This window comes from Podarcis tiliguerta, assembly GCF_965153285.1.
Source record: "Podarcis tiliguerta genome assembly, chromosome: 12".
Lineage (NCBI taxonomy): Eukaryota > Metazoa > Chordata > Lepidosauria > Squamata > Lacertidae > Podarcis > Podarcis tiliguerta.
The window spans coordinates 58908416-59046814 of record NC_139545.1 but is presented as its reverse complement, the minus strand read 5'-3'; the positions used below and the strand labels follow the sequence as shown (position 1 = coordinate 59046814).

At 47.7% G+C, this 138399-nt stretch overlaps 9 protein-coding genes across 20 annotated transcripts in view; 8 read left to right on the top strand and 1 right to left on the bottom strand.

Moving 5' to 3' along the window:
* Window positions 1-5663, top strand: part of LOC310660928 (uncharacterized protein) — a 9496-nt gene extending 3833 nt beyond the window's left edge. Inside the window, exons 3-6 of the mRNA XM_083406505.1 lie at window positions 144-225; window positions 494-576; window positions 1760-1886; window positions 2814-5663. Coding sequence (XP_083262631.1) covers window positions 144-225; window positions 494-576; window positions 1760-1886; window positions 2814-3805 — 1284 coding nt within the window. The 3' untranslated portion in view covers window positions 3806-5663. The remainder of the gene's footprint in view (window positions 1-143; window positions 226-493; window positions 577-1759; window positions 1887-2813) is intronic.
* Window positions 5664-23110: 17447 nt separating this feature from the next.
* LOC310660914 (uncharacterized protein) lies at window positions 23111-121101 on the top strand. 3 transcript variants are annotated; one of them, XM_083406450.1, is made up of 6 exons: window positions 23111-23130; window positions 114156-114649; window positions 114848-114929; window positions 115196-115278; window positions 115996-116122; window positions 117925-121101. In XM_083406450.1, the coding sequence occupies exons 2-6, from the start codon at window positions 114236-114238 to the stop codon at window positions 119040-119042; spliced, it is 1824 nt and encodes a 607-aa protein (XP_083262576.1). In that variant the 5' UTR covers window positions 23111-23130; window positions 114156-114235; the 3' UTR covers window positions 119043-121101. The 3 variants fall into 3 exon arrangements, with proteins under 3 accessions (XP_083262576.1, XP_083262575.1, XP_083262574.1); XM_083406449.1 differs by lacking the exon at window positions 23111-23130 and adding an exon at window positions 89442-89566 and having other exon boundaries at window positions 113025-114649; XM_083406448.1 differs by lacking the exon at window positions 23111-23130 and adding an exon at window positions 111258-111354.
* Window positions 24308-30659, top strand: LOC310661361 (uncharacterized protein; the record flags this gene model as incomplete). Its single annotated transcript, XM_083407210.1, has 5 exons — window positions 24308-24595; window positions 24928-25009; window positions 25278-25348; window positions 27310-27436; window positions 27842-30659. 5 exons carry the CDS (start codon window positions 24308-24310, stop codon window positions 29263-29265), a joined length of 1992 nt encoding a protein of 663 aa, XP_083263336.1. The 3' UTR covers window positions 29266-30659.
* Window positions 31229-41644, top strand: LOC310660863 (uncharacterized protein). Its single transcript, XM_083406279.1, has 7 exons — window positions 31229-31367; window positions 32928-33074; window positions 33668-34174; window positions 34382-34463; window positions 36461-36543; window positions 37552-37678; window positions 38123-41644. Exons 3-7 carry the CDS (start codon window positions 33758-33760, stop codon window positions 40033-40035), a joined length of 2622 nt encoding a protein of 873 aa, XP_083262405.1. The 5' UTR covers window positions 31229-31367; window positions 32928-33074; window positions 33668-33757; the 3' UTR covers window positions 40036-41644.
* On the bottom strand, window positions 61837-74281 carry LOC310660862 (uncharacterized protein). 2 transcript variants are annotated; one of them, XR_014503659.1, is made up of 7 exons: window positions 74113-74281; window positions 67898-68399; window positions 67681-67762; window positions 67339-67421; window positions 66550-66676; window positions 63310-65987; window positions 61837-63120 (listed from the first exon to the last, which is right to left on the bottom strand). XR_014503659.1 is itself a non-coding variant. In XM_083406278.1 (6 exons), the coding sequence occupies exons 2-6, from the start codon at window positions 68312-68314 to the stop codon at window positions 64297-64299; spliced, it is 2400 nt and encodes a 799-aa protein (XP_083262404.1). In that variant the 5' UTR covers window positions 68315-68399; window positions 74113-74281; the 3' UTR covers window positions 61837-64296. The 2 variants fall into 2 exon arrangements, 1 of the variants encoding a protein (XP_083262404.1); XM_083406278.1 differs by having other exon boundaries at window positions 61837-65987.
* On the top strand, window positions 79640-85862 carry LOC310661192 (uncharacterized protein). Its single transcript, XM_083406880.1, has 7 exons — window positions 79640-79778; window positions 81087-81331; window positions 82114-82254; window positions 83522-83575; window positions 83687-83920; window positions 84412-84522; window positions 85187-85862. The coding sequence occupies exons 2-7, from the start codon at window positions 81116-81118 to the stop codon at window positions 85271-85273; spliced, it is 843 nt and encodes a 280-aa protein (XP_083263006.1). The 5' UTR covers window positions 79640-79778; window positions 81087-81115; the 3' UTR covers window positions 85274-85862.
* Window positions 88650-106121, top strand: LOC310660897 (uncharacterized protein). 3 transcript variants are annotated; one of them, XR_014503664.1, is made up of 10 exons: window positions 89454-89711; window positions 90443-90529; window positions 93309-93600; window positions 93734-93815; window positions 97754-97836; window positions 98478-98604; window positions 99083-103417; window positions 103800-103997; window positions 104424-104876; window positions 105776-106121. XR_014503664.1 is itself a non-coding variant. In XM_083406385.1 (5 exons), the coding sequence occupies exons 1-5, from the start codon at window positions 93487-93489 to the stop codon at window positions 100675-100677; spliced, it is 2001 nt and encodes a 666-aa protein (XP_083262511.1). In that variant the 5' UTR covers window positions 92978-93486; the 3' UTR covers window positions 100678-101526. The 3 variants fall into 3 exon arrangements, 1 of the variants encoding a protein (XP_083262511.1); XR_014503663.1 differs by lacking the exons at window positions 89454-89711; window positions 90443-90529 and adding an exon at window positions 88650-88743; XM_083406385.1 differs by lacking the exons at window positions 89454-89711; window positions 90443-90529; window positions 103800-103997; window positions 104424-104876; window positions 105776-106121 and having other exon boundaries at window positions 92978-93600; window positions 99083-101526.
* A 2678-nt stretch (window positions 121102-123779) lies between the features above and the next one.
* LOC310660730 (zinc finger protein 671-like) lies at window positions 123780-130997 on the top strand. 7 transcript variants are annotated; one of them, XM_083405696.1, is made up of 5 exons: window positions 123825-123901; window positions 124770-124896; window positions 125998-126209; window positions 127793-127906; window positions 129885-130997. In XM_083405696.1, the coding sequence occupies exons 3-5, from the start codon at window positions 126107-126109 to the stop codon at window positions 130889-130891; spliced, it is 1224 nt and encodes a 407-aa protein (XP_083261822.1). In that variant the 5' UTR covers window positions 123825-123901; window positions 124770-124896; window positions 125998-126106; the 3' UTR covers window positions 130892-130997. The 7 variants fall into 7 exon arrangements, with proteins under 7 accessions (XP_083261825.1, XP_083261822.1, XP_083261821.1 ...); XM_083405695.1 differs by lacking the exon at window positions 123825-123901 and adding an exon at window positions 123972-124218; XM_083405699.1 differs by lacking the exon at window positions 125998-126209 and having other exon boundaries at window positions 123780-123901.
* A 3024-nt stretch (window positions 130998-134021) lies between these two features.
* LOC310660930 (uncharacterized protein) overlaps window positions 134022-138399 on the top strand; it is a 13799-nt gene continuing 9421 nt past the window's right edge. Inside the window, exons 1-3 of the mRNA XM_083406514.1 lie at window positions 134022-134204; window positions 136789-136990; window positions 138161-138273. Of these exons, the coding sequence (XP_083262640.1) occupies window positions 138240-138273 (34 nt within the window). The 5' untranslated portion in view covers window positions 134022-134204; window positions 136789-136990; window positions 138161-138239. The remainder of the gene's footprint in view (window positions 134205-136788; window positions 136991-138160; window positions 138274-138399) is intronic.

Sequence of the window (138399 nt, the reverse complement as noted above, 5' to 3'; positions counted from 1 at the left end):
AGGAGGGAGAGTATCCCCCGACACTGTAATAGTTTGCCCATCCTTTTTTGGAAAGCTTCCAAGGAATGATGTCTGATGCCATTGGAGTGTTTACCTCTGCCATTCTTTTTCTAATTCCTCTCAAATCCTTCTTGCTCTTTCAGGGAAAGAATCCATTTGCAGAGATGGGCCTGGATTCCTCTGAGGCAAAGAGGACTCTGTTGGACACCAGAGAGAGGCCCCCAGGTAGGAAGCAATGAGGTTTTTCTCTTTCTTTGGTCACGTTCTGTGGATTTTGAAACTAATCTGAGAGGTCTTCACATCTTTTTGGAGAAAACATTTGTGACCTAGAATCCTAAGGAGGGGAAATGTTTTTTTACACAGCTAAACAACAAAATGGGTCCAAATGAAAGCAGCAAGTGAGGCTTTCTCTAAGGCCCGCCTGTAGCTAGAGATGCTCAGCTTCACCTCTGAGAGAAGCATGCCCTCATGGCTTCCCATTTAACTTTGGCAGGTGACAGAAGGATGCTGACCAGACCTCCTCATCTGCCTTTCCATGGAGGTGGAGCTGAAGCAGTGGCCGTGGAACCGGATCAGGTAGCGGGAAGGAGCCTTGTGGGGAAGAGGCAGAGGGGTGGGGCAGCCAGACTGCTTTTTGGCCCAAAGGAATCTCCTCTCCTCCTCTTGACTTCTGTCAGAGCTGCCCTGAACAAAGTCTGAGCATGTCAATCAAGGTTTATGTGTTGAGAATAAGGATCTTCACCTAGACTGGCCTTCAGAAGGTTGCTATGTATCAGTTTTTGTTGTTGTTTAGTTGTTTAGTCGTGTCCGACTCTTTGTGACCCCCTGGACCAGAGCACGCCAGGCATACTCCTGTCTTCTACTGCTTCCTGCAGTTTGGTCAAACTCATGTTCATAGCTTCGAGAACACTGTCCCACCATCTCGTCCTCTGCCGTCCCCTTCTCCTTGTGCCCTCCATCTTTCCCAACATCTGGGTCTTTTCCAGGGAGTCTTCTCTTCTCATGAGGTGGCCAAAGTCTTGGAGCCTCAGCTTCAGGATCCGTCCTTCCAGTGAGCACTCAGGGCTGATTTCCTTAAGAATGGAGAGGTCTGATCTTCTTGCAGTCCATGGGACTCTCAAGAGTCTCCTCCAGCACCATAATTCAGAAGCATCAATTCTTCGGCGATCAGCCTTCTTTATGGTCCAGCTCTCACTTCCATACATCACTACTGGGAAAACCATAGCTTTTACTACACGGACCTTTGTTGGCAAGGTGATGTCTCTGCTTTTTAAGATGCTGTCTAGGTATTTACATCTTTATCTCTTAATACTAAAATCGGCTTATCAGCTGTCGGAAAACCATACAACAGAGTGGTGAGGATTCACCAGTGAGGATTCATCAGCTGCACAACGAGGCTGTTTTCCCTCTCACCCCCTTCCCTGTGTCCCCAGGTGCCCCTTGAAGTTGGCTTTCAGGTACTAGGAAGGTTCTGCCCCAGAACAGCCGACAGGGGGTCCTTCCATGAGGCAAACGGGAAGGCTTGCGCAGATAAAATGATTGGAAGACTACCTTGTGGAGTTCCACTCTTTTCCAAAAGATTAATACCCGTCATTAAAAGGCACAATTAAATACATTAAAAGAATCTCACATGTAATTAAAATATGCAGGAAAACAATCCCATTAAAACAACACTGCCACTGACAGGCAGAAAACAACAGAGCAGCGTGTGATAGATAATCTTTACGCTCTCTAAGAGGAACGTACTTTTTCCTTTTAGGGTCCAGTGTGCTTTGAAGATGTAGCTCTCCATTTCACAGACGAGGAATGGGCATTGCTGGATCCTGACCAAAGGGCTCTGCATAAGGAAGTCATGGAGGAGAATCGTGGGATCATGGACTCACTTGGTAAGGCTCCCTGTTGGATCATAATATCAGTTTTGGAATTAAGTACATGTTGTTGTTGTTGTTGTTGTTTAGTCGTTCAGTCGTGTCCGACTCTTCGTGACCCCATGGACCAGAGCACGCCAGGCACTTCTGTCTTCCACTGCCACCCGCAGTTTGGTCAGATTCATGTTTGTAGCTTCGAGAACACTGTCTAACCATCTCGTCCTCTGTCGTCCTCTTCTCCTTGTGCCCTCCATCTTTCCCAACATCAGGGTCTTTTCCAGTGAGTCTTCTCTTCTCATGAGGTGGCCAAAGTCTTGGAGCCTCAGCTTCACGATCTGTCCTTCCAGTGAGCACTCAGGGCTGATTTCCTTCAGAATGGAGAGGTTTGATCTTCTTGCAGTCCATGGGACTCTCAAGAGTCTCAAGAGTCTCCTCCAGCACCAATTCAGTACATAGAGTATCTCTATGTAACGAACCTCCAGTATTTTGATGGGGCTCAGCAGGACCACGTACAACATTTGGGATTCTAACACCCCCCCCCCCAAAGCACACTGTGAATGGAGAGCTATCTAATGTTTTGTCTTTTTAAACAATGACCAGGCTGCTGTGAAATGACCGGACTGTTAAAATGTAGGCTTTGGAGTGCTAGGGGAACCTGAAGTAGCTTCTGCCAGGATGTTTATTTATTTTATTGCTTCTGTCAGGTTTTTTATTACCAAAAAAGGCAGGCTTCCATGATAGGGCCAAACAAGAAAGAGCCAGGCTTTTCCAAACTCAGGTTACCAAAGATATGTCTGTTAATGCCAGTTAACAAAGGTAGCAAACCCTGTAGGAAGACCTCACAACTAATTCCGTTCAGTTCTTCCTCTATCACAAGCATTCATTAGCATCGTTCAGTAATTTGGGGCTCCATTTCTTCCCAATTTATTTCTCTCTTCATTGCAGGTGGTGATGAATTGGAAATTAGGAACAAGAGAGAACAGGACAAAGTCCACACAGTGGAAAAACCATATCAATGTTTGGAGAGCAGAGAGAGTTTCAGGCAGAGCTCCCATTCCTCTTCCCATCAGAGAAATCCCATTGGACAGAAACCCTATCAGTGTTTGGAATGTGGAAGGAGCTTCAGCCGGAACTCCAATCTCACCTCCCATCAAATAATTCATACGGGGGAGAAAGCATATCAGTGCTTGGAATGTGGAAAGAGATTCACCCATAAGAAAAATCTCACTTGCCATCAAAGAATTCATACCGGGGAGAACCCATACCAGTGCTTGGAATGTGGGAAGAGCTTCATTCGGAGAGAAAGTCTGACATCCCATCAAAGAAATCATACAGGAGATAAACCCTATCAGTGCTTGGAATGTGGGAAGAGCTTCAACCAGAAGAAAAATCTCATTTCCCATCAAATAATTCATACAAGGGAGAAACCATATCAGTGTTTGGAATGTGGAAAGAGATTCCGTAAGAGCTGCCATCTCACACCCCATCAAAGAATTCATACTGGAGAAAAACCCTATCAGTGCTTGGAATGTGGAAAGAGCTTCAGTCGGAAAGATAGTCTCAATTCCCACAGAAGAATTCATAGTGGGGAGGAGCCATATCAGTGCATGGAATGTGGAAAAAGCTTCACCTGGAAGGAAAGTCTCAATTCCCACCAAAGACTTCATAGTGGGGTGGAACCATTTAAATGCTTGGAATGTGGAAACAGCTTCAGTTGTAAGAGAAATCTCACTTTCCATCAAACAATTCATACAGGAGAGAAACCATATCAGTGCTTGGAGTGTGGGAACACCTTCACCCAGAAGTTAAGTCTCATTTCCCACCATCTAATTCACACAGGGGAGAGACCGTATCAGTGCTTGGAGTGTGGAAAAAGTTTCAATAAGAGGGGCAATCTCACAGCTCATCAAAGAATTCATACAAGGGGGAAACCATAGTAGTGCTTGGAATATGGCAAGAGCTTCAGAAAGCCCCAGTCTCACTGCCCATCAAAGAACTCATCGTGCAGAGAAACCATCTATCAGGAGACTTCAGCATGTGGATGAGGATTGCAATGGAGTGGACCCCCAGTGCCCAATATTTCTTCATGGTGCAAGTCGCTGTATGAGGTGTTGAATACCTTTTCCACGTCACATATGGGGAGACAGTTAGGAGCAATTTGGCAACACTGACGAGGTAGCCATCAATGCTGATCTCTTATCTGAAGACATTGATCTCCAATGTTGCAAATTTGTGCTGCTGCCGACTGCAACTGTTGTCCTTTGCATGTCCAGGATGGTGTCATCATGAAACTCTTCCTGGTATCTGCTGAGCACACACAGAAAATAAGGGCACAGTCCAGGAGGAAGAAGCAGAACCCTTGCATAACAGTTCCTCCAGCTCCCGTCCCTCCCAGACGGTTGTTGAGAGATCCAGCAGAACCAGGAAACAGCTTTCACATCTGTCCATAGTCCGCCGGAAATCATCGACCTTCGCGCCCAAGGCTGTTTCAGTCCCATGATGGGGCCTGAAGGCCGATTGGAAAGGGATCCAAATGGTTTCTCTCGCACCACATGGAAACCCTCTTGAATGAGGAAGGGATAACACACTTGAGGAGTGTTAGCCACATGTCACACATTCATGTATTTGGTGGTATTACCTATGTCTGTTTACCCAAGGAAAGCAGGCACAAGTTAGATTCCAGGGCGGAAGAGACTATGGCGATTGGCTGTGCTTCGGGGAGCAAAAAATATAGGGAAAGGCAGCACAAGGTTCATTTTGCTCATGGGTAGGCATACTAAGGCCTGGGGGCCGGATCTGGCTCAATCGCCTTCTAAATCCACCCCTCTGTCTGGGAATCAGCGTGTTTTTACATGAGTAGAATGTGTCCTTTTATTTAAAATGCATCTCTGGGTTATTTGTGGGGCACAGGAATTCATTATTATTTCTTTCTTCAAAATATAGTGCGGCCCCCACAAGGTCTGAGGGACAGTAGACCGGCCCCCTGCTGAAAAAGGTTGCTAACCCGATTTTGATGAACACAGGAAGACTAACGAGAAGAACTTTGATAGATTTTTACAAGGAGTCAGGGATTAGGGTTAGGGGTGTAGGATTAGAGGGTTAGGGTTGGAATAGGGTTGAGGGGTAGGGGTTGCAGTTAGTGTTACATTAGGGTAAGGGGATAAAGCAGGGGTTGTCAACCTGGTCCCTACCGCCCACCAGTGGGCGTTTCAGGATCCTAGGTGGGCAGTAGGGGGGTTCTACGGCACAAGCTGAATCCTCCTTCCATCGAGCACTGGGGGGCGGTAAGGAAATTTTACCATCAAGAAAGATGCATTTGTGGGCAGTAGGTATAAAAAGGTTGACTACCCCTGGATTAAAGTCACCATTAGAGTTAGGGTTAGGGGTTTGTGTTGGGTTTCGGTTAGAGCGGTTGAGTTCAGGGGTTAGGGATTAAGGTTCAGGGTAGGTTGTGGGGTTAGAGGGTTGTTAGCTTTAGGGTCGGGATAATTGTACAGGATTAGGCGTCAAGTTTAGGATTAGAGCTTGAGGGTTGGGTTATGGTTAGGGGTTAATGTTCAGGTTTCGGCTTATGGTTAGGGATTTAGGGTTAGGTTTGAGTTGGGTTGTTAGGGTGGGTGGGGTTAGGGGTAGGGGAAGCTGGAAGCAAGGCATTGGGCTGGACAGAGAAATGTTTGATTTGCTTGAATACAAGACTATGGAGCAAGAAAGAACTTCTTGGGGTATTGATGGTGTGATCTCCATCGCAGGGTTGGGTTGTAGATATGTGTAAATAAACCATATATCCTAAAGACACCACAGTCGTCCCACATTCTAGGAAACATAAACCCTGGGTTTGTGAAGGGTGAGATATAGAGCTATGGATTCAACCCCCAACATCTTCAGATGGGGCTGGGAATGTCCTTTGAGACCTTGGAGAACATCTGCAGTCTGTGGAGACAAATCAGAGTTAGCTGAAGCAAAGGTCTGACGTGGGATAAAGGAGCCCTCATGATCCCATGTCTTTGTCATCGTAAAAAGCATGGCAGCATCAGTGCAAGAGGATGCTAAACCCAACAAAGGTGTCCCCAGCAGGCCATAGGACCTTGGTGAGAAATCTCTGAGAGAAGCAGGAGTCCCACTGACACATTCCCTCAGAGAGAGAAGGGGCTAGTCTGGTGTGGGTCGCCATACATAAGAGAGCCACACTGGTGTAATGTGTAGAGCAGCCTTTCTCCACCTTGGGTCCCCAGATGTTGTTGGACTACAAGTCCCATCATCCCTAAGGTGGTCAGGGATGATGGGAGTGGAGAGTGTTGGATGGACTAGGACCTGGGAGACCAAGGTTCGAATCCCCACTCCGTCACTGTCTCTGAGCCTGACCTGCTTCCCTGTGTTGCTGGGAGAAGACCATGTATGGCTCCTTGAGCTCCTTGGAAGGTGGGATGTCAATATAATTAGCTAATAAATAAAAATAAATAAACAAACACACGTACATCAGAATAGCACATAGGAATCTATTATCCCCATTCCAACCAAAGGTGACAGAATTCATGAGCTGCAATCCAGCAGTTTCACGCTGCAATCTCCTTTTGAAATTATTCTCTTGGAGACAAAAGGTTTTGGGAAAGAGTTATGTTCTCCCCCACTTTATACTTTCAGATGCTCAAATGATCAGTGAAGGGCACAATCTGCCTTCCTGTAGCTGCAGGTACAAAGCAAGCACGCACAAATGTTCCCAGGGCACAGCCGATCTCAATGCCAGTGACACAGCATCAGAGGAAAAACTGAGTTGAGCAGCTCTGTGACTGTAGTGCTAAGTATCCCCATTTGTTTGCTGAATCCACTGAAATTCTAACGAGGGCATGGTGAAAGCAGTGTTAGGAGCTAAATCCTGTGTGTGTGTGTGTGTGTGTGTGTGTGTGTGTGTATAGCCTCAGAACTCCATCCTAGGGGCAGTAATGTTTTAGAAACTTAAGTTTTCAGCTCTGCCCCAGCAGGAATATCTTGAGGAGCCAGAAGCTTAGATGAGATCCCCATTTTAGAAAGTCGGGTATCAAAAAAGCGAAACCCATTGATCTATGGTTTCATGTGGCAGAGACTTAAGTTCGCAGGAGAGCCATCTTAGAATCAACAATGCAGGTGTATCTCAATGCAAGCGTCAGTTTTTTGGTAGGGGAAGGAAGAATGGCGTATAAACTATGGATTCAGCTGTAAGTTTCATTCTTCAGTTTAAAACCAGTTAGAACTAGTTCAGTTTTTCAAAACCAGAATGTAAATTAATCACCACTTAACCAAGACCCACATTCCTCTCTGCTCAAAATGTAGGACTTGGAGCAAGCTTATCATTCCCCTGACCCAAATGCCCAGAGTGATACTGAGTTGGAGAATGAAATCAAGGAAACAGCCCAAAGAGGAAGGGATGCCAGAATCAACAGCAACACTTTATTACAGTCGTAGACCAGCATAATATCAGAATCAGCGACTTCTGATTACCAGCACATATACTGGCTACATGTGTGTTGTTGTTTCTAAAGATATTGTTATTGAATTATTTTTTACACAAAATAAAAATCAGACTAGTCTACAGAAGAAAAATAAAAAACAAACAGGAACATGTACAGAGGAGGGCAAGCGTATGGAAACCAAGTCTTACGACGAATGGTTGAGGGAACTGGATATCTCTAGCCTGGAAAGGAGGAGAGTGAGAGGAGATAGAATAGCTATCTAAAAATGGCTTACCGCTGTGTGGTAAGAATTCACTTCTACACCATCTTGTTTGCTACCCAAGTGAAGAGCAACCACCTCTTGAATAAACCACAGAACCAGGGAAACTATTTTTTCATGTCCACCATCTGGATTTAGGGACCCAGCATTTATTATAGCTATTGCATTAGGACAGAGCTCACTAAACTCAACGTGCCAGTTGAGAAGGTCTGCCCCAACGAAATTCAGAATGAAAGGAGAGGGTGCACCTCCACAGGCACATACCTCCACATGTGGCGGGAGTGCCCCCAAATCCAACTTCTGGACAACAACCATACAAGAAATAAGTAAAATAACCAAGCAAGTATTAGAAATCACCCCAGAATTGGCCCTACTAAACATATTCCAAGACAATAATGCCCATTTACACCAGAAAGAACTCATAACCCACCTACTTTCAGCAGCCAGAAGCATAATAGCCAGACACTGGAGAGACCTGTCAGGAATAAGCATGGACCAAGGTACCAAATAGTATGGGAAACAGCCTTACTAGAAAAATTAACCAATAAACTAAAACTGACAGGGGGACAAACAGAAGAAGATGTCTTCACCCTGGTATGGCTCCCCTATATCACATACACAGCCCAACAAAACAACAAGAATCCACCAACAGCATACAAATCAATATGGCCACTTTCTGGGTCATTTGTGCCACTTTCTGGGTCAGATAAGGAGAGATGGAATGTAGCGTAAAAGGGGGGAGATTCACAAATGCACAACACACACAAAAACAAGTCTAATACATTCTAAAAGGTTAAATGCAATTCAAGTGAAACACTGAAATATTATTTGTTGCCGGAAAAATCCGAGGGCTCCCTTGGACAAAAAGTAAAGACACCAACCAGAGTAAATTGGAGCAAATCAGCAGCCTGTAGGCTTGGCCTTTATTGTACTGTTGCAGCAGGGTGTTCCCCTCACTCGCAGGAGAGAGGAGGAAAGACCCAGAACAATGGTGTGCAAGACCTTATAAAAACTTTTGAAATTCCCCTCCTCTAGGTCAAGCCCACCCCCAGAAACATCATGCATACATTACAGAAAGGAGGGGTTGAGGGAGGAGTTGTGGTGGTAACCTGAGTGTCCTGTCACCTGGCTGGTTCCTCCTTTCTCCCCTCCCCATGAGTACTTTCCAGGTGACAAAGGGGAGAGTGCAGATTCCTGCCCCCTGAGGGGAAATCCAATCACTGTTCTTTTGTTATAGTCCGTGTTGAATCCACTCCTGTATGCAGTCTGTAGTGTGGTGGATGGGTTTCTGTCTAGGACCATCAGGGTTGGCATAGCAACTGGGCAGGGCTCCTGTGGATGTGCTGGAATGTTCAAGGGATTATGGCTGGCCTGTATCAAACCTTCCCCATTTTGTAGTCCTTCCTTCATGGAGTAAAATAAAAGTGGAACAGTGCAAATCTGATGTATGGTTGATTTTCTATGAATTTATAACAGAAGTGTAGCGTATGTAGTGTGTGAGTGTGAGTGTGTGTGAAGTCTGTACAAACTGAATGATGGGGGGGGGGGGTGTTTCCTGCTACATTATTAAAACAATAAAAATATACACCTGGGGTCACTAATTCTTATATCATTCCCCCACTGTGATCATAACCTTTTCAAGGATTATGACCACACTTTATCAAAGTTATCAATCGACCTATTGGCCTTAGGTACAAAACAACACACTTTTACAAGGATTGAATTCCACAACATAGTAATATAAAACACAGAATGACTGAGAGGAAAACTAATAACTCTCCTTTCAAGGCTTCCTTTATCTCACTAATCTGAGGAGATCAACCTTTCAGGAACCTTGGGGAAGTATTATCCCTTGCTTTAAGCATGATAGTCTAGGTTTTATACACAGTAGGAAGGTCTATTAATAAAGAAACATGAATTTTATTGCTTCAGCTTTTTTTTATTCCCGGTGTCAAATTAGTCTTCTGGACCCAATATCTTTGCTATTCCACAACAATTCCCCTTTAACGAATCCCTGGTAAGGGCTTTCATCAATCATCAGCAATCTCCTGATGTGACACACGTCCTGAGAGAAATTATATTCAACATTGCCATCCATTCTGGCAGGTTTCATCCCATGGCATAGCAGGTGAAGCAAACCTGTTTTCCTCTACTCTGGAGGAGAGGACCCGCACCAATGGATGCAAGTTGCAAGAATTTAAGTTGCAAGTTGTAAGCATTTTATTTTCAATTTATATTATTGTGCTCCAACATAATTGCACCCCAGATTTAAGTGTATTTGCATATTTGGGGGGCGGCTATTGGGTGGTTGTTTTTATTCTTATTATGTATTTTGTGGTTTTATACTGACAAACTGGAACGTGTCCAGAGGAGGGCAACCAAAATGGTCAAAGGCCTGGAAACAATGCCTTATGAGGATCGGCTAAGGGAGCTGGGCATGTTTAGCCTGGAGAAGAGGAGGTTAAGGGGTGATATGATAGCCATGTTCAAATATATAAAAGGATGTCACATAGAGGAGGGAGAAAGGTTGTTTTCTGCTGCTCCAGAGAAGCGGACACGGAGCAATGGATCCAAACTACAAGAAAGAAGATTCCACCTAAACATTAGGAAGAACTTCCTGACAGTAAGAGCTGTTCGACAGTGGAATTTGCTGCCAAGGAGTGTGGTGGAGTCTCCTTCTGTGGAGGTCTTTAAGCAGAGGCTTGACAACCATATGTCAGGAGTGCTCTGATGGTGTTTCCTGCTTGGCAGGGGGTTGGACTCGATGACCCTTGTGGTCTCTTCCAACTCTATGATTCTATGATTCTTATATCTTGATATTACTCTGTGAACCGCCCTGAGACCCCAGGGTATAGGGCGGTATATAAATTAAACTAGTAATAATAATAAGAAGAAAAGAGATGCAGTCTAAACATCAGGAAGAATCTTCTGCAGGTAAAAGCTATTTCAAAGTGGAACCGGCTGCCTCAGAAGGTGGTGGTTTCTCTCTCTTGGGTTTTAAGCAGAGGGTGTAGATTGCTGCATTGTGGAGGGATGGACTAGATGACCTGCAGAGTCCCTGCTCTGATACAATTATATGTCTCTATGATTCTCCCTGCCATGAGTTATTTCATAGAGTGAGATTGGAGCTATGTCTGAAGCTCTTTTCACATTCCAAGCACTGCTACGGTTTCTCCACCATATGGATTCTTTGATGGGAAGTGAGACTCCTCTTGGAATTGAAGCTGTTTCCACATTCCAAGCATATAAATGGTTTACCCCCAGTGTGAATTCTTTGATGGGAAGTAAGGCTATCCTTCCGACTAAAGCTCTTCCCACATTCCAAGCACTGATATGGTTTCTCCCCTGTATGAATTCTTTGATGGATTATGAGACTGGTCCTCTGACTGAAGCTCTTTCCACATTCAACACACAGATATGGTTTCTCCCCTTTATGGATTCTTTGATGGGACATGAGACTTTTCTTCCAACGAAAGCTCTTTCCACATTCTGTGCACAGGTATAATTTTTCCCCGCTGTGAGTTATCTGATGGGAAGTGAGAGAGGCCATATTAATGAAGTTCTTCTCACATTTTGTGCACTGATATTGTTTCTCCCCTGTATGGATTCTCTGATGGTACATGAGACTGGCACTCTGAGGGAAACTTTTTCCACATTCCAAGCACTGATATGGTTTCTCCCCTGTGTGAATTCTTTCATGACAACTGAGAACATTCTTTCGACTGAAGCTCTTTCCACACTCTAAGCACTGATATGGCTTCTTCCCTGTGTGAATTATTTGATGGGAAGTGAGACTATCCTTCCGACCGAAACTCTTTCCGCATTCCATGCACTGATATGGTTTCTCCCCGCTGTGAGTTATTTGGTGGGAAGCCAGAGCAGCCCTTTGACGGAAGCTCTTTCCACACTCCAAGCACTCATACGGTTTCTCACCAGTATGGATTCTTTGATGGACTGTGAGGGTGATACTATGACTGAAGCTCTTTCCACATTCAAAGCACGGATATAGTTTCTTCCCCGTATGTATTATTTCATGGGAAGTGAGACTTTTCTTCCAGGCGAAACTCTTTCCACATTCCGTGCACAGATATGGTTTCTCCCCTGTATGAATTCTTTGATGGGAAGTGAGATTGGCCTTCTGACTGAAGCTCTTTCCACATTCCAAGCAGGAATATGGTTTCTCCCCACTGTGATTTATTTCATTGGAAGAGAGGTTGGATTTTTGACAGAGGTTCTTTTCACATTCCGAATACTGATAGAGTTTCTTCCCCAAGAGATTTATTAGATGGGGAGTGGAGTGGGAGCTCTGACTGAAATTCCCATGTCCCGGATATTTAAATGGCTTCTCCTCCATGTGGATTTTGTCATGCTCTCCCTTATTCTTATTTTCCAATTCATCGCCACCTGCAACAAAGAGAGAAACTGATTAGAGCTTCAAGAAGAAATGCAGGTCTTAAATATTGGAACAACCAGCTTCGTGTTTCTTGCCGAGGAAAATGGCTGCCTCTCATGAGATTGGGCCACCGGTCATGCCAGAAAATCAGGGATAAGAGGAGGGCAATTAGTCCTGCCGACCCCTCCAGGGTAGGGAGGGCTATCTCACCCACAGATTTCCATTATCAGCCACCTGCACCAAGATGTGGGGGCTGGGACACTGGGGCGGAGCCTGGCATGAAACTGGGCACTCTCCGGAGCCACTCCCACGAGCGGGAGATACCTGTTTTCTAAAAATTAATAAGATGCAGACTAAAAACAGGCGTGTTCTGGATGGAAGGAGATTAAAAAAAAACAATCTGCCAAACTATACAATTGCTGGACACCAAGCTTTGGACTTCAAAGAGACTCTTCTTTTGGCATTTGGATTAATGAGGTGAGCGGCTGCCGTTCTTTTGTTTAAGTTATATTTGCTACTTCATGATTTAAAAGTGCTGAGCAGTTCAGTGCAGCCTGATCATAGTTTAGAAAGGCAAAATTGGAGAAAGAATATTCACTGACAAAACAGTAGATAGCCCTCCAATCAAGGTGAGCTGTGGGGTGTTAAAATATCAGATGCTGTATGCAGCACTGTCAAACCCCATCAAAATATATTTCTAAGCAGATGATATGAACCAACAGGGAGCCTTACCGAGAGAGTCCATGATCCCATGATTCTCCCCCATGACTTCCTTATGCAGAGCTCTCTGGTCAGGATCCAGCAACTCCCATTCCTCATCTGTGAAATGAACAGCTACATCTTCAAAGGACACTGGATCCTAATATAAAAAGGGGAAAGTCTTCTTCTTAGAAAACATTATCTACTACACATTGCTTACACATAGTTTTCTGCCTGTTAATTGCTGTGTTCCTTTAATGGGATTGTTTCGTTGCACATTTTAATTATGGATGCTTCTTTTACATGTCTTTCATTGTGTCTTTTATTAATAGGTATTAATCTATGTGTAAGTGGGTGGAGCTCCACATGGCGTTCTTCAAATCAGTCTGCGCAAGCGTCCCTGTTTCCCAGATCCCCTTTCCTCCCCCCGTCTGCTGTTCTGGAGGGGGAAACCTCCCCAATGCCCTGAGACCAACTTCAAGGGGGTGCGGTGCAGGATCCCCTTTCCTCCCCCCGTCTGCTGTTCTGGAGGGGGAAACCTCCCCAATGCCCTGAGACCAACTTCAAGGGGGTGCGGTGCAGGGGGTCACAGGAGGGGAAGGAGGGAGAAAGCGCAACTGATGGGGCTCATTTGGTGAATCCTGGCCACTATTATTTTTATGCTTAGAAGCCTATTTTAATATTAAATGGGAAATCAATAAATAAAACTATAACTACAGATAAATACTACCAGCAATATTCATAAAGCCAGTGAAGGTGAGATGGTTGTTTATTAACTTTCTGGAATTGCATTTTAAGCCTTTGTTAAGGATAGGCATGACAGAAACCAAGATGAGGAGAGGGATTCACCCTGGCCCAGAGGCACTGGGCTGCCCCATCCCTCAGCCTCCTTCCCCACAATGCTCCTTCCTCCTACCTGAATTCCTTCCTCAGCCACTGCTTCCCCTCCACCAGGAAAAGATGGATGAGGAGCTCTTGCCATCGTCCTTCTGTCAGCTGCAAGACAAAAAGGTAAGTGGGAAGTCTTAGTGCCTGCTTCTCAGAGGTTTAAGCAGCGCAGCACTAAATACAGAAGAGCCTTTCTAAAAGTCTCACCTGCTGAGTGAATGTTGATGTTTCTACCCATTTCATATGTTAGTTGTGCAAAAATACATCTCCCCTCCTTTGGGCTCTTGGCCCCAAATGATTAAAAGAACCTACAGAATAGTTTTAAAACAAACAGAACGTGACCAAACAGAGAAAAAACTCCTTCCTCCTTACCCAGCGGCCTCTCTCTGGTGTCCAAGAGAGTCTTCTCTGCCTCAGAGGAATCTTGGCTCCTTTCTGCAAACAGATCCTTTCCCTGAAAGAGCAACAGGGACTCAAAACAGAGAACGGGAAGAAGGATTGGAAAAGGAATGGCAGAAGCAAAAGCTTTAGGGGTATCTAATATGATCCACTTAAGGCTTTCCAAAAATGGATGGGCCATTAGATGAGAGTTTGGGGATACTCTCTCTCATGTTCAGAGCCCCTGGGATTATCCAGAGGAAAGTCTCTCTCACCTGCTGCTCTGCCTGCTTCCTCTCCTCTGCCTGACTCAGGAGGAAACCTTCGGCCAGGGCCACCGCCTGGGAACTGGTCTCCGCTCCACATTCCCTCACCCAGCTCTCCATCTCCGGGGGAAGGACAGCCAGGAACTGCTCCAAGATCACCAGGTCCAGCATCTCAGCTTTCGTGTGCCTTTCTGGCTTCAGCCACTGATGGTCAAAGTGGGAGAATCGACCACAAACCTCTCGGGGTCCATCAGACTCCTGGTGGCACAACTGCCTGAACTGCTGGCTCTGCACATCTGAGCGGAGAGTTTCCTCCTCACTCACGATCTTCTGCACAGAGTTCTCCCAGATTCCACCACTGCTCCCAGTTTGGATGTCATGGCCTCTTCCTGCTTCTGGGCCAGCTGAGTCTTGCTCATCCATTTGTGCTCTCAGGAAGCCTCCAAGAGGTCAGAAGGAAGCCCTTGGTCTTCTGCCCAGTTCCATCTGTCCTAAGTAGAGGTAAATCCTGTAAAGCAAATACATATTGTCAGAGCTGGCTCCTGGTCCCAGCTCACAGAGGACCAACGCTAGCCGGTAGTAATGTATCAAAGTCTTTATTGAAGTATAGTTTCCATTTCCAAGCCTCAGCGCCCCAGCTCTACGTCTAGGGTCTAGACCGGCGAAGCTCCATCTGAATCTCCACCCCCTGTACACCAGTTTAAGACTCTAATCTTACTCCACCTCTTCCTTCTCTCCTTTCTCCTCTGGGTCCTGCTACCCCCCGGGGTCTCCTCCTTCCTGGACTCTTCCGACGCAGACGTTGACTCCCCTGACTCCTCCCGCTCTCTTCGGCGGGCTTTAGGACCTGGCTCCCTACCCGGGCTGCCAACTGTGCTGCCCTCCTGTATATTTGAACTTGGCGCGCGCGCGTTTAACCTTCCTCTTGACCGTTTCCTCGCTCCCTGACGGAGGCGTGGTCAATACTGCCTCCTGTTCTCCCGCTGGTAGCGCGCCGCCTGATCCCGATGCCTGGGACTCCTCCCCCCTACTGCACTCTGGTGTGGACGCTGGTCCGGATTTCCAACTGCTGCTCTCTGAGTCTCCTCTGGCCCCTTCTTCCTGAAGTGCCCCCCTGGGCACTCCCCTTGCCCTGACCATGGGAGCCCCCTTTTGTGAATCCTCCGATTCACTGGAAAGACTCAGAGACCTCGGACCGCTGTCATCGCTGACATTTCCTTCGGACTCCTCCCCCTCGCTCTCCATTTCCTCCCTCTCCTGTGCCTCTGCTCCTGAACCCCTGACACATATGAAATTGATACACGGTCAGGAGAAAAAAAGAGGGTCCCTGACCAAGCATGGGTGAGTTTTGCTGGGAACTAGGGATAGACTACACTTCAGCCCAAACTCTGACCTTTCTTTACAGAAAGAAGACAGAGAAGATGGAAAAGCAGCCAGCATCTTGTCCTCCTGAAAGTTACTATAAAAATGTGCAGGAAACAGAAATTGATTTTCTGACAGATGGATCAGCCTAGTTGCTCCTGACTTTCAGCGTTTTCAGTCAATGAACGAAGTCAGAACTGTGAATGACAAGTGAGGTATTTGTACCAAGTGTAATTTCCAGCAATTGCAATTCAGAAGCATCCCTATCTCCAGCTGAGGAGGACAGAGCAGAGTCATCCTGGCTAAGCGGTCCTAGAAAGCTTTAAAAAGCTCCTCCCGCTTTTCAAGCCCTCTAGCTTGGTGGCCTCTTGTGGGAGGGAGTTCTGCAAGTTTAACTCTGCACCGCATGAAAAAACGCTTTTTTCTGCCCTCTGTTGCAGGGATTTATGAATAGGTTGGGGGGGGGGGTTTGCCCCTCCAGCAGATATCACGCACATGCAGCCCACTACCAAAATCAGCACCATCACTTTTGTGACTTTTGTGATTTGTCCCCACAAAACACTTCATCACAATTTCTTCCTATCTATTCAAAGGGCCTCTGCTGCATAATACCAAATTCACTGATAAATGCATCTATGTACTGGCTCACTGGGAAAACTTCAGAAATGTATATAGACATGTGAGCTCAGCTACTCAGCAGCCCCTCAGCCTGAGGGATAATCCCTGGCATCCTGATACCTGAGTGCCAGACAGTTAGCCCTTCCAAAAATAAACCCAGATGAAGGCAAAAGGGTGTGATTAACCTGGCTGGGAAACAGGGAAATGTAAATATCTCTTTTGTTCCACTTGATGGGTGTTTGGTGGAGGGCAAGGAGGACCATGGGGCAGGGTCCAGGATGCTCAGATTCCTGCCACCAGACCTCCCCTTTCATGGTGTAACCGTGATGTATGAGTGATGTAGTTTGGGGGGGGATTAGCAGCTAATAAAAGTTTGGGGGCTCTTTTGTTCAGGGCTTCCATCTTGTTCCACCTGGTGGCAGGTGGGAGTTCTGTCATGACAGTCTTCAATAAAGACCAAGCCTACTGGCTGCTGTTTTGCTCTGGCATTCCTGGCTGGTTTCCTTGTTTTTTGTCCAAGGGAGCCCTTAGATTTCTCCGTTAACACCTCCATCTTCCAACAGTCCTTATATATTTGCTGCTGTTAAGGGAGAAATATTCTGGGGTGAGAGACTACTCAACAGCCCAGCTCATCGGGGTGCAAGTCCCCTGCAGATCCATGCAGTCAGTAAAGGAAGGAAGTTTGAGCCAAGTAATTTGGAGCAAAACAGTGGTCAGTAGACCATGATCTTTATTGTTGCGCAACAGGTCCCCACAGGAGTAAGAACCCCAAGCAAGGGGGTGACATTGACTTTTAAACCTTCTCTCTTTCCCCCAGAATACACTTTGAGAGGCATCATTGATACATCATCACTACATCACTAGCATGTCACAACTGGGGAGGGGTACACAAGGACGCAGGTGGTGCTGTGGTCTAAACCATTGAGCCTAGGGCTTGCTGATCAGGTCGGCGGTTCGAATCCCCGTGATGGGGTGAGTTCCTATTCGGTCCCTGCTTCTGCCCACCTAGCAGTTTGAAAGCACGTCAAAGTGCAAGTAGATAAGTAAGTACCACTCTGGCGGGAAGGTAAAGTATGTTTCCGTGCGCTGCTCTGGTTTGCCAGAAGCGGCTTAGTCATGCTGGCCACATGACCGGAAGCTGTCTATGGACAAACACCAGCTCCCTCAGCCTATAGAGCAAGATGAGCGTGCAACCCCATAGTCGTCCATGACTGGACCTAACGGTCAGGGGTAAAGGTAAAGGGACCCCTGACCATTAGGTCCAGTCATGACCGACTCTGGGGTTGCGGCGCTCATCTCGCTTTACTGGCCGAGGGAGCCGGCGTTTGTCCGCAGACAGCTTCCGGGTCATGTGGCCAGTATGACTAAGCCGCTTCTGGCAAACCAGAGCAGCACACGGAAACGCCGTTTACCTTCCCACTGGAGCGGTACCTGTTTATCTACTTGCACTTTGATGTGCTTTCGAACTGCTAGGTTGGCAGGAGCTGGGACCGAGCAACGGGAGCTCACCCCGTTACAGGGATTCGAACCGCCGACCTTCTGATCAGCAAGTCCTAGGCTCTGTGGTTTAACCCACAGTGCCACCTGTGTCCCAACGGTCAGGGGTACCTTTACCTTTATACAAGGGTTACACAAGTTCAGAATTAGGTCACTTTATCAGACACCTTTCCCAATACCTCTTAAGTATTGTAATAATAATTAAAAAAAGGTCTTATATATATAATAAATGTTCATAAATGTACCAATCAAGCGCATACATAGATAGGTGGACCACATGTCTGGAGCAGCACAGAAAGACCGCCCTGAAACCATTTTGACTGCCAAACTGACCAAATGTTTTCTCTGCAAGGAGGGAAGGGGTGAGGGAAGCTTCCCATTGTCTCAGGAATTGGGAAATTCAAAGAAATGGCCAGACTACCAGGAAAGGCAATCAGATAAAGCATTATCAGATAACCTGATAGACAGGAAAAACAACAACATTCAAATTTCTGTTGCAGACCGCCTTTTCTGTGATGTAGGCATGATGTTTGTGGGCGGTGGTCTTGGGTTACACCCCTTCTGTGATGTGTGTATGATGTATGGAGGGGTGGTCTTGGACTCCAGGGCAGGGAATTTAAAATGTCTATATAAGGGCAGGCACACCTTGGTTCTGGGTCCTCCGTGTGAGAGGAGCACCCTGTTGCAACAGCTTTAATAAAGATCAGGCTTACTAGCTGCTTTGCTTCTCAATATTCTCTGGTTGGCCTCTGTTATTTTCTCCTACCAACAGAGAACCCACTTAAGGACTCTATATGGGCTCTTGGAGACTCCATAGGGGAAGAAGGGCAGATTTTGTTTACAACAGTCCCCACCACCGAAAGAACAATAAAACTCTTTCCATCTCCTTGCCCTCAGAGCTTGTTTGGAGATGGGCTTACAGAACACCCAACTTGCTAAACTGCTTCTGGATGTCTTGTGTTGCCCCCCTGGTCACTCCCTGGGTGGGGGGCCGTGAATGCGCTCTCAGGCTTGGGGAATTATGGTGGGATGCCCTGTTCCTGCTGCCTACGTGACTTCCCGCTTCTTGGTCCATGGAGGGAGGGGGAGCCCAAATTCACCTTTCTTTAAGGGTTAAAATGGCGTGGGAACGAAGAGAGTCGGTTAAAGTATGGATTTTCTTACGAATTTATAAAGCTAGGTACCGTATCTTCCCTGACCTGTCAAGTCGAAAGGCATAAATGTGAGATTAATTTGCACGCCTTTTTTCCTGATCCAAAGAACTACACACACACAGAGACACACAAACTCCGTGGCAAACAGATTTGGGATTCAAAGTAAGAACAGACTTGCAGACTTCTTGCAAACTCGCCCCCTCCCTGTCTTTCGTTTTTCAGGAAGGGGAAGAAACCTCTGTTCCCTGATTTTTTTTTGGGGGGGGGCGTCCATGCATCTGAACAGACACCCTCCCCCTGTAGCCCTGGGACCCCCCCCCTTCTCCCCAATGTACCCGCAGGGGAAAGAGAGAGGAGACTCACCAGATCCCAGGAGACGCCGCAGAGGCAGCGCTTGCACAGAAGGAAGACAAAAATGCACATTCCTCCCCTGGCAGCAAGGGACTTCGGAAGGAGGTGCTTTGCTCTGGACTCTGGAAAACCTGTCTTTCTTCCTTCCCCCTTTAGTAATCCGGCTCAGCTCCTTTTAACCCTTGCAAAGCCGAGCGGAGCAAGCTCACCCCTCGCTCCGTCCCTCTGGAAAGCAGGAATCCCGGAGGAGCCCCGGGCATCGCGCACAGCCGGAGGAGAGGCTTCATTGGGGGGTGGGGCGTCCTGGCTGGGCTCTGAGCTGCCCCCTCCCTTGGCCACGAACGGGAGGAGCAGCTGGCAGGGGAAAGGCTCTGCAAGAAGCAGGAGTCGCCTTCCTAGGGGAGGAGGAGGAGAGGTCATCCCAGTGGGTCAACCGATAGTGGGGCTATCATGCACCTTCCTGTATTTCCCCTTATACTGCCCTGGAGCTCAAGACCACCTCCCACAAACATCGTACCTACATCACAGAAAAGGCGGTCTACAACAGAAATTTGAATGTTGTTGTTTTTCCTGTCTGTCAGGTTATCTGATAATGCCTTATCTGATTGCTTTTCCTGGTTGTCTGCCCATTCCTTTGAAATAAAGGTAAAGGTACCCCTGCCCATACGGGCCAGTCTTGCCATACTCTAGGGTTGTGCGCTCATCTCACTCTGTAGGCCGGGAGCCAGCGCTGTCCACAGACACTTCCGGGTCATGTGGCCAGCGTGACAAGTTGCATCTGGCGAGCCAGCGCAGCACACGGAACGCCGTTTACCTTCCCGCTAGTAAGCGGTCCCTATTTATCTACTTGCACCCGAAGGTGCTTTCGAACTGCTAGGTTGGCAGGTGCTGGGACCGAACGACGGGAGCTCACCCCGCCACGGGGATTCGAACCGCCGACCTTACGATCAGCAGGTCCTAGGTGCTGAGGCTTTAACCCACAGCGCCACCCGCATCTTCCTTTGAAATGGTGATTACTAAATTCCTGTAACAAGGAAGGTTTTTTTTCACTTCCTCCCTTCTTGCAGAGAAACATTTGGTCAGCTTGGGAGTTAAAATGGTTTCAGGACTGTCTTCCTGTGCTGCTTCAGACATGTGGGTTACATATTTAAACCACAGGGTAGAACAGGGAATTTAAAATGTCTATATAAGGGCAGTCACACCTTTGTTCTGGGTCCTCCGTGTGAAGGGGCACCCTGTTGCAACAGCTTCAATAAAGATCAGGCTTACTAGCTGCTTTGCTTCTCAATATTCTCTGGTTGGCCTCTGTTATTTTCTCCTACCAATAGGGAACCTAAAAAAGGCTCTTGGGTACCCCATAAGGGAAGAAGGGCAGATTTTTGTTTTCACTGGCCCCAAAGGTCGGCAGCGCCCGTGTAAGGATTTCTCATTGTGCAACGGAACGCTGTCCCCCTCTCCTCTCCCTCCCCCCAAATCTGCTCTGGGAGTCCCCCAACCTTTGAGAGCAGATGTGGGGGATACACAAGGCGCACTGGGAGGAAGGAGAGTGAGGTGGGGACGCCTCCTTGCACTAGTGCAAATCTTTTTGCTGGCACACTAATTTAGTCAAATTACAACCCACTAGCTTTATTTGAGACATCACATCTCCCTTTCTGCAGATAACTTATTGGTTTTAATACGCAGCAAGAAAGACAACAGCCGAGGGCCTCTGAAAAGCAGGAAAAGCATGAAAGCACCACTATCAACACAGTCCCAGTGAGGGTTGACCCACTGGGCCAGCAAGACGAGGTCAACATTTCCCATCGAAGAAGAGCTGGAAACACTTCCATTGTCCTGCCCTCGCTGACCTCCATCCAAATGCCTCTGGGCTTCATGGCTGGGCTCTTCTGGCCTGAAGTGCCCCTGAAGTTTGATCTGCCCTCGGTCTGAGGGGGACTTGGCTGTGGTAGAAGGGGCTCCCCCTCTCCCTTTCCAGCATAGGACTATTTCCAAACTCCCCCCAGTTTCCCCATGAGGACTGCAGGAAGAGCCTTCACTCCTACCTTCAGCCGTCTCCGCCACCAGGGTGGCAGTTTGCACATTTATTTTGTCTTCTTTGGTTTTGTTATTGTATAATTTTTATGTGGTGGACGTGGTACGAGAGAGTGGGTAGGGAATATTAAGAATAGTAAGCTTTTCTCATAGAGTTCATTGTTTTCTGCCTATAGCCTTCGTCTTTAGCTATTTCACACGCTAATCGCTTTAGACATGTTCCTCTTCTCTTTGATTCTCTCCTATCACACAAACATTCCTTCTGATGCTCTGCTTTCCCCATTCTCACACGTTTTCTTTCTGAGTTTATAAACAGTCGCCATTTGTACGCTTCGATTTCAACACACATCTCAAATCCGCTTTGCTTGTGATCTTGGTTCTCCTGCTCGTTTCTGGTTCCACACGCCTTGACTTCCAGGATCAAATCCATAAGTGAGTCTTGAAGAACATCAGGGCTGGGAACACCCCCTCCCTGGAATGGTGGCGACAGGGCCAGTTCCTATGCAGCGCAAGGGACCAGGGGCCCAACTTGGTCGAAGGCATGTTTTTACTTGAATCAACCCTTTGTTCAGGACCAGGAGCAAGGGAATATTACTTTGTTTTTAACAAAGCGTAAGAACATTGGAGCCCACTTCCTGGGGAGTGGGGTGGTGTGGGTGGACTCTATTGCCCTGGAGGTTTTTAAGCAGAGGTTGGGAAATGCACAGAAAAGCTCAAGATACACGTTGATCTACCCACACGTAGTTGTTATCCCTGAGAAAGGTAGAAATAAAAATTAGCTGATGAAGGTGAATACATTGAAACAGGTCCCTGGTTTCTGATCCATAATTGACTTCTGACCTCTGCTCAGTGATTGAAACTGAGTCTCCATCTGCAAGCTGATAAATTATAAGGATCAACATTATTGTCGAGTGAAAAAGAGAAAATCTTTGTAATGAAATATTGTGTTATACATATCTTTATGAGTTTGAGTTTGTAATCTCTATTTGAGTTTGTAATTCTTGTCCAGCTTGTCCGGAGTTTTGGGCTGGGCTGCCATCAGTATGCTGATGACACCCAACTCTATCTGTTGATGGATGGCCATCCTGACTCGGCCCCAGACACACTGATCAGATGCTTGGAAGCTGTGGCTGGATGGTTACGTGGGAGCCAGTTGAAGTTAAATCCTTCGAAGACAGAGGTCCTCTGGCTGGGACGGGACGATATGGGATTGAGGGGGCAACTCCCATCTCTAGCGGGGGTGCAATTAGTGCCAGCACCATTACTACTGACTATTGACTTGTGAGTAGGGACCACTCCCACTCTTGAAACTTAGATTGGCCTGTGTTCTTGGTGTGCTTTTTTCTTAGCTGAGATTCCTGCATTGCAGGGGTTGGACTGGATGACCCTTGGGGTCCCTTCCTGAGGAGACTGATGAGCTTTCCCAACCAGAAGTCAGAGGCTCCTCCACACCAGAGGAAGGTATTGTCCATCCTCGCCAGGACATGCATAGGAATAGATTGATGCTCTACAGCAGAGCTTTTGTTTCATTGTTATTCTAATGGCAGAGAGGATTGTCCCTCCTCCTCTTCCCCTCTCCCATTCCAGGGTTCGAGCAAGGGGCTTGCTGCTTCTTGCAAAGCCTTTCCCCTGTTCCTGGTCAAGGGAGGAAGCAGCTCAGGACCCACCCCGGCCAGGAGGGTCCCCCCAAAAGAAAGCCTCTCCTCCGGGTGCGCGCAATGCGCGGGGCTCCCTCCGCCTGGACTCCTGCTTCGGAGAAAGGAGGGAGGCGTGAGGCTGGTGCGCTCGGCTGAGCTGGATTCCCGGAGAGACCAGGAATAAGGTCGGGAGGAGGGCAGAGCAAAAGCCCTTCCTGCAAAGGGAGCCCGGCTTTCGTCTCTCTCTGCAAGGGCTGCCTTGGGGGCGCCTCCCGGGACCTGGTGAGTCTCCTCTCTCTCCCCGCTGTGGGTTCAATGGGGAGAAGGGGCTCAGGACTGCAGGGGAGGGTGCATTGGGGGGGCTGTTCAGAGCATGCATGGGGGGACCCCCAAGTCAATGAGACATTGCACATACTTTTGTAAACCAGGAAATGTGTATCAAGAGATACAGTGAGAGGGAGAGCAACTCTTGAGGCCTCCAGGGTTAGGACCCGCAATCTGGCCTACTGTTCAAATTTCACTCAGTAGGAATGATTCACTTGTCAATAACAGTTCTGATTCATTCCTTGACTGAAAATACTGAAAGAAAGGAGCAGCTAGGTGTAGCCTTCTAAGGCTTTGCCCTCGGGTGGGAAAAATATTGCGCCCGGGAAAGGGAAGTGGGAGTCAACAGACACTCAAGGAATAGTTTCGGAGAAAAAGCTTTATTTCTACCATCCATGAACTGGTAGAAGGAGCAAGTGTGATAGTTCACAAAAAGCATGCACGGGTTCACAGTCATGTGCACAGAGTATATATTCCCCTTCCAGTTCCCTCCCCTTTCTCCTCCCTCAGGACTCCTGTCCCATGAGTTCCTCTGAGCATGCACAGAAAGCTCCTGTCTTGGGACTCTTCCCAGGAAAGGGGAATGAGAGCAGTTCAGCATGTCCAAGATGTTGCAACTAGAATGAGATATAAGTCAGTTCTCAGGCCTGAGTATTCTTGGCATTGACAGAGTCTATTCGTTAGCCTTTAAAAGTAATGTTTTGCCTATGCACAGCATCTTGTGATAGAGCAGAGGAAAACTTTAGCTGTGGATTTTTACAGTTTTGAGGCCTGGGGTGATGGGGGGGGGTGACTTCGGGCCTAGGTGTGCTCACCTGTCTTCACCTCCTTTATAGGCAGATTCATCATCCTGCCTGGACAACTTTCCTTCTATAAGGACTGGAGGCTTACTTCTCCTTCCTTTTGTTTGTTTGTATCTTGAAGAAGGCTCAGAGTCTGGGCTGTGATGAATTCCAGCCCTGCTTCTTAGCAAGACTCATCCACGCTTGCTCAGAGAACCTTGTTCCTCCCGTGGCCATGTATCTGTTTCCTAACAGAACAGTGTATTTGCTTTGTAGGATTTGCAGACGCCTCTGCTTAGAACAGACGAACAAGGGCTTCCTTCTAATATCTTAGAGGCTGCCTGAGAGCCCAGATGGGTGAGCAAGACTCAGCTGGCCATGAAGCAGGAAGAGGCCATGTCATCAACACTGGGAGCAGTGGGGTATTCTGGGAAATCTCTGTGCAGAAGATCCTGGGAGAGGTGGACACTCTCTGTTCAGATGTGCAGAGCCAGCAGTTCAGGCAGTTGTGCCACCAGGAGACTGATGGACCCCGAGAGGTTTGTGGTCGATTCTACCACTTTGACCATCAGTGGCTGAAGCCAGAAAGGCACACGAAAGCTGAGGTGCTGGACCTGGTGGTCTTGGAGCAGTTCCTGGCTGTCCTTCCGCCAGAGATGGAGAGCTGGGTGAGGGAATGTGGAGCGGAGACCAGTTCCCAGGCAGTGGCCCTGGCCGAAGGATTCCTCCTGAGTCAGGCAGAGGAGAGGAAGCAGGCAGAGAGAAAGCAGGTGAGAGAGACTGTCCTCTGGATACTCTGACGGGGCACCAAACAGGAGGGAGAGTATACCCAAAATGCTCTCCTAATGGTCCATCCTTGGGGGGGGGGGGGAAAGCATCCTAGGAATGATATCTGATACCCCCAAAAATTTCCTCTGTCATTCCTTTTGTAATCCTGCTCCCCACTCTCTGTTTTAAATCTTTGTTCTATCAGGGAAATGATCTGTTTGCAGAAAGGAGCCAAGATTCCCCTGTGACAGAGAAGACTCCGTTGGTCACCAGAGAGAGGACACTGGGTAAGGAGGAAGGAGCTTTTTCTCTGTTTGGTCACATTCTGTGGATTTTGAAACTAATCGGTGGGTTCCTTTGCTCTTTGGGGGGGAGACATTTGGGGCCAAGAGCCCAGAAAAGGAGAGATGTATTTTTGCAGAACTAAATTATGGGTACAAACACTGAAATGTATTCTGCAGGGGAGACTTTTTCTGAGGCCCATCTTAAGTGAGAGAGGCACCGTTTCTCCTCTCAGAGAAGCATGAACTCATGACTTCCCTTTGTCTCTTGCAGGTGACACAATGACACTGGCAAGATCTCCTCATGGTGGTGAAGGAGAAGCAGGGGCTGTGGAACCAGACCAGGTGGGAAGAAGGAGCCTTGTGGGGAAAGAGGGGAAGCCATGTTGCCTTTCAGCCTGAAGAAATGGCTCTCCTCCTCCCTTGGGCTTTTGCCAAAGCTGCTGTCAAGAAGGGCTGAAACTGCCATTCAGAGAATAATGCACAGCAGCCTCACCTCACCTCGCCTTCTGAATATCGCTAGCATTATTTATCAATCACTTTATTTTATTCTAATTGTTGAATGCTGATAGGGGCTTTGAAGCAGTCAAGAAACCATACAAAACCGTTGTCAGGATTCACCTAAGCGGCTCCATCAGTTGCACAATGGCTTTCCTCCCAGGGACCCCTTGAAGTGGGCTTTAGGGCATCAGGAAAGTCTCTCCTCGGCCCAGAGCAGCGCATGGGGAGAGTAGAGGCAGAGAGGAATCCTTGTGCAGATGGAATGGTTTGAAGGCCACCATGTGGAGTTCCACCTGTTCACACCTAGATTAAGACCCATCATTAAAAGGCAATAAAGAATTCCATTAAGACCTTAAAAGAAGCATCCATAACTCAACTGTGCAGCAAAACAATCCCTTTAAAACAACACGATAATTAATAGGCAGGAAACAAGAGAGCAATAGGAATGTAGACTTGGAGAGTTGGAAGGGATCCCAAGGGTCCAACCTTTTGCAATGCAATAATTTCAACAAAATGAAATAACATGACAGATGTCCATCCAAGCTCTGCTTAACAACCTCCAAGGAAGGACAACTCATCACCTTCTGAGGGAGTCGGTTCCTCTGCTGAATAGTTCTTACCTGCAAGAAGTTCTTCCTCATGTTAATAATAATAATAATAATAATAATAATTTATTATTTGTACCCTGCCCATCTGGCTGGGTTTCTCCAGCCACTCTGGGTGGCTTCCAACAAAGATTAAAAATACATTAAAATGTCACACCTTAAAAACTTCCCTGAACATGTAGCTTTTTTCTTGTAACTTGGATCCAATGGTTTGGTCCTAGTGTGCAGAGCAGGAGAAAAGGGCTTCCTCCATCTTGTTCCCTCTTGTTCCTTGATCCATCTTCCATGTGACAGCCCTTTACATATTTGAAGATGGCTATCATATCTCCTCTCAGTCTCCTTTTTTCCAGGCTAAACAAATAAAGCTCCTTCAAGCGTTCCTCATAAGGCTTGGTTTTCAGACACCCGCCCCCGCCCCCCGCACACATTCCAGCTTGTCAATATCTTTCTTAAAATGTGGTGCCCATAACTGGACAAAGGATTCCAGGTGTTGTCTGACCAGAACGGCAGAACGGAGCAGGACTGTTACTTTCCTTGATCTGGACACTAGATTTCTGTTGGATGCAGCCTAGAATGCTATTAGCTTTTTTTGCTCCTGCATCACACTGTCATCTCATGTTAAGCTTGTGGTCTACTAAGACGCAGGGGGGGGGACGCAGGGGTATGCATACCCCTAAACATTTTGTGAATCCAAGTTTGGCCTCATTGAGGGGCAGTATTTCAACATGAGTAGGAAAATGAGAGTACCCCTAAACATTTTTTTAGGAAAAAAACCACTGACTAAGACCCCCTAGATCCTTTTCACAGGTACTACCGGTAAGCCAGATTTTCCCCATCTTATATTTCACAGAATCATAGAAATGTAGAGCTACTAATCCACAAGTTACCTTATGCAGCCCGCATGTTACCAGCTTCACCACAAAAGTATCATGGAGGACACTGTCAAAGGCTTTATTGAAATCAAGATATACCACATCCACAGCATTCCCCTGATCCACCAAGATTGTAATTATGTCAGAAAATGAAATGAGATTTGCCTGGCAAGTCTTGTTTTTGAGAAACCCCTGCTATATCTTAGTAATCACAGCATCCTTTTCTAAGTGCTCCCAGACTGTTTAATCGTCTGTTCTAGGACTTTTCCCTGTGTGGAAGATAATCTTTATTGTGTCTAAAAGGAATATGCTTTTCTTTTTCTTGTAGGGTTCAGTTTGCTTTGAAGATGTAGCTGTTCGTTTCACAGACGAGGAATGGGCATTGCTAAATACCGACCAGAGAGCTCTGCATAAGGAAGTCATGGAGGAGAATCATGGGATCATGGACTCTCTAAGTAAGGCCTCCTGTTGGAACACAATATCTGTTTTGAAATTCTTTACATATCTGCACATGAACCTCCAATATTTTGATGTACTTCCTACAGCATCTGGGATTCTAACACCCTCCCCCGCTGCAGCTCAGCTTGAATGCAGTGCTATCTACTGTTTCCCACTTTGAATATTCTTCCTCCATTGATGCCTTTTTAAACCATGATCAGGCTGGTGTGAACTGGCCAGTTTCTGCTTGTTTCCATTTTTGTTTGACCAAAGAGATGAATGACGTTGGAGGTGGTGCAGATCCCATGATTGTGCTAAACAAAATCCATTGGAGAAAAGTCTGGCTTTTGAAATCTCAGGTTCCCATATTTTGAATTTGCATTTCTTCTTGAAACTAGAATCAGTTTCTCTGTTTGTTGCAGGTGGTGATGAATTGGAAAATAAGAATAAGGGAGAGCATGACAAAATCCACATAGAGGAGAAGTCATTTAAATATCCGGGACATGGGAATTTCAGCCAGAGCTCACACTCCACTTCCAATCTAAGAAATCTCTTGGGGAAGAAACTCTATCAGTATTCAGAATGTGGAAAGAACTTCTATCGTAAATCCAACCTCACTTCTCATCAAATAACTTCCAAAAGGGAGAAACCATTTAAGTGCCAAGAATGTGGAAAGAGCTTCAGTCAGACGAAAAGTCTTACTTCCCATCAAAGAATTCATACAGGAGAGAAACCATTTCACTGCTTAGAATGTGGAAAGAGTTTCATTTGGAAGAAAAGACTCACTTCCCATCAAAGAATTCATACTGGGGAGAAACCGTATCAGTGCCTGGCATGTGGAAAGAGCTTCAGAAACAGGGCCCATTTCACAGTCCATCAAAGAATTCATACAGGGGAGAAACCCTATCAGTGTTTGGAATGTGGAAAGAGCTTCAGTCGAAAAGATAGTCTCACTTCCCATCAAAGAATTCATACCAGGGAGAAACCATCTCAGTGCTTGGAATGTGGAAAGAGCTTCAGTCGGAAGGATGGTCTCAGGTCCCATCAAAGAATTCATACAGGAGAGAAACCATATCAGTGCTTGGAATGTGGAAAGACCTTCAGTCAAAGGGCTGCTCTCACTTCCCATCAAATAACTCACAGTGGGGAGAAACCTTATCAGTGCACGGAATGTGGAAAAAGCTTCAGTCGGAAGGAAAGTCTCACTTCCCATCTTAGAATTCATACAGGAGAGAAACCATATCATTGCTGGGAGTGTGGAAAGAGGTTCAATTGGAAGAAAATGTTAACTTCCCACCAAAGAATTCATACAGGAGAAAATCCATATCCGTGTTTAGAATGTGGAAAAAGCTTCGGCCGGAAGGATAGTCTCACTTCCCATCAAAGGATTCATACAGGGGAGAAACCGTATCAGTGCTTGGAATGTGGAAAGAGCTTCATTCAGAGTTCTAATCTCACTTCCCATCAAATGACTCACAGTGGCGAGAAACCATTTAAATGCTTAGAATGTGGAAAAAGCTTCAATTCCAAGAGACGTCTCGCTTCCCATCAAAGAATCCATATGGGGGAGAAACCATATCCATGCTTGGAATGTGGAAAGGGCTTCAGCCGTCATGCCAATCTAATGTTCCATCAAAGAACTCACAGCGGAGAGAATCAAAGGATTGTAGAGTTGAAGGGACTCTGCGGATCATCTAGTCCCTCCCCCTTGAATGCTGGAATCTCCACTATGACAGATAGTTATTCAACCTCTGCTTCAAAAACTCAAAGGAAGGAGAACCCACCACCTTTTGATGGAGTCCATTACATAGCTGAATACATCTTACCTGCAGAAAGTCCTTTCTGATATTTAGTATTCTATTTTCTTGTAACTTGAATCCATTGGTTTGGGTCCTATCATCCAGAGCAGGAGAAAACAGGCCTTTTCCATGTTCCATGTGACAGCCTATTAGATATTTGAAGATGGACATCATATCTCTTCTCAGTCTCCTTTTGTAGGCCAAGCATGTCCAGATCCCTCAACTGTGCCTCACAAGGCTTGGTTTCCAGACTCTTGATCACCTTGGTTACTCTCCTATGCACATGTTCCAGATTGTCCATATCTTCTAAAATCATGGGTGACCCAAACTGGATACAGGACTCTAGGTGTCATGTGAAGGCAGAATAGAGCAGTTCTACTACTATAAAACCAAAGACATGACAGCTGAGATTCTCACCAAGAGGCAGTTTTGAGAATCTTTGAGTGTAGTTGGGATTCTGGGTGGTTTGTTCTATTGTGTATCTAGTTTTTGTATTTACCTGAGGAGTTTCTGAAAAAGATTCAGCCAAATATCACTGGCAAGCTTCAGGCAAGTTATTGCATGACGGGAGAGCAGAGGGAGATTATATTCTGTGGCACAAGGGAGAAATCCCTGGGATTAGGCAGGGGCTGCCAACCTTGTGGACCAGTGAGCACATTTCCAGATGCTTAGATAGTGGATGTGAATTTTAATTTTTCCAGTATTTTAGCTTTTTGTATGTTCTAAAGCATGGTTGTAGATTTTTCTTGATTTTCGTGTTTTATCTTTTTGTAAGTCACCTTGAGATTGTTGTTGTTTTTTACAAGCAGGCAGGGTATACATTTCATGAAATAAATAAAAGTAAAAATATATTTTGAATTTTGAGAGAGTGCTGGGGGTTGACAGGAAAGAGGCTTATAGCAACAAAATAAGTAATGGGACTATATAATGAGGATGTGAAAATGAGAAGAGTATAATTCTAACTAAGTTAAAGATTTTAAGATTAAAATATATTAGAGCAAGCAGGAGAAGTTTAAGATGTAAAAAAACCCAGAAGAGGAAGTTGAGGGAAATAACGGGGGGGGGGGGGAGTTGGGAATTGTATTTTTTATATATAGTTGATATGAAATTTTGATGTTTAAAATGCAAAATCTAATAAAAAATATTTTTTTTGAAAAGGAAAGAGGGCTTATAGCTCTGTTGTGGAGCAGAAAACCTACATCTGATGTGAAAAAGAGCCTTAGCAGGAGCAGCAAACACTTTAGATCAGGGGGGGCCAAACTGTTTTCAAATGAGGGCCAACCAAAGTTGTTGAGCTTTTTAGGATTTTACCCTGGGACATATACTGCCTCAGGCCAGATTAAATCGACTGGTGGGTCCGATATCCTGGCACCCACAGAGAATTTCCTGGGTGAGCCTGTGAGCTCTGAGCATTCTCCATCCCACCCCCATCCTCTTCTACTGTTATTTCAGATTCAGTAAAGTAAATAAAGAAATTGATCAACAAATACTCATAGGATTGCAACAGGTTGAAAGCAGCCTAAGGATGAACATGATCATTAAACGGATTATTCCAAAAAATACCCATCTGTCCATGAACCTGTTACTGTACTTAGATTTATACTGTTGGGTGTTTTTTTTTGGGGGGGGGGTGTCTTCTCCTTTGGCGATCACTCCTAGCAGAGTAAGATTGTCTTCCATGAACACGGTCTCAACAGTGAATCTCAACCGTGAGACCAGAAACACCCCTGAGCCCTAGGAATTAATATATGGTCTGGTTTTGATTATTTGGGGTGTGAAAGGAGAAATGCCAGCTGCAGATTCTAGCAAGGGGTTCCCTGCTTCTTGCAGAGCCCTTTCCCCTTCCAGCTGCTGCTCCTCCTGTTTCTGGCCAAGGGAGGGGGCAGCTCAGAGCCCAGCCAGGATGGGTCCCCCCCCCCCAAAAAAAAGCCTCTCCTCCGGGTGTGCGCGATGCACAGATCTGCTTCGGAGAGAGGAAGCGCAGATTTGCAAGAGTTAAAAGTAGCAGAGCTGGTTTCCTAGAGAGGAGAGGAAATTCGGTTCCGGGTGGGGGGCCAAGTCCTCCAGCGCATCAGTCCCTCCCCCCAAAGTCCTCCCTGGAAGGGGCGCCGGCTGGCTCTTGGGTTTTCCTCCTGTGCAAGCGCCTCCGGTGAGTCCCTTCTCTCTTCCCCCTGTGGGTGCATTGGGGAGAAAGGGGGTCCGAGGGATGCATGGGGGGGGGCGGTTGTTCAGGTCATGCATGGGGGCATCCAAGTCCAAGAGCAGGTGGTCCTGCCCGCCCCCCCCTCTCTGCAGAGCCAGGCTGGGAGGAGTCTGCGGCTCTGTCCTTCCTCCTTTGTATCGCTGCGCTGCTCGCCACTTTGCAGGGGGGTCTCTTTGGATCAGGAGAAAAAGCGTGCAAATATTTATGAATCAGCCACGTCGCTTAACAGAGGATGTAGCCAGACGGAGGCAGCCAGACATAAAATATAAGCAAGAAATAAAGGCGAAAATCTGACCTAGGCGGTCAGATGGAAGGTGGAGGGCAGAGAAAAGAAAGTGCTTTTTCATGCGGCGCAGAGTTTAACCGGTGGAACTCCCTCCTGCAGGAGTCTAGGTGGCTTTAAAAAGAGGATGGCGGAGGAGAGGGCGATGGGGGGCTCCTAGCCCCCTCCTCAGTCGGGGACAGGGATGCTTCTGAATCCCAGCTGCCGGAAAACTACAGGCAGACGCTCTTGGGCTCGGATCCTGCTGGTGGACTTCCCAGAAGAAGCCCCTGCTCGGCCTCTGTAAGAACAGGAGGGGGGCCTCAATAGGGTCCCCTTTGGCCTGATCCTGCACGTCTTGTCTTCAGTTCTGATGCTGAGTTCCTTCAGATGCAAGCGAATCCTCTGTTTTCCTTCAGTTAGAAGTATAGCTCCCCCCAAAAAAAAATCACCAGAAGGGGTGTGATCCAGACATTCGGATGATACAGGTGTCCCTGTTCAGACATGCAGCCTCTCAGGTGCCCAGAGGATCTTCTGAGACGGAACAGGAAGCCCCGCTGAGAAGCCCTGGAGGTCTCACCACCCAAGGATTCCAAGGGAGGAGAGGCCCTGTGGGGAAGGAAGCAAAGTGGGGTGGGGGTGGGGGTGGAAGAGGCAGCCCCTCTGAGAGTTGCTGGGAGACCCTCTCCCACCGGCTTCTTCTGTCTGTAATTCCAAGAGGCCCCAGGCAAAAAGAATGAAATCTTAAAACACTCTTAATGGGGTATCTCCTAGGAACTCTCAGCATCCTTAATAAACTACAGTTCGCAGGATTCTTTGGAGGAAGCCAGGGCTCTTTAAACGGGTCTGATCCTGCAGTGCAGATGGAGTGTAGGTCTCTCTGTTGGTTTTCCCCTTCCCTTATGAAATAACCTTTTTATTGGGTTTTATAGCAAGGATCATAGGAGTAATAAATGATACAAATAAATAGATGGAGTCTTTTGGCTAAATTTGTAGATCACAAAAATAGTATAATGAATTTGCAGGCAAATCCACAACATATGCTGAATTATAGGTGGTCAGTGCATGAGTTCCTGGTTCGTGAATGGGTTTAAACAAAGCCAGAAAAAAGGGAAACAGGAGAGAGCAGAGTTAACAGGCATCAACACATGGACAAATTCCTAGTCAGGAGCCCTTGTTGAATGAGGAAGAGTAATGTGTTTAAATGTAGACCATACCTCCTCTCTCTGTCTCCTCTTTTCCAGGCTAAACATACTCGGCTCCCTCAACCCTTCCCCACAAGGCTTGGTTTCCAGACCCTTGATCCTCTCGGTCACCCTCCTCTGCACACGTTCCAGCTTGTCCACATCCTTCTTAAATTGTGGCGCCCAGAACTGGACACAGTATTCCAGGTGTGGACTGACCAGGGCAGAACAGAGTGAGACGGTTACTTCCCTTGTTCTGGCCAGGTCCTCCCAAGTTTCCCAGTACTTCCTAGCAGGTGAGGACCAGATCCAAGATAGATGATCCCCTTGTTGCTTCTTCCACCTTCTGGGAAATGAAATCTTGTGAATGTTGGAGATTCCAAGGGGTCATGGGAGGGAGAGCAGCTCTTGAGGACCCCAGGGTTGGAACCCCCTTTCTAGCCTAGGGTCCACATTACACTCTGTACAAATGAGTCACTTGTCAGTTACTGTTGACTGACTTGATTCATATACTGAAAATACTGAAAGGCAGGAGCAACCAGGCTCATTCACAGCACAGAACTCCCTTCAGTTGCCTGCACATTTTGCACGGTAACTTTCCTTCTAGGTGGGCTAGAGGCTTGCTTTTCCTACTTCTTCCTTTTGTTTATTTGCTTGTTACAGAAAGCTCAGAGTCTGGGCTGTGGGGTGGAGTCCAGGCTTGGTTCTTAGCAAGACTCAACCATGCTTGCTCAAGGAACATCTTCTCTTCCCTTGACAGTGTATGGATTTTACAACAGAACAATACATTTGCTTTGTAGGATTTGCTAGCAGCTCTCATAAGGACAGACGGAACTGGGCAGAAGACCAAGGGTTCCTTCCGCCCTCTTGGAAGCTTCCTGAGAGCCCAGATGGATGAGCAAGACTCAGCTGGCCATGAAGCAGGAAGAGGCCATGCCATCAAAACCGAGAGCAGTGGGGCATTTTGGGAAAACTCTGTGCAGAATATCCTGGGTAAGGAGGACACCATTTGCTCAGATATGAAGATCAAGCAGTTTAGGCAGTTGTGCTACCAGGAGACCAAAGGACCTCGAGAGGTTTGCAGCCAACTCTACAACTTTGACTGTCGGTGGTTGAAGCCAGAAAGGCATACAAAAGCTGAGATGCTGGACCTGGTGATCTTGGAGCAGTTTCTGGCTGTCCTTCCGCCAGAGATGGAGAGCTGGGTGAGGGAATGTGGAGCAGAGACCAGTTCCCAGGCGGTGGCCCTGGCCGAAGGATTCCTCCTGAGTCAGGCAGAGGAGAGGAAGCAGGCAGAGAGAAAGCAGGTGAGAGAGACTTTTCTCTGGATGCTGTCAAGGAGTTCCGAATATGAGGGAGAGTATCCCCAAATTCTCTCCTAATGGTCCATATTTTTTGGGGGGGGGGGGAAACATCCTAGGAATTATCTGTTATACCCTAAAGTGTTTGCCGCTGTCAATCCTTTCTGAATCTTTCGACCCATTCTCTGTTTTGAATCCTTGTTGCTCTTTCAGGAAAAGGATCTGTTTGCAGAAATGGACATTGATTCCTTTGAGACAGAGAGGATTCCATTCGACACCAAAGAGAGGCCACTGGGTAAGGAGGAAGGGTTGTTTTCTCCATTTGGTCACATTCTGTGGATTTGGAAACTAATCTGCGAGTTCTTTTAATCTTTTTAGATTAAAACTGTTATGTATTGAAGTTCACACCCTGGCCAAAAGGAGTATTGTGTATGTAGTTTTCACTCAGGTCCACGTCAGTTACTTTAGGAGGGAAACCCTGGGTTGTTGTTGCTACAATGTTGACAGCCGGCTGCCTATAAAAGCAGGCCGGCTGAGCTGTTTGCTGTTCAGTTCTGTTCCAGCTTACAAATAAAGAGCTGCTTTGAAGAAATCGCTGCGTCGTCTGCTATGTCTACCTACTATTTAACAAAAATGTAAAATACTTTACATAAAATATAAAAATATAAAATGGGTACAAGAATCTTGCATGCACTCAGCAGGTGGCGCTGTGGTCTAAACCACTGAGCCTCCTCTTGGACTTGCTGACAGCAAGGTCAACAGTTCGAATCCCCTGACAGAGTGAGGTCCTGTTGCTCTGTCCCAACTTCTGCCAACCTAGAACTTCAAAAGCACACCAGTGGAAGTAGATAGTGGTATCTCGGGTTACAGACGCTTCAGGTTACAGACTCTGCTAACCCAGAAATAGTACTTCAGGTTAAGAACTTTGCTTCAGGATGAGAACAGAAATCGTGCGCGGCAGCAGGAGGCCCCATTAGCTAAAGTGGTGCTTCAGGTTAAGAACAGTTTCAGGTTAAGAATGACGCACAGAGTAAATTAATAATGCAGAGTTTTTAAGTGAAGGAATAAGAGCTTTACTGAGTTAAAATAAACTTCTTCATCAACAACATGGTTCCAAACAGTTTGACTGAGCTCACATACTGACTCTGCTCACAACTGACTCTGACTGAAATCTTACTGAGAACACAGAGAGAAAATGGCTGCTACTTATAAGGAGAATGAGTCCCATGTCAGAGCGGCTCCACAGTTAGCAGTTAGGCCTGAATAACTTTCTTAGACCCAAATGATTGTGCAGTCCCAGCACTTCCCAGCCTGCTTTGCTGCTTCTGCTCTCATGTGTCTTAGTCATATGACCTCCAGAAAGAATTAAGTTCTTAACCCGAGGTACCACTGTAAACAGATGCCGCTGCAGCTCTGGCTTCTGCCACAGTGTCGTGTTGTGCCAGAAGCAGTTTAGTCCTGCTGGCCACACGACCCGGAAAGCTGTCGGAGGACAAATGCCGGCTCCCTCAGCCTGCAGTTAGATGAGCGCTTCACCCCATAGTCCCCTTTGACTGGACTTAACCGTCCAGGGGTCCTTTGCCTTTACCTTTTACTACTAAAAGCACCCAGTGCTTTTCCAGCTGCACTGGCTCCCGGTGAAGTACAGGGTCGGATTTAAGGTGCTGGTTTTGACCTTTAAAGCCCTTCACGGCCTAGGACCCTCGTACCTACGGGACCGCCTCTCCCAGTATGCCCCACGGAGAGCCTCAAGGTCCATAAATAGCAACACCCTAGAGGTCCCGGGCCCTAAGGAAGTCAGATTAGCCTCAACCAGAGCCAGGGCCTTTTCAACATTGGCTCCGGCCTGGTGAAACGCTCTGCCTCATGAGACCAGGGCCCTGCAGGATCTGATTTCTTTCCACAGGGCCTGTGAGACAGAGTTGTTCCGCCTGGCCTTTGGCTCGGAGCCAATTTGATTCCTTCCCTCCCTCTCTTTCTTTTTCCTTTTCCCTTTTCTCCTCTTGTGATGATGCTGCATTTTAATATTTTAATGTTTCAATATTTTAATGTTGTATTTAAATTTTGTTTTTAAGTTGTATTCATTCAACTTGTTTTTATTATTGCTTGTTAGCCGCCCTGAGCCCAGCCTTGGCTGGGGAGGGTTGGGTATAAATAAAAATTATTATTATTATTATTATTATTATTACTACTACTACTATTTCTTTGGTCCATCTGTGGTTAGAGATGCACTAATTCGCCTCTGAGGAAAGCATGCACTCATGGTCTCCCACCTCCCTTTATTTCTCGCAGGTGACAGAAGGATGCCAGCAAGACCTCCTCATCCATCTTTCCATGGTAGCGGAGAGGAGGCAGTGGCTGTAGAACCAGATGAGGTAAGGGAAGGAGCATTGTGGGGAAAGGAGCAGTCAGGGTTCCTCTGAGGCTGAGGAAATCTCTCTCTTCCTGCTCTGTCTTACTGCTGTATTGATGGTGGAATGCTGGTATATATTGGGGAGCTGGTAAGAAACCATAGAAAAAAGTTGCCAGGATTCACCTCATCAGCCTCATCAGTTGCACAGTGGGCTCCTTCCCACTTTCCTCCTGCTCTCCGTGCCCCCAGGCGCCCCCTGAACTTTGCTTTTGCGCATCAGGAGAGTTCCACCCCAGAACTGCGCACAGGGAGAGTAAAGAGGGGATCCTTCCCTCTGGCAACAGGAAATGCTTTCGCAGGCATATTTGTGATTTGAAGACCACCATGTGGAGTTCCACCCATTTATACAAAGATGAATACCCATCATTTAAAGACATGATAAAAAATGCCATTAAAACAACAACGCAGTTGACATGTAGAAAGCAACAGAGCAATGTCATGGAATCATTAAGAAAAAAAGGACTGAGTTATACCATAAAACTATATATCTATGTAAAGATAATTTAATGAAGAATGTAATGCAATAACTTTTATGAAGGATTATTTATTGCAACAGCAGTCATAAAGAAGAAAAGTGAAACACACAGAAAAATTGAGATATACAGGTTAATTGCCATGTTGCTACTTTGTGATAAGTAAGTGGGTTTTGGGTTGCAGTTTGGACACTCGGTCTCTAAAAGGTTTGCCATCACTGCCCTAGATCAGTGGTTCAAGTAGGTAGCCATGTTGGTCTGCCGTAGTCGAAATAAATTAAAACAATTCTTTTAGAAGATATTTAAAAAGACTCTTCTTTTTAATGGGCTTCTTTTTATTTATTTTAATCTGCCTTTTCTAAGAGCTCACAGACCGACTGTTTCATTCTCTGTTCTAGGACCTTTCTTGGTATTGATAACACTCTCACTGGTCAGTCATTACCTGTGTAGTAGGTGATCTTTATGCTAAGAGGAAGATACTTTTCTTTTCCTTTTAGGGTCCAGTGTGCTTTGAAGATGTAGCTGTTCATTTTACAGACGAGGAATGGGCGTTGCTGGATCCTGACCAGAGAGCTTTGCATAAGGAAGTCATGGAGGAGAATCGTGGGATCATGGACTCGCTTGGTAAGGCTCCCTGTTGGATTGTGATATCTGTTTTGAAATTCTATGTGACAAACCTGTATCTTGATGTATTTCAACAACGCTGCTTCTAGCATCTGGGATTCTAATACTCTTGCAGCTCACGTTGGATGTGGGGCTATCTGCAAATATTCTTCCTTCAGTAATGCCTTTTTAAACCATGATCTGGCTGGACTGAACTGCCCAAGCCTTTTAAAATGTAGGTTTTAAAGATGTTTGGGAAGTTGTTTGGGAAGTTGAAGAAACTTCAGTCAGGTGTTTTGTTTTTGTTGTGTCCATTTTTGTTTGACGAATGAGATGAGATTGGAGATGTTTCGGCTTAACAAAAGAAGTAAAAGAAAAGTTCCTCGCTTTTTTATCTTTGTTGTTCCAATATTTAAGAGCTGCATTTCTTCCTGAAGCTCTAATGAATTTCTCTCTTGATTGCAGGTGCTGAAGAATTGCAAATGAAGAATGAGGGAGACCCCGACAGAATCCACACACAGGAGAAGCCGCTTAAATATTCAGGGTCTGGAAAGAGATTCAGTCAGAGCTCCCACTCAACTTCCAATCTAACAAATCTCTTGGGGAAGAAACAATATCAGTGTTTGGAATGTGGAAAGAACTTCTGTCGGAAATCCAACCTCACTTCTCATCAAATAACTCACAGCACAGAGAAACCATATGAGTGCCAAGAATGTGGAAAGAGTTTCAGCTGGAAGAGAAGTTTCACCTCCCACCAAAAAATTCATACAGGGGAAAAACCCTATCAGTGTTTGGAATGTGGAAAGAACTTCAGTCGAAAGGATGCTTTCACTTTCCATCAAAGAATTCATACAGGGGAGAAACCGTATCAGTGCTTGGACTGTGGAAAGAGCTTCAGTCGGAAGCAAAGTCTAACTTTCCATCAAAGAATTCATACCGGGGAGAAACCCTATATGTGCTTAGAATGTGGAAAGAGCTTCCGTCAGAAGGATAGTCTCACTTCCCATCAAAGAATTCATACAGGGGAGAAACCATATCAGTGCTCAAAATGTGGGAAGGGGTTCTATGGGAAGAATATGCTCACTTCTCATGAAAAAATTCATACAGCGGATAAACCCTATCAGTGCTTGGAATGTGGAAAGAGTTTTCGTCAGAAGAGTGAGCTGACTTCCCATCAAAGAACTCATACAGGGGAGAAACCATATGAGTGCATGGAATGTGGAAAGAGCTTCACTCACAGAGCTGGCCTCGTGTACCATCAAAGATTCCATACAGGGGAAAAACCATATGAGTGCTTGGAGTGTGGAAAAAAGTTCAGTTGGAAGAATATGCTCACTTCGCACCAAATAATTCACACAGGGGAGAATCCCTATCAGTGCTTGGAATGTGGAAAGAGCTTCAGTCGCAAAGATAGTCTCACTCTCCATCAAAGGATTCACACAGGGGATAAACCATATCAGTGCTTAGAATGTGGAAAGAGCTTCACCCAGAGGGCTGCTCTCATGTCCCATAAAAGAATTCATACAGGGGAGAAACCATATCACTGCTTGGAATGTGGAAAGAACTTCGCTCACAAAGCTGGTCTCATGTCCCATCAAAGAATTCATACAGGGGAGAAACCATATGAGTGCTTGGAATGTGGAAAGAGGTTCAGCTGGAAGAATATGCTCACTGCCCACAAGATAATTCACACAGGGGAGAACTATCCGTGCTTGGAATGCGGAAAGAGCTTCAGTCGGAAGGATAGTCTGACCTCCCATCAAATAATTCATACAGGAGAGAAACCTTATCAGTGCTTGGAATGTGGGAAGGGGTTCTATGGGAAGAATATTCTCACTTCTCATCAAAAGGTTCATACAGGGGAAAAACCCTATCTTTGCCTGGAATGTGGAAAGAGTTTCCGTCAGAAGAGCGAGCTCACTTCCCATCACAGAATTCATACAGGGGAGAAGCCATATCAGTGCTTGGAATGTGGAAAGAGGTTCACTCACAGAGCTGGTCTCATGTACCATGAAAGAATACATACAGGAGAGAAACCATATGAGTGCTTGGAGTGTGGAAAGAGGTTCAGCTGGAAGACAATGCTCACTTCCCACCAAATAATACACACTGGGGAGAATCCCTATCCCTGTTTGGAATGTGGAAAGAACTTCACTCGGAAAGATAGTCTGACTTCCCATCAAAGAATTCATACAGGGGAGAAACCGTATCAGTGCCTGGAATGTGGAAAGAGCTTCACTCAGAGAGCCAGTCTTATGTACCATCAAAGAATTCATATGAGAAGGAACCATATTGGTCCTTGGAATGTGGAAGAGCTTCAATCAGAGGGCCAGTCTCACTTCTCATCAATTAACTTACCGTGGGGAGAAACCATATAAGTTTTGGAATGTAGAAAGAGCTTTACCCGCTCACCGTCAAAGAATTCACATGTTGGAAACCATGGAAATGCTTGTAATGTGAAATGAGCTTCAGCTGTAGCTCCAATTTCACTTTGCATCAAGAAACTCACATTGAGGAGAATCATAGAGTCTCAGAATTATGGAGTTGTAGCATTCGAGAGGACTCTGTGTGTTGTCTAGTTCACCCACCTGGAATGCAGGAATCTACACTATGGCAGATGAGCATGCAACCTCTGCTTAAAAACCTCCATGGAAGGAGAACCCACCTCCTTCTGAGGCAGCCTGCCACCGTTGAATAGCTCTTACCCGTGGAAGGTTCTTCCTGATGTTTAGTCTGATTCTCTTTTCTTACAACTTGCATCCATTGCTTCAGGGCCTATCTTCCAGAGCAGAACAAAACAGCCTTTCTTCATCTTGTCCCCTCTTCCATGAGACAGCCCTTGAGATATTTGAAGATGGCTATTATATCTCTTCTCAGTGTCTTCTTTTCTAGGCTGACCATTCCTCATAAGGCTTGGTTTCCAGACCCTTGAACGTCTTGGTCACCCTCCTCTGCACCCATTCTGGTTGGCTTGTTTTTTGTTCCTGTTCCATGGTGTTAGGGACTGGGCAGAGGAGGAATGGTGGAGACCACCTCCCCAGCCTGACCTTTCCAGAGAAGAAGACAGTTCAGAATTACAAGAGGGGTTTGAGGGAGGTCACAGCTCAGAGGCAGATGAGGGGGAAAGCTGGGAAATAAGGGGACATGAGATGGAGGAAGAGGAATCACCAGGAGGGCAATAGCTGACAGACACACTGTCTTTAGAAAGCATTCTAGACCCCCCTCTCCCAGAACCGGCAAGCCTTGAAAGTACAGTGGTACCTTGGGTTACATACACTTCAGGTTACAGACTCTGCTAACCCAGAAATATTACTTTGGGTTAAGAACTTTGCTTCAGGATGAGAACAGAAATCGTGCTCTGGCGGTGCAGCAGCAGGAGGAGAACCCATTAGCTAAAGTGGTGTTTCAGGTTAAGAACAGTTTCAGGTTAAGAACAGACCTCCAGAACGAATTATGTTCTTAACCCGAGGTACCACTGTAGAGCAAAGAGCCCTCAGCGCCACCCGTAGGGGAGAAGGTGACAAATGAGGGAGAAAAAGGGAAGAAGAAGAAGTGTTTGGATTTGATATCCCGCTTTATCACTGCCCGAAGGAGTCTCAAAGCGGCTAACATTCTCCTTTCCCTTCCTCCCCCACAACAAACACTCTGTGAGGTGAGTGGGCTGAGAGACAGAAGTGTGACTGGCCCAAGGTCACCCAGCAGCTGCAGGTGGAGGAGCGGGGAAACGAACCCGGTTCCCCAGATTACGAGACTACCGCTCTTAACCACTACACCACACTGGCTCCCAGGGAGTGGAGAGTCACGCAGGACTGTGTTGTGTTCCAAGCCTCTGTCTGTAAATATTGAATAAAAAGCAGATGGTAAGGACTTTTCATTGTCTGTTCCTGGCAACCTGCTGTAGGGGCTGTTTCCCCTGCTGCCTGACATGTAGACTAGTCTGACTTTTATTGTATGTCAAAAAATTCATTAAATTTCCTTCTGCCCTCACTCTTTTGGATGCTTCCTTGATTTCATTCACCAACGCAGGATCACTCTGGGCATTTTGGTCAGGGAGACGAAAGCACCTTTCGAGTAGACAGCAGAGAGGAATGTGGGTCTTGGTTAAGTGGGGAATAATTTACACTCTGGTTTTGAAAAGCTGAACTAGTTCTAACTGAAGAACGAAACTTAGAGCTGAATCCATAGCCTTTATGCCATTCTTCCTTCCCCTACCAAAAAACTGAAGCTTGCAGTGAGAGACACCTACCTTGTTGATTCTAAGATGGCTCTCCTGCGAACTTAAGTCTCTGCCACATGAAACCATAGGTCAATGGGTTTCGCTTTTTTTATACCCGCCTCTCTAAAATTGGGATCTCATCTAAGCTTCTGGCTCCTCAAGATATTCCTGCTGGGGCAGAGCTGAAAACTTAAGTTTCTAAAGCGTTATTGCCCCTAGGATGGAGTTCTGAGGCTTTTTTAAAAACTGGATTTAGCTCCTCGCACACAGTGCTTTCACTATGCCCTTGTTAGAATTTCAATGGATTCAGCAAACAAATGGGGATACTTAGCACTACAGTCACAGAGCTGCTCAACTCAGCTTTTCCTCTGATGCTGTGTCACTGGCATTGAGATCAGCTGTGCCCTGAGAACATTTGTGCATGCTTGCTTTGTACCTGCAGCTGCAGGAAGGCGGATTGTGCCCTTCATTTGAGCATCTGCAAGCCAAAGCTTATTAAAGCATAAAGTAGGGGCGAACATAACTCTTTCCGAAAACCTTTTCTCCCGGACCTTTTGTTCTCCGAGAAGAATTTCAAAAATAGATTGCAGCGTGAAACTGCTGGATTGCAGCTGATGAATTATGTCACCTTTGGCTGGCTACAAAACGACGGAGGAAGCGTGGCTTAACACCCAATGGCTGCACTCAGAGAGACAACTGCCCCTGACAACCTTACGCATCCCCTAGGGCGGCAGCGATGTTCTGCTGGTCCTGATTGTAGAAAGCGATTTCCCCCCCCCCCTCTCTCTCTCTCTCACACACACACACACAGACACGTGTCGTCCCTGTTTAACAACATGGAGTGTTCCTCAGTACAAGGGGAAATACAGGAAGGTGCATGAAAGCCCCACTATCGGTTGACCCACCGGGATGACCCCTCCTCCTCCTCCCCTAGGAAGGCGACTCCTGCTTCTTGCAGAGCCTTTTCCCTCCCGTCCCCTCCTCCCGTTCCCGGCCAAGGGAGGGAGCAGCTCAGAGCCCAGCCAGGACAGCCTCCCCCCCAAATGAAGCCTCTCCTCTGGCTGTGCGCAATGCACAGATCTGCTTCGGAGAGAAAAAGCGCAGAGAGGGGTGAGCTTGATGCGCTCAGATTTGCAAGGGTTAAAAGGCGCTGAGCCGGATTACTAGAGGGGGAAGGAGATCGCGGAGGGGGTGGGGCCGGATCCTACCGAGCAAAGCTCCCTCCCCCGCGTCACTTCCTGCAAGTTTTGTCTGTCTCCTGCGCAAGGGCTGCCTTGGTGGCCCCCTCGGGGGATCTGGTGAGTCTCCTCTCTCTTCCCCCTTTGGGTGCAGGGGGGAGAAGGGGGTCCCAGGGCAGCCGGGGGGGGTGTATTCGAGAGGGTCCTGTGCATGTCATGCATGGGGAGGGAAGCCAGGGAAGGGGCGAGTTTTCAGGAGGTTTGCAACGGTGCTCTTTGTAGGGATGCGATGCTCGCCGCTTGGGCGAGGAAACAATGGGCTGCAAACAGCCCCCCCTGCAGATCTAGGAATCAGCCACATCTGTTAGAAGAGGTTGCAGCCAGACGGAAACATTCCGATATAAAATCCACCCAAACAATAAACGCAATTTGACCTATGCGGTAAATAAATAAGGAATGTTGGAAGATGGAGGGCAGAAAAAAATGAGTCTCTGCATGTTGTCTTTTCCCTTTCCTTATGGAATAACTTTTTATTGGGTTTTATAAGCAAGGGTCGTAGGAGTAATAAATGATACAAATAAATAGATGGAGTCTTTTCGTGTCATCTCTAGATCACAAAAATACAATAATAAATTTGCAGGCAAATCCACAACATCTGATGCATTATTGGTGGTCAGTGTATGAGTTCCTGGTTCGTGAATGGGTTTAAACAAAGCCAGAAAAAAGGGAAACAGGAGAGAGCAGAGTTAACAGTCATCAACACATGGACAAAATCCTAGTCAGGAGCCCTTGTTGAATGAGGAAGAGTAGTTTCCCCCTTATGCTAATAATAAGACAGTATAAAGTGTTGGTCTATGCATGAACATGGGAGGAGCGTTCCAAGTGAAGATAATGATTTGTGTTTAAATGTAGACCATACTCCTCTCTCTGTCTCTTCTTTTCCAGGCTAAACATACTCGGCTCCCTCAACCCTTCCTCATAAGGCTTGGTTTCCAGACCCTTGATCACATTGGTCGCCCTCCTCTGCACACGTTCCAGCTTGTCCACATCCTTCTTAAATTGTGGCGCCCAGAACTGGACACAGTATTCCAGGTGTGGATTGACCATTGCAGAACAGAGTGAGACGGTTACTTCCCTTGATCTAGGCAGGTCCTCCCAAGTTTTCCAGTACTTCCTTGCTGGTGAGGACAAGATCCAAGATAGATGATCCCCTTGTTGCTTCTTCCACCTTCTGGGAAATGAAATCTTGTGAATGTTGGAGATTCTAAGGGGTGGTGGGAGGGAGAGCAGCTCTTGAGGACCCCAGGGTTGGAACCCCCTTTCTAACCTAGGGTCCAAATTACACTCTGTACAAATGACTCACTTGTCAGTTACTGTTCTGACTTGATTCATATACTGAAAATACTGAAAGGCAGGAGGCTCATTCATAGCACAGGCTCATGCAACCAGGCTCATTCATAGCACAGAAATCTCTTCAGTTGCCTGCACATTTTGCATGGTAACTTTCCTTCTAGGTGGGCTAGAGGCTTTCTTTTCCTTCTTGCCTGCTTGTTTCTTGAAGAAAGCTAAGAATCTGAGCTGTGAGGGAGTACAGGCCTTGATCCTAGCAAGTCTCAACCATGCTTTCTTTTTTCTTCTCCTGACAGTGTATGAATTTTATAACAGAACAATGTATTTGCTTTGTAGGATTTGATAGCACCTCTCATGAGGACGGACAGAACTTGGCAGAAGACCAAGGGTTCCTTCTGATCTCTTGGAGGCTTCTTGAGAGCCCAGATGGATGAGCAAGACTCAGCTGGCCCAGAAGCAGGAAGAGGCCATGCCATCAAAACCGAGAGTAGTGAAGGATTCAGGGAAAGCTCTGTGAAGAAGATCCTGGGTGAGGAGGACACCCTCCACTCAGATGTGCAGAGCCTGCTGTTCAGGCAGTTCTGCTACCAGGAGGCCAAAGGACCCCGAGAAGTTTGCAGCCAACTCCACCACCTTTGCCATCAGTGGCTGAAGCCAGAAAGGCACACGAAAGCTGAGATGCTGGACCTGGTGATCTTGGAGCAGTTCCTGGCTGTCCTTCCAGCGGAGATGGAGAACTGGGTGAGGGAATGTGGAGCAGAGACCAGTTCTCAGGCGGTGGCCCTGGCCGAAGGATTTCTCCTGAGTCAGGCAGAGAAGAGGAGGCAGGTAGAGCAGCAGGTGAGAGAGACTTTCCTCTGGATACTCCCAAGGGGCTCTGAACATGAGGGAGAGTATACCCAAATTCTCTCCTAATGGCCCATCCTTTTTTTGGAAAGCATCCAAGGAATGATCTCAGATACCACCAAATTTCCCCCCTCAGACATTCCTTTTCTAATCCATCTCCCCAGTCTCTGCTTTAATCTTTGTTGCTTCTTCAGGGAAAGGATTTATTTGCAGAAGTGGGCTTAGATTCCTTTGAGACAGAGAGGACTCCGTTGGACACCAGAGAGAGGCCACTGGGTAAGGAGGAATCGTTTTTTTCTCTGTTTGATCACATTCTGTGGATTTTGAAACTAATCTGCAGGTTCTTTTAATCATCTTGGAGAAGACACTGAATTGTGTATTTTTGCACAATTAAAATATGAAATGGATACCAATGTCTCACATGCACTCAGCAGGTGACACTATTTCTTTGGTCGATCTGTGGTTAGAGATGCACTAATTCGCCTTGAGGAAAGCATGCACTCATGGTCTCCCACCTCCCTTTATTTCTCGCAGGTGACAGAAGGATGCCAGCAAGACCTCCTCATCCATCTTTCCATGGTAGCGGAGAGGAGGCAGTGGCTGTAGAACCAGATGAGGTAAGGGAAGGAGCATTGTGGGGAAAGGAGCAGTCAGGGTTCCTCTGAGGCTGAGGAAATCTCTCTCTTCCTGCTCTGTCTTACTGCTGTATTGATGGTGGAATGCTGGTATATATTGGGGAGCTGGTAAGAAACCATAGAAAAAAGTTGCCAGGATTCACCTCATCAGCCTCATCAGTTGCACAGTGGGCTCCTTCCCACTTTCCTCCTGCTCTCCGTGCCCCCAGGCGCCCCCTGAACTTTGCTTTTGCGCATCAGGAGAGTTCCACCCCAGAACTGCGCACAGGGAGAGTAAAGAGGGAATCCTTCCATCTGGCAACAGGAATGCTTTCGCAGACATAGTGATTTGAAGACCACCACGTGGCATTCCACCCATTTATACAAAGATGAATACCCATCGTTTAAAGACACAATAAAAAAATACATCAAGATTTTAAAGGAAGCACCCAGTCTTAAAATGTGCAGCACAACATTCCCATTAAAACAACAAAGCAGTTAACAGGCAGAAAACAACAGAGCAATGTCATAGAATTCTATAATTGCATAATTGGTAGGGACCTAGTTACTTTGAAAGAACTGAAATCTCCAGGGCCTGAAGGACTGCATTAAATAGTACTAAAGAAGCATGTGGATGTAATTTCAGAGCCTTTGTCTATTATATTTGAGAAATCTTGGAGAACAGATGAGGTCCCCACAAACTGGAGGAGGGCAAATATCCCCAGCTTTAAAAAGAGGGGAAAAGGAAGACCCAGTTAACTACAGACCGGTGAGCTTGACATTGATACCAAAGAAGGTATCAGAACAGATAATTCAACATTTGGTCTGTGAGCATTTAGAAAAGGATGCTGTGATTAGTAAGCATGGTTTTCTCCAAAGTAAGTCATGCCAGACCAATCTGATTTCTTTACAAACTTGGTGGATCAGGGGAATGCTGTGGACATAGTGTATCTTGATTTCAGTTAGGCTTTTGACAAAGTCCCCCATGATATTCTCACGAGGAATATGGTGAAATGTGGGTTTAACAAGGTAACTGTTAGGTGGATTTGTAGCTGGTTGACTGACTGAACCCATGAACCCAAAGAGGACTCATTCATGGTTCTTCGTCATACTGGAAAATAGTGACAAGTGGGGTGCCGCAGGGATCTGTCCTGGGCCTGATGTTGTTCAACATCTTTATAAACGACTTGGCTGAAGGAACTGAGGAGTTATTAATCAAATTTGCAGATGACACCAAACTAGGAGGGGTAGCTAATGCCACAGAAGACAAAATCAAAATTGAAAATGACCGTAACAGATTGGAGAACTGAGTACAGGCTAACAATGTGAATTTCAGTCGGGACAAAGGTCAGGTTCTGCACTTAGGCAGGAAGAACCAGGTGCACAAATATAGGATGGGGGGCACCTGGCTTACTAGCAGCACATGTGAAAAGGATCTCAGGGTCTTGGTGGACCACAAGCTTAACATGAGTCAACAATGTGATGCAGCAGCAAAAAAAGTGAATGCTATTCTAGGCTGCATCAACAGATTTCTAGTGTCCAGATCAAGGGAAGTCATAGTCCTGCTCTAATTTGCCTTGGTCACACCTCACCTGAAATACTGTGTCCAGTTTTGGGAGCCACAATGTAAGAAGGATGTTGACAAGCTGGAATGTGTGCAGGGCAACTAGGATGATCAAGGCTCAGAAAGCCAAGCCTTATGAGGAACAGTTGAGAGAGTATGTTTAGCCTGGAAAAGAGGAGCTATGATAGCCATCTTCAGATATCTGAAGGGTTGTCACATGGAGGATGGAGCAAGCTTCTTTTCTCCTGCTCTAAAAGGCAGGACTCGAATAAAAGGCTTCAAATTGCAGGAAAGGAGATTCTGACTAGACATACGTAAAACTTTCTGACAGCTGTTCAACAGTGGAACAGTCTCACTCCGGAGGGTGTGGACTCTCCTTCCTTGGAGGTTTTTAAGCAGAGGTTGGATGGCCATCTGCCAGGGATACTTTAGCTGAAATTCCTGCATCGCAAGGGGTTGGACTAGATGGCCCACAGGGTAATAGAATCCTAGAGTTGGAAAGTACCCAAAGGTCATCTAGTCCAACCACCAACGAAGGAGAGTCTACAGTTTCACAAGGGAGTAGCAGTTATATTTCATTCTGTTAGTTGGGCAGGATGAGGGGATTTGTAGCTGGTTGCCTGACAGAATTTCAAGATGATGAACATAGATGGTCTGTGGTGCATGAAACCCTAGATCAATGGGTTTCTTTTTCTTTTTTTTAATCTGCCTTTTCTAAGTGCTCACAGACCGAATGTTTGATTATCTGTTCTAGGACCTTTCCTGGTATGGATGACAATGTCACTGGCCAGTTAGTGTAGTAGATCATCTTTATGCAGTCTTAGAGGAAGATACTTTTCTTTTTCATTTTAGGGTCCGGTGTGCTTTGAAGATGTAGCTGTTCATTTCACAGACGAGGAATGGGCGTTGCTGGATCCTGACCAGAGAGCTCTGCATAAGGAAGTCATGGAGGAGAATCGTGGGATCATGGACTCTCTTGGTAAGGCTCCCTGTGGGATCACGATATCTGTTTTGAAATTCCATACGTATATCTATGTGACAAATCTCCAATAATTTGATGGAGCTCAGCAGGGCAACCTATAGCAGCTGGGATTTTAACACACCCACAGCTCTAAAAGCTTTGCCTGCAAATATTCTTCCTCCAGTTATGTCTTTTTAAACAGTGATCAGGCTGGACTGAACTGCCAAGGCCTTTTAAAATGTAGGCTTACGGTTGTAAGCAAAGTTGAAGGAATTTAAGTTGGGTTATTCGTTTTTGGTTGACGAAAGAGATGACTGACATTGGAGATGGAGCAGACTCCATATTGGACTCAACATAATCCATCAAAGAGCCTGTTTTTTTTTAATCCTTGTTTTTCTGACTTAGAAGAGCTGCATTTCTTTTCTTCCTGAAGCTCTAATGAATTTCTCTCTTGGTTGCAGGTGCTGAAGAATTGCAAATGAATGAGGAAGACCCTGACAGAATCCCCACACAGGAGAAGCCGCTTAAATATTCAGGGCCTGGGAAGAGATTCAGTCAGAGCTCCCACTCCACTTCCAATCAAACAAGTCTACTGGGGAAAAAACTCTATCAGTGTTTGGAATGTGGAAAGAACTTCTGTCGGAAATCCCGCCTCACTTACCATCAAGTAACTCACAGCGGGGAGAAACCATATCAGTGCTTACAGTGTGGAAAGCGTTTTAGTTGGAAGAGAAGTTTCGCTTCCCATCAAAAAATTCATACAGGGGAGAAACCCTATCAGTGCTTGGAATGTGGGAAGAGCTTCAAACGGAAGGATGCTTTAACTTTCCATCAAAGAATTCATACAGGGGAGAAACCCTATCAGTGCATGGAATGTGGAAAGAGCTTCAGCCGGAAACATAGTCTGACTTTCCATCAAAGAAGTCATACAGGGGAGAAACCCTATACCTGCTTGGAATGTGGAAAGAGCTTCAGTCAGAGGGCCAGTCTCACAGTCCATCAGAGAATTCATACAGGGGAGAAACCATATAGGTGCTTGGAATGTGGAAAGGGGTTCTATGGGAAGAATATGCTCACTTCTCATCAAAAAGTTCACACAGGGGAGAAACCCTATCAGTGCTTGGAATGTGGAAAGAGTTTCCGTCACAAGGGTGAGCTCACTGTCCATCAAAGAATTCATACAGGTGAGAAACCGTATCAGTGCATGGAATGTGAAAAGAGCTTCACTCAGAAATCCAGTCTCACGTCCCATCAAAGATTCCATACAGGGGAGAAACCATATGAGTGCTTGGAATGTGGAAAGAGGTTCAGTTGGAAGACAATGCTCACTTCCCACCAAATGATTCATACAGGGGAAAATCCCTATCCGTGCTTGGAATGTGGTAAGAGTTTCAATCGGAAGGATAGTCTCACCCTCCATCAAAGAACTCATACAGGGGAAAAACCGTATCAGTGCTTGGACTGTGGAAAGAGCTTTACTCAGAGAGCAGGTCTCATGTACCATAAAAGAATTCATACAGGGGAGAAACCATATCAGTGTATGGAATGCGGAAAGAGCTTCACTCACAGAGCAGGTCTCGTGTCCCATGAAAGATTCCATACAGGGGAGAAACCATATGAGTGCTTGGAGTGTGGAAAGAGGTTCAGCTGGAAGACAATGCTCACTTCCCACCAAATGATTCACACTGGGGAGAATCCCTATCCATGCTTGGAATGTGGAAAGAGCTTCAATCGGAAGGATAGTCTCACTTCCCATCAAAGAATTCATACAGGGGAGAAACCATATCAGTGCTTGGAATGTGGAAAAAGCTTCACTCAGAGAGCAGGTCTCATGTACCATCGAAGAATTCATATGAGGAGAAACCATATCAGTGCATGGAATGTGGAAAGCGTTGCATTCAAAGAACCAGTCTCACTTCTCATTGAGTAACTCACAGTGGGAAGTAACTACCTCAGTGCATGGAATGGGGCAAGAGCCTCAGTCGGAAGAATAGTCTTACTTCCCATCAAAGAATGCATAAAGAGTAGAAACCATATAGGTGCATGGAATGTGGAAGGAACTTCAATCAGAGGGCAAGTCTCACTTCCCAACAAAGAACTCACAGTGGGCAAAAACCGTGTCAGTGTGTGGAATGTGCTTCATCTGGAAGGAAAGTCTCAGTTCCCATGAAATAATTCATACAGGGAAGAAACCACATCAGTGCATGGTGTCAGGATGACATGTGGGTGCTAGCTGAGATAACAACCTGGGACTCCAGCCAGCTTTACATGATTTATTAAGTCCCAAAACTATGTACAATCCGGAGCTCTTAAAAGCATATCTTCCTCAGTCACTATCAGTTGCCGGAAGTGGCTCCTGTCTCTTCCCTTTCCAGCACAGAAACTTCCTGAGCCCCCCCACCCTTTACTCCTCTCCCCGCATAAAGACCGAAGCGTCGGAGGCTGTTCCTTTTTCTGTGTTTCCGTGTTTCCTGACAGTCCCTCCTCCTCTTCGCTCTCTGATGAAGTGCAGCTGCTCATTAAAGGAGGCGGCTCCCTGTACATTCTGATCTCTCCCCCCTTCTCAGCCAACAGTTCCCTGACACATGGAATGCAGAAAGGGCTTCACTCAGGATCAAAGTCTCACCATCAAAGAATTCATATGTTGGAAACCATAGAAATCCTTGTAATGTGAAAGGAGCTTCAGCCATAGCTCCACTTTCACTTTCCATCAAGAAACTCACAATGAGCAGAATCATAGAGTCTCTGAATTATAGTGTTGTAGCATTTGAGAGGACTCTGTGTGTTGTCTAGTCCACCCTGTTCCTGGCAACCTGCCGTGGAGGTTGTTTCCTCTGCTGCCTGACACGTAGACTAGTCTGACTTTTATTGTATGTCAAAAAAAAATCATTAAATTTCCTTTTGCCCTCACTCTTTTGGATGCTTCCTTGATTTCAGTCTCCAACGCAGGATCACTCTGGGCATTTTGGTCAGGGAGACGAAAGCACCTTCCAAGTAGACAGCAGAGTGGAATGTGGGTTTTGCTTAAGTGGTGATTAACTTACAGTCTGGTTTTGAAAAACTGAACCAGTTCTGAATGGCTTTAAACTGTGGAATGAAATTTACAGCTGAACCCATAGCGTATATGCCACTCTTCCTTCCCCTACAAAAAACTGCAGCTTGCACTGAGATACACCTACCTTGTTGGTTCTAAGATGGCTCTCCTGCTAACTTGGTCTGTTGCACATTGATCAATGGGTCTCTCTCTCTCTCTCTCTTTTACCCACCTCTCTAAATTTGGGGTCCCGCTGGGGTAGAGCCAAAAATTAAGGTTCTAAAGGTTTGCTGTCCCTAGGATTGAGCTCTGAGAGTTTTAATACATATATTTACCAGATTTCGTCCCTGGCTCACAGGTCCTTTACCTAGCTCACAGGTCCTCATTACAGTTTCTGTGGATGCAATAAACAAGCAAGCAAACAAATGGGGATTCCAGAACCCCTTCCCTCACTCCTTACCTTGATGCTTTCTCGGTGGGATTGAGACGGGGTGCGTGGCCTGAGAACGTCTGCAAATGATTCTTGTAAAGCTGCGGTTGCAGGAAGGCTGATTGTGCCCTTCATTGGTCATCTGAAGATTTACAAGCCAAAGCCTATTAAAGTATAAAGAGGGAGAGAACATAACTCTTTCCCGATACCTTCTCTCCCAGGACCTTTTGTTCTCCAAGAAGGGAGAATTCAGCATGAAACCCCTGTGTTGCAGTTCCTGAAACGGCTCAGTTCTGTCACCTTTGGTTGAAATAGGAATAAAAGATTCATATGTCCATGTGTTAATAATTTTTATTATTTAGCTAATTATATTGACATCCCATCTTTCTTCCAAGGAACTCAAGGTGTCGTATGCCACTCTAGAAATCTGAAGCTGGGGGACCTGAAGTGCTAGTTCCAACTGGTTTTAAACTGAAGAACGAAATTTACAGCTGAGCTTATATGCCACTTCCCCTACCAAAAAACTGAAGCTTGCAGTGAGATACACCTGCCTTGTTGATTCAAAGATGGCTCTCCTGCTAGCTTGGTCTGTGCCACATGAAACCAGAGATCAATAGGTATTTCTTTCTTTTTTGCTGAACAGCTTGGTAGGTTTCTGGATGAAATATCGGCTCTGGATCCATTCCAGTCCGGCTTCCGCGCTGGTCATGGGACCGAGACGGCTCTGGTCGCCCTAACAGATGATCTCCGCAGGCAGCTGGATCGAGGCGGGTCGGGGCTGCTGATTCTTTTAGATCTGTCAGCAGCCTTCGACATGGTCGATCACGAACTCCTGGACCACCACCTTGCCGACGTGGGGATCCAGGGCACAGTCCTTCAGTGGCTGCGCTCGTTTCTCTCTGGTCGGGGACAGAGGGTGGCGCTTGGGGGGGAATTGTCCTCGCGCCACTCCTTGGTGTGTGGAGTGCCTCAGGGTGCAATACTCTCCCCGATGCTTTTTAACATCTTTATGCGCTGCCTCGCCCAGCTTGTCCGGAGTTTTGGGATGGGTGTGCCATCAGTATGCCGATGACACCCAACTCTATCTGTTGATGGATGGCCATCCTGACTCGGCCCCAGACACACTGACCAGATGTTTGGAAGCTGTGGCTGGATGGTTACGTGGAAGCCGGTTGAAGTTAAATCCTTCGAAGACAGAGGTCCTCTGGCTGGGACGGGACAATATGGGATTGGGGGGGCAACTCCCATCTCTTGCGGGGGTGCAATTAGTGCCAGCACCATCCGTTAAGAGTTTGGGTGTAATCTTCAATACCTCCCTCTCCATGGAGGCACAGATTACAGCTATAACAAAGGCGGCATTTTTTCATCTCCGCCAAGCTAAGCAGTTGGCTCCTTATCTCTCTCGCCCTGACCTAGCCACTGTGATCCACGCGACGGTCACCTCCAGACTGGATTATTGTAACTCGCTCTACGTGGGGCTGTCCTTGAGACTGACCCAGAAACTCCAGCGGGTGCAGAATGCCGCGGCGAGACTCCTTATGGGGTCTTCGCTGCGAGATCACATTCATCCGGTACTATACCAGCTGCACTGGCTCCCGGTGGAGTATAGGATCAGGTTTAAGGTGCTGGTTTTAACCTTTAAAGCCCTATACGGCCTAGGACCCTCGTACCTACGGGACCGCCTCTCCTGGTATGCCCCACAGAGAAACCTACGGTCTTCAAATAAAAACATCCTGAAGGTCCCAGGCCTCAGAGAGGTTAGGCTGGCCTCAACTAGAGCCAGGGGTTTCTCGGCTGTGGCTCCAATCTGGTGGAACGTTCTGTCACAAGAGACTAGGGCCCTGCGGGACCTGACATCTTTCCGCAGGGCCTGCAAGACAGAGTTGTTCCACCAGGCCTTTGGTCAGGGTCCAGCCTGACTCCCTCCTCTGGCAACCTGCACAGAATTTTGCTTAACGGTTGCCATTAACTTGATTTTAATTAATTTTTATAATGGAATGTTTTTAGAATGTTGGATTATTTGATTGTTTGATTATTTAATTGTTGTTAGCCGCCCTGAGCCTGGCTTCGGCTGGGGAGGGCAGAATATAAATAAAATTTATTATTATTATTATTATTATTATTATTATTATTATTATTATTTTACCCACCTCTCTAAAATTGGGAGCTCATCTAAGATTCTGCTTTACTGGGGCTCCTCAAGTTATTCCTGCTAGAGCGGAGCTGAAAACTAAGTTTCTAAAATTTTATTGCCCCTAGAAATTGAGCTCTGAGTTTTTTTTTTTAAAAACCGTGGCCTTCACTGATCATTTGAGCATCTGCAAGCCAAAGCCTATTAAAGTATAAAGTGGAAGAGAACAACTCTTTCCCGATACCTTTTCTCCCAGGACCTTTTGTTCTCCAAGAGAAGAATTTCAAAAGGAGATTGCAGCATGAAACTGCTGGATTCATTAATTCTGTCACCTTTGGTTGGAATGGGGATAATAGATTCCTATGTGTTATTCTTATGTCCATGTGTTATTTATTTTTATTTATTAGCTAATTATATTGACATCCCACCTTCCAAGGAGCTCAAGGCGCCATACATGGTCTTCTCCCAGCCACACAGGGAAGCAGGTCAGGCTCAGAGACAGTGACGGAGTGGGGATTCGAACCTTGGTCTCCCAGGTCCTAGTCCATCCAACACTCTCCACTCCAATCATCCCTGACCACCTTAGGGATGATGGGACTTGTAGTCCAACAACATCTGGGGACCCAAGGTGGAGAAAGGCTGCTCTACACATTACACCAGAGTGGCTCTCTTATGTATGGCGACCCATACCAGACAAGCCCCTTCTCTCTCTGGGGGAATGTGTCAGTGGGACTCCTGCTTCTCTCAGAGATTTCTCACCAAGGTCCTATGGCCCGCTGGGGACACTTTTGTTGGGTTTAGCATCCTCTTGCGCTGATGCTACCATGTTTTTTACAATGACGACATGGGATCATAGGGGGTTCCTTTATCCCACGTCAGACCTTTGCTTCAACTAGCTCCGATTTGTCTCCATAGACTGCAGCCATTCTCCAAAGTTTCAAAGATGGGACATTCCCAGTCCTACCTGGAGATGTTGGGGGTTGAATGGAGGACCTTCTGTATACAAAGCAGGTGTCCTAGGATGTAGCTACAACTCTAGGACGGTCACTGTGGTTCATCAAAAGATCCAGGCACCTTGCACAGTCTCCCACAGGGTTGTCCTATGATCCACGAGGGCTTCTGTGCTGTTTGGTGAACATTGCTGAAGTTCATGGTTCCTCAGGCCTAACAGGACCTGATTGACAGTCACACCAGAGAGTTCTTGGAAGCATGTTTTTCTCTGGCTCTTTCCTGGCCCCTGGAGCCAAGGCCAAGAGTCCAGGATGTGGCTTAGGAGGTGGCCCTTCTTAATCTTTCAGTTATCAAATTTGTGGTGATTTATTTCTCCAGCCTTGAGATTTCTCCCAAGATAGCCTTGGAGACCAATAATAACATAAACATCAGAAGATCAGGCAGCATGAGACAACTTTTTTGTAACAAGCCTGCCAGAACTCGGAGTTAGCTATTTCAAATGCCACAGACAGCCTGGCCTGGGCACTTTGTAACAGCCAAGGATCATGTCAGCACAAAGTTTTTTGTTGCAGTCTTTGCTTCTGCAAGAAGATTTAGGGGTTTAAAGGAGCATCACACATGCCCCTTTGTGTCCTGCAGTTATAGAATCATAGAATCATAGAGTTGGAAGAGACCACAAGGGTCATCGAGTCCAACCCCCTGCCAAGCAGGAAACACCATCAGAGCACTCCTGACATATGGTTGTCAAGCCTCCGCTTAAAGACCTCCAAAGAAGGAGACTCCACCACACTCCTTGGCAGCAAATTCCACTGTCGAACAGCTCTTACTGTCAGGAAGTTCTTCCTAATGTTTAGGTGGAATCTTCTTTCTTGTAGTTTGTATCCATTGCTCCGTGTCCGCTTCTCTGGAGCAGCAGAAAACAACCTTTCTCCCTCCTCTATGTGACATCCTTTTATATATTTGAACATGGCTATCATATCACCCCTTAACCTCCTCTTCTCCAGGCTAAACATGCCCAGCTCCCTTAGCCGATCCTCATAAGGCATTGTTTCCAGGCCTTTGACCATTTTGGTTGCCCTCCTCTGTACACGTTCTAGTTTGTCAGTGTCCTTCTTGAACTGTGGTGCCCAGAACTGGACACAGTACTCCAGGTGAGGTCTGACCAGAGCAGAATACAGTGGCACTATAACTTCCCTTGATCTAGATGCTATACTCCTATTGATGCAGCCCAGAATTGCATTGGCTTTTTTAGCTGCCGCGTCACAGTGTTGGCTCATGTTAAGTTTGTGGTCAACCAAGACTCCTAGATCCTTTTCACATGTACTGCTCTCAAGCCAGGTGTCACCCATCTTGTATTTGTGCCTCTCATTTTTTTTGCCCAAGTGCAATACTTTACATTTCTCCCTGTTAAAATTCATCTTGTTTGTTTTGGCCCAGTTCTCTAATCTGTCAAGGTCGTTTTGAAGTGTGATCCTGTCTTCTGGGGTGTTAGCCACCCCTCCCAGTTTGGTGTCATCTGCAAATTTGATCAGGATGCCCTTGAGTCCATCATCCAAGTCGTTGATAAAGATGTTGAATAAGACCGGGCCCAAGACAGAACCCTGTGGCACCCCACTAGTCACTCTTCTCCAGGATGAAGAGGAACCATTGATGAGCACCCTTTGGGTCCGGTCAGTCAGCCAGTTACAAATCCACTGAGTGGTAGCATAGTCAAGACCGCATTTTACCAGCTTCTTTACAAGAATATCATGGGGCACCTTGTCAAATGCCTTGCTGAAATCAAGGTAGACTACATCCACTGCGTTCCCTTCATCTACCAGGCTTGTAATTCTGTCAAAAAATGAGATCAGGTTAGTCTGACATGACTTATTTTTCAGAAATCCATGCTGACTATTGGTGATCACAGCATTCCTTTCTAGGTGCTCACAGATTGTTTGCTTAATGATCTGCTCCAGAATCTTCCCTGGTATTGATGTTAGACTGACTGGGCGGTAATTATTTGGGTCCTCTCTTTTCCCCTTTTTGAAAATAGGGACAACATTTGCCCTCCTCCAGTCTGCCGGGACTTCGCCTGTTCTCCAGGAATTCTCAAAGATGACTGCCAGTGGTTCTGAGATCACATCTGCCAGTTCTTTTAATACTCTTGGATGCAGTTCATCTGGCCCTGGAGACTTGAATACATCTAAACTAGCCAAGTATTCTTGTACTATCTCCTTAGTTATTCTGGGCTGTGTTTCCTCTGCTGAATCATTTCCTCCAAATTCTTCAGGTCGGGCATTGTTTTCTTTATCGGAGAAGACTGAGGCAAAGAAGGCATTGAGGAGTTCAGCCCTTTCTGTGTCCCCTGTTTGCATTTCACCATCTTCTCCTCTGAGTGACCCCAATGTTTCTTTGTTCTTCCTTTTGCTACGAACATACCCATAGAAGCCTTTTTTGTTGCTTTTAACCTCTCTAGCAAGCCTGAGTTCATTCTGTGCTTTAGCTTTTCTGACTTTGTGTCTACACGTGCTGGCTATTTGTTTGAATTCCTCTTTGGTGGTTTCGCCCCTTTTCCATTTTTTGTACACATCCTTTTTAAATCTTAACTCAGTTAAAAGTTCTTTAGATAGCCACCCTGGCTTCTTTAGGCACCTTCCATGTTTCCGTCTCATTGGTATTGCCTGAAGTTGTGCTTTTACTATCTCCCTCTTAACAAACTCCCAGCCATCATGAACTCCCTTTCCTTTTAGTATTACTGTCCATGGGATCTCACCCAGCACTTCCCTAAGTTTTATGAAGTCGGCTTTCTTAAAGTCAAGAAATTGAGTCCTAGTATGCTTGGCTGCTCCTTTCCGTTGTATAGTAAACTTCAGAAGAGCATGATCACTTGCGCCTAATGATCCTTCCACTTCTACCCCATTAACCAGGTCATCGACATTGGTTAGGACCAGATCTAAAATGGCTGTTCCTCTTGTTGCTTCTCCCACTTTCTGGACAATGAAGTTGTCTGCAAGGCCAGTGAGGAATCTGTTTGACCTTATGCTCTTGGCTGAGTTTGACATCCAACAAATATCTGGGTAATTGAAGTCCCCCATTACTACTATCTCCCTTCCTTTTGCATGCTTGGCCATCTGTTCCAGGAAGGCATCATCTATGTCCTCCGTTTGGCTTGGGGATCTATAGTAAACTCCCACAATGAGGTCACTATTATTCTTCTCTCCCTTAATTTTGACCCAAATGCTCTCACTTTGGCTTTGAGGTTCTAAATCTTGGATCTCTTCACAGGTATACACATCCCTGACATATAACGCCACTCCTCCTCCTTTCTTGTCTGGTCTGTTTCTCTGAAATAGATTGTATCCCTCCATTTTTACATTCCAATCGTGGGACTTATCCCACCAGGTTTCAGTGATGCCTATTATGTCATATTTAGTTTGCTGTACCAAGAGCTCAAGCTCATCTTGTTTATTTCCCATGCTTTGTGCATTAGTGTACAGACATTGAAGTCCATTAGTCATTCCCCCGTGTCTCTTATTTAAGGATTTTTTCCTCCCACCACTAGGTCTGCTTGCTGTTTGCTCCATTTGGTCTATGACATTTGGATGATCATCTTCATCAATTAATAGACTCCTACCTTCAGGAGCACTGTCTCCCTCCCCCACATTAGTCAGTTTAAAGCCCTCCTGATGAGGTTTCTTAGTTTTTTGGCAAAAACATTCCTCCCAACCGTTGTGAGGTGCAGCCCATCGCTTGCCAGAAGTCCATCCTCAAGAAACTGCAGTCCGTGATCTAAGAATCCAAACCGTTCCTGTTTACACCATTTGCGAAGCCAGCTGTTTACTTCCACTATTTTCCTCTCTCTCCCTGGGCCACGTCGTTCAACTGGGAGGACAGATGAGATGACGATTTGTGCCTTTAATTGCTTCAATTTCCTGCCCAGAGCCTCGTAGTCTCTTTTGATCTTCTGGAGGCTATTGCTTGCAGTGTCATTGGTTCCCACATGAACCAAGAGGAAGGGGTATTTGTCAGTGGGTTTTATGATTCCTTGCAGTCGATCAGTTACATCTTGGATCTTAGCCCCGGGGAGACAGCACACTTCCCGAGACATCTTGTCAGGCCCACAGATCACTGCTTCTGTTCCCCTCAGTAAGGAATCCCCTATCACCACTACACGCCTTCTCTTAGGTTTGGTCAGGGTTCTTCCGTGAGCGGTCCGTTCCAAGGTTGCCTGCACAATCCCTGAGGACTGACTTTGCTGCTCATCTTCATATACGTGATCGACTGTAATGAGGGAGAGATCCTCAAATGGAATCTGCTCTTCGTCTTCCATGCTAGGGGAGAGGACCTCAAAGCGATTGTGTATTTCTAGACAATCAGAGCGAACCCTGGGCCTCCTACTTCTTTGAGTCACGTTTCTCCACATATCGGGCTCCTGTGTTGGTGAACTAGCCTCCTTCTCAGGGGAGTCCCCTGTCTCCTCCTTGGTGGAGACGGTGTGCTCTGTTGCTTCCAAGAAGAGCTCCAGCTCTCTAATTCTTTGGAGCGTAGCTACACGTTCCTCCAGTTGCTGGACTTTGTCTTTTAGGAGGGCAATCAACATGCAATTGCTGCACGTAAAGCTGCCTGCAACCTTTGGCAAGATGGCAAACATTGCGCAGGAACCGCAGGCGACTGCAGCTGTTCCCTCCCCCTCCATATTGAGAATGTGTCGTTGGGCTTGAGACTAGTTCCCCTAAATCTAAAAGGTGGTTCAAACTGCGCGCGCCGATAGGCGCGCACCGCTGCCCTGCAAACACTGATAAGCTCCTCCCACAGCTAATCACCTGCCTCAACAGAAACCCTGCCCCCTCTGACCTTTGACCAGGGAAAGCAGCTAATCAGCCACAAGAATCACACACACAAGAAACCCCTTTTGGCTCCTTCTTCAGCCGCTGCCCTGCAAAAACAGGGGCGGTTAATTGTGAATACTCACTGTTTTGACACTGAGCTCAGTGAACATGAAGGCAGCATCTAGAACACAACGGACCACAAAATCTTTAGCAGCTCAGTATGACGATAACATATTATGAGGCAAAATTTTTAAAAAATCCTTCCAATAACACCTTAGAGACCAACTAAGTTTGTTATTGGTATGAGCTTTCGTGTGCATGCACACTTCTTCAGATACCTGCACACGAAAGTTCATACCAATAACAAACTTAGTTGGTCTCTAAGGTGCTGCTGGAAGGAATTTTATTTTTATTTTGTTTCGACTACGGCAGACCTACCTGTAACTAATATTATGAGGCAGTTTGTTTTTTCTAGTATAATTTTGTTCCAAGATGCAAACACACTCTTGGCTTTTAAAACTGGGGATAATAAACACCAAGCGTTTCCCTCGGTGGTCTAAACTCCAAAGGCTGGTGACTTGTGCTCTGTGTGGGGCTGCCCTTGAGCTTGTCCCAGAAGCTGCAGGGAGTGCGCAGTGCAGTGGCATAACTGCCCACTGAGGCAGACCCCGGCCACCGTGTCACATCCCTGTGGAAAGAACGGCACTTGGTAGCTGCTAATCTCACTTCAAAAGCAATGAATCATACTCTGATAATGACTAATACTTTGTTTTTATGCATTATCTAAAAGGAAACACAAACCTATGCCCCTTCCCCTTTCAGAAATGCTTAATTGCTAATTGAATTGACTTTTAGTTATTATTCATCCACCGTTGGTCCACACCCTGCACTCAGCTCTCCTTTGTGGCTCCTAGAAGCTTTTGGTATGCAAATGTGGCCACATCTTGGGTCTGCTAAACCAGGTGAGGGTAGCTGATGGGTCTTAAGCCCTTGGTGACTTAGGGACTTACCTATCTTCTGCATGTGAAGACGGGCTCAGCTGGATTGAGCAGTCAAGACCAATAGCGTGTCCAACAGTCAAGAAGGTGGTTTCTGCATGTACGGTACAAGGAAATGAGGAGCAGGTGGGGCTTTTCAACCTGGGAAGGTAGTCCATCTAGAAGGAAAACTCTGGTGCTAAACTTCTGCTGCCTTGCAGCTGCACTCATTTGTGAGAAAGGCTTGGGGAGTAAATCCTGAGGAACAATCTGTAGCCCTGTGGGATACCTTTGGGAGAAGAAAAGGCTAAGGAGTAAACGCTGTCAAATCTGGAGTCCCTACGGTGTCTTGTGTGTCTCCTTCCAGCAGCCAAGCAGGTGCCAAGCATATTGTTCTGATTCCTTTGGACCACACCAGCGAGGCCAAGGGGGGGGGGTCTTGTCATCTGGGCAGCCCAGGACCTCCATACACACTGCCCAGGCTTATGCCCTTGAGATACTGCCATTCATCGAGACCAAAGGGCAGTTTGCAATATAGAACACATCATTAAAGAGACAAGTGATGCCTTGCCCAAGATTTCATTAATCAGGTGGCAGCACCAAATATGGGGAATCACCACAGCACAGTAGTAGAGCATCTGCTTGTCATGCACAATGTTTGACCCCAGGCTTATCCCTACAGAGATAGCACAACAGCTTTCCAGGTTAGTTAGCATAGTGGCATTCTGCTCTCTAAAATGTCAGCTGCCACAGCAATTACTTTCTTGAGCCACTTTAGCACTGTAATACATACCTTTTATATTTAAGAGGATTAATTTTTAATTCATGGCAGTATGTGAACATCTACTTTTCTACATCAACATTTGCACTTTTTATAGACAGCCACGCTTGCAGGCGCATGACTAAGTGCTGAAATTCTCCATGATGCTCACTAGATTCTAAATGTTTGGGGGAAAGGGTGTGCCTCTTTTCTTCATTTTCATTATCAGTTATTTCTACCTAAGAAATTGGGAGAAAGCAGCAGGGTTCGTCGGGGTTCAGATTAATGAGCCAACTATGGTGTAATTTTTCTGCAATAAATGAAGCCACTTTGAAACACTACAGCAGCAGTCCAAGGGATTTTCCTAGGAAGCATTTTATTTAGTCTCATTTGCAATTATGTGTGCTGAACACACAACAAACACATAGATAATATGAAAGTACTGAGAGTTATTGTCTCCAAACAACATTAAACCCGTGCAAACAGATTCATAGAATAGTGCAAATGATTCCCCCTCCCATGAATTCACTAGGCAAACAAATTTTAGGATACTTTACCATATATGAAATGGAACATTTCTACTGTAACATTAAATCTTAATATACTCTGCTTTGACACCAAAGTATCTCTAGTCTATCCATCTATATAGAAACCCCCAAAAGTCACAATGCACTAAAGGAACATTTTTTAAAAAAACAACCCAACAATTCAAAATAAATTCAGGTGTGGATTGTGTGTGCCAGGGGAAATGTGCTTTAAATGAAAGGTGTGTACAAAGTCTCAAGGTTCCGCAGCTTCAGATTTCTTGACCTAAGGAACAGGACAGCCAATAGCTAAGCAGGTTAAAGGGTGTGATATGATTTCTGTGACCAGTTGTTTAATTCCAGGTTAGAAGGTGGGTGCCCTAGTCCAGGAGCACATGGACTGTGCCAGATTCCTCTCTGGAAGTTGCAGAACCCAACATCATGGACAGTCTTTGGGGCAAGGCGCCATCTTTTCATGAACTTCTGAAAGACTTTATTTTGATTTCATTGTTTGGAAGACTGTCGTCTGGTTTTCATATGTGACGGTGGACAATGCAAAAAGTTACCCTTGCAACTAACTGTCCACTTTGCAGCAAAAGCCATCATTTCTATTTATTCATTTATTTTAAAGATGATGGGATTACAGGTCATATTAAGAGGACTGGGAGGTAAGAGACTATTGCTCAGCTACGAAGCTCAGGGCCATCCAGCCACTGTCTCTCAGCCTAAACTACCTTACAGGATTGTTCATTTAAGTATTTATAGACAGCTGTATCATCAAAATATACTACAGCAGTTTAGAGCAATATAAGAACATAAAACCAATTGATATCATAAAAATTAAAATTAAAAGCAAGTTAATTAAAAACAAGTTAATAAAATTTTAAAACACGCATCAATAGATCCTTGAAGGGGTGTACGTACTCTTAATGGAATAGAAAGAAAAAAAGTAGGCTGTTAAAAGTTGGCACAGCAGGACCCTACGGAACCTCTAGTGGCAGGATGTTCCACAGGACTGGGCCCATGACAAGAAACACTAAAATAAACCCTTGAAATCCACATTGGTAAAAGATGCACCGCTGTGAGCTGGGTCTTTCACCAAACACCTGCCTTTCTCCTCTGCCACTCTTACCAGAACACTTCAGCTCTAATGTAGCAAAGGATGAGATGTGTGGTGGAAGGCAACTGACTTTTTAAAAAATAAAGGTTTCAATGAAAATTTGTGTACATAAACGAATGCTTTCAAACGTCCCCATTTCCATTTTTGTCACTTTATTACAACTGTAACAACAGGTATTATTATAATGCTGTTCCTCTATTCCTAATTTAACCAAAGTTGCTTCACAAAAACCACGACTCTCCCCCTCCACTCCACCGTCCAACCGTCTCTACTGAAGAGGCCAGAGACCATCTTGGCCATCTCTCAGCCTTGCAGGCCTTTTTCCACCTGGCCTGGGAGGGCCCAAACTGATAGACTGACTCCAGCTGCAAAGGCTGAGCCTGCTGAACAGGCTCTGGGGCGTAGGGATTTCGGGGTGGGGAGGCTGTTGCGTTTTCCCCCTCCTGTATATTTATTTTAGATCTTGTTGCAATTGTTGTGGAAATTGTTGAGCTTAATTGTGTATTTTTAATATTTCATTCATTGTTTATGACTACTTTTCAGACACTGTATTTATTCAAACCTCCTTTGAAACTCAGCCAATCACCTCTCACCCCAGCATTCCAAACTCACTCTGCCCCACCTTCCTAGCTAACAGTACCTTAAATCTTCTATTATACTATACTTATTATTATGAATTACTTTGATACAGGTGCATACAACTTTACATACAAATGGAACCCGAGAGAGATACGATAGCCATCTTCTAAGATCAAAAGGGCGGTCACATGGAAGATGGAGAAAACTTGTGTTCTCTTGCTCCAGGAGAAGGACCTGAAGACATGGATTAAAGTAACAATAAAGGAGATTCCAACTAAACATCAGACAAGAACTTAGACAATACCATAATAGCTATTCAGCAATGGAAGGGAATTCCCACAGAAGGATTGGGTGGCCATCTGTCTGAGATACTTTAGCTGAGATTCCAGCCTTGAGGGGATTGGGGTAAATGAACCTCAGGGTTGATCAATCGCTACAATTTTATGATTCTCTCCTCTGGAAGATCTTTCATGGGAAGTATGATGGATTCTCTGACTGAAGTTTTTAGCACATTAGAAGCATTGGTATGGTTTCTCCCCTGTATGAATTATTTTATTGGTCATGAGATTGATGTTCTGACTGAAGCTCTTTCAACATTACGAGAAATGATATTGTTCCTCTCTTCTGTGAGTTCTATGATGGGAAGTGAGATGGGTGCTCTGGCTGAAGCTCTTTCCACATTCCAAGCATTGATATGGTTTCTCCCCACGGTGAATACTTTGATGTCGTCGGAAGTTTGTGCTTGTATTAAACCTCTTTCCACATTCCAAGCACTGATAGGGTTTCTCCCCAGTGTGGATTCTCTGATGGGAAGTAAGATTGGCCCTCTTACAGAAGCTCTTTCCGCATTCCATGCACTGATAGGGTTTCTCCCTTGTATGAGTTATTTGATGGGCGGTGAGATGGACACTCTCACTAAAACTCTTTCCACATTCCATACACTGAAATGGTTTCTCGCCTTTATGAATTATTTGATGGGAAATGAGACTTTCTTTCCAGGTAAAGCTCTTTCCACATTCCATGCAGTGATATGGTTTCTCCCCTGTATGAATTCTTTGATGAGCCGTGAGATTGGTGCTCCGACTGAAGGTCTTTCCACATTCCAAGCACTGATATGGCTTCTCCCCCGTATGAATTATTTGATGGGATGTGAGATAGGTGCTCTTATTGAAGCTCTTTCCACATTCCAAACACTGATAGGGTTTCTCCCCTGTATGGATCATTTCATGGGAAGTGAGACTTTCTTTCCAGGTGAAGCACTTTCCACATTCCAGGCACTGGTAGGGTTTCTCCCCCGTATGAATTCTTTGATGGGATGTGAGATAGGCACTCTTACTGAAACTCTTTCCACACTCCAAGCACTGATATGGTTTCTCTCCACTGTGAATTCTTTGATGGGATGTGAGATTGCCCCTCTCTCTGAAGTTTTTTCCACATTCCAAGCACTTGTAGGGTTTTTCCCCTGTATGAATTCTTTCATGGGTTGTGAGATTGGCACTCTGGCTGAACCTCTTTCCACAGTCCAAGCACTGATATGGTTTCTCCCCTGTATGAATTCTTTGATGGGATGTGAGATTGGCGCTTTTATTGAAGCTCTTTCCACATTCCAAGCACTGATATGCCTTTTCCCCACTGTGAATTCTTCGATGGGCCGTGAGCTTGCCCATCTCACTGAAGCTTTTTCCACATTCCAAGCACGGATATGGCTTCTCCCCTGTATGAATACTTTGATGGGAAGTGAGACTTTTCTTCCAGGTGAAGCTTTTTCCACATTCCAAGCACTGATATGGCTTCTCCCCAGTGTGGATTCTTTGATGGCAAGTGAGATGAGTGCTCTGGCTGAAGCTCTTCCCACATTCCAAACACTGATATGGTCTCTCCCCTGTATGAATTCTTTGATGGGAAATGAGATTGGCCCTCTCACTGAAGCTTTTTCCACATTCCAAACACTGATATTGTTTCTCTGTTGTATGAATTCTTTGATGGGCCGTGAGCTTGTCCCTCTCGCTGAAGGTCTTTCCACATTCCAAGCAGTAATATAGTTTCTCCCCTGTATGAATTCTTTGATGAGACGTGAGACTTTTCTTCCAAGTAAAGTTCTTTCCACATTCCAAGCACTGATACAGTTTCTTCCAAATGGGATTTATTTGATGGGAATTTATTTGATGGGAAGTGGAATGGGAACTCTGACTGTAGCTCTGTCCAAATTCTGAATATTGATATGTCTTTTCCACTGTGTGGATGATGTCATGGTCTCCCTCGTTCTTAATTTCCAAGTCATCATTACCTGTAACAAAGAGAGAAATGGATTAGGGCCTCGGCAAGAAATGGAGCCCCAAATTATTGAACATTGCTCATAAACACATGTGATAGATTAAGTACAGAATGGAGTTATATGTGAGATCTTACAGGGTTCACTGCCTTAGTTTACTGGCACTAACAGGGATTTTTATGGGAACCTGAGATTCAAAAAGCCTGGCTCTTTTCTAGGATGGATTTTGTTTGGCCACATCATGGATTCTTTGATCAACCAAAAGCCGACACAAGCAAAAACGAAAAAACCTGCCAGGGAGCTACTTCGACTTCCCTAATAATTCTGAAGCCTATAAAAAGGACCAGGCATTTAAGACCAACCTGATTATGGTTTAAAAGGGCATAACTGGGAGAAAAAGATTTGCGGACTAAACAGTAGATAGCTGTAATGTGCATTCAAGGGGAGCTGTAGAGGTGTCAGAGTCCTAGATGCTGTTGGTGGCAATATTGAGCCCCATCAAAATATAGGAGGTTCAGCACATAGAGATATGTATTGATTTTCAAAACAGATATTGTGACGCAACAGGGAGCCTTACCAAGTGAGTCCATGATCTCACGATTCTCCCCCATGACTTCCTTATGCAGAGCTCTCTGGTCAGGATGCAGCAATGCCCATTCCTCATCTGTGAAATGAACAGCTACATCTTCAAAGCACACTGGACCCTAAAAGAAAAAGAAAGTTTCTCTTCTTAGAAAACATACAGATTATCCACTACACATTTCTTTCTTATTTTAACGGATTTTTCCCCCCTGCACATTTTAATTATGGATGCTTCTTTTAATGTCTTAAGGTCATTCTATTACTTTGTATTTTAATGATGGCTATTAATCTATTTTTAAATGGATGGAACGTCACACTGTGTTCTACAAAACATTTTGTCTCTGCAAGCATTTCTCTCTCTTCCCTCCCCATGTGCAGTTCTGTGTTGGGGACCCTCCTGATGTACCAAAGCTTCAAGGGGCGCATGGGGGCACGGAGAGCAGGAGGAGAGGGGGGAGGAAGCCCCATTGTGCAACTGATGAGGCTGTTTAGGTGACTCCTGGCAACCGTTTTGTATGGTTTAACTACTATTTTCATATTCAACAATCAATATATAAATAAAATAGCAACCAGTGGTAAATGATACTACAAGCACTCAGAAGGCAAATTAAGGTGAGACAGCTGTTCATTATTCTCAGCACATAAACCTCCTTGAATGGCATGTTCAGCCTTTGTTAATGGCAGCTCTGACAGAAGCCAAGAGGAGTGAGGTTCATCCTGGCCCAGAGGCACCCTGTATGCCCTGCCCCTCAGCCTCTTTCCCCACAATGCTCCTTCTTCCTACCTGATCTGGTTCCACAGCGGCTGCTACTCCTTTGCCAACATGAAAAGATAGGTAAGCAGGTCTTGCCAGCATCCTTCTGTCACCTGTGAGAGATAAAGGTAAGTAGGAAGCCACGGGTGTGTGCTCTCAGAGGTGAAGCAGCGCATCTCTAACTACAGATGGGCCTTCAAAAAAGTGCCACCAGCTGAGTGCATTTTGATGTTGGTACCCATTTCGTATTTTAGTTGTGCAAAAATACATATCCCCTCCTTTAGGCTCTTGACCCCAAATATCCTCAAAAACATGAAAAGAACCCACAGATTGCAAAGAATGAGACCAAACAGAGAAAAAACTCCATCTCACCCAGGGGTGTCTCTCTGGTGTCCAATGCAGTCCTCTCTACCTCAGAGGAATCAGGGTCAATTTCTGCAAAGATCACCGTTCCCTGATATAGCAACACGGATTCAAAACAGAGATTGAGGGGAAAGATTAGAAAAGGAGTGGCAGAGACAAAAAAATAAATGGATCTCCCATATCATTCAGAGCCTCTTGAGGGTATCCTGAGCAAAGTCTCTCTCACCTGCTTTCTCTCTGCCTGCTTCCTCTCCTCTGCCTGACTCAGGAGGAATCCTTCGGCCAGGGCCACCGCCTGGGAACTGGTCTCTGCTCCACATTCCCTCACCCAGCTCTCCATCTCTGGTGGAAGGACAGCCAGGAACTGCTCCAAGATCACCAGGTCCAGCATCTGAGCTTTTGTATGCCTTTCTGGCTTCAGCCACTGACGGAAAAGGCGGTAGAGTCGGCTGCAAACCTCTCGGGGTCCTTCTGCCTCCTGGTAGCAGAACTGCCTGAACCGCTGGCTCTGCGCATCTGAGTGGAGGGTGTCCTCCTCACCCAGGATCTTTTGAACGGAGATTTCCCATAATCCCCCACTGCTCTCAGTTGCAATGGCATGGCCTCTTCCTGCTTCAGGGCCAGCTGAGTCTTGCTCATCCATCTGGGCTCTCAGGAAGCCTCCAAGAGATCAGAAGATTAGTCTTCTGCCCAGTTCTGTTTGTCCTAATGAGAGGTGCTAGCAAATCCTACAAAGCAAATACATTGTTTTGTTAGAAGACTAATACACAGTCAGGAGAATAAAAAGTTTCCCTGAGCAAGTATGGATGAGTCTTACTAGAAACCAGGCCTGGATTCTACCACAGCCCAGAGTCTGAGCTTTCTTAAACAAAGGAACCCCTCCTTTGATACATTCTAAAGATAGAGGTGGATTCTCCCTGCCGGATTTAAGAATAGAGTATGAAGCATCCTGTTTATGCTGGCTAAGGGAATGTATATTATTTAAAAACTCATTTTAGATCTCGAAGTTCATGACAATAGATAAGGTTGGCATGCATTTTTGTGGTACAAGAAGGTTAAAGTACATACAGCTTTCCTAAGAGTGCACTGGGGGGAAATGTTTAAAATAACCTTTTCTAGAAAACCCGAAGCTTTTCTTTTAGGAATTCTAAGTGCTGAAATTCCAACAGATCAGAAAAGACTATGTATGTGACCACTGCTGCTCGGATGTTATTAGCCCAGAGATGGAAAGAAGACAGAGTCTTATTCTTCTTCATACCAGAGAAGAATGGAAGATGAAGTGGATGGACTTTGCCGAATTGGCAAAAATGACTGGAAGAATCAGAAACCAGGAAGACCAAAATTTTAATAAGGAATGGGGAAAATATATAATTTACCTTAACAACCATTGTAAACAACTACAATTATTAGTAGGATTAGAATAACACTTCTGGCTTAAGGTTGAATTTCGGCTATAACAGATTTAAAAGATTTGGATTACTAGACAAGATGCAGGAGGAAAAGATTAATATAAGGTCCCACCAAGGGGAGGAGGGAAGTTCAGGAGATCCTTTGGAATTCTCTTTTTATGTTGGTTGGTTGATAATTGTTTGTAATTTTTAAAAATCTGAATAAATAAATAAATAATCCTCCAGCCCTCCTGGAAAGGAAGTGACCATGCAAAATATGCAGGCAACTAAAGGGATTTCTGTGAGATGAAGCAGCCTGGTTGTCCCTGCCTTTCTGTATTTTCAGTCAAAGAGTGAAGTCAAAAGTGTGACTGACATATGAATTGATCGACTATGGAGTGTCATTTGGATACTAATCTAGAGTGGGGGTCCTAACCCTGGGATCCTCAAAAGTTGCTCTCCCTCCCACCCCCACTTTGGGGACAACTTCTTTCCTGCTTCTCTCTTGTTTTCTAGCACTTGGAATCTGCAACACTCTAAAGACATGGTAATGGGGTGGGGTACCCCCAAATGGGCAGGGTATAAATAATAAAATTATTGTTGTTTTCCTGAGGGCCAAGTGTGCCGGGTCAAAGGACACCACTTAAAAACGAAGTTAATTAGGAGTAATCTTCTTTCTGTGATTGCAAGTGGTTTTAAACTGTGTATACCAGGCATAAGCAAACTCGGCTCTCCAGATGTTTTGGGACTACAACTCCCATCATCCCTAGCTAACAGGACCCGTGGTCAGGGATGATGGGAGTTGTAGTCCCAAAACATCTGGAGGGCCGAGTTTGCCTGTGCCTGGTGTATACTCTCCTGGGAACTTAGGGTCAAGCACAGGTAATCATTAACAATATTAATAATAATACTGTTACATAGCATATTCCCACCCCCAGCCATATATTCCTGGGTGTTCTCCTGCATCCCACACGGGCCCTGGAGGCTCAGGTGGCCTCAGTGACGGAGCAGGGCCCATTTCCAGCTCAGGCTCCTTTGCCAGCCACCATCCCTTGGGGGCTGAGGGGACGAGGACATGGGGCTCCCCACTCGGGATCCGGTGGGGCATTGCAAGACCCTCCGTGTGGGGAAGCCGCCCTTGAAGGCAACCCTGAGGGACACTTGGGGGGAGGCAGCGCCTCAGAGATTCCGCCAGAGGACGGGAACTTCTCTCTCTCTCTCTCTCTCTCTCTCTCTCTGATTGGCTGCCAGCCCTTTTGGAGGGAAAATCCAAGGAGCCCTTTCTGAGGGAAAGAGTTGGGCAGGGCCTGATCTGAGAGGGGATTATTATTATTATTATTATTATTATTATTATTATTATTCGAAGAGGTTCTGTCTGAGGGAAAACTGGCTTTGATCTAAGAGGGGAGGTGGGGATTTTATTATTATTATTATTATTATAAGCTCTGTCTGAGGGAGAACTGGCTCTCATCCAAGAGGAGAAGGAGCCTCACAGCAGCTTAGATAGGAAGTCGACCCAGTGGAGGGTCTGAGGAGAGTATGGAGGCAGGATTTAATCTGGAGGGCTGAGTCTGAGGAGGCAGGAGAGGGAGAAGCTGTGGGAAGACGGACTAAACCAGGGTCTCCTTCCAGTCAGTTGGGGAGAGATCTGCTAGGAAAAGGAGATCCCCAAACCAAGAACAAGGGCTGAGGGGATCCCCTGGGTCTGTGGGAAATCCCTCAGGAGTGGGATGGCTAAGAGAGAGGCGGACGGGGAGAGGGAAATGCCCCTCGCTCAGGAACCAAAGTATTAGGCTGAGAAGGAAGCTGTGCTGCATTAAAAGTATTTAAGTGTAACCCTGGTCATAACTAAGTAAATGAACAGAAACCGAGTTAATTCTTTTACCTCCTGTGGTAGAAACCTGAACTTCCAACTGAAGTGCAACAAGTGAGCTTTTAGCAACTGAAGTTTAAGAAAAGCTGTGCATGTACTACAGTGACATCTTTCTATTTAGTTTAAGTAATAATCTAACTTTTATTTGAAAGAATGCACCTCCTGACGCCAAATTTGTTTCAGGGACCTCTTCTTTTGTAAATAAAACGGTTCTTGTTCGTTCAGCTCCTGCCTATGTCTTTAAATAACTAAGTTTTCCCTCACACAAGATCCTCACAAGGTAGCCTGTAGTAAATTGCAGAAATTCATGTAATTGGCCTGCCAAGCGGTGCGTCCGCTATATTTAATGGGGGGGCAGTTAGCGGGGTGAGTCTGCTGTGTTATTAATGGGTGGCTAGCGGTGGGTTCTGCTACAACAACTTACAACCTGGTCCAAAATGGAGCAAACACATTATCGGCTGGGTTCCCTCTCTTTATTAACGACATTCCCCCCCCCCCAATCTTTTTCCTCCAGAGCTCAAGGTGGCCTCCATGGATCTGCCCCTCCTCATTGAATCTCCTCAACAACCCTTGAAAACACATCTCATTCCTGTTTTTGGTGTTCCGTTCATTTGGGGGCCCAATTTGAGGTGCTCAACCCAGGGGTTCACTTAGGTCCCCAAGAATCTGAAGAACTGCCTCCTTTTCTACTGCTGTAACTCCCCTTCCAGGTTTTGGCATCACTAAGCTTTACAAACAGCATCATGAAAAGGAGAAAAAACCCTCCCCAGGAATATCCCCACCCCTTCAGGATTGGGCTGCACCTGGTTGATGTAAATTTGAATTTAAACATAAACTACTATCTTCACTTTGAACCCACGTTCATCAATAGACCAATTACAGTGGTGCCTCGCAAGACAAAAAGAATCCGTTCCGCGAGTCTCCACGTCTTGCGGTTTTTTCATCTTGCGAAGCAAGCCCATTAGCGGATTAGCGGCTAGTAGCGGCTATTAAAGGCTTAAGGGATTAGCAGATTAGCTGCTAAAAGGCTATTAGCAGCTTAGTGCCTTAGAAAAAAGGGGGTGGGGAGCGAAAAAACCCCCCCAGGAATCGCAAGACATTTTCGTCTTGCAAAGCAAGCCCATAGAGAAATTCGTCCTGCGAAGCACCTCCAAAACGGAAAACCCTTTCGTCTAGCGGGTTTTCCGTCTTGCGAGGCATTCGTCTTGCGGGGCACCACTGTACCTGATATTGTTTCATTGGTAACATAGGGATGTGTGCTAAGTCCCTACCTGTATTCACTGTATACATACGACTGTGTATCATCTGACCCGTCTACTGCAATTATTAAGTTTGCAGATGACACCACCATAATGGGTTTAATAACAGGTGGAGACGAATCAGCGTCTAGAGGGGAGGTCCAAAAAATATCTCCATGGTGCCTAGGGAACAACTTGCACCTTAATATCAGCAAGACAAAGGAGATGGTGTTGGACTTTCAGAGGAAGAGAGGAGAACTAGCCCCGCTGTGTGGAGAGAGTCTCTTAGGAGTTTATCTCAGTGAAGACCTTACTGGGAAAATCAATACAACCTAGGTGGTTAAGAAAGCCCAACAGAGACTCCATCTCCGCAGAGTATTGCAGAAGAACGATGTCAATCAACATTTGATGATCTCCTTCTACCGGTCCACAATAGAAAGTGTCCTTTCCTACTGCATCACGGTGTGGGACGCTGGTTTGACATCAACGGATAGGAAGTGCCTACAGAGGGTGGTGAATGCAGCACAAGATATTATGGGCTGTCCCATGAATCTGCTGGATGACAACACGGAAGAACATTGCCTCAGGGGAGTGAGGAAAATTATCAGGGATGATTCACACCCTGGCCAGCACTTTCTTGCTCTCCTGCCCTCGGGCAGAAGATATAGAAGCAAGATTAGTCACACCAACAGGGTAAAGAACAGTTTCTATCCGTGGGCTGTTAGGCTGCTGAATGAAAAGAGAACAACAGGGCAACTGACTTTCGGGTGTGGTGTGTCAGTAAATGAGGGGAATTAAGACCAAGAGAGCTGAGTGGGGGGTGCTTGCGTAATCTCACTGTGTACAAGTCGTAGAAGTGACAATAAAGTATTTCAATTTCAGTTGGAGGGAAAAGGACTATTTTTCACACTTGACCTCAGCGCAACCCCAAGGACTCCTGGCCAGGCCTTTGGCTATAAGATGCTCAATGTTACCTGTTAACTCTGCTCTGGCTTTCCCCCCCTTTTCTGCTTTAGGTTAAACCAATTCATGAACTGAGAACTCAGACACCCCAATAATAATGAACGATGCGTTGCAGATATTCCTGCCCAATTATTATGCTATTTTTATGATGCAGAGAAGACTTGGTCTTTTGTTTTTCCTTATCCTTTATTCTTCCGATGATCCCTGTTCATAAAACCTAATAAAGTTTGCCAGGAAACTCTGGGAATTATAGGGAACCAGGCAGAGGGCCTTCTCGGTGGTGGCACCCGCCCTGTGGAACGCCCTCCCACCAGATGTCAAAGAGAACTACTACTACCAGACTTTTAAAAGACATCTGAAGGCAGCCCTGTTTAGGGAAGCTTTTAATGTTTGATGCATTACTGTATTTTAATATTTTGTTGGAAGGCGCCCAGAGTGGCTGGGGAAGCCCAGCCAGATGAGCGGGGAATAAATAATAATAATAATAATAATAATAATAAAGCCCAGTCAGAGGGAGCTGGTGGGAGAGGGTCTCCCAGTTAAGGATGCTGAGGGCTGCTAAGAGACCCCCCCCCCAAAAAAAAGGGGATCTAAGAATTTGTGCTTCATGCCCTCCACTTCTCCGCCTTCCTTATTGATGGATCGCACAGCTCAGGTTTTCCTTTGATCTTTGGCGTATATTTCAGGCCCCGTCCGGCTGCAGCCTCTGCTCGTCCCTGTGGCGGATCCTGATCAGTCTTCTCTGCATGCAGAGACCCCCCCCCCGCAAAGTTGCAAGCGGCAGCCATGGGATCCTAAGGAAGACTACAGCGCCAGGCTTCCTGCCAACACGTCCCCTCCCTGCCTTTTCCTGGAGGACTAGGGCAGGACCCTCTGCTCCCAGACTTGGGGGCCCCCACATACATTAGCTGAGCAGCCCCCTCCCCAAGCACCCCCACCCTGCAGTCCCGGGACCCCCCCCCTTCTCCCCCAGACTCACCAGATCCCAGAATGCGCCACGAAGGCAGGGATTGCTCCGCAGACAGACAAAAACCACCAGCCTCCCTTTGCAGGAAGCGGGGGGGGGGGGGGCTGTTGCAATGGAGGACCTGCCCCTCCTGTCTTGCCTGTCCTCTCTAGGAAAGCAGATCAGTGCCTTGTAACCCTTGCAAAGCCGAGCTCACCCCTCCCTCCCTCTGCCCGGGAGGTTTTATTTTGGGGGCCCCTCTGGTCTGGGATCTGAGCTGCTCCCTGCCTTGGCCAGCAAAAAGAAGCGCAGGGGGAAATGCTCCCAGCCAAGAGCCCCCCCCCATGAATGCTCTCTGGGTGTGCGCAGTGCACGGGGCTCCTGCTTTCAAGAAAGAAAGAGCAGAGGGGGGGCGGGGAGCTTGGTGTCTCGGCTTTGCAAGGGTTAAAAGGAGCCGCGCTGGATTCCTAGAAAGGAGAGGAGAGGAAATAAAGGCGGGGGAGAGGCAGGTCCTCCAGAGCAAAATCTCTTGGCTTTTGTCTCTCTCTCTGCAAGCCAAGCGCTGCCTAGGTGGCGCCTCCTGGGATCCGGGGAGTCTCTTCTCTCTTCCCCCTTAGGGGTGCAATGGGGAGAAGGGAGTCCCAGAGAGGATGCGTGGGAGGCTTGTTCAGATCATGCTTGGGGGATGAGCAAGGAGCAGAGTGGGGCCTGATTCTGCGGGGCATCTGTTCTGATGCTGAGTTCCTCCTGTTACGGAAATTACGGGGATGGGGCACATCTTTAAAGTTGTTAAATGTTGCAAAAATTATGCATTGTAGCAGGAAGCCCCCCCCATCATTCAGTTTGTACAGACTTCACACACACTCACACTCACACACTACATACGCTACACTTCTGTTATAAATTCATAGAAAATCAACCATACATCGGATTTGCACTGTTCCACTTTTATTTTACTCCATGAAGGAAAGACTACAGAATGGGGAAGGTTTGATACAGGGTGCCATAATCCCTTCACCATCCCAGCACATCCACGGGAGCCCTGCCCAGTTGCTATGCCAACCCTGATGGTCCCAGACAGAAGACAATCAAAAATCACAAAGAACTTGCATATGGGAGTGGATTCAGCATGATCAGATTTCCCTCAGGGGGCAGGAAACTGCGACTACCTTTTGTCTTCAGAAAATGACTCATGGGGAGGGGGAGAAGGGAACCAGCCAGGTGACAGGACACTCAGGTTACCACCACAACTCCTCCCTCAACCCCTCCTTTCTGTAATGTATGCATGATGTTTCTGGGGGTGGGGTTGACCTAGAGGAGGGGAATTTTCAAAAGTTTTTATAAGGTCTTGCACACCATTGTTCTGGGTCTTTCCTCTCTCCTGCGAGTGAGGGGAGCACCCTGTTGCAACAGTTCAATAAAGGCCAAACCTACAGGCTGCTGATTTGCTCCAATTTACTCTGGTTGGTGTCTTTACTTTTTGTCCAAGGGAGCCCTCGGACTTTTCCAGTAACAGCATAAATGTATCCTTTCGACCTGACAGCTCAGGGAAGTTACCTAGCTTTAACAATCGATTTTATATGATTGTTAAAGCTATGTAACTTCCCTGAGCTGTCAGGTCGAAAGGATACATTTATGCTGTTCTCCTTCACCAGTTTCCTCCATTTCAACACTATTTTGCCCTTGGAAAAACGACTCTTTTCCCTGCCACCTCCCCAAGCCTGAGGACATGTATACACACCTCCTACCCCAGGAAGTTCCCAGAGATGACAATTGCTGAGCTGATTGTTGGCCAAGGGAAGCCTAACTCCATCACCAGACCTGCCAAGGGGTCCAGACATGCAAAGGAAGGTCTATTGTACTGTGGGTGGTGGGACTTCAGATGTGTTTGCCTATGCTAACCTTATGCAGTGGTACCTCGGGTTACATATGCTTCAGGTTACATACGCTTCAGGTTACAGACTCCGCTAACCCAGAAATAGTGTTTCAGGTTAAGAACTTTGCTACAGGATGAGAACAGAAATCATGCTCCGGTGGCGCGGCAGCAGCAGGAGGCCCCATTAGCTAAAGTGGTGCTTCAGGTTAAGAACAGTTTCAGGTTAAGTACGGACCTCCGGAACGAATTAAGTACTTATCCCAAGGTACCACTGTACCTGGGTCTTGCCCTGACATGTCTGCTTATGCTAATCTTATACCAAGGACTTGTCTGGACATGTTTGCCAAGGTTGAACTAGTGTAACCCCGGTCTACCCCTCCCCTTTTGTGACATGTCAGTGATGTATCAATGATGCTGTACGAACTGCATTCTGGGATATGGTGGAAAAGTTTTAAAAGTCCTTCTCACCCCGTCTTTGGGGTTAAAAATTCCTCTTTGACTCTGTTGCGCAATAAACTTTGGTCTTCAGCTATTTGCTCCGGTTGGTGGCTGGACTCCTTCCTTTATTCCGCAGGGACCCGCGGGCTCTGCCCGATGAGCTGGGGGACTGAGCAGTCTCGCACCTAGATTTTCCCATAGCGCTCCAGATGCCAGTGAATTGTCCACTTCAGTTAGCGGCTCCCCCCTCATTCATCAGGCAGGTCAACTTCTTAGATCTTCTGAGACGAACAGAAAGCCCTGCTGAGAACCACTGGAGGTCTCGCCATCCAAGGAATCCAAGGTTAAGTACAGAGAGGCCCTGTGGAGAAGGAAGCAAAGTGGGGTGGGGTTGGGGGTGAAAGAGGCAGCTCCCCTCCCCTGCTCAGAGATGCTGAGAGACCCTCTCCCACCAGCTATAATTCCCAGAGTTCCGTGGCAAAAAGGACAGGTTGTTAAACTTGGGGGTGCCTTCTAGCCTCTCAGCACCTTTTAAAACAACAGTTCCCATGATTCTGTGGAGGAAGCCAGGACTCTAAAGTGGGATTGTTGTGCTTTGTAGATACAGTGCAGACGGGGCCTGGGTATGTCTCTTGTCTTTCTCCTTTCTTCTTGGAATGGCTTTTTATTGGGTTTTATAAACAAGTATCATAGGAGTAATAAAGGCTACAAATAACTAGACCAAGTCTTCTCTTGTCATCTGTACAAAAATAGCACAATAAGTTTGCGATAATCCCTTCAACATATGGTTCATTATTAGTGGTCAGTGTCTGAGTTCTTGGTTCATGAATTGGTGTAAGCAAAAGCAGAAAAAGGGGAAACAGGGTAGAGCAGAGTGAACAGGTAACAGACAACATTGCCTGGGGAAGAGTCATTTTCCCTCTTACGTTGTCAATGAAAGTGTTGGACTGTTGATGAGGGTGGTGTTTAGATTTTACTTTAGATCAACCAGATGGAGTCTGATCCTGATGCGTGGGGGGGGGGGGCGTGTTTCTGGAGACTTTTCTTCCGACAGAACAAAAGAAAAGAGGAGACCTCACCCCAGTAGTCTGTCTGGGTTGGAACTTTGGAGATTCCAAGTGCTAGAAAACGAGACAGAAGCAGGAAAGAAATGAGAATGGGAAGGAGAGCAGCTCTTGAGGACCAAAATTTAGCACACACACCCTCTAGCCTGGTGGACAAATTGCACTGGGTCAATCACAGTTCTGACTTCATTTGTTGACTGGAAACAGAAAGGCAGGAGGAACTAGGCTCTTTCATCTCACAGAAAACCCTTTGGCTGCCTGCATTGTAAGTTTTCTTTTCGGAGGGTTAGAGTCTTACTTCTCATTCTTCCTCTGTTTTTGGTTAAAGCCAGGGTAAGTGTTGTGCTGCAGTCCAGCCCTGGTTCCTTGCAAGACTCAATATTCTTCCATCTATAAGACGCCCCATGTACAAGACGCCCCCTATTTTGGGGGACTCATATTTAAGAAAATGGAGGGAATATGTATCTGTGTATAAGATATTATTTTTTAGGGGGCAAACCTAGTCCTATACATGGAAAAATACAGTATTTCCTTTTGTAGGATTTGCTAGCAACTCTAATAAGGACAGACAGAACTTGGCAGAAGACCAAGGGGTTCCTTCCGATCTCTTGGAGGAGTGGCACCTTGAGATGTTGGAATATGTGGAATTCGCAGGAATGACCAGTAGAATAAGAAAACAAGATGAAATAAAGGTTTAAGGAGGACACGATAATATATATATATATATATATATATATATATTACATGAAAAACTATAATAAACAATTAATTATAACAATTAACTAGCAGGTTGCTAGTAACTTCAGCAGTGTAAGTAAGAACAGGAGATAAAGAGTAGAAGAGAAAGGATTGGAAAACTAAGATGTGGGAGGGAGTGGAGTATAAAATGAGCCATGGAAGGAGAGGAAGGGAAGTCCAATACTGTTTGTATCTTTTAAAGTAATAGAAGAAGTTACAGTTTTGAAATAATATTAATAATAATTTATTATTTGTACCCCTGCTCATCTGGCTGGGTTTCCGCAACCACTCTGGGCGGCTTCCAACAAAGATGAAAAATACACTAAAATGTCACATATTAAAAACTTCCCTGAACAGGGCTGCCTTCAGATGTCTTCTGAATATCAGGTAGTTGTTTATCGCTTTGACATCTGATGGGAGGGCGTTCCACAGGGCGGGTGCCACTACCGAGAAGGCCCTCTGCCTGGTTCCCTGTAACTTGGCCTCTCGCAGTGAGGGAACCGCCAGAAGGCCCTCGGAGCTGGACCTCAGTGTCCGGGCAGAACGATGGAGGTGGAGACGCTCCTTCAGATATACTGGACCGAGGCCATTTAGGCAAATAAATAAAATATTGGGGGGGGGGAGAGTGTTGGTTATTTTGCAGATTAGTTGGGCTGCAGAAGGCGTGATGGGGAGACCACACTTTAAAGAAACGCAAAAGTATCTTTCACTTGGTTTAATAACAAAAACAAAAACTCCTTTTACACTAAATTACATTATATCAGTAAGCACAACCCATCCAGCAGGGTACTGAGAGAGCCACATGCTGCTCTTTATATACCATACCCAACAACTTAATTAACACAACTTAACAACACCTGCTATTCTGCTTCGCAGCTGTAAAACTAGGTCGTGTTATTTGGCCTTTAAAGAAATACACATCTTGTGAAACAATAATGAACCTTATATTTAAAGAAACCATTCAACAGGAGAGCGGGCTTTAGCATGTTTGTGTTTTGCAGGGTTTTTGGAAATGAGGTCCCTGTACTTATGTGCCTGCCCCCTCATGTTTTTATAACATTTCTGACTAGCAACTGCTGGAAAGCACAAGAGGGAGTTGTTTGGTTGCTCGGATCCTGCCTGGCCACTGTGAGAACACGATGCCGAGCTCGAGGAGCCACTCAGAACAGAACATGAGCCAAGGGCTCTTCTGGGCCTGATCCCGCAGGTGGTTCTTATGTTCTTGCAATTCATGGAGGCAGCAATGCTTCTGGATCCCATGTGCTGGGAAGCGCAGGTGAAGAGCTCGGATCCTGCTCCGGGTTTTCGCATAAGAGGCATCAGGTGGGGCCCTTCCGCCTCCAGGTCTCTCCCCTAGTTTTAGGGGACGAGGCAGGCACTCCTTTCCCGGAGCAAGTCCGAGCTTCGCTCCAGAAATTCCTCGGTTGCGCAACCTTGCGCGCTTCCGGGGAGGCGACAAAGTCCGTTTTCTCCTCCCGCTGCTGCGCTCCCCTTGCTGCGCTCAGTGCGCAAAGGCTGCCATCCCGAAAGCAGCACCAGCCCCGACTGCGCGCATCCAGCTGGAAAGGCCGTCGGACAAAGAGGTGCGGGGGGACTGGACAGGGCGGGGCGCTTTGCTGGAAGTTGGCCCCTTTGTTTGATATGGGGGGGGGGCATTTATTTTCATTTTTAAAAAGTTGCGTAGGGGTCTCACTCCCGTTATTTGGGGAGCGCGGCTTATCCCCCCCCCCCCAAGATGTGGAACGCCTGCAATCTCTCCTCAAGGTACCGGGCGGAGAAGGCGGCTCCCCTCCATCTCCCTAGCTCTGTGCCTGACCAAGGGGTTTGGGGTTTTGGGGGGGGGGGGGTTCCGGGGCTGCTGCAAACGGCTTCGAAGCCACCTCGCTGCAGGAAGTAAAAACTTCCTTGAGTGAAAGGGGTTTTCCACAGTCTGGACTCTGCCCTTCCGTCGCTAGGGCTCTCTGGACAGGGGCCAGGTCTCCGCCCGGGGAGCCAAGAGGAATCGAACCCGGGGAGCCGAAGAGCTCTCGCACCCGGCCCCCATTTAAGCCCCAAGGGAGCAGTGCGGGGGGGGGGTCTGCCCATGGGTGTAGCCGGGGGGGCAGCTGCCCCCCATCAAGTAAATCCATAAAAATACTGTACTGTACTTAGCTAACTGAGGTTCTGCACCCCTACCATAAAGCCTGCCCTCCAGCAGAAATCGTGGCTACGTTCATGGGTCTGCCCCCCAACATTTTAAGCTGAGCGCCGCTTTCTTCGCACCTCCAGACTGGGGCCACCCAGCACCTAAAGACGCTCCTCTCCCTCAGGTGGGCGGAAGGGGGACCTCCCCCAGCCTGCACGGCCCCCTGGCCTGGCTCCACGAATCCTCCCCCCTCCACGGAGCAGGCTGACCTGACAGTGCTCGGTGCAATAGAGAAGCGCAGAGCTGGAAGGGATCCCCAAGGGACATCTAGTCCAGCCCCTTGCAGTGCAGAAATCGCCGAACCTACAGGAGCTGATTTGTCTCCACCTTTCTCTCTGGTTCAAGGCGCCCCCTTCCCGCCATCACCTTTGTGTTGCAAAATTCTCCTTGCTTATAGCCCCCACCCCAACTACTTATTCCCCCCTCCTCCTTCATGAATTTGCCCAATCCTCTTTCAAGCCATCCAGGTTGGTGGCCATCTCTGCCTCCTGTGGCAGGGAGTTCCACAGTTTCATTGCACAGAAGGACTCTATTTGATTTGCCCTGAATCTTCCCACATTTGGCTTCCTGGGATGTCCTCACTGTGTTAGGAGAGAGGGAGGGAGACCCCTCTCTCTCCTCTTTCAGGCTCCCTCCAGGCAGACCCTGCCCTCTTCTGCTCCCTGACCCCCCCCCCCACAATTGTCTCTCTTCTCTCCCCCCCCAGGTGCATCTTGTGGGTCCCGAGGAGGCATCATGGCCAGCAGCAGCAGCATCGTGAATGTGTCCGGGGTGGAGGGCGCAGAGAAGACGGTGATCCACGTCAACATCACCCAGGAGTCCTCCCTCGGCTCCCTCCTCAAGGCCCTGGCAGCCTGTAGGAAGACCCCCAAGCCTCGCCCCAAGGCCCCCCGGGGCCCCTCTGCCCCTCCGAAAAAGGCTGGGTGCAATGCGGAGCAGAAAGTGCTGGGGGTAAGGGCCAGGTGTGGGGTGGGGTGGAAGGAGGGGAGGGGCCCCAGGCTGTGAGGAAGGGCAGGAAAGAGAGAAGGGTCTCTCAAGGGCCACATAGTCCACACACCCCCACACCCACCCCGTGATGCAGGAAGGGGGCAGCTGAGCCTGAAGTGAAGGTGGGAAGTCTGCAAGTGGAGATCAGCAAAATCCCTCTCTTGCAGGAAGTTGCTGCCCTGAGGCCAGAAGGGAGGCAGCTCTGGGGCTTGGGGAGCATTTTCAGAGCTGGAGGGAGTGGGACACATGCACACTGCTGGAGATAATAATAATAAATTGTATTTATACCCGCCCTTCCCGGCCAGAGCTGGGCTCAGGGCGGCTAATGCCAATAAAATCACAGCAAAACATAATAGGGGGGAAAGAGAGGGAGAGAAAAAACAAACCAATTTAAAATACAGGTTAAAATGCAATTAAAAATGCATCCTCATTTTAAAATAGCTGATAAATCAATATCATAAGGGGAGGGAAACATAAGGGTCAGACTGAGTCCAAATCAAAGGCCAGGTGGAACAGCTCTGTCTTGCAGGCCCTGCGGAAAGATGTCAAGTCCCGCAGGGCCCTAGTCCCTTGAGTGCCTGAGTGCTGGCTGCATGGAACTCTGTGCATGCCCAGAGACAGCCCCTCCTGACCTAGCAGCTCTGCGAGGGGCTTGAGTTGCTCTGACAGGGGTGACTTGTGGGGCGGAGCATGTGCTGGACCCTGTCCCTCATTCCTCAGCTAGTCTCGTCTCTCTTGCTTTGCAGGCGGCACAGATCCTGCTTGGACTGCTCACCATCGCCATCGGATGTGTCCTGACCCTTGCTGACTATTATGGGGCTGACTATTATGGCTATTGGCTATTCCGACCACTCTGGAATGGAGCTCCTTTCTGGTCGGGGGGCGTGGTGAGTCCTGTGGGGCTGAGAGGAGGCGCTGCTCCTCTGGAGGGGTGGGGTGGAGGGTCCCCTTGGAGGCATCTGTTGGCCCTAAAAGAGCCTGCCTGGAGAAAATCGAGGGAGAGACAGGACTTTGTCAAATGATGCACAGCCTGGAGAAAGGGAACAGAGGAAGCTTTTCTCCCTCCTAATGCGAGAAGTGGGCACCCAGGGAGGCTGAATGTCGGAAGATTCAGGACAGATCGAAGAAAGTCTTTCTCCACACAGCAAGTGAAGTTAAACTATGGAACTCATTTCCTCAATAGGCAGCGATGGGCCCCATCTTGGATGGCTTTCAGTGGTGATGGACACATCCATTGAGGAGGAGAGGACTATGGATGACGATGAGCTGAGATGGCTCTGCTCTGCCTCCACCGTTCTGAAGACCAGTCCTCTTTTATGGCCATCCCAGTTGGCGGCCGTCGCTGCCTCCAGTGGCAGGGAGTTCCATCGTTGAACTCTACTCTGCCTGAAGGATTTTCTTTGATCTGTCCTGAATCTTCCAAGCTTCCTTGGAGGGCCAGGAGTTCTGGTGCCACAAGAGGGGGGACAAGTCCTTTTCTCTGTCCTCTTCCTCCAGGCCATCATAAATGTTCATAAACGTCTACCACGTCACTTCAAACTACCACTTTTCTCTAAACTTAAAAGCCCCCAATGCTGCCGCCTTTCCTCATTGGGGACTCACTCCACCTGCCTGGAAGTTTGGGCTGCCTTTACCTGAGCAGCCCAGGCAGCAGGTCCAGCCCACTTTCCCCAGGCTCAGGTGAGAGGCCAGGTGTTGTGTTTGCGGCCATGGAGGAGTGGGGGAGGTGTCATTCTGGGCTGCGGAGCCATTGCAGGTGAAGGAGCACACCTGGCATTGGACGGAGAGCAACCTCAAGGCCTCTGAATGGCGGTCGCTGGGGAAGAGAGGAGGGGATGCCTGATTCTTCCCAGTTCCTCATTGGCAAGAAAGGGCAGGAAGCAGATGGTTCGGGCCGGTGGAGATATCGCAGAATCCTAGAGATATTATTATTATTATTATTATTATTATTAATTGATTTATATCCCCACCTGGCGGGACTCAAGGCTGCTCACAGCTAAAAATGAGAATGGCTAAAAACAGAGAAAAAGCAATGACTAGAAAACAATCAAATGTTGATAGGATAAAACTGTATACATATATGAAATCTATTTAAGCCAATAAGGACCACGGGGGTCATCTCTGTGGACCCCTGACCTTGGTGTTTCTCCCCAGCTCTTCGTGGCCGGTGTGCTCTCCGTTGTGGGTGACAGACGTGGCGGCCGCTGGGTAAGTGAGCGGGGTGAGGGCTGCTCTTCCATTTGCAGGCAGGGGAGGGGGCTGCTGGGCCTGGGGCTGCTGCCCCCTTCCTCACGGCTGGGCCTCACTCTCCCTTCCCAGGTCCACCTGGCCACCTTTGCCCACCTGGCCAGCGTTGTCGCCTGCTCCGTGGCCCTGGCAGTCGGTGAGGCAGACTTGCCCAACCTCCAGTTAGATTCCTACTACTCTGAGAAATTGTGCAGGAACGCCCAGTACAGGGACCGCTATTACCAGCCATGGGAGACAGCTGCTGCCCCCATCCCTGAGGACACTGACAGGGTCCAGGAGTGTGAGGACATGATCCAGAATCTCTGGGTGAGTTGTCTGGCTCATGGTGAGGGGTAGACAGTGTGGCTTAGTGGTCAGAGTGCCACACTGGGACCTGCGAGAGAGCAGGGTTCAAGTCTTCCCTCTCGCTGTTGTGACCTTGGGCCAGTCGCTGCCTTCCCTCTGCCTCTCCTCCCTTCCTCGCAGGGCTGTTGTGGGGACTGAATGGGGAGGGGGAGAAGAAGAGGAGGAGGTGGGATAAAAAGGCAGTGAGTCTGTGCATCCAAGTAGCCATGAGGAGCATGAACACTTAAGTGAGGAGGGGAGAATCTACTGGATTCCTGGCATGGTGGATCTCCTGTTTCCAGACCTTGGTTGCAATCCATGCAATGGGTGGGGGCTTCTTGTATGTCTTGAGCTGCTCCCTGAGGGTGGGGGTGCCATCACCCCACCAGACCCCAAGGGAGCAGTTGCTGTTGTGGGGAGGGGGGAATGTTGCCATGTTTCACTTGTCTCTCTGCTTCCCCACACCCATCCAGAAAATTGCTGCTGGACTCAGGATCCTGCTGTTGGTCCTTTGCATCGGGGCTCTGGTGATCGCCGTCTTCTGCCTGGGCAACGGCCTCCGCCGGCTCTGTTGCTCCTTCCTGGTACTTGCACTGGGGGGGGGGGCAGTGGGTGGGAGAGAGGAGTGCTGGGCCCAAACAGACAGGACCTGATCTGTGACGCTCTTGGTGCTCAATTGTAGGGAGAGGTCCAAAGTGGAAGCGTTGGAGGACTCTCCTTCCTGGGAGGTCTTTAAGCAGGGGGGGGGGGCCCTGCCAGGGATCCTTCAGCTGTGATCCCTGCATTGCGGGGGGGGGGGGGCGACTGGATGGCCCACACGGCCCCTTCCAACTCAGCCCTGTCCCCCAAATTGTTTAGGGCTCTCAAAACCTGTGCCTGGCTAGGGGCAGGTGGGGGTGCTCCTGCTCTCCATCCCAGCTCCCAGCCGCTGTGCTCCGCTTGGCACCAGCTGCAGCTTCTGGGCAGCTTTGGGGTATCAGGAACTGCAGGCGCCCGACTGGGATGTGTCCAGTGTATGACCTGGCCCTTCTGCCATGGCCGACCTACAGCTGACCAGGGTCTTAAAAGGTCCCCGCTCATCACACTTTCTCTGCACGTAGATACTTGTGTGAAGGCACCTCAGCAAATGCTTTCAACTTGTTTAGCAGAGCTGCTGGGAAGCAGCGAAACAGCAACTTGAGTTAGTTTAGAGATGAAAACACTCAGTGTCAGTCTTTTCCTCAAACTGCCCTTTCTCCCACCTTCCAGGGTTGCTGTGAGAACTACAGCCCCCTTGAGGACCCTGAAGTGCCTCCTCCGTATGAGGAGCCGGCCAAGGAGGAGAACGCTGCCTGAGCCGTGGGGCAGAAGGAGCCGATGCCTGCCTCTTGCCCCTTCCTCTTGCCCCTTCCTCTTGCCCCCTTGCTTGCCTGGGTGGGGGGACCTTGTCCTGGTGAGCGAGCGGGGTGCCCTTCTCACCTGGAGCCCCCACCTGGTCCCAGGACCTAGCTGCTGAAACTCTGGCTGTCTCGCAGCTGCCCTTTCTTGCCCTTTGTTTCTCTCTGCATATCTGCTCATTCCAGCCTCTTCCGGAATTGGGGCTAGAAGTCACCTGCTAGAAAAACACAAAGCAGGGGGAAGCCCCCCCCCCCCCAGTCAAGGGGAGGGGCAGGCAGGCAGAGTCCTCTTCTGCCGTTTCCAGCAGAAATCCAGAGCCATTCATGCCTTCCCTCCATCCTGGCTGCAGTTGGGCTCTGAGCTGCCGCTTCTGACCTTCCACCGAAAGGGCTTCCCCGCCTGGTCCTTTGCCACTTCTTGATATTACTTGTTCAAACTTCTTCTTCTTCCACAAGCCCCTGGTTTCCAGGGGGTGACAGATGCTGCCTCTCTGCCTGCCGCTTGATTTGTAACCAATATATTCTCTAATAAAAAGATTTATCTCTTCTCCTGGGAGTTTTGCTCATTTGCTTCCAGTCCCTTTTCCAGGAATGCCTGGCCCAGGGGTGGCTCTTTTCGCAGCTGCTGGCTCTGCCGTAAGAGCCTGAGAAGAGCCTCCTGAATCAGGCCAAAGGGGGCCCACCTAGTCCAGCAGGGGCCACACAGGGGCCCATTGTGGGAAACGCGCAAGCAGGACATGAGCACAACAGCAGTACAGCATCTGTGGCGCTTGCTGCCACTGCAATGGCTTTCAAAGAGGATTGGACAAATTCCTGACAGAGGTGAAGGCAGTCTAGGGCTGGATGCCTTGGAGTGCCACCTCTGTGTCCATTCTTACATGCAACGTGGCGCCAGTGCCAGAGGGCACATCCTTTGGCCTTCCTTCTGGGTGGGGCTGGTGTGTGTTTTTCTGTTGCTTTGCCTGCCTGGATGGGGCTCCGGGTTCTCTTTCCTCCTCTGGCCCAGAAGGATCAGGAGAAAGAGGAGGCTCCTGGCTGGCCGGTGTTCTCTGTGTGTGCTCAGAGGCACACACTTTGTGGAGAACTGAGGGAGCCTCTTGCCTTGCATGGGAGGATCGGCTGAGGAGCCCCCCCAGACAGGGGCAGTCCACACCAGGGACTGCCTGGCAGGACTTGGAGTGGGGATGAAGCCCCCCAACAACCCCCTGGCTGCTGCTGCCTCCTTGCCAGGGCTTTATGGACTCCTAAATTATTATGTTGTTACAAAAGCAGTGTGCCTGCCCCTCTCTCTGCCGAGGGGTGGCAAGAGCCCATGGGGTCCCAGGCACACACACAGGGTCTGTGTCCCTTTGGAGAATGGAAGACGCGGTTTATTCACCTATCTACGCCTTCAGTCCATGATGGATCTCAGCTCTCCCACCTCTTCCTCCTTCCCAGAACACGCCTCCCCCCTCCCAGAGCAGTTACCCTGGATGCCTTCCAAATCCCTGGTCTTTGTCCACCCCTCAAGGCAAGAGGGAAGGAGTTCTCTTGTACAGTGGTACCCCGGGTTAATTCGTTCTGGAGGTCTGTTCTTAACCTGAAACGGTTCTTAACCTGAGGTACCACTTTAGCTAATGGGGCCTCCCGCTGCTGCTGCACCGCCGGAGCACAATTTCTGTTCTCATCCTGAAGCAAAGTTCTTAACCAGAGCTACTATTTCTGGGTTAGCGGAGTCTGTAACCAGAAGCGTCTGTGAGGTTCCACTGTGTTCTGGTTTTAAAACAGCTGCATTGGTTGTTCATTCAATGGAAGGGGCTCCCGTGAGGGTTCACTTAGACCCCCACACATCTGAAGAACCGCCTCCTTCCCTACAGACCCTCTGGGGAGGGGAGGCTGGCACAGGGGGGGGGCTGGGCAGCCCCAGAAAGGGCATCCTGGTGGGAGTTCCTGGGCTGGGGGATACCCTCCCCACAGAGCCCCCCCCCCCGCACCTGCCCCTCTTTCCCAAGGCCTCTGACCCTAGAGACAGGTGTTTCCAGGACCCAAACTCCTCCTGGGGCATTCTGGGAGCTGCAAGGACCCCGAAGTCTGGGGGGGGGGGAGCTGCTACAAACTTCACACACACTCACACTCACACACTACATATGCTACACTTCTGTCATAAATTCATAGAAAATCAACCATACATCGGATTTGCACTGTTCCACTTTTATTTTACTCCATGAAGGAAGGACTACAAAATGGGGAAGGTTTGAGACAGGGCAGCCATAATCCCTTGAGCATACCAGCACATACACAGGAGCCCTGCCCAGGTGCTATGCCAACCCTGATGGTCCTAGACAGAAGACAATCAAGATCACAAAGAACTTGCCTATGGGAGTGGATTCAGCATGGACTGAAACAAAGGACAATGATCAGATCTTCCCTCTGGGGGCAGGAAACTGCCAACTCCCCTTTGTCCCCTGGAAGTGACTCATGGGGAGGGGGAAAGGAGGAACCAGCCAGGTGACAGGACACTCAGGTTACCACCACAACTCCTCCCTCAACCCCTCCTTTCTGTGATGTATGCATGATGTTTCTGGGGGTGGGCTTGACCTACAGGATGGGAATTTCAAAAGTTTTTATAAGGCCTTGCACACCATTTTTCTGTGTCTTTTCTCTCTCCTGCAAGTGAGGGGAACACCCTGTTGCAACAGTTCAATAAAGGCCAAGCCTACAGGCTGCTGTTTTGCTCCAAGTTATCCTGGTTGGTGTCTTTGTTTTTTGTCCAAGGGAGCCCTCGGATTTTTCCTTTAACATGGCCAAGGGAAGGAATAGCTCAGAACCAGCCAAGAAATAAAAACAAAACCTGCTCTGAAGGGAGAAAACACTAAACAACCACCACAAGCAACACATCGGCTAATATGACATACTGTATATTGTTTCAAAATTCATAAACAGAGAACAAAATATATGCATGGAGTCACAAATTAATGCGAATCGTATAAATGTTCCATAAACAGAAATGGTAGAAGTGGTAAGTAACTTAAATGAGCGCTATAATGAAGGCCGAATGCCTTTCCACCGTCAATATCCTCCCAAAGTGAGATGATGGGCGCTCGGAACATCGCTAGGCTGTTCCACGCACAGCAGCAGACAGGACAGGATAATTCGGGAAGAAACATTTCTGTTTATGAATTTTAAAACAATGCATGTTATTTTATTAGCCGACGTGCTGCTTGTGCTCGTTGTTTAGCGTGTTCTGTTTTGCAGGGATTTTATGAAGGGAGAAAACGCGGGGGGGGGGGGAGAGGGGGTGATCTTGGTGCTCCCGGCTTTGCACGGGTTAAAAGGAACTGAGCGGGATTCCTAGAGAGGGCAGGAAAGAAAGGTGGGGGTGGGGCCAGGTCCCTCCCTCCCAAGTCACTTCCTGCAAGCGGTGGGCGGGGGGGCTTCTTCGGAGATCTGGTGAGTCTCCTTCTCTCCCCCCCCCCCCGCCGGTGCATTGGGGGAGGGGGTCCCAGGGCTGCGGGGGAGGGTGCATGGGGGGCTGTTCGGCTCATGCATGCTGGGGACCCCCAAGTTTGGCAGCAGGGGGGCCTTCCCCTTCCTCTCTGCAAAGCCGGGGGGGGGGAGTTTGCAGGAGGTCTGCAACTATGTTCCTCCTTTGTATCAATGCGCTGCTCGTAGGCACGAAGGTAAACCCGAACCCGTTTCAGATTTATAAACCAGTCACGTTTGTCAGTAGAGGCTGCAGCCAGACGGAAACATTCAGATGTCAGGTAGACCCAAACAATAAACACAACCTGACCTGTGCAGAAAATGAATAAGGAATGCATGGATGGGGAAGGCGATGGGGGCATAGCTGTCAACTTTTCCCTTTTCTTACGAGGAATCCTATTCAGAATAAGGGAATTTCCCTGAAAAAAAGGGAAACGTTGACAGCTATGGGTGGGGGGCTCCTAGCCAGGATGGCCAGTCGGAGGCAGGGATGCTTCTGAATCCCAGTTGCTGGAAAAACCACAGGCAGGGAGAGAGATGCTCTTGGGCTTGGATCCGCCTGGGGGGCTTCCCAGAAGAGGCCCCTGGTTGGTCCCTGTGAGAACAGATGAGGGGACTCAATGGAGCCGCCTTGGCCTGATCCTGCAGATCTCGTCTTCTGTTCCGATGTTCCTCCAGATGCAAGCGAAATCTCCGTTGCTTCTGCTCCCCCAACCCCTTCATCAGACAGGAGGGTTATCCCGACTCTTGGGTGACACATGTGCGCCTGTTCAGACATGCAACCTCTCAGGTGTCCAGACACCTCACTCTGAGGGGGTGGCTCCTAGCAACTCCCAGCATCCGTAACAAACTACAGTTCCCGGGATTCTTTGGAGGAAGCTAGGGCTCTTCAAAGTGGTCTGATCCTGCTTTGCAGATGCAGTGCAGATGAAGGTGTGTGTGTTGCCTTTTTCTTTTATTTTTGGAAGAACTTTTAATTGAGTTTTATAAACAAGGAATAAAGGACACAAATAAATAGGCCAAGTCTTATCATGTCATTTGTGTATCACAAAAATAGCAAAATAGATTTGCAGGGATATCTGCAACATTATTAGTGGTCAATGGATGAGTTGTAGGTTCGTGAATTGGTTTAAACAGAAACAAAGGGGAAATGGAGTTAACAGATAACAGTCAACAGCCAAACACCTAGTCAAGAGCCCTTGGGTTTGTGCTTAGGTTAAATGTGAGTAATAGTAATTTTTCTTCTTATGTTACCAAAGAAACAATATAAAGAGGCGGTATGGTAGACAGTGTCAAATATCTGAAGGGCTGTCACATGGAACAAGCTTGTTTTCTCCTGCTCCAGAGGGCAGGACTCGAATGAATGGCTTCAAGTTAAAAGAAAGGAGATTCCAAACTAAACATCAGGAATTATCTTCTGGTGGAAAGAGCTGTTTGTCAGTGGAGTGGTCTCCCTTGGGAGGTGGTGGACTCTCCTTCTTGGAGGTTGCCTGGCCATCAGTCATGGATGCTTTAGCTGAGATTCCTGCATTGCAGGGGGTTGGACTGGATGACCCTCAGGGTCCCTTCCAACTCTACAAATCTATGATAAAGTGTTAGTCTATTGATGAACGTGGGAGGGAGGTTCAAAGCAAAGGTAATGCTTTATGTTTCAATTTAAATTCAGATCAACCAGATTGAGCCAAATTCTCAAAAGTCTGCAAATTCGAGCAAGCTCCATGCCTGTTTCTTGAGCCTCTCCACGTACCTTGAGGCTATTTTCCCACATGCTTGAAGCTTTATGCTTTGTACTGGATGTTGTTTTGCCTATTCTTCCTCCTGCTGCTGCATTTCTATGATTCTAGTAGACTTTATCTTTTTTCCACGCTGGAGGCTTCATTAGTGTAGTTGTTTGTTATTATTATTGCTATTGTTGGGGACGCGGGTGGCGCTGTGGGTAAAACCTCAGCGCCTAGGGCTTGCCGATCGAAAGGTCGGCGGTTCGAATCCCCGCGGCGGGGTGCGCTCCCATCGTTCGGTCCCAGCGCCTGCCAACCTAGCAGTTCGAAAGCACCCCCGGGTACAAGCAGATAAATAGGGACCGCTTACCAGCGGGAAGGTAAACGGCATTCCGTGTGCTGCGCTGGCTCACCAGATGCAGCTTGTCACGCTGGCCACGTGACCCGGAAGTGTCTGCGGACAGCGCTGGCCCCCGGCCTATAGAGTGAGATGGGCGCACAACCCTAGAGTCTGTCAAGACTGGCCCGTACGGGCAGGGGTACCTTTACCTTTTATTATTGCTATTGTTACCACTGTTCCACTTAGTACCCAGTGCAGCTTAAAACCATTTAAAAATATTTTTAAAAGTCAAAACAAATAACAATCACAAGAACAGGCTGGGTCCTGAAAACACACGTCTCCGTTGTCAGAGGCCTTGGGAAAGAGGGAAAGGTGCCTCTGTGGGGAGGGAATCCCCCAAGGGGGGGGTCTGCCCCCAGGATGCCCTCTCTTGGGCCACCCCCACCCAAGACTCTCAAGGGGGTGAAGCTACCAAGAGGCCCCCCCCCGCCAAATTTCACAGCCAAGAGGGTCTCTAGCGAAGAAGGTGGTTCTTCACATAACTGGGGGCCTCAGTGAAGTCCTCCTGTGAGCACTTTGAATTGGACCTGGAAATGAAGGGACCACCAATGCAGCTGTTTTGAAACAGGAATTAAATGTGTTCTCAAGGGTTGTAATGGAGGTGGGCTTCAATGAGGAGGGGGAGACCCATGGATGCTCCTTGGAGAAAAAGGTGGGAAAGAAATGCTCTTCATAAAGAAAGGGAACCCAGCCAACAATCTGGCTTCTGCAATTTGGAGCGTATTCTGAACTGTGCTGGGCCCGGGGGTAGCCCAAGTAATGTGGTCCAGGTCTGTTCTTGAATCCAAGGGTTCCATGAGGAGTCAGTCCGAGAGGGCCAAGGCAGGACACGAGGCAGGAAACCAGACAAGGTCAGGCACAGGCAGGATCTGGCATACAGCAATGTTGCTCCCGCAACCTGGGGCGGGGTCTGACAGCCTTTTATCTTTGTTGGGTTAATGGTCGGTCCTGATCCCCCGGTGACTCACCTCCCTGTTTCGCCCGAAGGCGAGCACTCCTCCTGCGAGTACTCAGGTGTCTCCTTCTCCCAGACCTCAGTCTCTGCAGCTCGGGAGACGTCGGTGGGTTACTAGACCCAGGGGCCGCCTCAGCCTCCCCTGACCCAACTGGTAGTGGAGCAGCTGTAAGTGATGGCCCAGCTGGAGGTAACAAGGTCATCCCTGCATCTGGAGTCAGGGCAGGCTCAAGCCCAGGTGGAGTTTGTTGCAGGGGAACCTGTGCAGACTGGGGCCCTTCAGAATCAGGCCCCAGACTAGGTTCAGATGCCGCCTGAGGCAAAGGATCTGGTGTGGACTGAGACTCCTCTGGCTCCGAGTCCCAGGCCATCACATGAACCATCTTCAAGAGCAGTTCCACTTAGAGGGCATTGCGATGATCCTATCTGATCCACAGCAGAGAGTACCCTGGCCATGTCATCTCTGCTCCAAGGGGACAGTGGTTGGCAAGCTAGCCAGACCTGGAAAGGGGCACTCAGTGACCATTCTGGATCCAGGAATACCCCCAAACATATATGGCTGCGTGTGGGTTAAGCTATGCAACATTATTATTAGTAGTATTATTAACCTGCTGTTTATCCTAAGTACCCTGGGCAGACAACCACGTTAAAGCGCAATATTAAAAACAGTTTAAAACAACTTACAGCCGCAGAAAGGAGAGTCCTTCTTTGCTTGCTTTCTAGCGCTGCCCTTTGGCCTCACCTACTTGGTCCTCATAAGGGGACGCGGGTGGCGCTGTGGGTTAAAGCCTCAGTGCCTAGGGCTTGCCGATCAAGAGGTCGGCGGTTCGAATCCCCGTGGCGGGGTGCGCTCCCATTGTTCGGTCCCAGCGCCTGCCAACCTAGCAGTTCGAAAGCACTCTCGGGTGCAAGTAGATAAATAGGGACTGCTTACTAGTGGGAAGGTGAACGGCGTTTCCGTGTGCAGCTCTGGCTCACCAGAGCAGCGATGTCACGCTGGCCACGTGACCCGGAAGTGTCTCCGGACAGCGCTGGCCCCCGGCCTCTTGAGAGAGATGGGCGCACAACCCTAGAGTCTGGCAAGACTGGCCCGTATGGGCAGGGGTACCTTTACCTTTACCTTACTTGGTCCTCATGGGGTGGGTTGGATAAGGAGAAAGGAAAAGAGACGCCTCTGAAGTTGTCTGTATTGAGAACTTTGCAGGAGCCAAGTGGTAGAAAATCAGGCAGAAGCGGCAAAGAAATTGGCCCTGAATTGGGGGAGGGAGCAACCCTGGAGAACCCCAGGGTTCGGAAACCCACATTTTAGGAGGGCTAGAGTCTTTTCTTCCTTTTTGTGTTGAAGAAATCTTAGAATCTATGATTGGTTCTCAGAATCTCCAGGCTTGGTTCCTAGCAGGACACAGCCACGCTTGCTCAGAGAACATTTTCCCCTCCTGACAGTGTATTTGCTTTGTAGAATTTGCAGAGCCAGCGGTTCATGCAGTTGTGCCACCAGGAGACTGAAGGACCCCGAGAGATTTGCAGGAGGGCTCTACCACCTTGACCGTCAGTGGCTGAAGCCAGAAAGGCACACAAAAGCCCATACGCTGCACCTGGTGATCTTGAAGTAGTTCCTGGCTGTCCTTCCCCCGGAGATGGAGAGCTGGGTGAGGGAACGTGGAGCGGAGACCAGTTCCCAGGCGGTGGCCCTGGCCGAAGGATTCCTCCTGAGTCAGGCAGAGGAGAGGAAGCAGGCAGAGAGAAAGCAGGTGAGAGAGACTTTCCCCTGGATCCTCTCAAGGGGGTCTGAATGATATGGGAGATGCATCATTTTTTGTCTCTGCCACCCTTTTTCTAATCCTGCTCCCTATTCTCTTTTTGGAATCTTGGTTGCTCTTTCAGGGAAAGGATCCATTTGCAGAAATGGGCCCCGATTCCTCTGAGGCAGAGAGGGCTGCACTGGACACCAGAGAGAGGCCACTGGGTAAGGAGGAAGGAGTTTCTTCTCTACTTAGCCCACATTCTTTGGGTTTTGAAACAAATCTCTAAGTCCTTTTAATCTTTTTGGAGAACACACTTGATGGCCTGGACTCGTTCAACGAGTTATTAGCAAGACTAAAGACCTTCCTAACAACTGAGATACTTAACTCTGTTACAAAGCGGGCAAAGGCTCAAGAGAGTTGGTTTGATTCGGAGTGTAGACAAGCAAGGAAACGTCTGAGATCAACCTATCGGAATTACAGAAACACCGGAGCACCCTCGCTATTTATGGCCTACATCTACTTAAGACGAAATTACAAACAGCTATTAAAGGTAAAAAAACAAAAAGCCGAGAGAATGGCCTGGTGTAGACTAGTGAAGGCCTCGAATGACAAAGACTCAACCTCCTTCTGGCGTACCATTAGGGGGATCCTGGGCCAAGAACAGATTGGTCCCACATGCACTGTAGAACCCCAGGAGTGGATGAAATATTTCCAAACCCTCTTCTATGATGACAAAGCTCAGCACAACGATCCAAGTGCCTACTCTGAGAATTTACCATATTGGCCTCCTGTCTCCATAGAGGAGGTGGGGAAACTAATTGCCCAACTGAAAAACAACAAAGCCCCGGGCATAGACTACATTCCAGCAGAGCTCCTGAAGAACAATACCAGTTGGTGGGCTCCCATAATGGCGTCAATATTTACATACATTGATTCAACAGGCATAATCCCTGGTTGCTGGACAGAGGCAGTAATCATCCCAATCTATAAAAAGGGTCCTATGGCAGATCCAGCGAGCTACAGACCCATCAGCCTCCTCCCCATTCCCAGCAAATTGTACGCCAAACACCTCCACATTAAACTAATCGACTGGATGGAAACTGAGGCAGTTCTGGCAGAGGAGCAAGCCGGCTTCAGACAGGGCAGAACAACAATAGACCATTGCTTCGTACTAGCACATCTCATTGACAAATATGTCAACAAAACACGTGGGATTCTATACGCAGCATTTATTGACCTAAAGGCGGCCTTTGACTCGATTTCACGAATCAAACTCTGGGCGAAACTCAATGCTACCAACATTGACAAAAGATTACTATTCCTGATAAAAAGCCTATATAAAGACTCCAAGTTATATGTAAGAGCCTCAGTAAATGGGCAACTAATTGGCCCTGTACCAGCCACCAAAGGAGTCAAGCAGGGTTGCATTCTAGCCCCAGCCTTATTTAACTTATATATCAATGACATGGTCAAACACCTAACATCCCCAGAGTTCCATGCCCCCAAACTGGCCGAAAAATCAATTTCAGTGCTCCTCTATGCGGACGACGCGGTTCTCTTATCACGAACTAAAGTAGGCCTCAAAAGGCTACTAAGAGAATTCTCAGCTTACTGCAGGAGAGATCAATTGGTAGTTAATCACCAAAAAACTAAAGTCATGGTCTTCTCTAGGAGACACAGACATCACAGATGGGAGATGGACAATCAGCCAATAGAACAGGTCAAAATTTTCAAATACCTCGGAGTAGTTTTCCAGTCAACAGGGGCCTGGGAGGCCCACCATAAATATGCTAGGGAAAAAGCATCTCAAAGCGTCAAAATACTGTCTCGCTTTTACTTTACGAAGGGGGGCAGACATATCCCAGCAGCTTTGGAGGTCTTTCAAGCAAAACCCTTGGCACAACTACTCTACGGGGCCCAAATCTGGACGGGAAATCATTGCCGCACACTCGAAACGGTCCAGTCTAAATTCCTAAGACAGATTCTAGCCGTTCCATCATGCGTACCAAATGCGGCCCTACGGCTGGAGACTGGCCTCCTCTCCGTCGAGACCCGGACCTGGATAAGAACATTCAACTATTGGCTTCGTTTAAATTTAAACCCATCCGGACTATTACCTCTAGTAGCACGAGACGCTCATAGAAGTCGGTGGTCCAAAGCAGTGCATCAAAAACTACTTACATGTGGCCTACAAGCACAGCATCTCCTGAAAGCGGGTCTCCCCAAGGCAAAAACCATTATCGAACAGCGCTTGAAGGATATTGAGCAGCAGAATAATCTGGCCTATATTAAGAAATTTAGTGCCTGGTACGCTTATCTGCCCCCCTCCCATTTTGATTTTCGGGCACCTTATTTGTCTACCTTAACCATTCCAAAACTTAGGCGGGCCTTTACACTGGCCAGACTAAATATGTTACCGTCAGCTGTTCTCGAAGGTAGATATCAAAAAATCCCATTTGAGAACCGGCTCTGCCCCTGTGGAGCTGGCTATGTAGAGACGGCGTCACACGTTCTCTTGTCTTGCTCCCTATATAAAGATCTCAGGGACGAGACCATCACGCCGCTCCTATCGGCCATCCCCGGCCGCTCTTGCGAAGCCAAATTGTGCTCACTTCTAGCCGATCAGAACAGCTTGACAACAGAGAAGGTTGCCAATTTTATCGAGAGAGCAATGAGATTGAGAGCTGGTATCTGAATGATATCAGCGTGGTCACCCGGATTCCTCGCCTGGGTTTTTATGATTATTATCATTATGTTTTATTACTATTATTTTATTACTTCTGCCAAGTTTTAAGTACTGAGATTATTAATTTACCTAGGGTTTTAATAGGTCACAAGATTTTAATTATATTTGTAATGTACTTCTGTTGGTGTTTGTCCTTTGATGCTATGGCCTGTAGGCTATGCAAATAAAGTTTTATTCATTCATTCATTCATTCACTTGATGGCCTGTGAGGGACAGTGGAGCCAGAGTGGAGTGTGGGGCTGCAGTGCCTCTGAGGTTCCAGCAGAGGGCGGAAGCCTCTCTCTTTCTGATTGGCCGCCAGCCCTTTTGGAGGGAAAAGCCAAGAAGCCCTTTCTGAGGGAGAGAGTTGGGCAGGGCCTGATCTGAGAGGGGAAGTGAGGATTATAAAACAATAATAGTAATTGTTATTATTCAGAGAGGCTCTGTCTGGGGGAGAACTGGCTCTGATCTGAGAGGGGAGATGGGGATTGGGAGAGGGTTTTTCTGAGGCGAAGGAGCCTCGCAGCAGCTTAGATAGGAAGGCGACCCAGTGGAGGGTCTGGGGAGAGTATGGAGGCAGGATTTAATCTGGAGGGCTGAGTCTGAGGCAGGAGAGGGAGAAGCTGTGGGAAGACGGACTAAACCAGGGTCTCCTTCCAGTCAGGAGGGGAGAAGTCTCCTAGGAAAAGGAGACCCCCAAACCAAGAACAAGGCCTGAGAGGATCCCCTGGGTCTGTGGGAAATCCCTCAGGAGTGGGATGGCTAAGAGAGGCGGACCGGCGAAAAGTGCCCCTCGCTCAGGAACCAAAGTATTAGGCTGAGAAGGAAACCGTGCTGCATTAAAAGTCATAAATAAGTAAAGAAATGAGAGAGAAGAAACAGAAACCGAGTTAAGCCTTTTACCTCCTATGGTAGAAACCTGAACATTTAACTGAAGTGCAGCAAGTGAGCTTTTAGCAACTGAAGTTTAAGAAATGCTGTGCATATACTTCAGTGACATCTTTATATTTAGTTTAAGTAATAAGCCAACTTTTATTTGAAAGGACATATCTCCTGACCCGAATTTCCCCCCACAAACCTCTTCTTTTTGTTCAGCTCCTTCCTAAGACTCTAAATCACTAAGTTTCCCCTCTCACAAGATCCTCACAAGGTAGCCTGTGGGAAATTGCAGAAATTCGTGTAATTTGCATATCATGAGGTGGGTCTGGAATATTTAATGGGGGGCAGTTAGCGGGGTGAATCCACTCCTTTATTAGTTGATGGTCATTGGTGGGATCCAAGAGCCCAAAGCAGGGTGCATCAATTTTCACATAACTAAAATAAGAAATGGCTGCCAGTGTCCAAATGCCCTCGGCATGTGAGGCTTTTTCTGTGGCCCATCTCTCGTTCGCCATGCACAGCTCCACCTTTCTCATTCACCTTTCTGTCTCACAGATGGCGGAGGGATTCTGGCAAGACCGCCTCATCCATCTTTTCTTGGTGGCGGAGGAGAAGTCGCGGCTGTGGAACCAGATGAGGTGGGGAGAAGGAGCATGGGGGAGAAGAGGCTGAGAGACGGGGCAGCCAGATTGCCTCTGGGCCTGAATAAATCTCCTTCTCTTGGCTTCTGGGCTTAAAATGCCATTCCAGATGGCTTATGTGCTGAGAATAAGGAACAGCCACCTCATCTTAACAAGCCTTCTGAATGTCACTAGTATTATTTGTCACTAGTTAACAGTTTTATTTCTATATTTGTTGAATGCTAAAATAGGCTTCTGAGCAGTTGACAACAGGGGAAAAACAGTAGCCAGGATTCACCTAAACATCTCCCTTAGTTGCACATCAGAGATTACCCTCCCCCATGCCCCTTTGTATCCCTTGACTTTGGGGCGTCAGGAAAGTCTGCTCAGCCCCACCCCCAACCATGTACAAGGAGAGAATACTTGATTTGAATAACACAATGTGGAGTTCCCATTTACAACAACATTAACACATTTCATTCAAATACACAGTAAAAGAACTCCATTAAGATGTTAAAATAAGCATCCATGCTTAAAATGTGCAGCAAAACAATTCCATTAAGGCAATGCAGCAATTACCAGGCAGAAAACAACAGAGCAGTGTGTAGTAGATGATATTTATGCTGTTTAAGAGGGCGACATTTTCCTTTTTCTTGTAGGGTTCAGTTTGCTTTGAAGATGTAGCTGTTCGTTTCACAGACGAGGAATGGGCATTGCTAAATCCCGACCAGAGAGCTCTGCATAAGGAAGTCATGGAAGAGAATTGTGGGATCTTGGCCTCTCTAAGTAAGGCTCTGTGTTGGATCATGATATCTGATTTGAAATTCAATACGTATCTCCATGTGAGAAACCTCCAAGATTTTGATATAGCTCAACAGCACCACCTACAGCATCTGGGATTCTGATAGCCCCACAGCTCACCTGGAGGACTATCAACTGTTTGGCTGTGTATAGTCTTCCTCCATTTATGTCTTTTAAAGCAATAATCAGGCTGGTCTGAACTAACCCGGCCTTTTAAAATGTAGGATTCAGAGTAGTGAGGGAGGTTAACGTAGCTTCAGTCAGGTTTTACTTGTTTGGTTACCCAAAAATGATAGAACAAATAAACAAAGAGAAGACTGACAGTGGAGATGTAGCAGATTCCATGAATGTGCCAAACAAAATCCATCTAGGAGAAGATCCAGGCTTTTCAAATCTCAGATTCCCATTATCTAGGGCTCCATTTCTTCTTGAGGTTCTAATCCATTTTTTCCCCTCCTTGCAGGTGATGATAAATGGGAAATTGAGAACCAGGGAGAATATGACAAAATACACATGGTGGATAAACCATATAACTATTTGGAGCGTGAAGAAATCTTCAGTCACAGCTCCCATTATACTTCTCATCAAAGAAATCCCATTGAGAAGAAACTCTATCCATGTTTGGAATGTGGAAAGAGCTTCAGTAAAAGGGCCCACCTCACAGCTCATCAAAGAACTCACACTGGAGAGAAACCTTATCAGTGCTTGAAATGTGGAAGGAGCTTCAGTCGGAACTACCACCTCACAGCCCATCAAAGAACCCACAGTGGGGAGAAACCATATCAGTGCTTGGAATGTGGAAAGAGCTTCGCTCAGAAGTTAAGACTTACAACCCATCAAAGAATTCATACTGGGGAAAAGCCATATAAGTGCTTGGAATGTGGAAAGAGCTACATTCATAAGTTCAGTCTCACTTCCCATCAAAGAACTCATACTGGGGAGAATCCATATCAATGCCTTGAATGTGGGAAGAGCTTTCATGCAAGCACAAATTTCCGTCGACATCAGAGTATTCACCGTGGGGAGAAACCATATCAATGCCTGGAATGTGGCAAAAGCTTTATTCGAAACTCTCATCTCACTATCCATCAAAGAATTCACAGCGGTGAGGAACCATATCAGTGTTTGGAATGTGGAAAGCGTTTCACCTGGAAGGAAAGTCTCACTTCGCATCAAAGAATTCATACAGGGGAGAATCCATATCAGTGCTTGGAATGCGGAAAGAGCTTCTGTAAGAGGGCCAATCTTACAGTCCATCAAAGAATTCATACAGGTGAGAAACCCTATCAGTGCTTGGAATGTGGAAAGGGCTTCACTCAGAAGGAAAGTTTTAATTTCCATCAAAGAATTCACACAGGGGAAAAACCCTATCAGTGCTTGGAATGTGGAAAGAGCTTTGGTACAAGCGCTTACTTTGTTCAACATCAAAGTATTCACTGTGGTGATAAACGGTATCAGTGCTTGGAATGTGGAAAGAGATTCACTTGGAAGGAAAGTCTCACTTCCCATCAAAGAATTCATACAGGGGAGAAACCATATCAGTGTTTGGTATGTGGAAAGAGCTTCAGTAAGAAGGCCAATCTTACTTCCCATCAAAGAATTCATACAGGGGACAAACCTTATCAGTGCTTAGCATGTGGAAAGAGCTTCAATCAGAGAACCCATCTGACAGCCCATCAAAGAATTCATACAGGGGAGAAACCCTATGAGTGCTTGGAATGTGGAAAAAGCTTCAGTCGGAAGGAAAGTCTCACTTCGCATGAAAGATTTCACAGAGGGGAGGAACCATTTAAATGTCTGCAATGTGGAAAGAGCTTCAGCCGGAACGCTCATCTCACTTCACATGAAAGAATTCACAGCGGAGAAAAACCTTTTCATTGTTTGGAATGTGGAAAGAGCTTCAGTCGGAAAGAAGGTCTCACTTCCCATCAAAGAATTCATACAGGGGAGAAACCATATCAGTGCTTGGAATGTGGAAAGAGCTTTAGTCAGAGGTCCCATCTCACAGCCCATCAAAGAACACACAACGGAAAGAATCATGGAATCATATTATTGTAGAATTGAAAGGCACCTTGGGCGTCTTGCAGTCTAACCCTCTGCAATAAAGGAAACTCAACTAAAGCATCCATTGCAGGTGGCTATCTGCTTAAAACCTCCAAGGAAGGAGAGTTCACCATCTTCTGAGGGAGTCCATTCCAATGCTGAACAGCTCTTATGATCAGAAAGTTCTTATTTATGTGTCAAGGTAATCTCCTTTCTTGTAACTTGAATCCATCAATATGGATCCTATCCTCCAGAGCTGGAGTAATCAAGCTTCGTTCGTCTTCCAAGAGACAGTACTTTAGATATTTGAAGATGTCTATCAAAGCTCCTCCCAGTTTCCTCTTTCCCAGGCTTAACGTACCCAGTTCCTTCAACCGCTTCTCATAAGGCTTGGTTTCCAGACCTGTTATTACCTTGGTCACCCTCCTCTGCACACATTTCAGCTTGACGTATCCTTAAATTGTGGCTTCCAGAACTGGACACAGGACTCTAGGCGTAGTCTGACCAAACCAGAATAGAGTGGTACTACGACTTCCCTCGGGACACTAGACTTTTGTTGGTAACAGCCTAGAATAGCATGAGGGGTTTTTTACCGCTGCATCACACTGTGGACTCATGTTAAGCTATGAATCACCTAGATCCTTTCACATGTAATATTAGCAATCCAGGCGTCTCCCATTTTATATTTGTGCAGCCTAAGTGGAGAACCTTATGTTTGACCTTATTGAAATTTCATCTTGTTGGTTTCAGCCCAGTTTCCCAACCTGTTAAGGTTATCTTGAATCCTGATTCTGTCTTCTTCAGCTACCCCATTCCACCCCGCTGGTTTGGTGTCCTTTGTAAATTTAACAAGCATCCTCTCAATTCTTTTGTCCGAGTCATTTATAAAGACGTTGAGCAAAAACAGGCACAGGATAGAACCCTGTAGCACTCCAGTTATTCCTTTTTTCCAGGATGACGAGGAACCATTAGTGGGCACTCTTTGGTTTCGGTCAATCAACCAGCTACAAATCCCACATTTTACCAGCTTATATACAAGAGGGTGATGAGCAATTTGGCAGTGCTGGTGAGTTAGCCATCAACGCTGAGCTCTTCCTTGGAGAAGCTGACAAACAATTCACGCACTTCCAAGAGCCTCCAACTCGCAAATTCGTGGTGCTCCTGGCTGCAGCTGTCTTCCTTGGCATGTCCAGGATGGTGGTGGTGCCAGCTTGAGCTCTTCTTGGTTTCTGATGAACACACACAGGACATCTTCCAGAAAAGCCAGGAGTTCCCTCTGTGAGAAGGGTAGGTCAAAGATTCCCTTGCTGCTGTCCTCCTTTGATTCTTCAAAGTACATTCCGAGAGGATGCAAGGAGCAAATAATTGTATCCACGAGGAAGAATGAGTTTTGTGTTCATTGTACTCAAAGGTGGTTGGGAGCAACAGCAAGCACAGTTTATTTGTTTCGGCCAACTCCAGTTCTCATCTGCACATGTCTGACCCATGGAAGATGGCTTAGATTGAACCAAGATTCTGAATGACAGTGCAAAACCTGACATTTGTCCTTATTGAAATTCATTTACTGCATTTATATACCGCCTTTTTCTCCAGGGAGCTCAAGGTGGTGTCACATGGTTCTCCCCCAAGCTCCTTTAGTCCTGACAATAACCTTGTGAAGTAGGTTAGGCTATGAAGCGGAGACTGGCCCCCAAGGTCGCCCAGTGAGCTTCATTGCCAAGTGGGGATTTGAACCCACTTCTCCCAGGCTGTAGTCTTGACGCACTAACCACTAAACCACACTTCCTCTCTAATGAGTCTCTCTGAAAATGTGCATGTATGTGCATTTCCTTAAAGTTTGCCTGTGATGTTGTGGTGTTTGTATAAGTTGTATACACATGTAATTAATATAATAATGGTAAGTACAGTATAATAGTAGATTTAAGGTAGTGTTAGGTAGGGAGATGGGGAGAATGAATTTGGAATGCTGGGGGTGAGAGGTGATTGGACGAAAGTTTTAAATGGGGTTTGAATAACTACAACATAACAAAACTGATATACAATAAATATACAAGATCTAAAATAAAGATACAAAAAATCAACAGCAAGAACCCCCCTCAAAAACTCCCAAGCCCAAGAGTTTGTTCAGCAGCCTCAGCTTTTGTAGCTGGAGTCAGTCCAGGCCAGGTGGAAAAGGCCTGCAAGGCAGAGAGTAGATCTTCCAGGACTCAGCCAATATGGTTTCTGGCCTCTTCAACAGAGACAGTTGGAGGCTGGGGTGTGAGAGGGGTGGTAGTTGTGAAGTAGCGTTGGGTAGATAAAGGAGTAGAGGAACAGCTCTGCTCTGATTTCTGCTACCTGTTGACATCTGTTTTAATCCCCCAGGCATTTGCTGCCCCAGTTTAGGTGCTATTTTTTAGTGTTTCATACTTGTTGCTTTCTTAAATTGTGATTTTAAGGTGGGGGTATTTTGGAGGGGGGACGACGTTGATTTATGTAGGCTTCTTTGAGCTGGAAAGGTGACTGTGACATTGCCCTAATACTGAGGCAGAGGGAAGGGGGTTGCTGTGAAGAACGGGCAGGAGGCGTCTCCCAGCGGAGAGCCAGAGCTGAATATTGTAGCCATGAATATCCTGGTTGCGTCCCAGATTCTTCTTTTCTTTGATATTGAGGGAGGGCTTTTCATGAATCTGTTCCTGGCCACACACACACCAATTCAAAATCAGGGACAGGCAGGCTGGAGATGAATTTTTAAATTTCTTATTATTATTTAGCTGCATTAAAAGGTAAAGGTAAAGGGACCCCTGACCATTAGGTCCAGTCGTGACCGACTCTGGGGTTGCGGCGCTCATCTCGCTCTATAGGCCGAGGGAGCCGGCGTTTGTCCGCAGACAGCTTCCTGGTCATGTGGCCAGCATGACGAAGCCGCTTCTGGCGAACCAGAGCAGCGCACGGAAACGCCGTCTACCTTCCCGCCGGAGCGGTACCTATTTATCTACTTGCACTTTGACGTGCTTTCAAACTGCTAGGTTGGCAGGAACTGGGACCGAGCAACGGGAGCTCACCCCGTTGTTGCGGGGATTCGAACCGCCGACCTTCTGATCGGCAAGTCCTAGGCTCTGTGGTTTAACCCACAGCGCCACCCACTTCCCATTTAGCTGCATTACGGCTATATCTATTCCACTTTCCCCACAAGTTGGTCAAGGAAGTATCCTTTTACCAGTGTTAATTTCAAGCCTTTCCTTTAGTCTTCTGTGTTCTGTAGAAAGTCCTGCCACCAGAAATTCAGTGGGTGCCTGCTGTGCCAGCCTTTTAATGCTTGCTGAAAAATTTCCTATTCTTCCCTGCCTGTACAGGTACCGTATTTTTCGCCCTATAGGACACACTTTCCCCCCTCCAAAAATGAAGGGGAAATGTGTGTGCATCCTATGGGGCAAATGCAGGCTTTCGCTGAAGCCTGGAGAGTAAGAGGGGTCGGTGTGCACCGACCCCTCTTGTTCTCCAGGCTTCAGGAAGCTATCCGTAAGCCTTGGGAGCCCGCAGGAGTTCCTACCGGGCTCCCAAGGCTTGCGGACAGGAGCCTGCAGCCCGAAACCCGGGGAGCGCACCCCGGGCTTCGGGCAGATATCTGCAAGCCTGGGGAGACCGGCGCGACTTCCCGCCGGGCTCCCTAGGCTTGCGGATAGCAGCCCCGCACCAGGGGGGGAAAATATTTTTTTCTCCCCCCCCCCAAACTAGGTGCGCCCTATGGGCTGGGGCGCCCTATGGGGCAAAAAATACAGTAATTAAGAGTACAGTGGACGCCCAGGTTGCAAATTTGATCCATGCGGGATGTGCGTTCGCAACCCGCAGCGTTCGCAACCCGCAATGGCGCGTCTGCGCACGCATGGGTTGTGATTTGGCCCTTCTGCACATGCACAAAGTGCGATTTAGCACTTCTGCGCATGCGCGACTGCCAAAACCCAGAAGTAACCCATTCCGGTACTTCTGGATTTCAGTGGTCCGTAATCCAAAAAATTGCAACCTGAAGCATCTGTAACCCGAGGTATGACTGTACACCCCCCACAAGGGGCTGTCGATGCTGGGGTTTTTTTAAATTTATTTTTGTTTTTACCTTATTTTAGACTTTTTATTATGTTATTGTTTGGGTTTATATTGCTGTAAACCACTGTGGTATCTTTTATGACACATCTGTGTATAAATATTTAAGCAAACAAACAATTCTTGAAGGTACCGTATTTTTCGCTCCACAACACACACTTTTTTCCTTCTAGAAAGTAAGGGGAAATGTCTGTGTGTGTTATGGAGTGAATGCCTATGGATGGCGGGGGGATCTGCTGCAGTCATGAGCAGAGGATCCATGGTTCCCCTTCCTTCCCTCCTCCGTGGCTCGCTTTGAAACAGCAAAGTGGTAGAGGAGCCGCTTACACAGGTGTAAGCGGCTCCTGTCTGGTTGGCTGCTTTAAAGCGAGCGTTCTCTCTGACCCTCCCTCCTCCCCACTCAGCTCGCTAAATAGCAGCAAAGTTTTTCAGCTCGCTGAGCCGGGGAGGAGGGAGAGAAGCAGAGCCTGCTTGTTTTAAAGGAGCAAAGCGGGAGAGGAGAGGAGCCTTCTCCCCTTATACCCCTCTTCTGCATTATTAGCAGCATCCTTCTCCACACACCCCACGCATGCTTCTTCTCCCCTTAAACCCCTCTTCTGCATTATTAGCAGCATCCTTCTCCTTGTCCCTTGAGTGCTTTTCCTTCCCTCCCCACTTAAAACGTGGTTACAAAGCATGGATCCACATGGATCCTCAGGATTTTTGCACTGGGTCACCCCAAATTCACCATCAGATCACATAGCATGTCCATGGCTACAGCCTGCACCAAAAACACACACACGCACCCACTGTTTCATGGGGCCACAATGGCGCAAAAACGTGGTTACAAAGCATGGATCCACATGGCTCCTCAGGATTTTTGCATTGGGCTACCCCAAACTCACCGTCAGATCACATGTCTGTGTCCACAGCATGAACCACAAAAACCATACATCCACTGTTTCGTTTAGAATTTTTTTTTCTTGTTTTCCTCCTCTAAAAACTATGTGCGTGTTATGGTCAGGTGTGTGTTATACAGCGAAAAATATGGTAGTTTGGGCTGCGAAACAGATCTCTGCTACTTTAGTAAAGAAGCAACGATTTAATGCGTTTTAAGCATGGAACACCTGATGGCACCAGAGAGCAGGAATGGTTTAATACATTTCCCATGGCAAGTTTTTTCTTTTGTTTTCTTTCTGGCTTATTTATAGCATTCCTTTCCTGTGTTTGGATCCACCCGCAGGGACTGACTGTTCCAAGGTCACCCATTGAGCTTCGCAGCTGAGCAGAGACACTCTTTCGTACCTCCCAGGTCCCCTCCCTCCTTCATATGACCTGTAATCCCTTCATCTTTAAACTAAATGAATAAAAAGAAATGATGGTTTCTGTCGCAAAGTGAACAGTTGCCAGGGTAACTTTTTTACAGTGTCCAGGGCCACATCTGAAAGCAAGACCAGAATAGAAGATGGTCCTCAAAACACCCACATGCAATCAAAATAAAGTATTTCAGAAGTTCATGAAAAGATGGAACCTTGCCCCAAAGACATCTGGCACAGTCCATGTGCTCCTGGACTAGGACACCCACCTTCCAACATGGAATGAAGCAACTGATCACAGAAATCATATCACACCTGATATAAGGTTAAAAAAACCTGCTCCTTTTCCTTATGGGGTACCCAAGAGCCCATATAGAGTCCTTTTGTAGGTTCTCTATTCGTAGGAGAAAATCACAGAGGCCAACTAGAGCAGTGTTTTTCAACCACTGTTCCGCGGCCCACCAGCGTGCCGCGAGATGTTGCCTGGTGTGCCATGGGAAAAATTGAAAAATTCGAAAGATTTAAAAAAATAAAAATTCAAATTTTCGCCCACTAGGCGAGCGCCGGACTGTGTCCTGGGTATGGGTGGGGTGGGGTTTTTGACCCCACCCTCAGCCAGCAGGGGTGCCGATTGGCACTCCTCAGGGGGACACCCTCCACTTTTCTGATGTCCGGGCTGTGATTGGTCCAGACTCCAGCCTGGTCCTATCACAGTAGGACATTATCTTCCGACTTCCTTCCCGCCTGAGCACAGTGTGCGCAGTAGCGGAGAGAAGAAGACGTCGCGACTCGAGTTATTTCTCTTCAGTCTCCACTGAATGCCTTGACTGGGTTAGGGACCCTTATAGCTCAGCATCAGTTGGTGGAAAGGACATGACTTTACAGGAGCAGGAGGAACTAACTGAACTGAGACAAAATCATGATTTCAAGCTAAGATTTGCTGATCTACCTTTGGACAGTTTTTGGTTGGATACTGCCAAGGAGTTCCCCCTTCTGGCAAACAAAGCTATTTTGACATTGCTCCCATTTCCCACTACATATCTGTGTGAGATGAGCTTTTCAAGCATGATTGCTATAAAAACTAAATACAGAGAGAGACTGAGAGCTGTTGACAAAGACCTACGTGTGTGTCTTTCTTCAATTCCAGCCAGAATATCAGCTTTGTGTTCAGCCAAACAGGCCCAGGTTGCGCACTGAATAAAGTATTTTATAAGTTTTCATATTTCTGTTTACTTACTATTTCATAATAAAGTAATTATAAAATATTTTCTTTGTGTTTATTTGATTCCTATTCAAGAGAATTACTTTATATATAGTCAATATAGGCACAGAGTTAAATTTTTTAACATTTTCTAATGGTGGTGTGCCTCGTGATTTTTTTCATGAAACAAGTGTGCCTTTGCCCAAAAAAGGTTGAAAAACACTGAACTAGAGAATATTGAGAAGCAAAGCAGCTAGTAAGCCTGATCTTTATTCACTATTGCAACAGGGTGCTCCCCCCCCACACACAAGGGGAGGGAGGAACCCCAAGCCATGCTTGCAAGCCCTAATATAGACATTTTAAATTGCCCACCCTGGAGTTCAAGACCATCCCCAGAAACATCATACATACATCGCAGAAAAGGCGGTCTGCAACAGAAATCTGAGTGCATTGTTTTTACCCTGTCTGCCAGGTTACCTGTTAATGGCCACTGGACTGGATTACCTGTGGAGCCTGACCATTCTTTTGTAAAGATAATACTTAATTCCTGAGCCAGGTCACAGGCTCACCCTATTCACACCTTAAATGTGCCCTAAAAGCAGGATTTGTGAGGACAGAGACAATGGGGAGGTTTCTGCCTTTCCTTCGACTTTGTAGAGAAATATTTGAGGTGACTGAAAGAGTCAAAATGGCTTTAGGACTTTTCCTGTGGGTTTTGCACATGTGGTTTATATATTTATACATGTGTTTTCTTGGTACATTTATGACCATTTATTATATATAAGACCTAAAATTTTTTATAACACACCCTTTAGCCTCGGCTGTCCTGTTCCTTAGGTCAATAAATCTGAAGCTGGGGGACCTGGAGTGACACTGAGATTTTGTACACACCTTTCATTTAAAGCACATTTCCCCCGGCACACACAACCCACACCTGAATTTATTTTGAATTGTTGTTGGTTGTTGTTGGTTGTTGTTTTTAATGTTCCTTTGGTACAAGGTGCCTCCTGAATCCGAATCTCAGCAAACCATGCACTCAACGTGAGTAGCTGCTGCCTTTCCCAATTTTTTAGGTAGAAATGACTGACACGGAACAGGAAGAAAAGAGGGAGACCTTTCCCCTCAATCTTGGGAATCTAGAAGGCACCATGCAGAATTACAGCACTTAGTAATAGTCCTGCAAGCTTGACTGCCTATGAAAATTACGAATGTGTAAGTATTTGTTCACACAATGCCAGGAGCTAAAACAACAACAAACCTCTTTTCCAAAGCTACGCATTACAGGGCGAAAGTGTCTCAAGAAAGCAGGAATCGGCGTCTTGGAGATGGCAATGTCCCCATGGCCCCTGCCTTGTGCCCTCCTCTGCACACACAGAAAAGGAGGCTGCATGAGTCACGCTGCAGGCACTTGGCCTTGAACTGTTTCTAAACCAGGCAGTGCAGCTGGGCGTCTTTCTGAACAAAATCCAGACGTGGGGGATGGGCCGCTCACATGTTGGACTGAGCACTTAAGTGCAATTTGACCCATTTTTCCCCCTACATTGCACCAACAGGGCAGGCTCAGGACACAGGACACTGCAAGCAGAGGGCATTTGGGGAAGGGGCTGGAAGGACATCCAGAAGTCTGGGAACTTGTGTGTGGATATGTGGAGCCGTTTCTCTGGGGTGAAGGGATGCAACTCTTTCCTGCCCTTGGATGTTTCAGCTGCTTGCCTGACCTTGGAGGGAGGTGGGCATTGCATTCTCAGGAAGGAAAGGATCCAGCCCCCTTGCTCACATCCTCGAGGAGGAATTCATTCTCCAGGGGTGAATCCTTCCTTCTCTCCCCCCCCCCCACTTCTCTCTCTCTTTTTAATAATTATTTTTTTCCATTCTTTATAATCACACTTTCATCCAGTGATGTCAAATAACTTACAAAAAAGCATTCAGTTGAAAATCTAACAATAACATGCATCATCAAAATCATCTTCCTATTAGTTATAGATAAAGTATATACTTTTGTCCCTGCTCATTTATTCTATTTCCCCCCTCCCTCCCCTTTAACCCCTCCCCCCAAAAAACCTTGTTTTCTATTCAGATCTTTAACCATGTGCACAGATTATTCATTCTAATTTGTATGCTTGGGTTGGCTTCTCCTATAACTTGTCTTTTTATTCAAAATCTTTTTACATTTGCTCTCCCCTGTATCTTCCGTCATTACCTGTTCAAATATATCAGACTGTATTGTTGCAGGAATTATAGGTTGGGGGACATATCCTGCACATTGCAGCCCACTACCAAAACCAGCACAATCGCTTTTGTGACTTTTGTGACTTGTCCCCACAAAACACTTCATCACAGTTTCTTACTATCTGTTCAAAGGGCCTCTGCTGCACGATACCAAATGTAAGAATTCACTGATCAATGTATCTCTGTACTGGCTCACAGGGAAAACTTCAGAAATTCGTATAGACATGTGAGCTCAGCTACTCAGCAGCCCCTCTGCCTGAGTCTTCCTGGCATCCTGAGACCTGAGTGCCAGACAGGTAGCCCTTCCAGAAATAAACCCAGATGAAGACAAAAGGGTGGGATTAACCTGGCTGGGAAACAGGGAAATGTAAATATCTCTGTTGTTACACTTGATGGGTGTTTGGTGGAGGGCAAGGAGAACCATGGGGCAGGGTCCAGGATGCCCAGATTACTGCCACCAGACCTCCCCTTTCATGATGTAACCGTGATGTAGTCTTAGGGGTGTAACATGGGGCTTAGCAGCTAATAAAAGTTTGGGGGCTCTTTTGTTCGGGGCCTCCATCTTGTTCCACCTGGTGGCAGGTGGGAGTCCTGTCTCGACAGTCTTCAATAAAGACCAAGCCTACTAGCTGCTGTTTTGCTCTGGTCTTCCTGGCTGGTGTCCTTGTTTTTTTGTCCAAGGGAGCCCTCAGATTTCTCCATTAACAGTTTATATTCAAAAACCTTCCTGACACAGGTGGGATGTGTGTGCAGAGCCTCCACGTGGGGCCCCCCAAACCGTGGCCCTGGGAGAGAGGGAGGGCCAAACCTAAGCAGGCTCTGGCCAGCGGACAAAGATGGGATCCCACGTCACACGCAAACAACCACAGTGACACCCGAGGAGGAGGGTGTTTCTAAGCGGAGGCTGGGTGGCCATCTGCCAGAGGTGTTTTAGCTGAGATTCCTTCCTGATTTGGGGGATGGGGAGGACCAGGGGGTTCCCCTTCCAATTCTAGGATGGGGTCCCTGCTTATTGCAGAGCCCTTTTCACATCAAGCAGTTCCTCCTGTTTCTGGGCGGGGGGGGGGGCAGCTCAGAAGGCCACCCAAGAGGGCCCCCCAAAATAAAGAGTAGTAACCCACTTTTGGGGGTGTGATGAAACGTGGGGGGTTTCAGTGTAAAAAGGTTTCAGCACGATAGCAAAACTTGGATGTATTCTTCCTTGATGCGCTTCCTATAAGACCATCGCCGAACTTTGACACTGGTTTGGACCGAACTGGGCAGCGTTGGGATTTGGGGTGATACAGTGGTACCTCGGGTTAAGTACTTAATTCGTTCCGGAGGTCCGTTCTTAACCTGAAACTGTTCTTAACCTGAAGCACCACTTTAACAAATGGGGCCTCGCGCCTCCGGAGCACCAAGCAAAGTTCTTAACCCGAGGTACTATTTCTGGGTTAGCGGAGTCTGTAACCTGAAGCGTATGTAACCTGAAGCGTCTGTTACCCGAGGTACCACTGTATTTATGACCCTCAGAGCATCACTTACTCAGGGGCGGAGGAGAAGATGCAAAATATACGGTGTTTCGCTGCAAAACGACCGCACAACTTTGGCGCAGGTTTGGCGAGGATCCCAAATGTTGGGGTTAATAAAATTCAGCTTTTCTGGCGAGAGAGAAAGCGCAGAGAGGGGAAAGAGGGGGGAGCTTGCTGCACTGGCTTGCCAAGGGTTAAAAGGAGCTGAGCTGGATTCCTAGAGAGGACAGGAAATGAGGGCGGGGGGAGGCCTTCCAGAGCAAAAGCCCCTCCCTCCCTCCCCCCCCCCCGTCTCTTTCTGCCCGGGGTCGCGGGGGCTGCTGGCATTTGGCTCTCTCTGCAAGCGCCGCTGCTTCTGGGCGCCTCCCGGGACCTGGTGAGCCTCCTCTCTCTTCCCCTTGGGGTGCACTGGGGAGAAGGGGGTCCCCGGGCTGCAGGGGGGTGTGTGCATGGGGTGTGGGTGTGCTCAGCTCATGCATGGGGGGCGGGGAGGACCCCCAAGCCAGGGAGAAGACCTCCCTTCCCCCTCCCTCTCTGCAAAGCCGGGAGGCGTTTGCAGGAGGTCTGCAACTCGGCTCTTCCTTGCCGTTTTGGGGAGGGGTCTTTGGGTCACGGGGAAAGTGGCAGGCAGATAAACCCCGTTCAGGTGGGTGGAAAAAGTCACCTTTATTATTAACCAGGGTTGTAGCTGGACGGAAACATTCGGACATAAAACATATGCAGGAAATAATAAAAAAAGAAAACCTGACCTAATGCAGAAAGACAGACTGTTGGAAGACGGAGGGCTTATTCGTTGGCTATTTCGCAGATTAGTTGGGCTGCAGAAGGCGGGCTGGGGAGATCACACATTCAAGAAACGCAAAAGTAACTTTTGCTTGGTTTAATAGCAAATAACAAAAAATCCTTTTACACTAAATTACATTATATCAATAAGTGTGATCTACCAGGGTACTGAGAAAGCTACATACTGCTCTTTATATACTATACCCAAAAGCTTACCGTAATTAACATAACTTAACAGCACCTGCTATCCTGCTTCACAGCTGTAGTAGTAGTAGTAGTAATAAAATATTTATACCCCGCCCATCTGGCTGAGTTTCCCCAGCCACTCTGGGCGGCTCCCAATCGAGTGTTAAAAACAATACAGCATTAAATATTAAAAATTTCCCTAAACAGGGCTGCCTTCAGATGTCTTCTAAAAGTCTGGTAGTTGTTCTCGTTGACATTTGGTGGGAGGGCGTTCCACAGGGTCGGCACCACTGATGGAGGGCGTTCCACAGGGTGGGCGCCACTACCAAGAAGGCCCTCTGCCTGGTTCCCTGTAACTTCACTTCTCGCAGGGAGGGAACCGCCAGAAGGCCCTTGGAGCTGGACCTCAGTGTCCGGGCTGAACGATGGGGGTGGAGACGCTCCTTCAGATATACTGGACCAAGGCTGTAAAACTAGGTCATGTTATTTGCTCTGGCCCTTAAAGACATACGCATCTTGTGAAACAACAATGAAACCTAAAATTTAAAGAAGCCATTCAACAGTTGTAGCTGGATGGAAACATTCGGACATAAAATGTATGCAGAAAATAATAAAAAAAGAAAACCTGACCTAATGCAGAAAGAAAGACTGTTGGAAGACGGAGGGCAGAGAAAAGAAAAAAGCTTATTCGTGTGGTGCAGAGTTAAACCTCCCTCCCGCAGGAGGCAGGGATGGCCACCAAAGCAGATGGCTTCCAAAGGAGTTGGGGGCCAATGCATGGAGGAGGAGAGGGCGATGGGGGGCTCCTGGCCAGGAGAGCCATGCCTGCCTTCTTGTAGTCAGAGGCAGACACGTTTCTGAATCCCAGTTGCTGGAAAAACACAGACAGGGGAAGAGTTGCTGCTGGGCTCAGATCCTGCTTGTGACTTCCCAGAAGGGGCCCCCGCTCGGCCCCTGTGGGAACAGGAGGGGGGACTCAATAGGGAACCCCTATGGCCTGATCCTGCAGGACTTGTCTTCTATTCAGATGCTGAGTTCCTCTGAATGTAAGCAAACCCTCCCTTGTCCTTCAGTTAGAAGGAAAGAGGATCTTCTGAGACTGAACCTGCTGAGAAGCCCAAGGAATTAAAGGCAGGGAAGGCCCTGCTGGGAAGGAAGCAAACTTGGGGTGGGGGTGAAAGTGGCAGCCTCCCCCCATTGCTGAGAGTTACTGGGAGACCCTCTCCCACCAGCTATAGTTCCTGAGTTCTCTGGCAAAAGTGACAGATTGTTAAACCACTCTAGGAGTGTGTCTTCTAGCGGCTCCCAGCATCCTTCACAAACTACAGTCCCCAGGATTTTTGGAAGAAGCTTTGGCTCTCTAAAAGTGGGATGGTCTTGCTTTGCAGATACATGGCAGATGGGCCCCAGGTCTGTGTGTGTGTGTGTGTGTGTGTGTCTGTTTCTTTCTTTTTGGAATAACTTTTTATTGGGTTTTATTTTTTAAAAAAATCATAAGAAAAAGGGGCAACAGGATAGAGCAGGACCCCTCTAATTTCCTAGAGCAGATCACGGCATTAAAACCCAATCTTAAAACCAGTTCAGAGCCACTTACAACCACAGAAATGAGGTAACTCCTACTTGCTTTTGAGCGCTGCCCTGTGGCCCCGCCCACATGCCCTTTGGCCTCGCCCATTTGGCTCTCAGGGGGTTGGCCAGATAAATATCTGGCCCTCAGAATAAAAAACAAAAAGGCACTTCACTCCCGTAGTATGCTTGCAGATTTCAAGGGCTAGAAATGAGGCTGAAGCAGGAAAGAAATTTGCACTGAAGTGGGGGTGGGAGGGAGAGCAACCCTAGAGGACCCCAGAGTTAGGAAACCCCACTCTAGCCTGGTGTCCACATTACACTCGGTACAAATGACTCACTTGCCAATCACACCTCTGACTTCATTTGCTGACGGGAGGCACTGAAATGGAGGAGCAACCAGTCGGATTCATCTCACAGAAATTCCTTCAGTTGCCTGCACCTTTTGCATAGTAACTTTCCTTTTAGGAGGGTTAGAGGATTCCTTTTTCTTTCTCATTGTTTATTCCTTAAAGAAAGCTCAGAGTCTGGGCTGTCCAGTCCTGGTTCCTAGCAAGACTCAACCACGCTTGCTCAGGGAACCTTTTTCTTCTCTTGACCGTGTATGAATATTATAACAGAACAAAGTATTTGCTTTGGTAGCACCTCTCATTAGGACAGACAACTTGGCAGAAGAAAAAAAGGATTCCTTCTGATTTCTTGGAGGCTTCCTGAGAGCCCAGATGGATGAGCAAGACTCAGCTGGCCCAGAAGCAGGAAAGGGCCATGTCATCAACACCGAGAGCAGTGGGAGAGTCTGGGAAAGCTCAGTGCAGAAGATCCTGGTTAAGGAGGACACCTTCAGCTCAGATGCGCAGAGACAAAAGTTCAGGCAGTTCTGCTTCCGGGAGGCCGAAGGACCCTCAGAGGCCTGCAGCCAACTCTACCACCTTTGCTATCAGTGGCTGAAGCCAGAAAGTCACACGAAAGCTCAGATGCTGGACCTGGTGGTCTTGGAGCAGTTCCTGGCTGTCCTTCCACTGGAGATGGAGAACTGGGTGAGGGAATGTGGAGCAGAGACCAGTTCCCAGGCGGTGGCTCTTGCTGAAGGATTCCTCCTGCGTCAGGGAATGGAGAGGAAGCAGGCAGAGCAGCAGGTGAGAGAGACTGTCCTCTGGATGCTCTCAAGGGGCTGAGAACATGAGGGAGAGAACCCCCAAATTCCCTCATTGGACCATCAGTTTTTGGAAAGCATCCAAGGAATGAAACCGGATACCGCTAAAGTTTTTTCATCGGCCATTCCTTGTCTAATCTTTCTCTCCATCCTCTGTTCTGAATCCTTGTTGCTCTTTCAGGGAAAGATTATCTTTGCAGAAATGGGCCCTGATTCCCCTGAAGCAGAGAAGACTCCCTTGGACACCAGAGAGAGGCCACCAGGTAAGAAGGAATGAGGTTTTTTTCTGTTTGGTTGCATTCTGTGGATTTAGAAACTGATTTGTGGGTTCTTTCCATCTTTTGGGGGAGGACACTTGGGGCCAAGAGCCCAAAGTGGGGGAGGTGTATTTTTACATAGCTAAAATACAAATGTCAAAATGCACTCAGTAGGTGAGGCTTTTTCTAAGGCCCACCTGTGGTTGGAGACGCACTGCTTCACTTCTAGAAGCACACACTCATGGCTTCCTTCTTACCTTCTTCTCTTGCAGGGGACAGAACGTTGCCGACCAAAGCTTCTCCTCCATCTTTCCAGGGTGGTGAAGGGGAAGAAGAGGCTGTGGAACCAGATCAGGCAGGTGGAAGGAGCCTTGCGGGGAAGGAGGCCAAGGGGTGGGGGAAGCAGAGGCGGTTCTGGGCCCAAACACATTTCTCTCTCCCCCTTGGCTTCTGTCAACACTGCCCTGAACATGCCGGTCAAGGTTTATGTGCTGAGAACAATGAACAGCTCCCTCACCTTCACAAGGCTTCTGAATGTTGCTAGTATTATTTATCACTAGTTCAGTTTTATTTCTATACTGGTGGTTGAATGCTAAAATAAGCTCTTAAGCACAGTTCACAAACTGTACAAAACAGTGGCCCGGATTCACCTAAGCAACCCCATCAGTACAATACAAATACAGTGGTACCTTGGTTCTCAAACTTAATCCCTTCTGGGAGTCCATTCGACTCCCGGAACTGTTCGAAAACCAAGACTCGGCTTCCGATTGGCTGCAGTATCTTTACTCAATCGGAAGCCGGTTCAGGCGTTCAGCTCCTGAAAAATGTTCACAAACCGGAACACTCACTTCCGGGTTTGCAGTGTTGGGGAGCCTGTTTGTTGGGGAGCCAAGCCGTTCGAGTACCAAGGTACCATTCCATTAAGGCATTAAAATAAGCATCCATACTTAAAATGTAGCAAACCAATCTTATTAAAACAAGATGCCAAGGAACAAGCGGAAAACAACAGAGCAATGTGTAGTAGATAATCTGTATGTTTTCTAAGAAGGGGACCTTTCCCTTTTTATTTTAGGGTCCGGGGTGCTTTGAAGATGTAGCTGTTTGTTTCATAGACGAGGAGGGGGTGTTGCTGGATCCTGACCAGAGAGCTCTGCATAAGGAAGTCATGGAGGAGAATTGTGGGAGAATGGACTCTCTCGGTAAGGCTCCCTGTTCGAGCATGATATCTGTTTTGAAATGTAATACGTATCTCTATATCAGGCTTTCTCAACCTGTGGGTCCCCAGATGATGTTGGACTACAACTCCCATCACCCCTAGCAAGCAAGGCCAGAGCTCAGGGATGATGGGAGTTGTAGTCCAGCAACATCTGGGCACCTACAGGTTGAGAACCACTGCTCTATAGGACAAACCTCTAGTATTTTGAAGGAGCTCAAAAGTCCTACCTAAACATCTGTGATTCTGACGCTCCCACATCTCACCTTGAATGATTTGTGTGCAAATATTCTTCCTCCAGCTGTGCCTTTTAAAACCAGGAACAGGCTGGTCTGAACTGTCCACACCTTTTAAAACAGGGGTAGACAACCTAAGGCCCGGGGGCCAGATGTGGCCCAATCACCTTCTCAATCTGGCCCATGGACAGTCCAGGAATCAGCGTGTTTTTACATGAGTAGAATGTGTTTAACAGACTACTGTATTTTAATACTTCGTTGGAAGCTGCCCAGAGTGGCTGGGGAAACCCAGCCAGATGGGCAGGGTATAAATAAATTATTATTATTATTATTATTATTTATTATTAATTAATTTAAAATGCATCTCTGGGTTATTTGTGGGGCCTGCCTGGTGTTTTTACATGAGTAGAATGTGTGCTTTTATTTAAAATGCATCTCTGGGTTATGTGTGGGTCATAGGAATTCATTCATCCCCCCCCCCAAATATAGTCTGGCCCACCACATGGTCTGAGGGACGGTGGACCGGCCCATGGCTTTAAAATGTTGCTGATCACTGTTTTAAAAGACAGGCTTCAGAGTTGTTAGGGATTATTTTTGCTTCTGTCCATTTTCGGTTAACCTTGGAGATGGTCAGTCATCTCTTTAGTCAACCGAAAATAGACAGAAGCAAAAACAAACAAAAAACAGAAGTCCGACTAGCAGATAAACATCTATACAGTCGTACCTTGGAAGTTGAATGGAATCCATTCCGGAAATCCGTTTGACTTCCAAAACGTTTGGAAACCAAAGCACCACTTCAGATTGACTGCAGGAAGCTCCTGCAGCCAATCGGAAGTGGCGGAAGCCCCAGTGGATGTTCGGGTTCCAAATAATGTTCGCAAACCGGGACGCTCACTTTCCAGGTATCTGGCCTTTGGGAGTCAAAATGTCTGAGTACCAAGGTATTCGGGATCCGAGGTACTACTGTATACCTGTACACCAGGTAGCCAAATTTGCACTGGCAGCCAAGAATCTCCGTTCCAGCTGTATGAATGCACTCCCAATTTTAAAACCTAATATTGTAAATTTATTTTTATATTGTAAACTGCTAACTGATTTCAGATCATTTATGAGAATTGTTCAATTATTTGGGACTCCATTTCTTCCCGAGGCTCTAATCTAACCTAGTGGTCCCCGGGCCCTAAGGAAGTTAGATTGGCTTCAACCAGAGCCAGGGCCTTTTCAACTCTGGCTCCGGCCTGGTGGAACGCTCTGCCTCATGAGACCAGGGCCCTGCAGGATCTGATTTCTTTCCGCAGGGCCTGTAGCCAATTTGATTCCCTCCCTCTCTTTCTTTTCCTTCTCCTCCTGCGATGAGGCATTTTAATGAGGCATTTTAATATTTTAATGTTTCAATATTTTAATGTTGTATTTTAATTTTGTTTTAAGTTGTCATCATTCAACTTGTTTTTATTATTGCTTGTTAGCCACCCTGAGCCCAGCCTTGGCTGGGGAGGGTGGGGTATTAAAACAAATACATTATTATTATAATCCATTTCTCTTTTTGTTGCAGGTGGTGACAATTTGGAAATTAAGAATGAGGGAGACCATGACAAAATCCCTACATTGGAGAAGTCATATGAAAATTCAGAGTGTGGAGAGAACTTCAGTCAGAGCTCCCATACCACTTCCGATCAAAGAAATATCACTGGGAAGAAACCTTATCAGTGCCTGGAATGTGGAAAGATCCTCAGTCGGAAGGAAATTCTCACATCCCATCAAAGAATCCATACGGGGGAGAAGCCATATAAGTGTTTGGAATGTGGAAAGAGCTTCAGCCACAGAGCCAACCTCACAGCCCATCGAAGAATTCACATAGGGGAGAAACTATATTTGTGCTTGGAATGTGGAATGAGCTTCAAACGGAAGGAGAGTCTCACTTCCCATCAAAGAATTCACACAGGGGAGAAGCCCTATCAGTGCTTGGAATGCGGAAAGAGCTTCACTCGGAGGGATAGTCTCACTTCACATCAAAGAGTTCATACAGGAGCAAAACCATATCCGTGCTTGGAATGTGGAAAGAGCTTCAGTCGGAAGGATAGCTTGACTTCCCATCAAAGAATCCATACGGGGGAGAAACCATATCAGTGTTTGGAATGTGGGAAGAGCTTCGCTCAGAGCACCCACCTCATTTCCCATCATAGAACTCACAGCGGGATGAAACCGTATCAGTGCTCAGAATGTGGAAAGAGCTTCAGTCAGAGCGCCCATCTCACCTCCCATCAGATAACTCACAGTGGAAAGAAACCCTATCAGTGTGTGGAATGTGGAAAGAGCTTCGGTTGGAAAGAAAGCCTCACTTCCCATCAAAAAATTCATGCACGGAAGAAGCCGTTTCGGTGCTCGGAATGTGGAAAGAGCTTCACCCAGAAGCAAAATCTCACAGCCCATCAAAAAACTCATACAGGGGAGAAACCCTATCAGTGCTTGGAGTGCGGAAAGAGCTTCAGCCAGAGCGCCCATCTCACTTTGCATCAGAGAATTCATGCAGGGACAAAACTATATGTTTGCTCTGAATGTGGAAAGAGCTTCAGCGAGAGCGCCCATCTCACTTCCCATCAAAAAACTCACCGGCCAAAATTACAGAATCGCAGGATGGTAAAGTTGGAAGTCACCACCATGGTCATCTAGTCCAACTCCCTGCAATGCAGGAATCTCCACTACAGCATTCCATGACAGATGGACACCCAGTATCTCCTGAAAAGTCTTCAGTGAAGGAGAGTCCACTACTTTCCACGGTTGTCTGTTTTTCCGATTGCTCTCTTGTAACTGTATCAGGAAAATGATGAGATCCATCTAGCATGACTCGTTTTTGAGAATCTCAGTGCTGTGTCTTAATAATCACAGCATTCTTTTTAATTTCTCACAAGCCAACCATTTAATTATCTGTTCTAGAACCTTTCCTGGTATCCATGCCAAGCTTGAGCGTTCAGTAGTTACCTGGGTCTTCTCCCCACACCCTTTTGTAAGATGAGGACAATATTTGGCCTTCTCTAGCCTGCAGGGACCTCATCTGTTCTCCAGGAATTCTCAAAGATTATAGTGTCTGAGATTGCATAAGCAAGTTCTGTAGTACCCTTGGGTGCAGCACATCAGGCCCTGGAGATTTGAATTTATTTAAAGTAGCTAGATGTTCCTTACCACCTCTTCCTCTCCTGGGCTGCAGTTATTCTGTTAACACCGGGTTCGACACGGCTTTCTTTTTGGGTGAAGACAGAGGCAGAGTGGCTATTCCGCCTTCTATCGCTTAATAGCATTTCTGCGTCTTCTCCATGAAGAGGACCTGCTCCTTGCTTGTTCTTCCTCTTGCTTTCAAGATAGCCGAAGAAACCCTTTGAGATTAGTTTTAACCTTTCTTCCAAGCCTGAGCTCATTTTGAGATTTGGCCTGCCTGAGCTTCTCCCTGCAACTGTTGGCTTCTGGAGAATACTCTTCCTTCTTCATGAGTTGCCCTTTCTTCCATTTGTTATCCATCCCATATCAGAGAAACCATATCAGTGTGTGGAGGGGGGAAAGGGCTTCAGACAGAGGGCCTGTCTCGTGGCCCATGAAAGAATTCATACAGGGGACGGGACCAGATCAATTTAAATTTAAGAGACTTGAATGACTCTGTGGGTGAGCATTGCAACAGTGCCATGTGGCAACCTAGCAAAGAAGCTGTCTTTTCTCTCAAAGCTATGGAGTACACAACCAGTGTCCAGTCTTTCTTCAGACTACATACTCAGGTCTCGGAGGTGCAAGTCATGGGCTCATGGCACTGAATACCTTCTCCACATCCATCACATCTGGAAAGAGGGTGAAGAGCAATATGGCAACACTGCTGAGATAGCCCTCGGTGCTGAGCTCTTAAAAGAAGTTGGCAAGCAATTCGTGTACTTCAGGAACCTCCAAGTTGCAAAGTTGCGCCACTGTTCTACTTGGCAAGCCCAAGATGGCGGCGGTGCCCCCTTTGAAGCTGTTTCTGGTATCTGCTGAGCACTCCCAGGTCATCTGCAAGAAAAGCCAGAAGTTTCAGGCTTTCGTATGTGAGAAGCTTAAGAGAAGGATTCCCTTGCTGCTGTCCTCCTTCGATTATTCAAAGTACATACTGAGCGGATGCCAGGATTGTACCCCTGAGGAAGAAAGAGTTACTTGTTCACTCAAAGGTGCTTGGGAGCAACGCCAACCCCATTTTGTTTTCTTCAGCCAACTCCAGTCCTCATCTGCACACATCCAATACATGGATGAAGCCTTAGATTGAACCCAAATTCCAAACATCTCATCCCAGTGGCAGCATCTGAGACCTTTTCCCAGGCCATGTGCACAGAGTACCAGATCTCAACCGGTGGGACATTTTTGCCTGTGTCTCGCATCTATCCCTTGAGCAGGGGACCCTGTTCTGCTTTCCCCCCAGTGTGAACTGAGACTCCGTCGCAACGGACCAGGTATTTCTGGAATCATGCCGGGTGCGTGTGTCTCCAAGGCCTTGCAACCCTCTTCCCATGAACCCCTGAGCTCCAGAGATTGTCGGTTCTTGCACTCCCAAAAAGTCTTGCTCCTTTTCTCAAGCTTTGGAAACCTCTGCCCAATGTATAACTTTTCTTTATGTGTATCCAGTCTACCAATCTTATCTTACCTGTGGTTCTTTCCCATCAGCTATTATTGAGTGCTAATGTCTTTATTGCAACATTAAAATATATTGCAAAATACATTGATGGTTCTGGTTCCATATCCTGTTGCGGTGTATCAGAGTGCGAAGCCCCCAAGGACCTTCTGAAGAGCATGAACTCTCCAGAGGTTCCTGGGGAAGCCAGCTTTCTAAGTGAGTAGGAGTTTTTGTCACGATAGGATCACTTCTTCACTGCAGAGCCTGGCTGTGAGATCCAGCCCACCTCTTCCAGCACCCTATTCTCATAGTGGCCAAGTGCCCCTAAGAGCCCAACTTCATGTGCCACCTCCAGGGGAAGTCAGGAGGGTAGCAACACAAGGAGCCTTTTCTGTGGGTTCGATCCCCAAGAGCTACATGTTCATGCATTGCAGGGGGTGGGACTAGACAATCTCAGGGTCCCTTCCCACTGTACAAGTCTATGATTCTGTGGTATCTTTGGTGTTGTGTGAAAAAATTCCTCTTCTCCCAGACCTTCAACTATTTTTTGTTTGTTATGCAAAACAAAACTTTTTAATTTTTTTGAAATAATTTTTATTTGGTTTTAGAAGTATGAAATTATAACAACACAGCCAAACACATCCATATTTAAAGATTACGCCCAATTTCAGGACTTCCCACCTTCCCAGTACATTTTTGAGCACAATTCAAAGTGTTGGTGCTGACCTTTAAAGCCCTAAATGGCCTCAGTCCTGTATACCTGAAGGAGCATCTTCATCGTTCTGCCCGGACACTGAGGTCCAGCACGAAGGGCCTTCTGGTGGTTCCCTCACTGCGAGAAGCAAAGTTACAGGGAACCAGGCAGAGGGCCTTCTCAGTAGTGGCGCCTGCCCTGTGGAACGCCCTCCCATCACATGTCAAGGAAATAAACAACTATATGACTTCTAGAAGACATCTGAAGGCAGCCCTGTTTAGGGAAGCTTTTAATGTTTAACAGACCACTGTATTTTAATACATTTTAATGTATTTTTAATACTTTGTTGGAAGCCTCCCAGAGTGTCTGGGGAAACCCAGCCAGATGTGCGGAGTATAAATAATAAATTATTATTATTATTATTATTATTATTATTATTATTATTATTATTATTATTTCCCTCCATGGGTCCTACGGTCAACCTTATCAACTGCATATTATTCAGTAGTCCATGTTTTATGTCACTCCATTTTCTCTATAGTATATATGGTATTTTACACTGGGGAAGGCATTGTTTTGTTTGTTACCATGATATGCATTTTTGGGTTTTCATTTTGTAAACTGCGCTGTGATCTTCGGATGAAGGGCGGTATAGAAACTCAGTAAATAATAATACAATAGGAGTCGAGATAGAATGCATTGCTGCTGAAGGTTTCACTCTGAAGAACATAAGAAGAGCCCGCTGGATCAGGCCAGTGGCCCGTCGAGTCCAGCATCCTGTTCTCACAGGGGCCGACCAGAGACCCTGTTATGGGAAACCCTCAAACAGAACCCAAGAACTGCCTGCTGTTTCCACCAAATTCAGAAGCACACCAATTTGGAACCGGTTCAGAGTCAATGGGACAAGGTTGAGTTTTGGGCCATTTACTTGTCACCCTGGTTTGGGTGTCGATTACTCAGTTTGGGGGAAGGCACAAAATGGGTTCACAGCACAAGAACGGCACCAGTTTGGAGTCAATCGGTGGATTATTTTGGCGTTTACCTGTATCAACTGCTCAGTTTAGGGGACATGGAGTTCGCATTACAAACGGCCACTAAACTTTGGCATCAGGTTGGGGGAATCTGAAATTTCAGACTAATGGAGCTGTATTCTTTTGGGCATAATGGGGTCGGAGCTACCTAAGTCGTATAGAAATTTATTTGTGTCTGCTACTACAGAAGCAAGAACGCCCCTCGCCCCAAAATGGAAAGAAGCAGAAGTCCCAGCAAAGGAAGAATGGATACAAAAAACTTACTGTAAGAATAAGAAATCAAGATAAACTTTTTATAAAAGAATGGAAATGGTTTATCGGATATTTACAGATAAATTGCAAACAGATAAAAACATTAGCAGGATTATTGTATTAACCTGCAGTCATATTTAAAGTAGATAAACAAGTGAGCAAATTAAATGAATTTGGATATGCAGTAGAGAGATACAGTTCCTTAATTTTACAATTTCCCCCCCTTAATTTATACATTTCCTTAATTTTCCTAACATTTCGGAACTTGACTTCCCCCTCTTTCTGCGGTTCCTTAGTTATATTATATATAATAACTTTAAGGAACCGCAGAAAGGGGGAAGTCAAGTTTTGAAGTGTTACAATGACTGTAAAATTAAGGAAATGTATCAACCTGAAAAGTGTTTGTTTTTAAATAAAAAATGACGCATCACGGCCTCTGATCCCCGCGGGGAGCCCTCTCCACGGATTTGCCTAATCCCCTGGAAGCCCCCTCCCCTCCCCGGCCCCCCATTGTTCTGTCGGGGGTCCCGCGCCCCCCCCCTCTCCTGTCCCCCGGGCTTTGTTCTCGATTTGGAGAGGCGGCGAGGCTCGGCGCGGCTCCGGGGAGAGGGAGGCTGCCTTGCGGCCGGCCGTGCGCCCCGGGAGCCTGGACGGCGGGGACGGGAAGGAAGGCGCTTTCGGGGGCGCGGGGCGCCGTCGCGGAGCCGCCTCTCCCCGCAGCCCGGCAGGTAGGGGAGGGCGCGGAGGGGCGTCCGGCGCGGAGCTGGGAGTCTCCGCGAGGCCCCGGCTCGACGGGGCGGGATAAAAAGGCGGCGCCGGCTCGCAGCGCCTCCCCGAGCGCCCTTTGCACTCCGACCGGCGGAAGCGGAGGCTACGCGGCTGCGGCCGCCCAGCCTGGCTGGGGATGGCGGCGCCGGCGGGGCGCCAGGTACCGGCAGCCCTCGAGGGGAGGCGCCAGCGGCGTCCAGGGACGCGCCCGGCCCGGGAGGCGTTGCAGCCCCAGCTCTTGCCGCTGCCGGAGAGCCTCCGAGCCCCGGCGGCGGCCAGGCGCCCTCGGGGATGCGGGAGCCGAGGGGGCGCCCGCGGGGGGAAGGGAAGGGGGACCCCCTCCTCTGCAGCGGGGCCCGAGGGCCTTGATCCAGATGGGCCGTGGCGCTCCAGCCTCTCCTCCGGTGGAGAGCGGGCGACCTTCTGTTGGGGGGCAGCAGGGGTGCCAAATGGATTAAAATATTGGGGGGTGAGCAGGTAAGCCCCACTCCAGGACAGATGGATTTCCTTGCCAAGGGAGTTACTGAGATTGAGGCCTGTCTGAGCTCTGGGCTCCTAATCTATGGGGAAAGCCACTCTGCACATGCTCAGGAGACCATTTCATTTATCACTGGCCCCTCTTGTTAAGTGTTGCTGCCCTTGCTCTGGGGCCGAAGCCCAGCGCGGAAAACAAGGCAGGGTCCAGAATCCAGTTACAAGGGAGGAGATTCTGACTAAACCTCTTGAAGGCCAGACCAGAAGGGGGTCCCTTGGAGGTGGTGGACTCCCCTTCCTTGGGGGCTGTTAAGCAGAGGTTGGGTGGCCATCCCTGCATGCTTGTTGAGATTCCTGCCTTGCAGCGGGTTGGTCTGGATGACCCTCAGGGTCCCTTCCAACTGTACAGTTCTTTGATCTACAGGGGTTGTGTCAAGGGGTTCCACAGCTCCTGGCCCTGTGCGTTCCAGGGGGTCCGTGAACCCCCCTCGTGTCAGGCGATGGAAAGAGATTTCTCTAAGGAGTCGGGTCCCCCTTGTCTTTCTTTCTCTCAGCTTCCGGTGACCTTTGAGGACGTGGCCGTCTATTTCTCCCCAGAGGAGTGGCCCCTGCTGACCGACTGGCAGAGGGACCTCTACTACGATGTCATGCAGGGCAACTTTGAGCTGGTGGCTTCACTGGGTGAGCATCTTGGGGGCAAAGGACCTTCAGGGTCCCACGGCCAGCGTTAGAAACTCGGATACAGGCGAAACTCTGAAAATTAGGATATCATGGAAAGGTTCATTTATTTCCGCAATTCAACTTAAAAGGTGAAGCTAATATATGAGATAGACTCATGACATGCAAAGCGAGATATGTCAAGCCTTTATTTGTTATAATTGTGATGATCATGGTGTACTGCTGATGAAAACCCCAAATTAACAATCTCAGAAAATTAGAATATTAAATGAAATCAGCAAAACAAGGATTGCAAATAGAGCAATATTGGACCTCTGAGAAGTAGAAGCATGCATATGTACTCAGTACTTGGTTTGGGCCCCTTTTGCATCAATTACTGCCTCAATGCGGCATGGCATGGATGCTATCAGCCTGTGGCACTGCTGAGGTGTTATGGAAGACCAGGATGCTTCAACAGCAGCCTTCAGCTCATCTGCATTGCTTGGTCTCATGTCTCTCATCTTTCTCTTGGCAATGCCCCATAGCTTCTCTATGGGGTTCAGGTCAGGCAAGTTTGCTGGCCAATCAAGCACAGTAATCCCATGGGCATAGAAACAGGTTTTGGTACTTTTGGCAGTGTGGGCAGGGGCCAAGTCCTGCTGGAAAATGAAGTCAGCATCCCCATAAAACTCATCTGCAGAAGGAAGCATGAAGTGCTCCAAAATCTCCCAGTAGACAGCTGTGTTGCCTTGGACTTAATGAAGCACAGTGGACCAACACCAGCTGATGGCATGGCTCCCCAAATCAACACAGACTGTGGAAACCTCACACTGTACTTGAAGCATCTGGCATTGTGTGCCTCCCCATTCTTCCTCCAGACTCTGGGTCTTTGGTTTCCAGATGAGATGCAAAAGCTGCTCTCATCAGAAAAGAGATTTGGAGAAAACATTATTATTATTATTATTATTATTATTCATTTAATTTTTATACCGCTTTATATTTGAAAGAAAAACAACCTCAAAGCGGTTTTACAACCCATTAAAACATTGAGCGTAAAACAAATTCACGCTTCGGGGAAATTATTTCCGATCCTTCTCTAAGAGACATTTTGCTTTCCCCATGCAGTCGTACCTTGGAAGCCGAACGGAATCCGTTCCAGAAGTCTGTTTGACTTCCAAAATGTTTGGAAACCAAAGCGCCGCCTCCGATTGGCTGCAGGAGTAAGCTGCGCCGGATGTTCTGGTTCCAAAGAGCCTACGCAAACCTGAACACTCACTTCTGGGTTTGTGATGTTCAGGAGCCAAAACGTTTGAGTCGCAAGCCGTTCGGGATCCAAGGTACAACTGCATTTATTTACCTAAATTTATAAAGCTGCCCCATAGCAGGCGCTCTAGGAAGCCAGGGTGGAGCAGTGCTTAGAGTGTCGGACGAGGGCCTGGGTTCGAATCTCCCTGGTGATGTTGGAGCCAGCCACAGCCTCTTAACCTAGGGATGAACAGTGGGGGTGTGGGGGGTGGACCATGGGATATGAATGCAGACATGGAAAATGTTAATGCTCAGAGTAATGGAGGTAGCTCAAATCAAGGCCAGACCCATTGATGTGTAAGACCCACTGCTGAGGCCTGCCTGAGAAGAGACAATTGAAGCTTTGCTCAAAAGCCTCTGGCAAGGGAGACTCTGCCCCTTTCCCCAGGGATGGAAATGTGGAGATGTGTGTTTAAAAAGCAGCAGTCATGGATTTTGCAATTTACTGCATCCCAGTTGGGGCCTCTCCTCTTTTGGAATATTTCCCTGGTCAGGGTGATTTGTGATCTCTGCCTATTACCAGCGTGACAAATCTATTTATTTCTAGCTGTTGCATTTGTACCCCAACTTTTTCCTTCAAGGAGCTCCAGGTGCTGTACGTGGCTCTCCCACTGCTCATTTTAAAACAAAAACAAAGGGGCCATACTCTGTTTTTATTTGCTAATTACATACATTTTATTGTTATTTTTAACAACGCTTAAACAACACAGAATAAAAATAAACATGAGAACATAAAAAGGAGACAGGCATAGTACATCACTATAAGATTCACAGTTACGATTCCATAGAGTTTAATCTAATATATAGATATTATTATCCAAGTAGATATATATTTATTTTTAACCTTGCTATATTTTGTATAAATGTGCTCCAGTGTGAGGTTGAGAGGGAGTAACTGGCCCAAGGTCACATTGAGCTTCATGGCTGAGTGGAGATTTGAACCCTGGCCTCTGTCTCCAGGGCCCCAGTCTGACGCTCTAACCACTGCTCCACACTGGCTGCCTTACGAACAAGGAACATGGGAGGAAGTCCCTCACTGGCCAAAGTGCAAACCCCTCATCCTCACTTGCCCATCTGCAAAATGGGAATAGCAGTGGCTTAATTCAGAGGAGTGGGCGCTGAAGGAAATAACATCTGAAAAGAGTGAGATAAGTCAACGGCCTTGTAGCTGTTGGAACTGGGATTCCCGCAAGAGGTTTCGGGGCCTGATGTTCAAAACAGATGTAAAGTGGTACCTTGGAAGTCGGACGGAATCTGTTCCAGAAGTTCGTTTGACTTCCGAAAACGTTCAGAAACCAAGGCACAGCTTCCGATTGGCTGCAGGAAGCTCCTGCCCTGCCTCAGAGGCGAACGGAGGGCAGAGTGACTGGTTCTGTCCCCCTGGGGCACTGCAGGGCATCACAGCTATGATGCAGTGAGTGCAGAAGAATGGAAGGCAAGAGGAAGGGGGCTCTGAATTCTGGCCTCCCACAGGGTGCCCCTGGAATTTGAAAGACCCAAGCCTGCCCACGCCAGGAGCTCCTGCAGCCCTCGGAAAGGCAGGGGCTCCTTTTGTCCGTTCTGCTGCTGGTAGCAAAGGCCGACTTTTCTTTCTTTGCTGTCTGTCTGCACACAGGAGCTGTTCCTCCCAGACCGGAGCTTCTGTCCCGGATTGAGCGAGGGGAAGAGCCCGGCACTGTGGGTCGCCCTAGGCAAGGGTGCAGAGACGCCCAGGGGAGTGCCAGTTCTGGTGAGTATAGAATCCTAGAATTGTGCTGCTAGAAGGGACCCCCAGGGTACCTGCAAAGAAGGAATCTCAGCTGAAGAGTCCCTGAGACAGATGTCCAACCAAGAGGGCCAGATTCAGACTTTAGAGGCCATAATAATAATAATTTATTTATACCCATCTGACTGGTTGCTCCCACTACTCTGGGCAGCTCCCAACAAAATATTCAAAACACAATAAAACATCAAACATTAAAAACTTCCCTAAACAGGGCTGCCTTCAGTATCTTCTAAAAGTCAGATAGTTGCTTATTTCCTTGACATCTGATGTGAGGGCATTCCACATGGTGGGCACCACCACCGAGAAGGCCTGAATGGTTCCCTGTAAGCTCACTTCTCACAGGGAGGGAACCACCAGAAGTTCCTCAGAGCTGGAGTTCAGTGTCTGGGCAGAACGATGGGGATGGAGATGCTCCTTCAGGTATACAGGACCGAGGCTGTTTAGGCCTTTCAATAGGATGAAAAACAATGTTTGTTTTGCTATAGTTCCACCAGGGGTAAGCAACCTAAGATCCAAGGGCCGATGTGGCCCAATCGCCTTCTCAATCTGGCCTGTGGATGGTCTGGGAATCATCGTGTTTTTACATGAGTAGAATGTGTGCTTTTATTTAAAATGCATCTCTGTGGTGCATAGGAATTCCTTCATTATTTTTTCCTCAAATTATAGTCTGGCCCCCCAGAAGGTCTGGGGGGACGGTGGACCAGCCCATGGCTGAAAAAGGTTGTTGACCCCTGATTCCACTTTGTTTATATTTGGAAAAATATCTCTTCCTTTTTCTAATTGCTCAGATCCCGAAAACTAATCTTCGGTCACATACCTGCTTCTGCACTTAGTAGAGATCTAGGCCCCCGACTTGCCCTGTGGCAGAGTTGCTTCTGTTGGGATTTTTAATAGACTTCAAGTGAGAACGCTAACGCTCCACTGAGCAATTTGTGAGCGATTTGATGTTAGAAATCTGGCAGGGGAAATTTTCCATGGTGCCTCCCTTTCCCTTGATGTCCTACGCAGGTGCTCATTTTGCTTCATTTTGGCAACCAACCTCTCTTTTAAAACCCTCCAATGAATCAGAGAATCGTTGGAAAAGCAGCCGGAGTGCTGGTCTAGATGGGCCAATGTTCCACCCTCCAACCTTTCTCCAGGGAAAGAGGGACATTCCGTTCTGCGGCAGGAAGCCTTCGCTGCGTTTGATCTTGTGACGCACCCAGGCGTCGTCCTGGACTCAGAGGCATCGGTCACCTTGAGCCAAGGACAACCTCCCCTCCCTCGCAGGAGTGTTGTAAAGAAAACATGTGCGAGGGAAGGGATCATTTACAACACCTTCCACAGATCAATGGAATGAAGAAAAGCCCGTCAGGAAAATCATCATCATCATCAAAACACCGAGAATATTCAGGAACATACCAGAGAGTAAATCTTACTGAACTCATGTGGGATTGCAGTGTAAGGATGCCCAGTCTTGACCCCATTACCTGGGAGTCAGCTCCATTAAAAACAGCGGGATTACTTCTGAGTAAACAGAGCAGTTCCGAAGGAATAAATACTCCCTGTGATCCCTCAGAAATGTCTGGCTGCGGAAGCAACACAATGAAAGAATTTAAAGTAGTTTGGAGGCCTTTTCTTTCAAAATTGTAGGGAGGGTTTCTTATGCCAACTTCACCCTTCATTCAGTGCAGGGATTTTATTATTGGTATAAACAGAACTCTATTTTTGCACCCCCCCGCACCACTTTTAGAGCGGGTGGAAAAAGGAAAAACGGGACATTTTATGATCAAATCAGAATCTGGGACAGCTTCTGTCATTCTGGGACTGTTCCTGGCAAACCAGGACACTTGGAGGGTGTGGGGTGGCCGGATCCAGCAGGGTCTCCTTATGTAGGTTTTATGTCTTCGACTCCATTCCCAGACTTGGGTTTTGCACCTTCTCCTTCTTCTTCTTCCCGCAGGAGAGTCGAGCATGAGCTGGCAGGCGATGAAGGAGGAGCCGAGGGGGGACTGGAACCCGCCTGCCTCCCCTCCCTGGTCCCTCTCGGGACCCCAGTTCCTTTCCCTCCAAGAGCTGTGTCCCGCTTGGTGCCAGGTGGAGCTGACGAACATCCGGAGCCTTGCCCAAGAGGGGCCTCTGGAGACGGGCGCGCTGCAGGAGCCCCAGCTGCTGATCTGTGGCGAGTGCGGGAGGAGCTTTGAGGACGGGGGCTCCCTGGCGGACCACCAGGCCACCCACGAGGAGCAGAAAGGCCCCTTCGCCTGCTCTTCCTGCGGGAAGCTCTTCCTCTACCGCCTCAACCTCCTGACCCACAAGAAGCACCGGGCGAAGGCTCAGCTTGCCTGCGCCCCCTGCGGCCTCCGCTTCTGCCTGAAGGGGGACCTCCTGCGCCACCGGGCCAGCCACGCGGCCAAGGAACTCTTCCCTTGCGGCACTTGTGGCGAGGTCTTCCAGCGCAAGGCCCACCTGCTGGCCCACGAGGCGGTGGAGCATGCTGGGAGGGCGGGCCATGAATGCCCCGAGTGTGGGGAGGCCGTGGGCGGGGAGGCGGAGCTTGCGGCGCACCTGGCGGCGCACCACGAGAAGCACCGCCCCTTCGCCTGCGCCTTGTGCCCAGAGACCTTCAGCTGGAAGGAGGGCCTGCGGCTGCACCAGCGGGCGCACGCCCAGGAGGGGGGCCACCGCTGCCCAGACTGCGGGAAGAGCTTCAGCCGCCGCGGGAACCTCCTGACCCACCAGCGCCTGCACACGGGGGACCTGCCCTTCGCCTGCCCCGACTGCGGGCGCGCTTTCCCCACCAACGTCGCGCTTGTGGCTCACAGCAAGATGCACCTCCGGGGCAAGACTTTCGCCTGCCAGCAGTGCGGCGGCTGCTTCCGCTCGCGGGAGATGCTCCTCCAGCACCAGAGCCACCACAATGGGCGGCGGCCGGAGGAGGACGGGGTCAAGGAGGAGGGCGAGGCGTAATGCCCCCGTTCTGCCTGTAGGTGGAGCAAGTCAGACTCGGGGAAATCCCTTCTCTCTCTCTCTCCATTATCTCGGACTTGTCATAAATCTGTTTTTCAAAAACGCACCTTGACTGGTTTGTTTTGTTTGTTGTCTCTGCCTCCCACCTTCTTCTATTTTTTAAAAACAAAATATTCATTTTTCTTTTTCATTCCTTACATACATCTTAAATTCTTAACATTTTCTATATAATCCTCCCTCCCTCCCCTCCAGGGCTCCCCCCAACTTCCGCTTCTCGTTTGTTTCACCCACTTTGCTATCTCCTAACAGAAAAAAATATTAATAACATAACATCCAGCCTAAAAACAAAAAATAGAAGTAAATACACCATAATATTTCACCATCATCTAAACATTTTCTAATACTAATAATGTAAATGTTTATTTAAATCCTGCCATCAAGTCTGTTGACTTTCTTTGTTTCTGCAAACATGGTTCCCATTCATTTTCACTGTTGTCTCTTTCTCTTAATCTGTCTGTCATTTTTGCCAAGTCTGCACAGTTCATCATCTTCTCTTGCCATTCTTCTTTTGCTGGTACTTCTCCAGCCTTCCAATTTTGTGCAATCAACATTTTTGCTGATGTGGCGGCATTCGGCTTCCCGGCTTCTTTCCAAGCTCAGGCTTCTCCTCTGTGAAGTGGCTCCGGATGAGAGAAGGCAGGGACTGGCTGCCAAAGTCACGCCCAGGGAGCTCCATGGCCAAAGGGCCCGGACTGGAGCCTTGCTCTCTCCCAGGTCCCAGGCTGACACTCCGGAGCACAATATCACACCCCCTTGCATGTTCACCCTTCCAGTGAGAGCGTTCTGGGCAGCTGTTTTCGCACAACTTCCGAGGGGCCTCTCTGTGCCTTTTTGCTCCCTTGGGGAAAACATGTGATATCACAGGGGAAACCTGTAATAAAAGAACCCACTGCTGCCTTCCCCAGCGCTTCTAAAATTGGATAGCTTTAGCCTACTTGGGAATCAAAAGTTTTGTCTGTCTTTTGCAGGAAATGCATACTGTTTTGTGCATTTTGCAATCCCTCGGGAGCCAAGTGCCAAAGGGAAGACTTGGGCCAATTTTGTAGAAACTTAAGAGTTGGGACACCCAGGGTCATCTAGTCCAACCCCCTGAAATGCAGGACTCTCAAGCAAAGCATCCCTGACAGATGGCCATCCAACCTCTGTCTAAAAAGCTCCAGTGGAGGAGAGTCCGCCATTTTCAGAGGGAGACTGTTCCACCAGCAGAAAGATCTTCCTGCTGTTTAGTCGGAATCTCCTTTCTTGTGATTTTAATCCAGCGGTTCTCCACCTGTGGGTCCCCAGATGTTGTTGGACTACAACTCCCATCATCCCTGAATTCTGGCCTTGCTAGCTAGGGATGATGGGAGTTGTAGTCCAACAACATCTGGGGACCCACAGGTGGAGAACCGCTGATCCATTGGTTCAGGCTCCTGCTGTCTGGAGTGGCAGAAAGCAGGATTGCTCCATCTTCCAGGCGACAGCCCTTCAGACGGGGGTGCAAACTTGAATATTTTATTGGGGGGGGGGGCCGAAGGGACCCTGGCCCCTAGGACTTGGCTCCTATGCCTTCAGATATTTGAAGAGGGCTATGGAGAGAATTGCAGCTCTTCCAGGAGATCAATGGAGAAGAGAACCTGTTCTTGGACTTCCGTCCCGGCAGCACCAGCCGTGTCCAGGGGTTGTAGTCCAGCCCCATCTGGAGGGTGACCCCTGGAACAGACCCTGCCCCTCCCATCAAATACTCAGGTGTGTTGGAAAACCTGCCCCCCTACCCTGGCCCAGTGCCATAAAAATATAGAGACAGGCGAGCCCATCTTACTGGATGAAGGCAGTTGAGATCTGGACCACGTGCAGCTAAATTCTTTTTCAGGTGTTAGGAGAGACAGTCCTATTCCCAGGGTGTTTTCTGACTCAATTCAGGAGAGAATGCTACCGAGAGCAGCTCAGCTACTGTCTGAAGAAGTGGCGATTATTGTTATTATTTTCAAAGCCCCCCCCCCCATGTCTTGAAAAGTAAGCCCACCCTCACCCAAACATTCTGAGATACTTTCTAACCCAAGGAAAATTGATTAAGTCTTTAGGGCGGCATTGTTGCCTGACCTCCCCAAATGCTGAAACGAGCCTGGTCTGAACATTTCAGCTCTGCCCTGCGTTTCATATGAGTAGACCGCAGTGTTTTTTTCTTCTCTGCTGCAACGCAAAACTGAAAACTGAAAAGGCTTTCACCCTGCAAAGAGTTGCTGATGTTTTCAATTGCCCTTTTCAAAACCTTTTCCAACTCTACAGTATCCCTTTGGGAGTGAGGCGACCAGAACTGTCATTCCAAATTGGGGTTGCGCCATAGATTTTGTGTAATGGGCATTATGGGTAATGGCATTTTTGATTTTTCTTTTGAGGGGGGGGAGATCCATGATCATCATCCAGCTACAGAGTTAGGTTTGTGCATAAGTGGCGCTCCTCAGCCCCCAAGGGAGTCTCTAGGGAAGGAGGTGCTTTTCAGGATGTGGGGCATAAACCACTCGCTGTTTCAAAGGGTAATCTGAGCACCTTGAATTGGGACCCCGAAACAAACTGGCTGTTGCGTCACTTACACCACCAACCCCACCGAATAATCTGTACTTTGGAACAGCAGAAGTTTCCGCTTCCAGGGCAGCCCCACACAGAGCCCATGGCAGCGGTCCAGCCGGCAGCTGAGCAGGGCAGGGACTTAATGGGGCCAATCACCTGTGTCCAAAAGCGGCTGAGGCTGGAAAGGGGCCCCTCCCGGACCCCCAGAGATCATCCCTCAGGTGCATCTCCATCATCCCTCCCCACTGCACCATGGGGAGCCCCCCTCCCCGCCTGAGTGGGGGCCAATTCCCTGCCAGAGGGAGGCAAGAGGGCGGCGTTGCTCGGGAGGGGGGCTCCCATCCGCCCCCAGGAAATCGGGGGCGGGGGCTGCATCAGCCCCCTTGGAAGGAGCCTCTCCCGGGCGCCCCAGGCAGGCAGGCCAGGGGACCTGGGGGTGGAGAGTTGCTCTCGCCGCTCCCCCCGCCCTCTCCAGACCCCTCCCCCCGCCCTCGCCGGCGCGGGGGCTGCCGGGACTTGTAGTCTTCTCCCCGCCCACAACAAAGGCAGGCAGAGCCCGAGGGGCACCAGCCGGAGTGCCGGGCGCGCGCGGAGGGGCCCAGGCAGAGCCAGCCGCTCCCCGTCCTCCTCTCGCGGGCCCGGCTCCCCCCGCGCCCCCTTGGCCGGGGAGGCCCCCCCCCACGCCTTCTCCTCTGCAGGCCAGGTAAGCCGCCGCCAGCGATGCTTCTCTCCCCCCCCCCTTTTGCAATAAAAGCCCCTTGCGAAACTCAGCAGGGGGCATGCAAGCCGCGCGCCCCCTCTCCGGGCCAGGGGGGCGCAGGAGCGCGGCTGCCCTTCGAGGGGGCGGCCCGGCTGCCCTGCTCTGCAAGAGGGGCGCCCGTGGGATTGCGCCCCCCCTCCGATCCTGCAGGATCGGGCCCAAGGGGGCGCAGCCTCTTCTGTCTCCGCCGCCCGCCCCGTCGGGCGATGCGCGCCTTTACCGCTCCAGGAGGTCCCCCCCCCCCTCAAAAAAAAACCCTTCTGGGTTCAGGGCTGGTCTGACTCAGCTCGGCCCCGATTCTGAGGACCAGATTTCCTGCCTATATAGCACACTGGAGGGGGGGGGTGTGATTTGGCACCTGAGGACGAGAGGGCTGCTGGGCATGTGCAGAGTGCCACTGGCGCACTCCTGGCAAGCCTCCGCCAGCTTGGACTGGATTTAGCCGTCCAGGGGGTCCTTTCCCTTTCCCTTTTTATGTGTGGGGTGCAGCACGGGTGACTTGGGGGGTGAAATTGCCACGGACACAGCCTTGCTTGGGTGGGAAATTCAATTTGCAGAAATGGAAAGGGATGGACCTAAACGGAGTAAGACTAGCAGAGGGCCTAAATAGACATGCCCTCAACGGAGTAAGACTAGGGCAGGAGGTCAAAATGCCAGTGGGCAGACACCTGCCTATTATGGGAAGCCCAGAAACAGGTCCCAAGGAAAACAGTATTTTCCTATTGTACCCTGTCAGCTGGTTATTCAGAGGTCGACTGCCCCTGGGCATGGAGGTTCTGCCACCACAGGAGAACTTGCATATGGAGAGCCTTGAAGCTGGATCAGGCCAAAGGGGGACCCGTAGAGCCCAGCCTCCTGTTCTCACAGTGCTCAGCTGGATGCAGGATCCGAATACAAATTCAAATCTCAGCTCCTGTGGTTATCCAGCATTCATAACCACTGCCAGCTGAAGTTTGGTGAGGTCAGGCCCACTTGCCAGGATGCTCCTGGGCGCCCCACACCTCTCCAGAGTTCCCCCGTTGGTTGTGGGGCCGCAGCACGCTCCCGTGGGAGGTCAGAGGCCTGGATGGGCAGCGTCTGGGGAAAAGGGTCTCTGCATAGCAGCAGGCGGGTTGGGAAAGGGAGGCGAGGGCCGGACTGTTCTCGAAAGTGCGGAGGCTGCCTGGAGGCAGGGAATAAGTGGAGGTGGAGGTGGAGCGAGAGAGATCTTGTGGGGAGATGGCTCTCAGTTGTGGCTTGAAGGACTGACATGGAGGAGTCTCTTGCTAGCGCATGGCTCTGCGAGGCAGCAGGGCTTCTGAATGCCAAGAATATTCTTGTGCTCGGATCCTGCTAGCAGGTTTCTCATTTGGAGGACTCCCTGGTCCTGAATGGGGCAACTGTGCCCCTGAAGGACCAGGTGCGCAGCCTGGGAGTCATTTTGGAGTCACAGCTGTCCATGGAGGCGCAGGTCAATTCTGTGTCCAGGGCAGCTGTTTATCAGCTCCATCTGGTGCGCAGGATGAGACCCTATTTGCTCGTGGACTGTCTCGCCAAAGTGGTGCATTCTCTAGTTATCTCCCGCTTGGACTACAGCAACGCGCTCTACGTGGGGCTACCTTTGAAGGTGACCCGGAAACTACAACTAATCCAGAATGTGGCAGCTAGACTGGTGACTGGGAGCAGCCGCCAAGACCATATAACACTAGTCTTGAAAGACCTACACTGACTCCCAGTACATTTCCGAGCACAATTCTAAGTATTGGTGGTGAACTTTAAAGCCCTAAATGGCCTTGGTCCAGTATACCTGATGGAGCATCTCCACTTCCAGCCTGGACACTGAGGTCCAGCTCCAAGGGCCTTCTGGCGGTTCCCTCCCTGTGAGAAGCGAGGTTACAGGGAACCAGGCAGAGGGCCTTCTCGGTAGTGGCGCCCGCCCTGTGGAACGACCTCCCATCAGATGTCAAGGAAATAAAGAACTATCTGACTTTTAGAAGACATCTGAAGGCAGCCCGGTTTAGGGAAGTTTTTAATGTGTGACATTTTAATGTATTTTTAATCTCTGTTGGAAGCCGCTCAGAGTGGCTGGGGAAACTCAGCCAGATGGGCGGGGTACAAATAATATATTATTGTTGTTGTTGTTATTTGGGCATCTGGTTAGCCACTGAGAGAACAGGATGCTGGGTTCACTGGGCCTGATTCAGCAGATGCTTGTCTTATGATTTCGAAAACTTAGCACAAAGGATTGCGATTGTTTCACAAATGAAGCAGTTACAATAACAATAATACAAAAGCTACTTTTCTCTAATTCTCCTCTTCCTTATAATGTGGCTGGCCAAACTTAGTCCTAAAGAGTTGAGAGGGACCCAAGGCTCACCTAGTCCAACGTTTTTATTTTGTAGTTTTGTGACATGAACTGCCCTCAGATCTTCAGATGAAGGGCAGTGTACAAATCAAACAAATAAATTTGCTTCCCCGTTTCCCAAATTGCAGGCAATAGCAGGCCTGATGTATAATTCCTTCCTCCTTCTGTTTCTCCTCATTGCAGGGATGGAGCTCTGCGCATGTTCAGTGAAGCCACAGCAGGCAAAGCGGTGATGGCAGCAACAAGGGCCCCAGTGATGTGGTCAGAGAGTGCTGGGCAGGCATCCCCACATCGTGTGGGGCTTAGCGTTGTGGTGCGTTGACGCTGTGCGCAAGGCAAGTTGGCTCCTTGAGGCTGCGAGTTCCATGTCTCTCGTTCCCCTTCGGTGAGTCCTGGGCGCTGTGGAATCACAGAACTGCATGGCTGGAAGCGACCCCAGGGGTCCTCTATGGGATGTGGATAGGGAGGCTAAGAGAGGGTATATTTGTTAGATATTATCCTTCCTTCCTCTCGATTGTGAGTTTAGCAGAGTGCACCCCTGTGCAGCTTAAAAAGGAAAGATTGGCTAGGTTAGTTTTAGCCTTTTCGTTTAAGTAATCCAGGATGCTTTAAGGCAGAAAATCGCAGTCGGTCCATCATTTGAAAAATAAGACTTCAGAGCTGTCTGGCCCCAAAAGAGTAACCAGGCATTTTGTTTTGGTGACTGCAGCCTTGGTTTAAGGTGCCATTTGGTTGTTGTTTAGTCGTTCAGTCGTGTCCGCCTCTTCGTGACCCCCTGGACCAGAGCACGCCAGGCCCTCCTGTCTTACACTGCCTCCCGCAGTTGGGTCATTTGGCCATTTGGTACCTAGTTTCTGATACTGATTTACTCACTCGGAATACAGAACCAGATACAGCAGCTATGTTCATGCAGGCTTAAAATGGTAATTCAGTCACAAAGACTTACTTTAGTCTAGCTTAAAATTGTCTCTGAGCATTGGAACTCAGACATGCAGACCTCCTTCATATTTCCAGCAGAGTTTTCTCTAGCAAACCTGCAGGAAAACTCTGCTAGCGTCAGCTCCTATCACATGCCTATCTGGCGAACATAGAAATATCATTTCCCAAAAGCCTTTCGCTATTTTACACGTCCACCACATATGGAAGAATGGCCCCTCTATCTGCTTGCATTTCCAGCATTTTCTACATCTTGGCTAGTTTATTTGGTGTTAAATGCCACCTGTACATCATTTTGAAACAATTTCCTCTGAGTGTATAAAAAGCAGTAAACTTCATATCCTTTCCCCATAACTTCTCCCCAGAAGCCCTATCCAAATTATGACCTGAGTCTTTAGGCCAGTGTATCGTGGTTGATTTAACCATTTCATCTTTAGCACCCCGTTCTAGTAACATGTACATTGTATAAATCAATTTTTCGCTACTCTCAAGCAGCCCCATCTTCTGAAATGTACTGTCATGTTGTTATTTATTGTTTGGAATCTGGGGTTTATTGGAATGACAGGTAGCATAGAAATATAATAAATCAAATCAAATTCCCTCCCTTCCTATTGGGCAGGTGGTGTTGATGCAAAGCCCCCAATAGCCGTTGGAGCAGACTGAGAGGGGAGGCCACCCCCCCCCCCCCAGGAGAGGAGATGGAGGACAAGAGTCTGGAGCCCCCCAGCCCAGGTCAGTAATGGGGAGACTTCCCTCCTGAGCCCTCCGTGAGTCGGTGGCAGAGATGCAGAACGGAGCCTAAACACACTCCCTGTTCGGTCTGATTTGTTTAGCTGGATGTTGGTGCCCTCCTAGGGG

Bases quoted from the DNA above. Each gene is read 5' to 3' on its own strand.
- LOC310660914 (XM_083406450.1), top strand. From the start codon at position 114,236: ATGGATGAGCAAGACTCAGCTGGCCCAGAAGCAGGAAAGGGCCATGTC. The intron at 114,650-114,847 runs GTGAGAGAGACT...TTGCTCTTTCAG, and splicing joins GGAAGCAGGCAGAGCAGCAG to GGAAAGATTATCTTTGCAGA. The intron at 115,279-115,995 runs GCAGGTGGAAGG...TTTTTATTTTAG, and splicing joins AGGCTGTGGAACCAGATCAG to GGTCCGGGGTGCTTTGAAGA.
- LOC310660730 (XM_083405693.1), top strand. From the start codon at position 124,554: ATGCTTGTTGAGATTCCTGCCTTGCAGCGGGTTGGTCTGGATGACCCT. The intron at 124,897-127,792 runs GTGAGCATCTTG...GTCTGCACACAG, and splicing joins TGAGCTGGTGGCTTCACTGG to GAGCTGTTCCTCCCAGACCG. The intron at 127,907-129,884 runs GTGAGTATAGAA...TTCTTCCCGCAG, and splicing joins CCAGGGGAGTGCCAGTTCTG to GAGAGTCGAGCATGAGCTGG.
- LOC310660863 (XM_083406279.1), top strand. From the start codon at position 33,758: ATGGATGAGCAAGACTCAGCTGGCCATGAAGCAGGAAGAGGCCATGCC. The intron at 34,175-34,381 runs GTGAGAGAGACT...TTGCTCTTTCAG, and splicing joins AGCAGGCAGAGAGAAAGCAG to GAAAAGGATCTGTTTGCAGA. The intron at 36,544-37,551 runs GTAAGGGAAGGA...TTTTCCTTTTAG, and splicing joins TGGCTGTAGAACCAGATGAG to GGTCCAGTGTGCTTTGAAGA.
- LOC310660862 (XM_083406278.1), bottom strand. From the start codon at position 68,314: ATGGATGAGCAAGACTCAGCTGGCCCTGAAGCAGGAAGAGGCCATGCC. The intron at 66,677-67,338 runs GTAGGAAGAAGG...TTTTTCTTTTAG, and splicing joins CCGCTGTGGAACCAGATCAG to GGTCCAGTGTGCTTTGAAGA. The intron at 65,988-66,549 runs GTAAGGCTCCCT...TCTTTGTTACAG, and splicing joins TGAGATCATGGACTCACTTG to GTAATGATGACTTGGAAATT.
- LOC310661192 (XM_083406880.1), top strand. From the start codon at position 81,116: ATGGCCAGCAGCAGCAGCATCGTGAATGTGTCCGGGGTGGAGGGCGCA. The intron at 83,576-83,686 runs GTAAGTGAGCGG...CTCCCTTCCCAG, and splicing joins ACAGACGTGGCGGCCGCTGG to GTCCACCTGGCCACCTTTGC. The intron at 83,921-84,411 runs GTGAGTTGTCTG...ACACCCATCCAG, and splicing joins ACATGATCCAGAATCTCTGG to AAAATTGCTGCTGGACTCAG.
- LOC310660897 (XM_083406385.1), top strand. From the start codon at position 93,487: ATGGAGAGCTGGGTGAGGGAACGTGGAGCGGAGACCAGTTCCCAGGCG. The intron at 93,816-97,753 runs GTAAGGAGGAAG...TCTGTCTCACAG, and splicing joins CACCAGAGAGAGGCCACTGG to ATGGCGGAGGGATTCTGGCA. The intron at 97,837-98,477 runs GTGGGGAGAAGG...TTTTTCTTGTAG, and splicing joins CGGCTGTGGAACCAGATGAG to GGTTCAGTTTGCTTTGAAGA.